The 143,767-nt window shown below is 44.0% G+C and overlaps 2 protein-coding genes across 3 annotated transcripts in view; one reads left to right on the top strand and one right to left on the bottom strand.

Moving 5' to 3' along the window:
* The window catches only part of COL17A1 (collagen type XVII alpha 1 chain), a gene marked incomplete at its 5' end in the record, with an annotated part of 42,555 nt that extends 1,754 nt beyond the window's left edge, over positions 1-40,801 (top strand). The window contains 53 exons of the mRNA XM_080694509.1: positions 1,051-1,095; positions 2,059-2,163; positions 3,421-3,552; positions 5,540-5,587; positions 6,707-6,742; positions 7,206-7,253; positions 8,656-8,799; positions 10,084-10,242; positions 10,841-10,912; positions 12,271-12,342; positions 13,088-13,156; positions 14,484-14,645; positions 15,016-15,096; positions 16,354-16,398; positions 17,563-17,763; positions 18,188-18,409; positions 18,716-18,745; positions 19,104-19,130; positions 19,759-19,785; positions 19,889-19,951; positions 20,586-20,690; positions 20,797-20,859; positions 21,502-21,537; positions 22,059-22,112; positions 22,350-22,385; positions 22,888-22,923; positions 23,981-24,043; positions 25,114-25,149; positions 25,416-25,487; positions 26,323-26,349; positions 27,244-27,279; positions 29,034-29,069; positions 29,298-29,378; positions 31,354-31,389; positions 31,908-31,985; positions 32,348-32,401; positions 32,522-32,563; positions 32,660-32,713; positions 33,423-33,455; positions 34,059-34,085; positions 34,392-34,442; positions 34,833-34,955; positions 35,367-35,504; positions 36,000-36,065; positions 36,439-36,567; positions 37,023-37,112; positions 37,210-37,320; positions 37,816-37,962; positions 38,258-38,617; positions 39,416-39,553; positions 39,960-40,022; positions 40,173-40,253; positions 40,630-40,801. Of these exons, the coding sequence (XP_080550635.1) occupies positions 1,051-1,095; positions 2,059-2,163; positions 3,421-3,552; positions 5,540-5,587; positions 6,707-6,742; positions 7,206-7,253; positions 8,656-8,799; positions 10,084-10,242; positions 10,841-10,912; positions 12,271-12,342; positions 13,088-13,156; positions 14,484-14,645; positions 15,016-15,096; positions 16,354-16,398; positions 17,563-17,763; positions 18,188-18,409; positions 18,716-18,745; positions 19,104-19,130; positions 19,759-19,785; positions 19,889-19,951; positions 20,586-20,690; positions 20,797-20,859; positions 21,502-21,537; positions 22,059-22,112; positions 22,350-22,385; positions 22,888-22,923; positions 23,981-24,043; positions 25,114-25,149; positions 25,416-25,487; positions 26,323-26,349; positions 27,244-27,279; positions 29,034-29,069; positions 29,298-29,378; positions 31,354-31,389; positions 31,908-31,985; positions 32,348-32,401; positions 32,522-32,563; positions 32,660-32,713; positions 33,423-33,455; positions 34,059-34,085; positions 34,392-34,442; positions 34,833-34,955; positions 35,367-35,504; positions 36,000-36,065; positions 36,439-36,567; positions 37,023-37,112; positions 37,210-37,320; positions 37,816-37,962; positions 38,258-38,617; positions 39,416-39,553; positions 39,960-40,022; positions 40,173-40,253; positions 40,630-40,682 (4,343 nt within the window). The 3' untranslated portion in view covers positions 40,683-40,801. The remainder of the gene's footprint in view (positions 1-1,050; positions 1,096-2,058; positions 2,164-3,420; positions 3,553-5,539; positions 5,588-6,706; positions 6,743-7,205; positions 7,254-8,655; positions 8,800-10,083; positions 10,243-10,840; positions 10,913-12,270; positions 12,343-13,087; positions 13,157-14,483; positions 14,646-15,015; positions 15,097-16,353; positions 16,399-17,562; positions 17,764-18,187; positions 18,410-18,715; positions 18,746-19,103; positions 19,131-19,758; positions 19,786-19,888; positions 19,952-20,585; positions 20,691-20,796; positions 20,860-21,501; positions 21,538-22,058; positions 22,113-22,349; positions 22,386-22,887; positions 22,924-23,980; positions 24,044-25,113; positions 25,150-25,415; positions 25,488-26,322; positions 26,350-27,243; positions 27,280-29,033; positions 29,070-29,297; positions 29,379-31,353; positions 31,390-31,907; positions 31,986-32,347; positions 32,402-32,521; positions 32,564-32,659; positions 32,714-33,422; positions 33,456-34,058; positions 34,086-34,391; positions 34,443-34,832; positions 34,956-35,366; positions 35,505-35,999; positions 36,066-36,438; positions 36,568-37,022; positions 37,113-37,209; positions 37,321-37,815; positions 37,963-38,257; positions 38,618-39,415; positions 39,554-39,959; positions 40,023-40,172; positions 40,254-40,629) is intronic.
* Positions 40,802-47,812: 7,011 nt separating this feature from the next.
* SLK (STE20 like kinase) lies at positions 47,813-100,948 on the bottom strand (the record flags this gene model as incomplete). 2 transcript variants are annotated; one of them, XM_080694094.1, is made up of 19 exons in its annotated part: positions 47,813-47,959; positions 50,819-50,932; positions 52,015-52,140; positions 52,677-52,865; positions 53,340-53,464; positions 54,800-54,929; positions 62,297-62,389; positions 64,808-64,987; positions 67,550-67,673; positions 67,883-68,013; positions 70,194-71,570; positions 72,154-72,282; positions 74,593-74,674; positions 75,289-75,483; positions 75,626-75,698; positions 78,323-78,472; positions 78,842-78,890; positions 82,255-82,419; positions 100,799-100,948. In XM_080694094.1, the coding sequence occupies 19 exons, from the start codon at positions 100,946-100,948 to the stop codon at positions 47,813-47,815; spliced, it is 3,729 nt and encodes a 1,242-aa protein (XP_080550220.1). The 2 variants fall into 2 exon arrangements, with proteins under 2 accessions (XP_080550220.1, XP_080550221.1); XM_080694095.1 differs by lacking the exon at positions 62,297-62,389.
* Positions 100,949-143,767: the final 42,819 nt, after the last annotated feature.

The raw sequence follows: 143,767 nt of genomic DNA, 5'->3' as shown, positions 1-143,767 counted from the left end.
AAGAAACTGAGTTCTAGGGGCCAAATAGACTGCTTGTTCAGGGTTGTCTCTGAGGTTCATCCATCACGGATTTCAACAAGTGGCAAGCATGGCTTGCTCAGACCCCCTCCTCCCCTTGCACACACAGGCCCGCACTGAGCACTGAAAAATGAGCCACGATGCCCTGAAATGCCCCACCTTCAGCAAGAGGCACACAGTGAAATCAGCCAGAGTGCTGGCTCCAGGAGGCCTAGGGGCCTTAGTGAAGGAACAGGGCAGGGAGACTGTAACTTGAGACAAAAAGAGCTGGCCCTCTTTCAAAGTTAAATCTAAGCCAGGCATGGTGGTGCATGCTTTTAATCGCAGTACTTGGGAGGCTGAGACAGGAGGATTGAAGGTTCGAAATAAAAAGGGCTGGGGGTGTAGCTTGGAGGTAGAAAGCCCCTGGGTTCAATCCCCAGTAAATAAATAAATAAATAAATAAATAAATAAAGCCAAAGTCAAGCCTGGACTATAGTCCACAGTCATTGAAACCTTGACACCAAGACAACTCATTTTTCTTTTTTATTTTTTCTTTCTTTTTTTTTTTTTTTGTGGTACTGGGGTTCCTGGAAGCCCTTCTACCTCCGGGCTACACTCCCAGACCTATTTTTACATTTTTATTTGGAAACAGGTTCTCCTAAGCCAGCACGTGGCTGGCTTTGAACCTGCGTGATCCTCCTGTCTCTACTTCCCAAGTGTGGGGATTACAAGCGTGCGCCACCACGCCCGGCTCAAGACAACTCATTTTTCAAATCAGTGCATAACTGCTTTGGATCCAAAGAGATCAATTTATTCTGCAGGCACCCTGAGCCTGCAGGCATGCGTACGTACACACCTCAGGGTGCCTGGAGAGTAAGTGCTTGTATCTTCATATACAGTGAGTCGGATCACATACCTTAAGGCACAAGTGTGCAAAATTCTGTGTTGAACTTAAGTTAATACACTTATGACAGATAGGAGGCTTGCCCACATACAGAGGTGTCAGTATGTTCCTTAAGATCTCTCTCTTTTTTTCCTTTTCTTTTCTAGTAATCACTGAAACAGTAACTACAAGACTTACATCCTTACCACCAAGTAAGTGACTACCTGCAACTTTCTTCTCAGCAGGTCATAAGTGAAGGCCAGACATCATGGAGCTCACTCTCCTGTTGAGTGAATTCCAAATATTCAATATATATGTTTGATCACAGCTATATTGACATTGACTTATACACCCCCAATCAACTCTTTTGAGGTGTGTGATTTGCTGGTCTTCAGTCTATTTAGAGTTGGGTGGACGTTGCTGAGGTCTAACTTTAGAGCATTCCCATTCCTCCTCCAAACAGGACACCTCTGGCCATGAGAAGTTACTCTCGTTCTTCTTTTCCTCTCTCCCTAGTTCCCAGAAACCACTAATCTATTTTTTGTCTCTGCAGATTTGCCTATTCTAGACGCTAAAATATGCGAAATCCTAACCTTCCTGAGTGTAGAGTAGCTTGACACCTGCCAGGCTTCCATTTCACTCTGCTTTTTCCCAGGAGCTCCTCGGGTTTAGAGAATCCCGTAATAGACAGGGAGCCCCAAAGCCACCCTGCAGCTCTCCGGAGCCTGCTGGCTGGGATGGAGAGAGCCACGCATCAGCCGGCAAGGCCGGAAGCGGGGATGGGCTGCCAGGTGGAACCCAGAGTTGCCATGGTGCCTCCCTAGCAGCTGCTGTGTCCTGGCCCTGCCTGTTTAGGCATTTGAAAAGAGCAAGCCCATCGCAGGCCTGGGCTCCAGGAGCGGCCATCACTTGGCTGCCTTGCCCAAGATATACACACTTCTAATGAGTAACTGGCTCTGCTCTCTGCAGAAGGCCTTCCTTTAGATCAGGAGGGACATTCACCCACTCCAGAGGTTGGCAGCAAAGCCATGCTGGAGCACAGCAGCTGGCACCCTGTAGCTTAGATGGAGGGGGACCCGACAGGAGGATCCCAGTGAGAAGCGTTAGAAGGGGGCCAGGGTATGGGGCACCCTGACTCCACCCTGAGACTGTCGTCTGCTTTTTGATTCCGGCAGAAGGGAGCACCAGCAATGGCTACGCTAAGACAGGCTCTCTTGGTGGAGGGAGCCGGACAGAGAAACAGAGCCTGACTCATGGCAGCAGCGGCTACATCAACTCGAGTGAGTGCCGGCTGGAGCCAGGGGGTGGGGAGGGGGGGAGAGAGGGAGCGGGAGCCCTGTCATCCATTCCAAGTGCCCTAAATAGTTATCGAAATGACATGGTCCAGGGAGGCTGCCACTTTTAAATCATCAGCATGCAAAACCAACTTAAAATGGGACTGATTTTCAACTAAGTTCGCAATATTAACAGCTGTCATTAGTTAAGGCTTCGTGAGTAGGTAACCATTTTCCCACTGAACCATTCTCTTTAAGCTATCTCTTTTAAGGAAGGATGTGCACATTTAGGGTTTGTGACTTGAATGAACAAAAGTAAGCTTAGGTTTGGTGGTGTGTGCCTGTAATCCCAGTGCTGGAGAGGCTGAGACCAGAGGCTCACAGGTTTGAGGACAGCCTCAGCAACTAAGTAAGACCCTGAATCAAAATAAAAAATAAGGCCGGGTGTGGTGGCACATACCTGTAATCCCTATATTCGGAAGGCTGAGACAGGAGGCTCACAGGTTTGAGGACAGCCTCAGCAAATAGGGAGATGCATCAACCTAGTAAGAAAAAAAAATTGGGCTGGGTGTAGCTCAAAGGTAGAATTCTTCTGGGTTCAATCCCCAGTACCACAATAAATAAATAAATATTAAAAATAAAAAGGGCTACAGGTGTAACTCAAAGGTAGAATGCCTATGGGTTCAAACACCAGTACCAAAGTAATAATAATAATAATAATAATAATAATAATAATAGCAACAACAAGCTCAGAGAATCTGATGACAGGCAATCTCACACAAGGCTCCACTGGACAGGCGTCCAGTGCCAGCCTATTACAGGCCTACTGTTCCCTGTGAAATACTCTTTCAAAAGAAAACTATACAAAGCGAAGCAGGGGAAAAGAAAATGAAAACAAGAGCACATGTGTAACACCTGAGGCCATTAAAATATAGTAAAACTACCAAGGAAAACCCAAGACAAAAGGAGGCGAGGTGGCCAAGAGAAACACGTGCCCTGCCTGTCGAAGGGCGTCTCACAGCAGAGCATATTGGAGTCATCCGCGCAATGTCCTGGGACCGAAGGGCAGGTCCTGGAGAAACATCCTGCCCAAGCCTGGCCGTTTCTGAGCGCTGTCACTACGCACACGAGGGGCATCCTGCCTTCCTGCGTCTTCTGCCCCTCCCGCAGCCCCACCGAGCTGTGGGCTGCCTGTGTGTTCTTGGTTAGTATCACTGGATCTTGATACCGTTTGATTCATGTCTGCTGATGTACCACTTGCAGGCGGAAGCATCCGAGGCCATGCCTCCACCTCCAGTTACAGGAGGGCTCACTCGCCTGCCTCCACTCTGCCCCACTCACCAGGCTCCACCTTTGAAAGGAAAACTCACGTAACCCGCCATGGAACATATGAAGGTATCGGTCCCACAAACCATGGGAACTGCTCTCTTCCCCCCAGAATTCACCTGGCTTCACCTGTCTGCACCCTACCCCCGTCTGTCTCCCAACTCCACCTTCGTTTCTTTTATAGGACCCCTATTACTTGAAGATTCCTTCCCCCTCATTCATTCATCCACATAGTCACTTTTTCAACGCGTGTCTTATGATGTGTTTAGCGCTGTATGGGGCACCTCACTGGGTGATTAAGGGAGTCAGACATGGATCTTTAAGGAGCCTATATAGTCTGACAGACAAGCTATAATGCAGACTAGAAGGCAATTGTCACCTTCAGCTGAGGAAGCCAGGGAAGACTTGATGGAGAAGGAGGCATCTGAGCTGAGCCTGATGTGAAGGATTTTGACACCCAGGGATGGAGAGATGGGGCAGTCCAGGCTGGGGGAGCAGCCACCTCAGCAAGGCCTGTGTAGAAGCAGCATGGAACATATGAAGGTACCAGTCATAGCAGTTCTTATGTGAAGGGAAGAGGGGTCCACGTTCGGTGCGAGAATAGACGTTCAGACTTTATTCCACACATGATGGGAAGGAAGCCACGGAGGCTTTTGAGTAAAAGAGCCCATCATATTTGAGGTCCAAGACTAGAACTCTGGAAACTGTGTGCAGGAAAGATCGGTGAGAAAGGACTACACACAGGTAACAAGTTAAAATGAATCTGCAATAGCCCAGAGGAGGGCAGTGTGGGCTGGGACTAAGTTGGTAGCCGTGGGGGGATGAGCAGGAAATGAGAGATTTTAGAGGTAGAACTGACAGGTTTGGCAATTGATAAAATTCTAAGAGAAACAGGAAGCAGCAGTTCCACTGAGGTGACAAATTCAAACAGGGCACCCCGGTGAAGGGCCACGCTTGGGTGACCTCAGTCACTTGGTTCTGAGCTTGACTCCCTGCCCAGCTCTGGGGCGAGGACAGCAGGCAGGTGGGAGAGACACAAAACTGGAGGTCCCAGCGCAGAAGTGCTGGAGGAAGCTGAAATACTCAAGTGGCTTGCCAAAGAAGAGAGTATCAAAGCAGGATGGAGCCAAGCAAGACAAAGCCAGGAGACAAGGGCGGGGTGGGGAGAAGAAAGGACCAGAGAACAAAGAAAGAGGGTAGAGAGTGGTCGAGGGTGTGGGGAGACCAGTAACGCGCAGCCACATTGAAGAAATGCCCGGGGTAGAGACAAGGACTGTGGAGGAAGAAACCAGGGCTCCATGACGAAGGTCACACGAGTCCTGGTGATCTTCAGGAGCAGTGAGTGGGAAACAAACACGCCAGATGACTGACAGGTCTAATAGTGAGGGGAGTGCCAGAGATGGGCAAGAAAGGCGGGAGGACTGGGCATCCTGGTCAGTGATTAAATGGGCTGGCGTCCCGACTCAGAGAACCCATTCCATCGGCGCAGGATGAGAGCTGCCAGGGACTTGGGGGATGCCCAAAATCCAGCCAAGGTGTCTTGCAATCCACTGAGCTTCCTGATCTTAGATCTGAGCAGGGGTCTACTGTGCCTGCATTTTAGCAGAGTCCACATTAGAGAAAAGCAGCTTCACAACGTCAGAGAGCGCCCCGGTTGCAAAGGGACATTAGTTCAGGGATCGGTCATGAGCACTGCACTGGTACAGGACAAAGCTGGATAACATGACAGGACAAAAAAAAAAAAAGGAGGAAAGAAAGGGAGGCAGGAAGGAAAGGAAGGAGGGACAACCAACAACCTCCATCTCTCCTCTGCTCATCTGCTGCCCTCTCTGAAGTAGATCGGTGACCGGGATGAGGCCCTGCAACCCGCAAATCCATGAGGTGGCTAAATGGCGAGCCTGCTTCAGTGGACGTATCCGCTGAAGAGCTCAGCCCGCTCCCTCCTGGGACACCTTGGGCCATGGAGATTCACAAAGAAGTGGCCAGCGCCACCCCCTCTCTGGGAAGCCTTAAGGCCAAGGTAGCCGTCTGTACTAATGTTTCATCCCCTCTGCAGGGAGCTCCAGCGGCAACTCTTCCCCGGAGTACCCTCGGAAGGAATTCGGTATGTGTTCCCTTATTCTCAAATGCACACTGAGAACATGCCTGGGGGGCAGGGTGGGGGGGCAGGGGACATCATGAGCTGCTTCTTCTCAAGGAATTGACCTCACTGGACCTGTTGTCCCCTCGTTCTTCATCCTGAAACAACTTAAGGGGACTCTCATCACGTTAACTTGCAGTCACAGCATTTGCTCGTGACACTTAACATGGCAAGCTGTTTACACAAGGCTCATGCTTGGACAGACATCCCCTGAGGCCGGGCCATAATTTTAGGGATTCTTCCTGCCACTAAATGCACAGAGACCTGCCAGCAAAGAGCAGCAGTCACCGCACACAAATGCCCAGCGTCACAGCACCTCCACTAGGGAGCGCGGCAAGGGCCACAGTGTGTGCCTGGCGACACCTTACACATGTCTTCACTTGGCCTTAAGTCTTTGGTCCATGGATCTCATTGTGCACAAGAATTGAGGATATGACCACAGATTATATAGTGATTATAATTTTATTTGTTACTTATGGTGGGGAAATCAAGGCAGATTCTAATAAAAAAAAAACTTCAAGGGAAAATTTGGAAGCATTTTGATCCATTAAATTAGCGTAGTCAGCCAGTCCAAATGGATCATGCTCCCAAATAGATGACCTTAGCTAACAACACTTTGTCACCTAATTTAACGTTCATTTAGTGACTTTAACACCCTAAATATGTTTTATTTCGGTTTTGCAAATTGTCCTCTGCCATTTAGCTCTGTGGTCTGCATTTACGAGTTATCCACTGTATAGAAAGACCCCTATCTGGATTTTAGATACACTATAACAATATTCTACTCATAGCCGACTAGCGGTGCACACTTGTAATCCCAGTTCCTGGGAGGCTAAGAAGGGAGAACTACAGGTTCGAGGACAGCCTCAGCAGGTAGCAAGATGCAGCAACCTAGCGAGACCCTGTTTCAAGCTAAAAAATAAAATGGGGCTCGGGGTGTGGCTCAGAAGTAGAATTCCCTTGGGTTCAATTCCCCAATACACCCCACACAAATACACCCCCAAATATATCTACCTTCATGTCAAAAGGATTCAGCCTGCCACTTTCCATATATGCCTAAGATCACATTTCTCTGTTTCTCAGCATCTTCTTCGACCAGAGGACGGAGCCAAACGCGAGGTGAGTGCCATCGCTGGGCTCAGCTCCATTCATTCAACTAGTACTTCCTGAGTCGCCAATTTGTGTGCCAGGAAGGGCGAGGAGTGCAGACTAACAGATAGGGCATGGTTTCTGCTATGCAGTAAACACTACTGGCTTTAGAACTCTCTCACCAGTGCCTGAGAGACCACTGAGAAAGGAGAGGCGCTTCTGGCAATTGTGAAGTGGACGGTGGGGAAGGGGGTGGCCGGTGCTGAGTGAGGGAGCCGCCTTGCAGGTGCCTGGGCATGTACAGTTGGCAGGTGGGTGAGGAGAGGGATGTTCCTTTCTTAGGAGCACTCTTCTTGGGACACTTGTCTTTCTGGTTCCAAGACGCAGAAATCTCAGAGTAGTTCAAAGATTCATCTGCTAATCAGAGCTCAGTGTCAGGAGCTATGACCCAGGCCCCTTCATTCACAGCCTCTTCTTCTCTTTCCCTGTACAGAAAGCGAAATTCGAGTTCGACTGCAGAGTGCATCCCCATCTACTAGATGTAAGTGGCCACAGTGTTGCTGCAAAGGATCTAGGAAGCCTTGAAATTTAAGTCACATATGAATGTAGCATAATGTTGGAATTATGGGTACAACTGTGGGGTGTGTGTGTGTGTGTGTGTGTGTGTTCACATGCTCAGTCATAAAACATCTGTGGGTCGGACCCTAGGCTGGGTGCTGGGATTAAGTCACTAAGCCCTGGTCCTTGCTGCTTAGAATCTCATGGACTAGTGGGGAGATGGGAAACCAGCCAGCCATCGCAGCTCAGTGGCGAGGGAGCAGAGAAGAGCAGCTCTCCACCAGCCCAGGGAGATGGGAACGGCACAGGAGCCAGAGAGGCCTTCCTGGGTTAGATGCCACCCGAAGGAAGATACAAGAGGGCATCAGAGTTTGGCTCAGAGGATGTAACCAGCATGAGGCATTCAAGGAACACTTCAGCACAGTGGAAGAGTTCAGATTAGAGAAGAGTGAGAAGTAGAATATACGAATGGTTTGAATTTCATCTCAAAGCCCCGGGTCTCTGTGCACTGGCTGTCAGGCTCCTGTTGCCCTTGTTAGAGGTTATTTGACAACAGTTCAAAGTAAGCCCAACTTTCAGAGCAGAGACCAGGTGCAAGGAATAGAAGGAAGACCTGGGTCAGTGGCTCAGGACTAGAGGCCGGGTTTTGCCCACAAAGCTTAGCAGCTGGGGTCCTCGGATTTGGCTCCAGGCCTGACACCTGCATGCCAGAGTTCTTCCAGGTTGGAGGTGCCGCGTTTCCAGGTTGAGGATGAAGCTTTCCAGGGGCAGAGAAGGGAGGGAGGGAAAGGCCCAGCACCTGTCATTGGCAAAGCCGCCTGTGCCTTCCATGCATCGCCTTGGCGTGAGGCCTCCCTTCTCTCCCGCCTCCTGCTTTGGGAGGAGGAGCTTACTCCAATTAGTTCACCTTGCTACAAATAATATCAGCCTGACAGGCTTGAAATGAAATCACACAGGAGTACAACATAATGTTTTAAGAGTTATGGGCCACGTGTTCCTTTTGACACTCATGCAGACAATGTCAGGACCTGACATAAGGCACCTTCTGCAGGGGAAGAAACTGTTTCAAAGCACCTGATTCTCTAACTGCCTGATCCCAGGTGATGGTCCTCCAGCCACAGAATCTTCCCTGTGGTATCCGATGAGGTCTAATTAGATATCTCCCAAGGATTATGACCTCTTATTCAAGGCATTATGTTTATGAAGTTGTTAGTATTACAAAGTATCAGATTGATAAGTATTGTATGTTGGCAAAATGCAAAAATTATAAGGCTAATCCAAAACACCCTGGTGTGTGAAGTAGACACCGTCAACATTCCTCCCACTGCAGCTGCACTTGGGAAAGAATCCTGGGCCTGATGGAAAGGTTTGGGGTTCTCCCACAGGGACAGAACTGGATGAGGTTAAGCGTTTGCTCAAGGGGAGCCGATCAGCAAGTGCCAGTCCCACCCGGAACTCCTCCAACACACTCCCCATCCCCAAGAAAGGCACCGTGGAGACCAAAATGGTGACCTCAAGCTCCCAATCAGGTAAGCCCAACAGCCCCCGGCTGCCATGGAGGGCGGCAGCTTTACCTTGGCTGGGAATTCACCTGCACCCTGGCGGAAAGTGCAGGCGATCCCCAAGGCTTGCTTGAGCTGAGCACCCACTCTTCCAGCAGCGTGAACAGGTGGGCTACCTTCTTCTTCCTGTCCCGCATGTGTGTGGTAGCCCAGCTCAGCCCTTCAGAGTCTCCCCCGGTGGGTCCTGACAGTTGGCTGTGTAGGCCAGGCTCTCCAGGTGAAGAGTCTAGGGGAAGTTGTGGTGTTTTCATTCTTTCTCTAAGGCATATACAAGATGTGTCTCCTCTCTGCCAAGCGCCAGGCACTGAGGAAAAGCAATGGACAAGAGAGACATGGCTCTCTTGGGGGCCTCTGGGGGCAGTGAGACAGGAAACCCAGAGGTCTCAATCAAGAAGGATGAGGGTGTTCCGGTGCTAACCTCGTGCAAGGGAGGCGCGCAGCTGATGGGAAGACAAGCGGGCAGACCTTTTTGGAGGGAGGTGTGGAAAGAAGCCAAGCCTGCTCTGACATAAAGCTTTCCTCTCATTCACTCCGGGGCGCAGGGAACCCCAGAGACTGCAAGCTCTGATCTTCCTTTATTTTTCTTTTAAAACCAAGCCCGAGGGCACTTTTTTGCCCTGCTGGCTAGCTCACTCTCACGGAATGATTAGGGCAGAGCTGGCACCAGATTTGAAGAATTTTTTTTTTAAAAGCCTTCTCAGAGGCAGAGTGCCCTTGAGTCTGGTTGGCAGATAGGAATGTTTTAGGAGGGTTTAGCAGAGATGGCTTCCACTGTACAGGGTGACCCCAGACCCCAAGCTCCCCTGCCAGACACACCCCGCCCTTGCCACGGCGGCTGGAAGTCCACCGTGAGATTCACTTTGGGGTCTAATTTGTTGCTCACTGGCATCTCCGAAGATGGAGGAGCCATGGAAGAGTTAGGAGGAAGACTATTGGTGGGGACAGCCCACCAAGGGATGATGAGCGCACTTAGAAGAAATGAGTGGACCCCAAGGCAAAAGTAATCTACTTTGAATTTCATCAAGAGCTGGCAAGCATTTCTAAGCCAAGAAAACAAGTCTTCACCAGCTCTGAAATTTCACTCAGACGTGGAATGACTAACCGCCGCAGGCTGCCCGGGCTGAAGGAGTCCCCGAGAGGCCTTCAGTGCCAACATCAGGAAAGTCCCAGGAAGCCGAGCCAGCCAGGTTCCCCCAGTGGGAAAGTGCGGGTCTGTCTCTCACTGGGGTGTGTGTATGGTTTCGTTCCCAGTGTCAGGCACCTACGACACAGCCATCCTGGATGCCAACCTTCCCTCCCATGTGTGGTCCTCCACCTTGCCCGCGGGGTCCTCCATGGGTACCTATCACAACAACGTGACCACCCAGAGCTCATCCCTCCTCAACACCAACGCCTACTCCGCAGGATCAGGTAGGTGGCGAGCTGTGCACGCTTCTTCTCACCCACAAAACCACAGCCTTCACACCGCTACCCTGGAGTCCAGTGCCCTGTGGACACTTGCCCTTTCCAGGGCTTCCTGGAGAGGTTTTCTATAACCAGGTGTCCCAAAAGTTTCCCACAGGAATTTTCAGTTTAATTCGATCTAGAAGGTATTTCTTCTGGTAGGTTTCACATGCAAAGGAACACGCAGCACAGGGTGTCAGGGAAAATACAAGGGAAAAGAACTCAGACGGGATACAGGAGACCCAGCATCATTAAATGAGAGTCGACTGAGGGGTCTTGAGCAAGGCATTTACTATTTCTGAGATTTAACAAGAAAGACTTTGGCTGGACCCACTGTCTACTAATAACCAAAGATGACTGGTTAGCCAGGCCCAATATACATCGCAATGTTTGTTTCTCTGCTGGAAAGCAACCAAATTAAGTTTTTTTCTAAAAAAAAATTTCAAAAATTAACAAAATATACAAACCCAATCCTGGCACTTCTGGTACATCCACGGTCTCCTAGTCTCTGCCCCTGCTCTTGGCTGGACACCCTTCTCACCCGCCTTCCCTGACCCCCCTGCAGTGTTTGGAGTTCCAAATAACATGGCGTCCTGTTCTTCCACCCTGCACCCTGGACTCAGCGCCTGCTCCTCAGGTCAGTGCCACCATCCTGAATTGCCTTTTCCAAGCTGTTTGCTTAAAAACGTAAGGATGCTCTTTGCTGAGGAGGAAAGCAGAATGGCGTCTGAAGATGTCCTTTCTGCCTTGAGTGTGAAGGGCAGCTCAGAGGCAGAGGGCGCAGTTAGAAGGCAGCAGCCCCTGCCATCAGTCAACAGATAGAGCAGAGCGAAGGACCCCAAGGGGCGGTGCTCGGGGAGGAGGCCGAAGCCCGCACTCACAGGCGTATTCTGTGCTGGTCCCTTTATTTTCTGGGAGAGTTAGAGAAACTGAAGGGGCTCAGTGAGTCATAGCTCTGGACATTTTCAGAATGAAAAGCGTCGATCATTTGGAAGGACTTCACTTCAGATCTTAGTTTTAATTTTAGTATTTCATTGGAGCAACTACATTGGAGCAAATGTTACTACTTAGCTGCTGATACAAAATGTCTGGCCATTTAAAAAATATTTATTCATTTTTCTACATATATCATAATAATCTATATGGAAATAAGTTACCAGCCATACCTTTTTTTTTTCTGCCTTCTTTCTGGGATATTGCAGCTAATAAATATAACCGCATAGCTCTTCTTTACTTACTTGTCTGGTATAGCCATAAGTATAATCTCCGCCATCAGATTTCTAATACCTCCAGTTGCCCAGAGTCCCACAAAACCCAGGAGATTCTACTTCATGTTTGCTTTTTTTTAACCTTTGCTATTTTGTTTTGTAAAGACCTAGCTGAGCCAGGGCCCCCAGGAAAGGGACACAGATACTGGACCCATGATCTTGTGCCCAAAACACTGGATAAGATGGAGGAACAGAAGATGTGGCGAGGGAGGAATGGGCTCCTGGACATTGTTAACAAACAAATAAACAAGGAGCCTTGGAACCCACAATGGGGGTGAGGGGGGTTTATGTGTTTGAGTCTGGAAAAGAAAGAATGGAGGGAAAACTAGGAGTCTGCAAGCTAGTGCCTCTCAGCCCCAAAGCCTCCGTATGTGTGCATAGTCCCCACATGTGCACCCAGCCAGCCCAGGGTGCTGCAGGGAATGAGAACCCCCTGGGATATTTGGGGATTTTGAGGGTTACAGCAATGTTTGTCAGACCCTGTGTGAACTTCTGCTATTACGTCATGTGGACCTAACTACTCAGCCAGTTGAGCTGTTGGTAAAACTTGGCCTGGTTGAGGGTGGGGGCATAAAAAATGGCCATGTCACTAGATCCCCGTGTGGGATCTAAGTTTGGGTGCCAGTCATCTGCAAAGGCATATGCCATAAAAATGGTTTGGGGGCTCCAGGAGGCTTCCTGAAGCCAAGGATGCCCTGTTGTCACCTGCCCCCACTCCTTCTTCCAGTGTTCGGCATGCAGAACAACCTGGCCCCCAGCTCGTCTGCTCTGTCCCATGGCACGGCCACCACTTCCACAGGTGGGTAACTGAGTTTGGAGCTTTGGGCAAGGAAGTGAAACTTGTTTGAAGCTACAACTCACACTCACCCTTGTCAACAACTGAATTAGAAGGAGCAAAGGGCTCCTGAAAAGCAATGGACCTTTTCCCAAAATAGCCTCCTCCCCCACTTAAAGATTCCAGTCTTGATCCTTTGCTGGCAGGGACATGAGTTAAATGTCAATGGTATCTACACCCTGCAATGGCACTTGTGTGTCCCTATGTATCTCACAGCCCAGCGGGTCAGCTCACCACTTACTGCCTGACTGTCCACTGTCACCACAAATCTATTAGCTGGTTGGCTTTGTGGTGCACCCCCTCCCCAGGCTACTACCCCTGCACAAACTTAGGGGGCGGAGTTCAGATGGAAGAGATATGAGCCTCCACCCTTGCCTTCAGCTTGCCTACTGTTAAGTTATAGTAGAAAATGTAATGCGGCCAAACACGGAGGGATTACGGGAACTCACCAATGCCCCTGTGGGGCAGAAGGAAAGGAGACGTGTAACATCTAAGCGGACTCGGTGTAACAGCCCTACGAGGATGAGGAAGATTATACCCAAGGATGTTCCATCTAAGCCTTCATGGCTACCATGGCCGGAGAGGGTGGATCTCGTCGGCTCTATCTCACTGGGGAGACCGCCTCTCTGCCAGAGCTAATCAGGCTGCTCCTGCTGTAGGAGACACCCTCCCACGCCAGCCCGGCTCACCCGTGGTTCCTCTCTTGCAGCCTATGGTGTGAAGAAGAACATGCCCCAGAGCCCTGCCGTCGTGAGCACCGGCGTGTCCACCTCTGCTGGTGAGAGCTGCTCCGAGCTGTGGGGTCTGGTTGGGCATAGCGGGGCACATCGAGAGGACTGCCCAGCTGTGATGCAGGACACACTAGAGGAAAGGGGGGAACCCACGGGCATTCTGAGACCCGCAAACACAATTCACCCCAAAGGTCCCTGGAGGTTTCTGTAAGTGTGGAAGGGAACGTCCCTGAATGTACCTTGGCCTTCCTGCCTGAGGGGGCCAGGAGTCCACCCTCCACACCCGCCTGGGGGCTGGCACTCACACCCCAGCTACAGCCCTCGTCCGCAACCCCTTGGCCTTCTCCTGTAGCCCAGCCTAAGAGGCAGGGAACCCCTCAGAAGCTGCCAGAACCCTCCCTACGTCCCGTAGAATCTCCAGCAACTTGGGCTCAACCACACAACGAGCTGTTTACTCCATTGCCCGGATTCTGCTGTATTTCCTCCCACTCAGCAACAACTATTTCCTCCTCCTCCTCCTCCTCCTCCTCCTCCTCCTCCTCCTCCTCCTCCTGTGGTACTGGGGATTAAACCCTGGATCTAGCACTTTCTAGGCAAGTGCTTTATCACTGAACTACAACCCCAGCTCTTTTTTATTTTGAAAGAGAGTCTCACTAAGTTACTGAGGCTGGCCTCAAATGTACGATACTCCTACCTTAGCCTCCTGAGTTACCGTGATTACAGGCATGCACCACCATGCTTATTTGTTTAAAAAAAAAAAAGACAAAGAAAAACACAAAATTTACTGAGCACCTGTTTTATATGGGACAGACACTGTCCTAAGTGCTGGAAGAGACAATGGAGACGACAGGATAGACTCCTGCGCTCCCCAAGCTGCCACCACCACGGGAGCTAACAGACAACAAACACCAACACAAAGTAGACAAGATAGTTGACGCTGATTTTTAAAGAAACAATAAGTGACAGGTAGAGACGGGCGTGTGAGGGGGGAGTGGATGCTTTAGATAGGGTGGTCAGGAAAAGCCTCTCCATGAGGTTAAACTAGCCCACCACCTGACACACGGGGCTTCTACTCCTTTAGTAAAGGTCCTGTACCTCCAGGCAGGGAGGCAGCCACCTGGAGCGGCCACCAGCACATTTGCCATTGCTCAACCTCCTGTGGCCAGACCCAGCCAGGCGGGCAGGGGTGTCCTTGGTCCCCAGGATTCTTTATAGCACCACTGTCAGCGAGAACAGGAGACTCTCACATGCGTCCACTGGTATCTTTCTTTTCCCTCATCCCCTTTTCTTCCTCCTTCCTCTTCTGGCCATTTCTTTCCTCCCCCTTCTCCGGGCACCTTTCCCTTCCTCCTCACCGGCCTCTTGCCTCCCCAGCCTGCACCAGCAGCGTCCAGAGTGATGACCTGTTGCACAAGGACTGTAAGTTTCTGATTCTGGAGAAAGACAATGTGCCTGCCAAGAAGGAGATGGAGCTGCTGATCATGACCAAGGACAGCGGAAAGGTCTTCACTGCCTCCCCCGCCAGCATCGCTGCAAGTACGCCAGCGCCCAAGAGCCGGGCTTCGGAATAAAGGCAGATAGCGTATCCAACCAAATGTCCTAGCAAGGTGGCTTGAACCGTGAAGCCACAGCCATACCATTCCAGTGAAAAATGCCTGCCTGAGCAGAGCCGTGTGGGGTCTGCCCTGAATGCAGACAAGCCAGGAAAAGTCAGGCAAAGAGCTCCCGGGGATCTGTGGGCAACATCAGTGCTAACCATGAGCACAGATGCAGGAGGTTCACCCCAGCAAAGCTGGGCTCCCTCCAGCCGGGGCTGACCTTGATCTGCCCAGGCAGGAAGGAGATAAGGGGCCGCTTGAGAGGGGTGGGAGACAACACACCAGATTATCATGGGTTCTGTGCGCAGCTTCTTTTTCAGAAGACACCCTGAAAAAAGAAAAGCAGGCTGCCTATGCTGCTGACACCTGTCTGAAAACAGAAGTTAATGGTAAGAACAAACCTGGCCATCTTCCCCCTGGACTTCAGCCAAGCCACAGTTCATTTCTTTGTCTTCTGGGGCCTTGATACTCAAAGTGTGGTCCAAAGGTCAGCAGCATCGTCTGTGTCTGGGAGTGTGTTAGAAATGCAAAACTCGCCCCACCCCTCCATGAGTAGGAAAACACACTTGAACAAGTTCTCCAGGTCACTAGTGTTGTGCACCATGTTGAAGAAAAGGCTTCCTGTCATGTTTACAGTTGCATTTTTCTCACTTTATTAGTCCTCTCATAATTTTCAAAACTTACAGAAAATGCTTTGAAAAAGCACTGGTTAGCTTTATTCATTTTTTTTTCTTCCAAATATCTGGATTCTTTCTTCTGTAATCACATTTCTTCTCAAGGTCCCATGGAATCTTTTCAAAATCCTGATTTCAAAGAGGTCAAAGAGTAAAGGAAGGGAAAGGTTAAGTCATTTTACAACATTTTAAAGTAAATGCAAACTAGGTTAGTTAACATCCTGGTCAGGTGGGAGACTGTAACATGGTTCCATACTGAAATATGGTAGGGATAGAGCCAAGGCTAAGGAGTCAAAGTCCCGTTTTAGAATCTGATAAGAATCATGGGTAAATTTCCTCCAAATTCCACACATATCCACAAATACTCAAACAGCAGCAGAGGGCCACAAATAGCCCTCCTTTAATGCCTGTTCTTGCCATGGTCCCTATTATCCTTCACCCCAGGTGCACAACCTGTGTTCAGAGTCCCTTAGCAAGAAATCAGAGCTGGGCTGTAGATGTAGCTCAGAGGTAGAGCACCTGCTTAGCATGTGAGAGGCTTGTGTTCTATCCCCAGCAGGAAAGAGAGAAAGAAGGAAGCAGGAAAGGAAAGGAAGGAAGGAAGGAAGGAAGGAAGGAAGAAGAGAGAAAGAAATGAATGTGTCATTTCCCATAAGCGTATATATTGTTTGAATAAACAATGACCTTCCAAAAATGTACTCAGGTTTAACGATTTAAGGTAGTAAAAGAGTTAAAACACTATGCTTTCTTCCACCACTAATTTTCTGGCCAAGCCAAGTCTTCATCAATGCAATTGTTGCAAATACCGGATTCCTGAAGGCTGAGTTACATTGCTCAAGTCTGAACTGTTGTTTTACAAGGTGCCTGGAGGGCAAATTTACCTAAAGCCACGCCTAAAAACATTGCAAGGGGCAGGTTTGGGGGCTCCTCTGGTTTAAAAGCTCGGGTCCCAACTTGTGTTTGTCTTTTTAGGAGACATGAAGACCATGTCCACAAAGGGCAAGGCCACCTCCGCAGGTAGGTGAGAACAGGAGATCCTGCAGGGATGGGCTCCCAGGGGCCGGGTATGCTTAGTGATTATGGCTCCCTGAGCAGAACCAGTGCATCCATGAGCCACCCAGCTCTGGCTCCCTAAAGGCACAGGGGGAGCAGGATAAAGTGTGGGAGCACGCAGACTGTGGCTACCAGCGGCCACAGAAGGTATTTAGCCCAAGGGATGTTGCTTTGCAGACCCACCAGCCCTAATTGGCAGCCACTATAGGCCCTAGTATCCAGGGCTCCTACCAGAATAAGACTGACAGAACAGTGCTACTCTGGGTCTCTCCAGAACCTCCCACATGGGCCCAGGCTGAGTCTAAACCATGCACACTCCAACCTCTAAATTTCTTCACCTCCTCTCCCCACCTGTGATAGAAGCACATCTTTGCAGAAGAACTGCAAAACCTTTTCTCTTAAAGCAAAGTTTTAGGTTTACCCAGTGCTGAGTGTAATTGTAGGTTCTATGGGGATCCCATGCCGGGCTGTGGCAGCTGAGACGGAGGTGGGCATGCATTCGGTTGAGGCCTAATCAGACGCAGCAAGTTGAGGCTGATCCATGTAAAGTTTGCAATAATAACAGCTTTTAAACTCCCTACTATGATCTATGTCCTCTGCTGATGACAAGCTTGGTCACATTTCATTCAGCAATCATCTTGTGCAGTAGGTCATCTTTTAACGTCATTTTAGGAAGAGAAAACAGAAAGGTCGCCAGGTGTGGTGGTGCACATCTGTAATCACACTCCTCGGGAGGCTGAGACAGGAGGATTGCAGGTTTGAAGCCAGCCTCAGCAATGTAGTGAGGCTCTCAGCAGCTTAGCAAGACCCTGTTTCCAAATGAAAAATAAAATCAATCTGGGGTGTAGCTCAGAGGTAGAAGTCCCCTTTGTTTAATCCCTAGCACCAAAAAACAAAAAACAAAAAACTGAAAGGTTAAATGACCCCATCAGGGGCACACAGCTGGAGCCCAGGATTGTCAGACTTCTGCTCCTCATCAGCCATGGTCCTGTGCTTGTGCTGACGGAGCTGCACAAAAAGAGCCAAAGACTCTTGACTTTTTTCCCAGAAGTCACCCAAGTCCATAAAATCCCAAGGGAAAGGGCAGGAATCGCCTGTATCCATCTAACTTCCCCGTCTCTTCCACAGAAATCCATGGCTATGACCACGGAGGTGGTGGTGGAGGCCGAGGTGGCGGCGGTGGCGGCGGCGGAGGCAGCGGCGGCGTGTGGGGTGGCGCACCTGCCTGGTGCCCCTGCGGCTCCTGCTGTAGCTGGTGGAAATGGCTGCTGGGCCTGCTGCTCACCTGGCTGCTGCTTCTGGGGCTACTCTTTGGCCTCATTGCTCTGGGTGTGTGCAAAGCCCCAGGGCAGGCTGCACAGTGGTGGGAGACCCCAAGCCCACTGCCCTTTGGAAGGGTGGGCATCGATGAGGGGTCCTGAGTGTGGGCCCAGTGGCTTGAGACATGGGTGCTGACCCATCCCTGCAGATGCAGAAGCTGAGCCCTGGGAGGCGCCTGGCTGAGTCCCGCAGCTGCTGAGGGGGAGCCAGGATTCTCAGGCAGCTCTGTGCCTGCGGCAGCTGTTGTATGCATTTGGCTCCCCTTAGCAATGAGGTCATGCCAGGCTTTGGGAGGGCGTTGAGGAGCTGATCCTCCTGGAGGCCACACCAGCTGCCTCCGCATGAGTCTTGCAGGGAAACGCGCGCAGCGGCAGGAAGCGCCGGGCAGACTCCCCTGGGCCCTTGCTGACAGCTCCGGGTCTGTTGGTTCCAGCGGAGGAGGTGAGGAAGCTGAAGGCCCGCGTGGACGATCTGGAGAGGAGCAGGGGCAGCGTGCTGTACTACGAGGATAAGGCGGACAGGAGCAGCAGGGACAAGCTCCTGGGCGCAGCGCCGGCTGCGGGAGGTGGCCTGGATAAAGCAGGGCTGGACGGCCCCAGCCAGGAGGCGCTCTGGTTATTTGTGAGGAACAAGCTGATGCTGGAGCAGGAGAACGGTGAGCCTTTGTTGCTTTGCCTCGGGGTGCATGAGCTTGTATGCCGGGGCCACCGCTCAGCCGGCTCTCAGCCTCTCTCCAGCGGTCATCCTCTCCAGAGCCCCGAGAGGCAGGAGGCACCAGGACTGGGGTCCCATTTTACTACCGGGAAAACTGAGTCCTGGAGAGAACTCCCCCAGCTCATTGTGCCAGCCCAGCTTAGATTCCAATTCCCAGTCCCAGCCTCGGTTCCTCCCTGCTGCTCTTATATGTGTAAAAGGGGCATGGAAAATGTGACCCTGGCTCAGGATCTACTTTCTGTTGTAGGAAATCTCCGAGGAAGCCCTGGCCCTAAAGGTACTGTGATGCACCAAGTCCTTCCCTGCTCTCCTTCCTGCAGTCGGAGGTAGATTTTCTGGGTGGACTGGAAAACTTATTTTCCCTTTCTTTTAATTGGAGGGATGAAGAGCTGAGGGACCTTATGGTATCTGCTGGGAAGGCTGAGAACTGGCTTTAGAGTCAGAAGATCGTAGCATGGGAAGGGGCCTAGGCAGCACCTAGGAGGGGCCCATGGACGTGCCCAAGTGCCGCAGATGGAGACAGGGGGGTAGGGGGGCGCACCGCCACCCCCTCACCTTGACATAAGGCTCAAATATTGTCAAGTGGCTGTGAAACTTCCTCCCCCTCTCACAGCTTTCAAACTTTCTGATTTTAGGTGACATGGGAAGTCAAGGCCCTAAAGGTAAGTATGATGTGGACTTTTTTTAACCTTAAGTATTAGCAAGGGTTGATGGTTTAAAGCTATCAGCAAGGGTCAGAAAGCCCAGCTCACACTGAGAAACGCCGTTTGACAATGCCTGAGATAAATGCATGGTGAGGACAGGGAGGAAGAGGAGGAGGAGGAGGCTTCCAACCCTGTCTCCCCACTGGACACAGAGCAGTTCTCCTTGGTCCATCTGATGGGGTGGTAAACTTCAGAGTGTATAAGAGTTGCCAGAAGATTCTGAGCCCCACTCCCGGGGCCTCTGATTCCTCAGGTGTGGAGGGGGTCAGGAGTCTTCAGTCACCCCAGGTGTTTCTGGGGTACACAGTCCACACTAAGGACCACCATGCGAGATGACAGGGCATCCCTCTGACCCCAGGTTCACCCCACTTCCTAAGAGGGGTTGGGCTCCTCCACTTCCTGTTCCCTTGTGATTCCCTGCCCACACCCCCTCTCTCCACATACCCGAGGCACTGCCCAGCCCCTCCCAAGACTCCAGCCTGCAGCCTGCATCCCTTCTCATCCCACTGGGGACAGCAGCTGATGGGTCCAGAGCCCTTGAACTGCTTGTCCTCTGGCTGACATCTCTTTCCCTTTGTTCCCGCAGGAGACCGAGGGCTCCCCGGGACTCCAGGTGTGTAACCCCAGTGCCCTCCCGTGCTGCTGGTGTGTGGCGGGGAGTGCTCGCTGTGGTGTCCAAAGGAAATATGAGCTGGGCTCTTCTTGTGTATCCACAGGTATCCCTGGTCCCTTGGGCCACCCAGGTCCCGAAGGACCAAAGGGACAAAAAGGCAGTGTGGGTAAGAGCCACTTTTCCTATTACTTATTCCCTCATTTGTTTGTGCATTAAGCATTCATTAAGTGCCTGCTGCATGCCAGGCCCTGTTTTAGGAGAGGTCAGTGAACATACTCAAGAAGCCCATGCTATCACGGGGCTTCCTTTCGGGTGGGGGAGGAAGACTAAGCAGGGTAAATAGTGAGGTGTGTCGCAGTTAGGGGGCCAGTGTGAAAGGGGCAAGACAGGGCCTGGCGGGACACTGGGAGCCAGTGCTGAGAGCGGGTTGAATACGGAGCTCAGCGGGCAGGCTTGAGGGAGGGGGAGCCAGGTACACACCTGAGGAAGCAGTCCCAGCAGAGGGCAGCCAGCCAGGGGCAAGCTGGAGAAGCCAAACGGATGGCGAGGGCGTGAGGGGGAGGGGTGGGGGGCTCTGAAGCTAGAGCAAGGGCATCAGCTTTTACTCTGAGTCGAGAAGCATGTTGGGACAGAATCTATGTACATTCTCAGAGTCTCTCTGGCTTCTGGGTTGAGCCAAGGTTGCGGAGGTCAGGGAGGTGTCGGGGGCTGGAGACGCGGATCCGGACCAGCGTTCCACCCACGAAAGGCGGTCTGCCACATGGGACCCTAACTGTAAAGTTGTTTGTTCCTGTCTTTAGGAGATCCCGGCATGGAAGGACCCCTGGGTCAGAGAGGACGAGAGGGCCCCATGGGACCTCGTGGTGAACCAGGGCCCCCTGGGTTTGGAGAAAAAGGAGACAGAGGTAAGAGGGGATTCCTTCACCAAGAGGATGGCTACCTCGGTCCTTCCTCCTCGCTCCTCCTCCTGGAGAACGCTCTCAACGTGCTTCTTCCTCCATTTCTCCTCAGGAGCTGCAGGTGAACCCGGTCCTCAGGGTCCTCCTGGTGTTCCAGGTTCTGTGGGCCCCAAAGGTATGTCAGGTGCCCAGGACAGGCTTGCAGGGATGGGCCACAGCCAGGAGGATCAAGAGATGCAGGTCTTGGGTCCCAGCCAGTGCCGTGTAGAGCAGGGGGTCCAGAGACTACTGGCCCCCTCAAAGGAGTCCCTGAGGGTCAAGAATGGGCTGTACCTTCGGCCCCATGGTGGGGCTCGAATCATATTTTCCTCTCTCTTCAGTGGCCGCACTGTGTGGTCCCTACCCCGGGGAGTGGCTCATACAGGAAATCAGAAGTCGATGACTTCCCCCACTGACTGGGGCCCATATGCACACATCAAAGCAATACATTTGGACAGCCAAGGAGGATGGGCCTCTCTCTCCTCACAGCCTGATGCCCATCTGGCCACCTCCTCTCCCGAACTCAGCCTGAGACCAAACGTCTTACTCTGACCAGGGGCCAGGGTCTCATGGCACCCACAACCAGGTGCAGCCACCTCTCAGAGGAGGACATTGCACTGGGATCACCCCTGGACCCTGTGGCGTGGGGCCCTAGAAGGATCCTGCACAGCCCTCACTGGAAGTGGGCTCCCTCCTTCCGGCTCCCGCCCTTTGCCCTGGGGTCAGGTGTCCCTGGCCCACACTGACCCTCCGCTGACTGTCTCGTCCTCCTCCTCAGGTTCCAGCGGCTCTCCTGGTCCACAGGGTCCTCCAGGTCAGTGTGCTGTTTCTTGTAAACAGCTGCTGTTTCGGGGCAAAAAGGGGAAGAGGGAGAATAAGGAAAACCAAACCTTTCTAAAGCAAAAGAAGCAGTAATACAGAGAGCCTCTCAGAGACATAAAACTCAAGTCTGAGCGTGTGTCCCCAGAGGCCGAGCTCGGGGCCCTCCTGGGTCCTGGGAGGGGCCCGAGGCCCTGGGGCAGCTTCAGCAATCGGTAGTTCCCACCCTGCCTTCTCCTGGGTAAACGCCGGCCTCTGTCTCACCTGGGAGCCAAAGAGCTATTCCTCCTCCTGTCCTGAGAATCCGGAGCTGCAGCCGGGTCTCTGCAGGGTCCTGGGGCTTGTTCTAATGCCTGGAGCCAGGAGGTTCAGCGGGAACATGGAGGGAGTCCATGGAAAGTTGGTTTTACCCAGGGTTTGTGCCTGTGTAGTGTGTGTGAGTGTGCACAAGTACGTGTGTCCATCCCCTCCAAGGGCGGGGCACTCATCCTCTGTATGCTTTCCTCCGCTGGGCAGGCTCCATGGGTATCCAAGGGCTACGAGGTGAAGTGGGACTCCCCGGTGTCAAAGGTGAGCTGGGAGGGGCTGCGGGCCGGGTATGTCACCCTGTGGGTATGTCACCAAGGAAGAGGTCGCACTCAAGGGAGGGGGTGCTGACAGACACAGTGACTCAGTCTGTGCCACCAACAAGTGCAAGAGGGACAGGGAGGTCAGGGCACAGAGAAGCTGTCTTCAGGAACAGACATGGCCCTTCCTGGCCACCCCCTGCATGGCCCTTTACACCAAGGTGTCTGCTTTCCTTTTCAGGTGACAAAGGACCTATGGGGCCACCGGGACCCAAAGGTATGCGCAGCCACTACTCTAGTGTGCCCACTCCTGGGCACCCAGATGTGACCCCTGGCCTAGGGCCCGAGAGCCTTCATGACTGGCTCCTGGACTGGAATGGAAAGGGAGCCAAAAGTTCATTCTTATCCAGTTCTCAAATGGGGAAACTGAGGCACAAAGAAGGGGAACAAAGAACTGTCATCACATGTCCATGGTCGAGCAGTCCCTGGAGCTGCGGGGATGCACACTGTGAGGTGTCTGTCCTCTGGCTGAGTTGTCCCGTACCCAGAGCATCCCATGTGCCATGAGGGGCTGGGAGTCTGTTTGTGGGCGGGACCTGACACTGTGAGAAAATAAACGTGCTCCTGTGGCCTCATCAGCGCCACGTTCTCATCAGTATTCTGTGATAGGAGCTTGCAAATAGAACGAGAGCCATCCTCAGCCCAGGGGTCCCTATTATGGGGCGGGGGGATTGTTTTCTTGTTCACAGCTGTTGGTTCTTCCCCCACATTTGTTTTAGGTGACCAGGGCGAGAAAGGACCCCGAGGCCTCACAGGTCAGTTCTACACAGAAATCTGCTGTAGTCCATCCAAGACTCCTAAAATCTATTCGTTGCTGGAGATGGGAAAGATACAGAAGCATGGAGACAGAATGTCTCTCTCAAAACCTTCAGGGAAAAGCCAGCTGTGCTGCCTAGGAGACCCTGTTTCCAAATATATATGTGTGTGTGTGTGTGTGTGTGTGTGTGTGTAAATAAATAGGTCTTGGGAGTGTAGCCTGGAGGTAGAAGGGTTTCGAAGAACCCCAGTACCACACACACACACACACACACACACACACACACACACACACACACACACAAAATAAACCTTCAGGGAACTTGCAGTCTAGAAAAAGGGCAGAGAAGATAAAGGCAGGAATGGCAGATAAACAGGCATCAAAATGCATTGTCCATGCAGGAACCACCCCTGCAGAGAGGGGAGTTTAGAGTGGTCTCTGATTCTGTGGGAAAATTGAGCAATTCTCAAAGTAGCAGAAACTGTGCGCCGTTGCCCCCTCTCAGCCACCAACCTCCTGCCCAGTGGCATGATTCAAACAGAAGCTGACAGTGTCAAGCGTAGTGGCACATTGGCACATTTGGGAGGCTGAGACAGGAGGATCGCAGTTCAAGGACAGCCTCAGCTACTTAGTGAGGCCCTTTGCAACTCAGTGAGACCCTATTTCAAAATAAATAATAAAAACTAGGGCTGGGGGTATACCTCGGAGGTAGAATGCCCCTGAGTTCCATTCCCAGTACGGCAAAAAAAAAAAAAAAGAGGAAGCTGATAATAATAATACTTTGACCACAAAGGGTAGCTTTTTGTTTCCAAGGAAATCAGATGTGTATATAAGCACCTGCTTCTTCAGAAAGTTTGGTTTCTGGTTCAGTCTTTGCTCGCTGCCAGAGAAGCAGTGGCCCTGACCTTGGAATCAAACCCATGGTTACTTTCCCCACCTCCTCTAGGTGGGGAGAGGCAGCTATGGCGGGGTGTGGGAGGAAATAGGTGCGTGCCCCGTGGTCAGAGTACACATACCTTGCCAGCCTCCCACCACCGGTCCTTTGTCCTCTGCAGGCGAGCCTGGCACGAGAGGTTTGCCTGGGGCTGTGGGCGAGCCTGGAGCTAAAGGAACGATGGGTGAGTGTTCCGAAGGGTCTGCGGTGGGTCTACTCCTTTGGCCAATCATCATCTCTCTGGAGATCTTTGTAGAGCTGCCTCTCCTTCTAGCTCACTTGCCCAGCCCCGGGACGGTCCCCCTTTACGGGCCATTTCTGGGCCTGAGCGTCCTGAGGCTCAGCAAGCTATAGCTTTCTGGGCTTCTCTTTATTCCAGAATAGGCTTAGCAGGGCTCAGCTCACACACGCTGGCTCCTGCCTGTAGAGATGAGCGCAGGGGCATTTGGGCCATAGTATTCCACCCCAGGGTGAACTTCACCACCAGATGCAGGTTGTCTGGAAGCTGCCTGAGAACCCTGAGAAGACCAGGCCTAGCATCAAGTCCCAGGAAGGCTTAAGCCCCACCCATGGGCATGCAGCACCTTCCCTCTCCATCATTTAAACAACTGTTAATACACATTGACTGTGTGCAGGACAACTGAGACACTGGGCAACTCTGACCCCTCAGCCCCTCAAGGGGACATGAAGCTCGCTGGAGGTGACAGGGTCCTTGAAACAAACCAAGTGTTCTGATGATAGAGTCAAGGAGAGATTTCTTTCAACCAGACAGATGGAGGAGGTGGGATTTCAGATGGTCCTAAAAATGTAGGAAGATTTTTCATCATGACCTGTTTGGAAAACTCTCCATGCAGAGACATTATCAATAAAGGCAGAGAGGTGGGGGAGAGTGAGGCAGGGTCCCGGAAGGACCCCACCGTGGGTGGAGGCTGGGATTGTGCCTGGAGGACCTGCACTTCCAGGAGCTGAAGTAAACGAGGCAGACACTAGGAGCATCTCAGCCCTTGCGATGTGATGGGGAGTCCAGGACCATTCTCAGCAGCAAATAGACAGCTTCTGGCTTAGGAAGAAGAGGGCAGGGAGAAGGCTCTATCTAGAGGATGTCACAAGAAAGGGCTCCCCCAGAGTGGACAGTCACAGAAGGAACCTCGCGGGCTTGCACCTGGGAGACCCCGTGCTCCCAGGATACTGGGGCAGGAAGGGAAAGAGTCTCAGAAATAGACACTGACGGACTTTGCTTTTCTGCCTGACCAGGTCCTGCTGGCCCTGATGGACAACAAGGCCCAAGAGGTTGGTCACCTGTCTCCAGTCTTTGCTCTCACAGTGGCCCCTCCCCCCCACTCCCAGCCCTACCCAGGTCCCAGCAGGCAGCCCCAGTTCCCTTCACCAGCCAGAGGGCATTTGGCATGTGGAGATGTGCCTGTCCAGCTCCTGTTCCCCTCCTTCCTCCCGCCTGCCAGAGGGCGATCAGGAAAACCCCACACGCTTCTGCTCAGAGGTGCTGGCAGGTTAGCTCTCCTCGGGTTAAGGCATCCTCTCTGGTCCTATCTCTCCAGGTGAGCAAGGCCTAACCGGGATGCCTGGAACCCGTGGCCCGCCAGGACCTGCTGGGGACCAAGGAAAGCCAGGTAATGGGGCAGCCGAGAGAGCTTAGTGGGATGTAGGTGTGGACGCGCACAGGCGCGTGGAGATCCATTTGCCGTCTTGCAGCTTATGTGTGCATTAGTGCACAAGTGCACCCCTGGGTGCCGTGTCCCATTTTCCTGCCCAGGGGATGGACAGAGCTCCTCTCACAGGCTGAGCCGCACACAGTGACTGCTGCCTATGGAATCACATCTAGCAATTCGAAAGAGTGGGATTAATAGCTGGAAGCAGGGATTCTAGAAAAGGGCAAGGGCTCTGAAAACAGCAGGTTCGCGCACCTGCTCAATGTCTTCCTCCTTTGGCCTTTCCCTTCCTGTCCTGGGCTGTACCTGGCCCGTCACCAAAACCTGCCAATTGGCTCCACCAAGGGCCAAATGAGAGCAGGATCCTCAAGGTGGCAGGAAGAACAAATCAAAACCAGCTGGAAAACTGCGTGGTCACAGTGGGTGGCTGCTGCCCGAGGGCAGGGCAGCTGCTGACCCCTTGGCTGGCACACAGGGGCAGCGCTGAGGGAGGGAGCTGGGGCAGCAATCGTGGTCTGTGGGTGTGTGTTCCGGATTCATGGCTCTCTGCAGATGCCAGAAGTTCCTTCAACCCAAATAGGTTCAGAACCAGTGTCCAGGGAAGCAGTGGGTCATTTCACTGCAAAGATTAAAGAACTACTCTCTGTCCAATGATGGAGGACCCCAGAAACCCCCACGTGAGGCTCGTCCTGCACACCGACCCTTCCCTTGCCCTCCACCTGCTCCTGCAGGCAAGGGTGTGGCACCTCAGAGCAGCCCACAGCCCTTCAACCCTTTCCCTATGTCTTTTCTGCAGGTCTCACAGGACCCCAAGGACCTCAGGGTAAGTCATGGGGTCACTCCCACCTCTGCCCAGAGCAGTGACTTTGGCCAATGCTTTTCCTCCCGTCTCCTGAGGTGTGCTTCCCCCCTCCCCCAGCAAACATGAGCTCGGGCCCTCCTGTATGATGTCTTAGGAAGAAAAAACTTGCACAGAACAAGCTAGAAAACTGTTGTGGTAGTGATGAAGTAAGATTGTGTGTGCCTCCTGCCTGGCCTCTGTCCCCCTCTGGCGCAGGAATCCCGGGAGGAGCTGCTGCTGGCCAGGAGCTGTGCTAGCTGACAGAGGCCCCTGCTCCCCACCAGCACAGAGGAAGTGGGCACCGCCTCGTTCTGAGTTCTTAGTTCTCAGAACACAGGCTCTGTGTTCCAGTCTATTCTGTGTTACCCTTTTGGATTTGAGAATTCATCAGCACACCCAGACCTTATTTCCTAAAGGAAATCAGGCAAAAATTTAAAATGGAACCAAGCAGCAGCCCCCCACCCACCCTACTCTCGTTACCAAGCACACGCAGCGATGTCCGTCAGCCCCTCTCTGGTGAAGAGTTCTGCACTGAGTGCACGAGCCTGGTCCCATCTGAGGGGGGCGAGGGACTCTGGCTGCTCTGCAAGTTCCAGGACCTCACAACCCAGGGGACTGGGATCCCCCAGAGCTGAGCCCACGGGCCTGTGCCTGCCTCAAGCCAGGCTGCGGCCCCATCTCCAGAAAGGGGCAGGCCTTAGGGCAAGAGGCTCCCCCTGGGCTGCCTGGGATAAAGCTCCAGACCTGTGGGCGGCTCTCAGGCCTCCATCAGCCAGCCAGTGTTGCTGTGCTGTGTGCAGAGCCTGGTACTTCCCTAGGGCATCAGGAATCGCTGGGTCTTACTTATCCTGGCTGACTTGTTTTTCATCACCTCAGGACTTCCTGGTGCCCCTGGCCGACCAGGAACTAGAGGTAAGTGATTTCTCCAAATGAAATGGCCTTTCTTTATACTACCAACTTTTCAAGAGGGAGGCCCCTTTCTGGCCAGAGCCTGGACCAACAGTGGCATCTAGTGGTTCCATGGCAGCTGCGAGGTGAGAGCCCAGAGATCCTCGCTGAGCTGAGCGACCAGGCTCTGGCACCTCAGGCCCCACCCTCCCCTCCACCTCCCCACCTCAAACCTGAGCCTGGCTCAGGGCTCCAGGCCGATGTGGCAGGAGATTGGGAAGGGTGCAGCCCACCCCAAAGTGTACCATCCTTTAGTTGGCCTTTGAAATATCCCATGAGTGCCTCCTTGGTCCCCACTAATGTGACCCATCCTCCCTTGGCCCTACGCAGACAGAGAGTGTTGGAATGCCACTTAGAGGGAGAAGATGAAGGACAAAGAGAGGATGTAGTCTCCTGTGGGTCTGGCCTGCCTTTGCCCATGGTGACTCTAGTCCAGTTCTGCCCATCAGACCCCACCCCTGAGCAAGTTCACGGCACAGTGGTCAGGGACGGTCTCTCTGCCCCCGTGACCCCACCGTCTTGAACCTGACTCTCTGCAGCTATGCTCTGTCATGAGCAGTCAAGGGCGCCCTCAATGGACCCTAGAAAGAAGACAACCATTTTCCAGACACTATTTCCAATGGATGGTTAGGCCAAGGAGTTCTTTCAGGATAAATGAGTTAATCCTAAAATAATGGCAACTGAGGTCATATGTCCCAGGTGGACAAATCTCCAGGCCCATAGGTCTGTTCTTAGTAAGAGTCTTGCAAGTTTGGGGTTCCTGAAGATACCAGAAACCCTGGTCTTCTGTGGCTTCCCATCCAAAGGGGACTCCAGACCCTCCCTAGACATGGTGCACAGGGGAGACATTTTTTCTGGTTTTGGACTGTGTCCCAACAAAATAAACTCCACGCATTCCCTGGTCTTGGCCTTGACCCCCAGCTGGAGGAGGGTGAGCAGACACCATTGTGCTGCTTCTCCTAAGGGAAGACCAGAATCATTGTTTCATGGTGTGAAGAACTTAATTGCTCACAGACCTTCAAAACTGAAGAGAGAGACCCTAAAGGTCCCTAGTTGAGAGGCTTTTCCATTTCTTATTCCACTCACTTGGTTTCCACAAGCCCACCCATGGACTGTCAGCTGAGAAATGCAGCCAGTCCTTCCAGACAGTCCTCCACGTTCATTTGCATTTACATTGGGAGACACCGGCAGGAAGGAGCTGCGACCCTTTATATAACTCAGGATTTCTCAGACTTACAACTTTGGCGCTCCCTTTAATTCTGCACAGCCTCTCTTCCCACCCCAAGAAACCAGAGTTCCAAGAAGCACGCTGGGAACACACACACACACACACACACACACACACACACACACACCACCCTAGGGCCCAGGCTCTCTGGCATTTGACTATCTGGCAAGTTTTCCCATTGAAGGCCATTCCCAGAAGAGGAGGTAGTATAGGGTTTGAATGACCCTCAAGTCAGCCTCATCCCGGCCTCACTGACAGGCCAGCTCTCCCAAGTTCTCCCTCAGCCTCTTCTCTGAGAGAAGCTGATGCTCTGCCTCCGGGGTCTGCGGCTGGGAGGTTAGACTTAAAGCATCCCGCCCCCTTGGGTTATTAAAATGCCTTTAGCCTATGGGTGAGGCTGCCCTGGGCCTCAACTGCAGTCTGAAGCCTTAAAAATGTTTTTTGAGCCACTAATTGATGCTCCTGACCGCCCTTCCTCGTCCTCCCCCAGGTGAACCCGGTTCTCCAGGCAGGATCGTGACTTCAGGTAGGCAGGTCTGGGAGGGCCCTGGCAGTGCCTCTCACTCCTGTGCAGGAGGGCCAAGGCCCTGTGCCTTTGTGTCCTCCAGGAGGCTCGGGTGGGCAGGCGTGGCGCTAGGAGTGCAGTGTAGCTGAGGGAAGCTGAGAGCCAAAGAGTGGCAGAAATGCCCGCCTGCTATGGACCAGCACCTGGAGGGAGAAGAGGGGCTCAGGCTCATGTGCCTTCTGTTTCCAGGGGGATCATCGACAGTCACTGTCCCAGGCCCCCCAGGACCTCCTGGTGCCATGGGACCCCCAGGACCTCCAGGTACCCCAGGTTAGTCCGGGCTGTTGCTTTGCTTGGTTGGGTTAGACTCTGGTGGTGTTTGCTCAAATCCTGACACCAAGAAGCCAGGAAGGGATAAGGAGAGGCTGAGAAGGCCAGCCTCCAGCGAGCTCCTCGACACGGAGGCAGGTCAGCTGTCCTCACTCACGGCGAGGGCCCGCGGCTCTCAGCATCTGCAGAGGGGGAAGCCCAGGCTCAGAGCAGCAAAATGACATGCTAGATCACACAGCCAGTGTAGCAGGCCAAGGATTCGGTCCAGAACATTCTGCTTCCAGAGCTTGAGACAAGTTAGAAGACGGGGCTCAAGCTCATGATATTTTCTTGGGAAACAATTTGAAAATGGGCATCGAGGGCCATAGTAAATGCTACCAACCAGTTAGGGGAAGTGTCCCCAGAGGCCTCTGGCAACATGTGATGGCTACAGAAAACGTGAAGACTTCTAAAGAAAGTGCTTAGGAGATAAAAGTATTATTCTAGAGAGCAAGAAACTCAATCTGTGCTCTGGGACAGCACAAAGATACAAAAAAAAAAAAAAAAAAAGCTGGGCGTGGTGGCACATGCTTGTAATCCCCGAGAGCTTGGGAAACAGAGGATCACACAGGTTCGAAGCCAGCCTCACTGGTTTAAGAGACCCTGTTTCCAAATAAAATATAAAATAGGTCTGGGAGTGTAGCCCAGAGGTAGAAGGCCCCTGGGTTCCATCCCCACTGCCACAAAAAATTATAAAAAATAAAAATAAATTTAAAAAGCCAGGCTTAAAGCCGGGCGTGGTGGCGCACGCTTGTAATCCCCGCGCTTGGGAGGCGGAGACAGGAGGATCGCGCAGGTTCGAAGCCAGCCGTGCTGGCGTAAGAGACCCTGTTTCAAAAATATAAAATAGGACTGGGAGTGTAGCCCGGAGGAAGAAGGGCTTCCAGGAACCCCAGTACCACCAAAAATAAAAAAAGTAAAAAAATAAAAAGCCAGGCTTAGTGGTACACATTTGTAATCCCAGTACGTGGGAGGCTGAGACAGGAGGGTAATAGGTTCGCGGACAGCCTCAACTGCTTAGTGAGACTCTTAGGAACTTAGTGAGACCCAGTTTCAAAATAAAGAATAAAAAAAATAGGGCTGGGGGTTTAACTCAGAGATAGAATGTCCCTGGGTTCAATCTCTAGTACCGCAAAGAAATAAAAAAATAAAGATTCAAAAAAATATATGGAAGGAAATAAAATGCTCAGAAGTTAAAGAATTATGGATAATTTTCCCCTATTTTTTAAAAATTCCCATTATATGTGTTTTTAATTATTTATAATATAATATTTATGAAGCCATTTATGTGTTTTAAAATTATTTATAATATTTATGAAGCCAGGCATGATGGCACATGCTTGTAATTCCCGTTCTTGGGTAGCTGAGACAAGAGGATTGCAGGTTTGAGGCCAGCGTGCATTACCGCATTACTTAGAAAAACCCTGTTTCAAAGTAAAATAAGATTATCCTTGGGTTCAATCCCCAGTACCAAAATAAAGAAAGAAAGAAGAAAATAAAGTTCTGGGGATGTGCTCAGTGTTTGAGCATCTGCTTAGCCTCTGTGAGGCCCTAGGCTCGATTCCCAGCATCTCCTCAAGTTTTTTTTAACAAATAAGTAAATATTTATGAAGTACAGCCACAATCACTGTAAGTATGCACCCCCTCTTCCTCCTGATGAGCTCCAGTGAGAGGGGGACGCTGGGGCATGGAAGCGTCCAGGCCAGTGAGGACAATGGCAGAGATGACAGCCCTGCTGCCCCAGGGGCCCCAGCACCTGTCAGGAGGGCTTTCCCAGGGCTGGTCTCAAATTGCTATGGCTCTCAGTGTAAGCGAGCCGCCCCTCCCCCGGGCCACTGGTCCCTGTGAGGGTTACCTGTGTCCTTGGGTGCAGGCCCTTCCTTCAGCTCTTCCTGTGCCCCAGAAGTGGGACTTAGCCTTTTCTTCCCATTTCCAGGCCCTGCCGGCCCTGCTGGTCTTCCAGGACAACAAGGTATGTCACACCCTGAAATAACAGAGACTGCAGGATGGGTGGGGTGGGGGACTTTCTTCCCTGTACTTCAGATGAAAAGAGAAGAGGGGGTCCACAGAACTCTTGCAGCCTCTGCTGCAAAGGAAACCCCCTTCTCTCACCCCCTCGTGTTTCTGAGAGAGTCAGGGTCCTGGAGACAGGGTCTGAAGCTCTGTGGACTCTGGTCAAGGTTGAGTTTGATCAGACCCTGACAATCATGCCACTTCCTGCAGTTTATCCAAATATCAAAACACAGGCTTGGCAGAAGCTGGCCCACAGCCTCCTGGGGAATTGGGGGCCGACTATAGTGCTGCTGCCAATTAATACCCTGGGCCTGCTCCTGTCCACTTGGCCCTGAGCTCCCTCACCTAAGCCCCACAGTCCCTCCTCTAGACCCCGCCCTGGTCCTCTAGGCCACACCCCCAGGCCCTTCACCCCGCCCCTGGACCCGCTGAGAGGGAAAGCTAGAGCCCAGCACTAACTCCATGCGCTCCCCACAGGTCCACGAGGGGAGCCAGGACTTGCTGGAGAATCATTTGCGAGTACTGGCAGCTCCATCTCCGAGGTCCTCTCTGCTCGTGAGTGCCACTCTTCTCTGGGACAGGTGACGCCGGGGCAGGAGTGGAAGAGACAGCAGCACACAGGGCCTGCAGCAGCAGTCACCCACGTGGGCCCCATGTGAGCGTGGCCAGGTCCTGCGCAATGCAGTGCTGTTCTCCGGGCTGGAGGCCTGGTCACGGGGACGGGGCAGCTGCCAGCGAGGCCCTGGGATTTCAGGCAGACCAGGGCCTGGCCAGGCCCGAGAAGTGCATGTAGCTGGCCGGAGTAGTGCATCCCTCCCACCCCCTGAGCGCTAAGGCAGGCAATGCTGGGAGAGGTGAGCAGTGCAGATGACGACAGCCTCTCTGCAGCTTTCTCTCCTCCTGTTTTCTCTCTACAGAAGGTCTTGATTTACGAGGCCCCCCAGGCCCCCCTGGGCCACGTGGACCACCAGGTGAGCATCTCAGAGGCCTCCAGGGCCCAGGGACTCAGGGACCTAGGGAGGAGGCCCAGACCCTACCTCAGGAGCAAATCAAGCCTGAGCTCACTTCCTCCCCCTCACTCCCTTCTGCAGGACCTTCCATTCCAGGCCCCCCAGGACCCCGAGGCCCACCAGGTGAGAGCTGAGCTCCCTGCGGGAAGGAATCCGAGGGGACAGAGGGCTCCTGGCCCACTTCTTGGCATTAATGCATCTTGAGACTTCTCTTTCTAGGGGAAGGCTTGCCAGGCCCGCCAGGCCCACCGGGATCTTTCCTGACTGACTCAGGTAATGTGGCATCAGGTCACCCAGCGCAGGCTGTGATCTTCCAGACCTGCCCATCGTGATCCTCCTCTGCCTCTCCACTGCGGGCCTTTGTGTAATCTTCCTGCTGTGCACTGCATGTGGGGAAAATGAACCAGGCCAACCCACCTGTTTGGCAGCCTGGGCCAAGGGAGGAGCCGGCCCTGCCCTTGGGGAGCTTCTGGAGTGGCGGGAGGCACGGTGCCATCCTCAGGGAGCTAATGGAAACGGCTGGGTGTGCTGGCCAGGGCTGTAATCCCAGCTACTGGAGAGGCTGAGGCAGAAAGGATCACAATTTCAAGGCCAGCCCCAGCATAGTAGCGAGTATCTGACTCTGAGCTGAGATATAGCTCAGTGGCAGAGCTCTGCTGGGTTCAATCCCTTTGTATAAGAAGGAAAGAGAGAGGGGTGGGGAAGGAGAAAAGAGAGGGAAGGGAAAGAAATTATAGAAATAACTTTAGCTCAAACATCAGGCCGGAACTTGTCCCTCGTGGAAGATCCATCCACCCATTATCTGTTCATCTTTTCCTTCCCTGGCTCACTTATTTTCTGTCCATCCAGTCCCCATGAACACCTACCCTTACCTCCACCAGACGCGTGTTTACTGAACATTTGCAATGTGCCAGGTTCTGCGCCAGGTGCTGCTTCCCCAGACACCTCATTGTGTCCACTCAGACTGTTTCTTTCTCCACAGAAACTTTCTTCTCTGGTCCCCCGGGCCCGCCTGGCCCCCCAGGCCCCAAGGGAGACCAAGGTGAGAGCGGTGTCTCAGGAGCCAACACACGTCCCGTTTACCACCTGTGGCCAGGAGAGCTGGACGGGGCGTTTCTCATCCTCCTGCTCTGCCCCATTAGGGGCTCAGCAGCCTGCAGCATGGGGGAGAGGGGAGAGGGCAGTGTGGGCAGACCTCTGCAAAGAATTCCCGCCCCTACTTGGATGCACATGGTGGAAAGAGAGTCAAGAGCTCCCCAGGTTCTGCGTTTGCCACAGCACTGGAGCCCCATCCCGTCCCCCGTGGGCCCAGTGCAGCCGGCTTGCCTGGTTGGTGGTGTCTCACAGCTCTCTGCTCCCTCCCCCAGGTCCCCCTGGCCCCCGAGGACGTCCAGGTATGGTAGAGCCGGCATCAGACAGCCTCTGGGGTAGGGTGGGGTGAGGAGTGTGATGCGATCCACAGAGCAAGCACGGGTCTGAGCACCGGTGTGTGGCTGAGCTCTGAGCTCGTGTGTGCGGTGGGGCTCGAGGAGCCTCTCCCAGCCCTGGCTGACTGCACCTGCATGTTCTTGGCTTCCAGACTCCGGTTCTCTTGGATTCGAGCTGCAGGGACCACCAGGCCCACCCGGCCCGCAGGGACCCAAAGGTGACCAAGGCCAGTGAGGGAGCAGGGGGCAGGGCTGGCCCCCAGAGCAGCCCCAGAAGGAAGACAGCAAGGGCTGGCCAGTGCTCAGGGCTCGGGAGGAAGAAGCAGCAGAAGAAAGGACAGGCTGCAGGGAGATGAGGACAGGACATGAAGATGTCTCTGCCCAAAGGGAGATCCTGCATCCCTGCAGAAACATGTCTAAGAGGCACAGGACAAGTGCCGAGCCGCACTCTCGGTGTAGTTGGGCTTAGCCAGGGAAGACCTCCTGGATGAGGGAGTCGGACGGACTTGTCATTTGGGTTGCAGGTGATCCCGGTGTCCCAGGGGCTCCTGGCATCCCTGGTGGTCCCTCTCGAGGTAAGAACTGAAGGTGCCTCAAATTCCTCTCCCCTCCTTCAGGCGAGGCTAATCAGTCCAATGAGGAGTCACTCTAGAGGTTCATTCCCTTATCCACGACTCAGTGTCGATGCGGTTCCTCCTCCGTGGGCCAGGAGACCCATGAGCCTCCTTTAAGGTTCCCAGCAGGAGGGCGGTGGGAAGGACCCGTGCATATCTACAGATAACTAACAGCAGCCATCAGTGGACAGTTGTGGAAGAAAAGAGGGGATTTGGCTGGGCACAGTCCCATCCTCCCCCCCTCACAGACACGGCCTCCTCTTCTACCAAGGAAGCCCTCCCTCCTAGACCAGGGGTGCAGTTCTGATCCCAGGGTGAAGCAACTGAGTCAGGACGCTCTCTTCCCTGCAGGGGGAGCATCGAGCACCATGTACATGCAGGGCCCGCCCGGCCCCCCAGGGCCCCCTGGGCCTCCAGGCTCCCTCGGCGGCGCGGGCCAGGAGATCCAGCAGTACATCTCCGAGTACATGCAGAGTGAGTAGGGCAGCGGGAGACAGTGCGAGTGAGTGTGTGTGAGCGTGGATGTGCGTGTGAGTGTCGGGGGAGCAGTCTGTGGCCACGCCGAGATCTCCCGCCCATGGGGCCTGGCCTGAAGAGACAGCGGCGTGACACACCTGTCCACATGCATGGCCTCATCCTCGCCCACCTGCAGGTCCTTGTGCACACACAATACACTCCCCACGGCCCTCCTCCCCATCTCTGAGTGTGGGCAATTTGTCACGTGGGTGCTGATTGAAGTCTGTCACCCTCTTGGACCACCTGTGCCAGCACAGGCCTCTGCCTCAGTTTCTCCACCTGGCTCCCCACTAGCACCTCCCGAGGGATGGGCATACTGTCCCCTCTGTTGGGGACAGGCTTGACTTTGCAACATTTCTTTGTTGGCAGGTGACAGCATCAGGTCTTACCTATCTGGAGTTCAGGGTCCCCCAGGCCCACCAGGTCCCCCAGGACCCATCACCACCGTTGCAGGCGAGACTTTTGACTACGCAGAGCTGGCCAGCCTCGTCATGAGCTACCTGCGGAGTAAGCTGACCCTGCACCCCGTGCCCTGAGCCCGGCCGCCTTCCTCCGGGGGGTGCACTCTAGCTGCCGGAGCCTCATCTGCTTCGCCCAGCTCCTGAACATGACCTTGAATCCTGAATCCATCACAGCCAGGCCCCTGGGGCCCAGCCTCACTGGGGTTTTGCTTGTGTTGAGAATGGAGGTCACATGGAGCACCACGCTTAGCAAGTGCTGGCCAGTGTGTCCCTGATCATAGGCCCTTCTAGTCTGCTCGTGGACAGGGACCCTTTAGGTTGGCAGGATCCGGAAGACATATTCCAGAGAATAAGCTGCATTTCTTACCAAAAACCCAGCGACAACAATAACCACAGTGTTGGCCTTTTCATGCTCTCTAATGCCCCCCATGCTTCATTTCCCCCCAAAGAAGTGACGGGCCGGCCAGGTCTTTCAGATCTGGCTGCGGAGGAGGGTCTGCCGCGGGACCAGAGTAGGTAACCTGAGCTCTTCCTCCCTCAGCTTCCGGGTACAGCGTCAGCTCCTCAGCCTCCATCACCTCTGAAGACATCCTGGCTGCACTGCAGCGTGAGTCCCCTGCGGAGGGCTGGAGGGTGGGAGGCTCCTCTGAGACCCTGCTTCTCAGACACACCTTGTCTCCAGCGGGGTCTCGTGGGGTGTGATCAGGAGGCAGCATATGCTCCCCTCTGCTTGCTGAGTTGCAAACAGACTGGAAAGGGGGGGGGCGAATCTCCCCTCTCTGGGTGGTGCCAGGCAAGTGGGCAGGCGCCCCTTCAGGTCCCCTGAAAGCTTGCAGATTCCCCCTCACCAGTGTGGCCCTGAGAGCCCACAATGCACAGCTGTTACTGGGAGCCAGACGGTGCAGGGGACCAGGCTACGGCCGGGCAGGGGCGGCACCACTGTGGCTGGGTGGATCGTCAAGCACCACTCTCCTTTCCAGGGGAAGATGTGCGTCAGTACCTGATAGGCCCTCGGGGTCCCCCGGGGCCACCAGGACCCAGTGGAGACGGTTCCCTCCTGTCTTTGGACTATGCAGAGCTGAGCAGTCGCATTCTCAGCTACATGTCGAGTGAGTGTCCACCCTGCTGGCCTGCCTCTGCAGGAGGGTGGTAGGAAGGGCCTGCGGAGAGGACAGGGTGTTGAGCTTTGCTGGGAGGGCCTCACGAACCCCAACAGAGAGAGCAGCCCACAGAGCTGCCTAGAACCGTGGCCCTGGAGCAGGTCAAAGACATGGCGAGAGAAGCCAAAAGAGCATCTCGGGCACTGTCAGAAGGGCGCCACCTAGAGGCAGCTACCCGCACTCCTCTTGGCTACCTCCTCTCCTGGTGGCATTGCCTGGGAGTTTCTGGCTCCACGCTGGGCTTCCTCCCCCACACCCTCTCCCTGTCTCTGTCTCTGTCTCTCTCTTCTTGGACCCCATGTCTGACCAAACCACGCTGGGTCTGAGCTCCTCTCCAATAGGACATTTATTTGCCTTTCCCTGCCTGATCTGACTCCCTCACAGCCTGGAACTTTGTTTCCCAGGTTCTGGGATCAGCATTGGGCTTCCTGGCCCCCCGGGCCCCCCAGGCCTGCCAGGAACATCCTATGAGGATCTCCTCTCCTTGCTCCGAGGTAAGGCCAAGCGGAGGCATGGTCTGGGAGGTCTGGGCAGAAGTGCAGCCCTTGGCCCTGGCCGTGACCGTGTCTTTGCTCTCTCTCGGTGTCTCAGAGTCTGAGTACAGAGGCATCATTGGCCCCCCCGGGCCCCCAGGGCCACCCGGGATCCCAGGCAACACATGGTCCAGCATCAGCGTGGAGGACCTCTCGTCATACTTGCACAGTAGGGGCCTCAGGAGCAGGGGTGGAGGGCAGAGGGCGGCGGCCTGGCCCAGGGGCAGAGGCGGCCACAGAGGGTTGAATGAACTCACCAGTCATCAAGTCCTCCTGGAGTGCATGCCAGGCTAGACCTGGGGCCCTGGGGGCCACACTCGCTGTGAGGTGCCCTCAGCCTTGGTGGGGAGCTCTGGAGCGCAGCCCTTGGAGAACACATGAGCCGCAGGTTCATACACTGACTGGCTCAGCAGTGAGAGGCTGGGACAAGGGGATGGGATTGGGGCTGAAGAAAGCTGATTGGAGGTGGGAGGGCCAATCAGGAGTAGCCATCTCCCTGGAAAGGAGACACCCTAGGCCCCCTGTCATTTCCTCCTCCCTACATCAAGGAGGCCCAGCCTCAACCTCCCTTTCTAGTAGTCCGCAGTGGTCCCTGAGGCCAGGCAGAGGATTTGGCTTTCTCCAAACAGGACTCCCACCTTTCTCCTTCTTTCTCCCCACTCAGCTGCTGGCTTATCCTTCGTCCCAGGGCCTCCCGGCCCTCCAGGGCCCCCTGGTCCTCGAGGGCCCCCAGGTGTCTCCGCGGCTCTGGCAACCTATGCAGCTGAGAACAGCGACAACTTCCGGAGCGAGCTGATTAGCTACCTCACAAGTAGGTGCCTCTGACGTCGGTGCCCTCCCCGGTGTGCCCAGGCCCTGCTTGTCCTGTCAGGGGGCAGCAGGCGCTTGAAGGAACCTGGAGGGGAATGTAAGAGAACCCCGGGGGGAGGGGACAGCCAGTTTCTTTCCTCACCCATGTTCTGCTCGAGTGCAAAGACCCTGAGTTCCACTTCAGGTTGCTAAGGGGCGCTCGGACCCTGGGAGAGACCCTCGAGCTCTCAAATCTTTCCGCTTTCTTCTGTCCACCAAGAGCTGAGGTCCTGCTCGTTGCCCTCCCTACCCCACAGGTCCTGATGTGCGTGGCTTCATCATGGGCCCTCCAGGCCCTCCAGGCCCACAGGGACCACCCGGAGACAGCCGCCTAACGTCGCGGGACTCCTCCTACAGCTGGGGGGGTCGTGGCTCTTCAGTCAGCAGGAGCACCTCCTACAGTTCCTCCGTGGGCCTTGGCGGAGCCAACGGAGGCTCCCTGGGTGAAGGCGGAACCTTCGGTGCTGGGGACGGAGGCCCCTATGGCACCGATGTCAACACAGGAGGGTTCGCAGAAGGTGGAATGCATGGCGGCAATGGCGACTCCCACCGGGCCGGCTTCGCTGGAGACCTGGACTACAATGAGCTGGCTGTGCGGGTGTCGGAGAGCCTGCAGCGTAAGTAGGGACAAGGTGCCCGTGCTGGGGAAGCCCGTGCGCTGCCCAGCATCCAGGCCCTGGAGACTGCCCTCCTGCCTCTGGAGTGCCCGGGCAGTTCTAGACTCAATGGGCAAGGACTGAAGGCAGGTGGCCCCACCCTAGTTCTCAGCCACCTCGGTGCCAGGCTTTCCCAGCACTGGCACCAAGCATCAGGGAATGGAGCATGCCAGGGATTTAGTACTTTGCTTTCCCAACACCTAACTTGTTCTGGGTCTCAGAAGAGTCTTTAAGCCATGATGGCTTTCTGGTGGGGCTGAGGGAAGGTTGTTAGTTAAGAGGTCTTTCCTCAGCCCCACAGGGAGGCGAACACCAGTAATCTCAGTACTTGAGAGGATGAGACAGGAGGATCGCAGGTTCAAGGCCAGCCTCAGCAACTTCATGAGGCCCTCAGCAGCTTAGTGAGACCCTATTTGTTTCAAAATAAAAAACAAAATAGGCCTGGGTGTGGACCTGGATGTAGAATGCTGTTATGGAACCCCCAGTACCACAGAACAACAGCAACAAAAAGAGACCCTTCCTCCCTGTAGCTGGTCAGCAGACTTGTGGGGTCCAAGGGCCTCTGGGGGCCCACAGCAGGCAGAGACCTGCGCTGTCACATGGGGGAACCCAGAGGAAGACCGCAGGGATTGTCCCTTGGGGCAGCTTCCTCGAGCTTAACTGCTGTGGGACTTGGCCTAAGAGCACCATGCTCCCGCTGAGGACTGCGGTGGACCCCAGCCTCCTGCCCCTCCTGCACTGGGCTCTGGTGTTTTGCAGGTCAGGGCCTGCTACAAGGGATGGCCTACACTGTGCAGGGCCCACCAGGCCAGCCCGGGCCCCAAGGCCCTCCCGGCATCAGCAAGGTCTTCTCTGCCTACAGCAACGTAACTGAGGACCTCATGGACTTCTTCCGAAGTAAGGGCTCCCCCTGCTTTCCCAGCATGCAGCCTGCTGCGGCGTCTCACATGGTGGCTGCTCCATGCGTACCCACTCGCAAAGCACCTCAGTGTTAACGCCTGACATGCTGAAAATCAGATAAATTCTAAACTTTGCTTCCTCTTAAAAATCCAAACTCCATCACCACCTATTTGTGTTACTCTGAACACATCACATGATCTCCTGAGCTTCGGGCAATCTCTAGTACCCCTAGGTTCCCAAACTTACTGGCTTACTACCCCACTTTTCAGGAAAAACTTACTCAGCACATCCCCTACCCCGGTACTTCCAAGTCCCCCTTGGGTCGTTGCAATGGGGAAGGGGACAGTATGGCAGATTTGGGGGGATCTATGCCTAGTCTAAGGCCAGCTTTTCCTCCTTGCAGCTTATGGAGCCATTCAAGGCCCCCCTGGGCAGAAGGGAGAAGTGGGCACCCCAGGACCCAGAGGTAAGTGGCACCAGGGAAACAGCCACCAGGACCCTGTGTGACGGTGACCTCTTGCTGAGCAGCAGTCCCCTCGCTGGGGCTACACCGGTGCCCGTGACGCCTTGACCTCCTGCACACGCACTGGCGTCATGCTCTCGTCTGTCTTTCCAGGTGACAGGGGCCCTGCTGGACCACGCGGTCCTCCTGGGCCACCTGGCCCTCGAGGGCACAAGGGAGAAAAAGGAGACAAAGGTGAGCGCTGGTGCTGTGGTTTGGGAGTGCAGGAGGCTGGGGCACAACAGCGGGTGGTTTGTTCCTGGGCAAGTGTGAACACACTCAGGCCAAGGCCCTGGCAGTGCTGCCAAGGACACAGTTGGTAACACAATCAAGCGCATCACAAGCATGCGAACAGCTGGGGAGAGAGGACGGGGAGTGCCAGTGCAGGCAGAAGAGGGGAGCCCACTGGTCATGAAGCAGGGCCAGCGATCCCAGTAAGCTGACGTCCACACACAAGAGTCAGTCTTGAAAGCCATCTCAGCAGCAGTCACAGTTGCCATGACTGTCCAGACTAAAGTCCTCACCGACCACGGCTATTTTTAAAACTTCCCATTCATCTCCTAACTTTTAGGTGAACAAGCCTACATTGGGCGAAGAAAGAGAAGCATCGCCACCAAGCCATGAGCTGGACCTGCCAGAGCAGCCCCTGGACCGGTTCTTGCAGTGCCTGTGGGCGCACATGGCAAATTGGCTCCAGATGGTGAAAACTGGAGTCTGGCAACGTGCCGCTGAGGCAGAGAGTCACCTAGCAACACTTGTTTTAATCTGAACAAAATGCACACACACACATATATAGCATTCAGTAAAGAGGCGCAATCGGAAACAACTTCATTGGGTGGGCCTTAAGGGCAGTTGCAGTGCGTAGGACAAGACTTCCATGCTATCTAGACTGAGCTCCTCGGCTTTTTAACACTCAGTCCAGCCCACCCTAGGAACACATTACATAAACCCTGGCTTGGAAGTCTTGGAGCATGGCCTAAAAATGAGGCCAGAAAATGGAAGCTGGAGATGGGTACCTTCCTGGAGGAGGCACTGACGGGTGTTCTCTGGTTACTGTTGCAAGACTTACCATCAGCTCCACTGCATTCTCTAGCCACCTAAGCGTTGGCTAAGAAGCGGCTCTTGAAATGGGAAAACATAGGAAATGCATTTCCCCTGTGGGGGGTGCCGGGTTCTTAGTAGTTTTAGATGCAGATGATTTTCCCACTCGCTTAGAAGTTTGACTGTATCTCTGATATGTGTCCATAGGTTCATGCTAGGGCTTATAGATATGCTATACTGAACTAGACCGCAGCAAGTAGGACAGCAGGGGCATCGGGCAAGGAAGAGGAGAGGCAGGCCTGGAGTACCTGCTGCTGAGGAAGGCGGCTTCGCGCACGCCGCCACCCTCTGCTCGGCCCGTAGGAAATGCCATGGGGACTGGGTGCAGTTGGTTTTAAAGCACTTTTCACTGTCTAAAAACATTTGTATGTGGTCTGTAAGATGAAAAGTCATTTGTAAAATTTCCAAATAAAGTTTTTTTTTTCTTTTTTAAAACGTTTAATGTGAACCATCTAAGCAAAGAAAGGTTAAAAAAAATATTCTGGGCTAATTGGGTCTGACTCTAACATTGTTTATTACCAACACCAGAAAACAAAACTTGGCTGTATTTGGGGATACCACTCTTTGCATTTTACTGAGGTCCTCTAAAGGCAGACCTTGGTCTGTAGCTATTAGCATAACCTGGGCATGTTAAAAAGCACCTGAAGAGTTTCCGTATGCATGAGTTACTTGAAATAAACACATATGCAGCAGATGAGCAACAAAATTACCTGAAAATTAATGTACTAACTTATCTTGATGCAAAGAAATTATAAATTGTATCGGCCTATACTCTAGGCTGAGAAACATAGGAAATATCAAAACTCCTATGAAAGGAAGATGTACATTAACAGATGCTCCAAGGAAATGCACAGTAAAATCAGACACAGGCTGGGCGTGGTGGTGCATGCCTGTAATACTAGTAGTTGGGAGGCTGAGACAGGAGGACAGAAAGTTCAAGGCCAGCCTCAGGAACTTTGTAAGATCCTCAGCCACCCAGACCCTATTTCAAAATAAAAAATAACATAGGGCTGGAGCTGTACACCCAGAGGTAGAAAGTCCCTAGGTTCAATCCTCATACCAAAAAAAAAAAAAAATAGACAAATTCCAAAAGGGCTATAGTTGACCAACTTGCGATTTTTTGTAAGCTGTGACTCCCAATTGTTGGATAATTAAACATGAGATTTAATTAAATCATCTTCTACATCTCTACTCTTCTAAAAGACTGGATTAGTTTCTATATGACTTCGGAAAAATACATTCTCTTTAATAATTCTTATTTTTTCCTTTATTATTAGACTTATTTTACTAAGATACCTAAAAAAGTCTTTATAGAGCCGGGTGAGGTGGCACATGCTTGTAATCCCAGTACTTGGGAGGTTGAGTAGGAGGACCACAGGTTCCTGGCTAGCCTCAGCAACTTAGCGAGACCCTGTTTCCAAATAAAGAATAAAAAATAGGACTGAGGGGTGTAGCTCAGAGGTAGAAGTCCTCTGGGTTTAATTCCAGTACCACAAAAAAAGAAAAAAATAATAATATAGGTCTGAGGTGTAGCTCGGAAGTAGAATGTCCCTGGGTTCAATCCCCAGTACCAAAATAATAAAATAATTAATAATTCCTTTATTGGACTTTTTTTTACCCTATTTTACTTGGACTTTATTTCTAAGTCCAAGTAAAATAGGGTAAAAGTCCAGGCTTGGTACTTTCTCTGGATGAAATCCAGAAAGAAGATGGGCAGTCAGAAAGTCCTAAGAGATGACCTTGGCTGGACAGCAAGGGATCTAGGCCTCTTTGTTTATTAAAAGGAAAAAAGCGTCAAGCAAGAGCTCAACTGTGCATATGCTCCCAGATTAGAATATGACGTGCTGTGCCATTTGCCAAATGCTGCTGCCTGGTGTCTGCTGAATCCTGTATGAATGTATCAGTGACAGATGACAGAAAGAGATTATTTTAGCAGAAGTGAGATATGATTTGTAATGCTTGGTGAGAAAAATAATCTATCCCAAGGGGGAAACAAGCCAGGCATGATGGTACATTATCTGTAATCCCAGTACTTAGGAAGCCGAGACAGGAAGACTGCAGACCCTCGGCGACTCTGTGAGACCCTGTTTACAAAACTGAAGATAAAAAGGGGCTGGGAGTATAACTCAGGAGGTAGAATGCCTCTGAGTTCAACCTCAGTGCCAAAAAAAAGAGAGAGAGAGAGAGAGAGAGAGAGAGAGAGAGAGAGAGAGAGAGAGAGAGAGAGAGAGAGAGATAGAACAAGGAAACAAAAAACACACAAAAAGCACAGTTGGACGTCGTGGCAAATCCCAGCCCAGTGCCTGCAGCCCAGACTGCAGGTCTGAAACCGGCCTGAGCAACTTGGTGAGACTATTGCCGACCTAGTGGGGCATGTTTCACTAGGTTGAAAAAAAGTAAATAAAAAAGGGCTGGGGATGTAGCTGAGAGATAGACCTCTCCTGGGTTCAATCTCCAGCAACACACACACACACACACACACACACACACACACACACACACACACACACACACTACATATACATATGTTGAAGAAACTTTTCTGTGTGCGTAGTAAAGGGGATTAAACCCAGAGGTAGAACTCTGACTTATACCTCCAGTCCAATAATATTGCTGTTATTTTGAAACAGAGTCTCACTAAGCTGCTGAAGGCCTTGATAAATTGCTGAGGTTGGCCTCAAACCTACTATCCTCCTGTCTTAGCCTCCCAAGTACCACGATTACATCCATGTGCCACCATGCCCAGCCACCATGAGAATACTTTAAGCACTTCCCAAAGGAGGAATTTGCATGCTGAAACATACCCACCAACAGTTACCAGTAAAAATTACATTTGTGAGCTGGGTACGGTGGCATATACCTGTAATCCAAGTACTTGGGAAACTTAAGACAAGAGGATTGCAGTTCAAAGCCAGTCTCAGCAACTTAGCAAGACCGTTTCCAAAAAACAAATAAATAAATGAAAAGGGCTGGAGGTGTGGCTCAGAAGTAATATGCCCCTGGATTCAATCCCCAGTAACACACACACACACACACACACACACACACACACACACACCCCACATTTATGAGTGTATGTGTGGGGGGCAGTGCCAGACACGGGTAGGAATACTAATATATCTGTAAGGCTAAAAAGCCTACAGGACACAGCAAGTCTGAAATAAAGGCAAGATCCCCAAATGGCTACAAAATGTTCATATGCAGGACAATCTAGTTTAAAAGATTCTCAATAAAAAACTGCTTTTCAAAATATATTAATAACTTTATTTTTTGTCAATCCCAGGATTGAAAACATGTTGATCTGAAATAGACAAGAGGCATAATTTGAAACAAAAATCTTTCTGAAAATTTAGCTTGTGAACTTATTACACTGCAAAGGATCACACAAAGCTGCGGCCAACATCTGAAACTGATAAAATATTCTATTCCAAGATTCGAAGCAGAAATTTTAAAGCATTATCAAAACCATGTCAGCCACAGAACAGCAACAACAGAGGCATTACCTGATGTGCCTTCCACGTAAGAAAAGCACTTAAAATGTCATCCCATTTCCTACAAAAGATAATTTCCCAGAAAAGTAAGTTTACGTAATCGTGAGATTATTAGAACTGAAACTTTCTTATTCACACGGCAGTTCTGGGTTTTCCTTTATTCAACAATATCTCTAGCTAATAATTTGACTGAATTTGGCTTCTCAGAAGAATCTTTGTCATTTAAGCACAGTGTGGAATGGGGAAAAGTATGTAGTTATAAGAGAACTGGAAAAGTACAAAAACAGTCACTTCTGAAACTTGCTGATGCTCAAGAAACTGGAGCTCCTCCATTACAGAGGGGCTCCTATGCCTGAGGGCTTTGTGCTTGAGGAAACACTACGTAAGAGGTAGCTCTGGTTCTGGTGTATATTTAATTACAATTTGCTTTACTTGTCCTGTCACAGAAAGGTTCCAATTTTTTCAGCAAAGTTAAGAGCACTCTAAATTTCCTTCTTACCCATCCTAACAGCTTCCCCATAGAAAAGGGTAAGAAAACCTTACTGGGACTCCACCTAAAATAGCAGCTAACTCAGCAGTCCACAGCCTGGGGACTGACAGGACTCGGGAAGGCCCATTCCCTGGACGAGGGGTGGGGCCTGAAGAAGCGTAGGTCTGGCAAGTCCTAGCAAAGGAAAAGAAGGGGGGGGGTTGACTATTGAGGGTGTACATGTGGAGAACTGCTCTTATACACTTCATGGCAAATTCTGCTATGAAAACCAAACAACCTAGTCAGGAACAGATTTGGCTATACTCTCAGACTTCAAAGTCTGTGCCCCTCACCTCCGCCCCACATCTCACCTAAGAAAGATCATCATTATCTATTTAAGGCCTTACAAGTGGGCAGGTAAGGGTACAAAGAGCACATTCTATAACACGACACTGGGAGAACATTTCTAAAATCTGAAGTATTAAAATGAATGTCTCCCCTGCACATATGTGTAACTGTACAGTCCTACACCACATGAACACTGTCCTGTTTGAAAGAGAACTCAACATGAAGAGAACAGCGGCTCCCACACACAGGTGTAAGGGAAACTGAGAACTGCTGGCTGACTACCCAGCACGGCAGCAGCCGCTCTGAGCCCCTCTCCTGGACTTAACACTCCAAATATCAAGGTTAAAGAACAGAGAAACTCAAATGTTCAGACCGATTATGTCTAAAACTATTTAAATGATACTAAAAACTGTCAACTGCCTAAGGTATTCATTTAAAAAAAAAAAGCCAATATACTGAAAATTTCCAAAGAGAAAGTGGTATGAGAGCCTCTCTCCCTTCTCCCTCTTCAAATAAATTAAATACACTGGGCAACATTATATCATCATTTTATCATAACAATATAAACAATTTCCATCATCATCCTGAATATTACCTTATAAAGATATATATTTTAAAAAGCTTTTGAAACAGTTTCAACCCAGCATTTGAGAATAAAGCATTAAGAGTTTTGTATATAGTAACACATTTGGGTGATAAGTATGAATTTACAACCATACATAATATACGTATATATATATATATATAATATATATTTATATTTATATATAAAAGCAAACTTGGCCAGAAGTTAAGGCTACCTATAAAGTTATCCAAAAGTAAATTATGCTTGTCAGAACAATTATAAAACTAAAATTCACGTGCATTTTTAAATCATCTAAACCACTGACAAAATAAAAGTTCAGCATCCAAAGTTTTCAAATTAACTACAAGAAAGTGCTATGGACATTTACATTTTAATATGAAATCAGTGTTCCCACATTACATTTAAATGTTTCACCAGCCTCAAAAGCAGTTTAACTGAAAACTGAAACATTTACAATTTGGTACCTAGCACTCTTAAAAAAGAGAACAGGTTGCAAATGGCAGGCAGCAAGCATCGTTCACAAAATGCCGTCTCACACCCCAGAGCACAGCTTATAATACTGTTTGACCTGACACATGGTTGACTCCTAGGCCTCATTTTATTAATAATTATATATACCAGCAACCACAAGAAAAAGGTTTCAGGCTTTTTCCACTTAAATCAAAGAAATAATTTAAACATGGAACTAAATAAAACCAAAATATAAGTAACCTCATTTCAAAACAGGAAATCATTTCTGATGTATGCCTAAATATTTAAATCCTTCTTTAAAAAAGTATTCTGAACAAATAATTCTTTTAAGATTTCAGAAAATATAACTCAGAGCCTATAGACCTCTAAGAATTTTAAATGATCAGAATTTGCTAAGATGGAGATAAGTCATTTAACCAGCTCATGTATTACTTTAGGAAATAAGCGAGGACAGCTAAGTCTGTATTACTTTTATGAGTTTTACATTTCAATTTGCACATTTAAGATACCTTTTTTCCCATCTTTCCAAACTTTGTGCAATACATATTTCAGGATGAAAATTTATATTAAATGACTGTAGGAACAATATTTTTTAAACAATGGTGTTTAATCCTAAGGGTGTTTTGTCTCTGTTGATGAAAAAGAAAATCCTATTTTTAAATGTGACTAAAATTTAGTGTTTTAGGCACTATCTTAATAAAATTAGCACCTCAATTATTAGCTCCTACCTGAATAGGCAAATGTTTGATGAATTACTGAAATAACTGTTTTCTTTTAAACGCATTTGTTCCTATTTGATGATAATTATTTACTAAATTAATAGCATATTTTGAGTAACTCATATCTTTTTCATGAGAGCTGACTTACCAAAAGAAAACATTACAACTCTACAGCAGAGTTCCAACTATAGAATTTAGGCATCATTGAGAAGTTCGATCAGATAAAAACATATTTATTAATACTTAGTGACGTAACAGTTTTTTTAAATAACTTTAAACATCAGTTCTCTAGCAGTTTTCAGTAACAGTGTCTAAGAATATCTGAGGTTAATATACAAAATCACCTTAGGGAATTACTTCAAGATGCTACTTTGCCAACATGGCCTAGCATCTGTCTTAGTTTATTTTCCCTTCATCTTTTCTTTAAAAATAAACAATAACAAAAACCACCTATAAGGTGAGGCAGGTGATTGTCCTCGTGAGCTATTTGATACAGACTGTGGCAGAAGATGAAGAGAATAGAATGACAGAGTTAAAAACCCAAACCCAACACAGAATGCTTCCCGTTGTTATGATCCAGTGGAATGTAGGCTAGGAATAGGGTAGAATTTGGAAATCCGGCTCTGTGTTGATGGATTAAGGCATTCTGACTCCCCGGTCATTTTAAAAAACACTTCCTGTTCTTGTAGTTTCCTGGCAAACTCTTCTTCCAGTGTCTTAAAAAGAAAGAAGCAAAGCTATTATTATGTGCTGGCATTATTTTGTATATAGAATTTACTGTGACAACCAAGGTAAAGTGACTTGTCCCGAACACTCTCTCTGTACACTATCATAAGGAAGTCATCCAACAGTTAAAAGACGGTAAGCTCTGCACAGCCTCAGGATCAGGACTCAGGTCAGCCGCATGCACAGGTAACTTGGGTCAGTTACTTAACGTCTCTTATTACTGAATCACTTAATTCTTGTGCTATAAAATTGGGGTAATACCACCTAACTTGTTGATATGTGGAGATTAAATGTGGTAATGATATATGTAACACATACTAGGCACTCCAACAGATGACGTCTACTATTATCTGTCTCTTCCACATGGCACTTCCTATTTTGGGGGGTTAGTTATGGATGTACATGTATGTTTCTCTTCCACACTGGACTATAAGCTGTCTAAAGGTAAGATCTAAGTCATACTCATCTTTACATTCCCTGCAATACAGAGTAAAAATAGTGTTTGACAATATCCAAATTAGCTAAAACCTAATCTCAAATATGATGTTTATTAGGAGGTTAGGCCCTTGGGAGAGATAAATCCTAAGGGTAGAGCCCTCCAGACGGGATGAGTGTCCTCCTAAGGGGCTGAGAGTTCTTCCCCCTCCGCTCTGTGAGAACACACTGGGACGTCAGCACTCTGCAATGCAGACGAGGGCCCTCACCGTGCTGGCCCCCTGGCTTAGCAGCCTGAATGAACTACGATAGGTATCAATGCATAAACGATTCAGGGATTAGTGCTATTGCTGAAGTCCAAGCAATGTATAGGAAAAGATGAATACAGTAAGGTTTCTCAAAAGAAATGAAACATTAATTTACGTGTGAAGAAATTATTAGCATTTGATAGGCAGAACTGGGAAAGAATGCCAGACAGGGGAAGCGAAACACTGACACAAAGGCAGGACGCTGTGCAGCTGGCATGTGGAATGGTGATCCTGCCAGAAGCATACACTGGGAACAGTGGCTAGTGGAACAGGAGGCCAGAAAGGCTGACTATGTGGCCCAAGTGTGACACCATGAAGGCTTCCATGTCAAAAGGAGCCATTTATGTACTAATCCCTTACAATGTGTCTAGCAGCTGGTACTTATCAATGCATGAAGAGATGATGCCTCTGCTTTTAATTAAGGAACTTATATTCTCATGGGAGAGGACAAACAACAGGCAAACGCATCTGGTGGTGACAACTTTATAAACAAAAGGAAAGAAGAAGGTATACAGAATATCTGAGGAAGGTGTATAATGACAAAAAAGAGAAAGAACTCACTGGTTAAAAGATACTTGAATAAAGGTCCGAATGAAATGAAATGAGAAGTGCACTACGCATGTCGAGAATGGCGGTGTAAAGCTCAAGCTGGTAATAGTGCCAGCAATGAGCAGCGGCAGCAATGCCAAGAGCCACCGAGGCAGGGCACGAGGTGGGCTACACTCATCCCTTCTCTGAGCTTTCTTAACCCCAATTAGGCAGAAAGTATCATCCTCATCTTACAAATGAGAAAAACTAGATCTAGAAGTATTAAGTGTCAAATTAGTCCGTGTCAGCATTGAATTTAAACCCATACCTGTATGCCCTAAGAGTTCGTGTCCTGTGTAAGCCTACTATTTCAGTTTGGGAACTGTCCTTAAATATATAACAACTGAGGTTACAACACCATCAAGGAAAAGAACAGAACTGAGGATGTAAAGCAGAAAAATGTCTACATCTCAAGAGACAGAGACAAAGAAAAGGTAACAACGAGCATGAAAAATGAGCAGAGCTGTCACAAAGCCAGGTGAGAAGAGATATTTTAAAAATACATTTTTAATGAGAACAGTTAGATACATAGAGGATTTAGCTATTAGCAGCTTATCAGTGACCACTGACAACATTTCAAATGGGGGCTGTGTGATAAAAGTCAGACTTCAAGGGCCTAAAAAGCAAAACCGGAGACAGTTACTTGTCACTGTTTGCCCTTCTAAGCCTTTAGAATTCTAAACCACAGGAATGTGTTACTTAATTTAAAAAATTAACAATAAATACAATTTAAATTTTAAAACTATCCTCTTAATTGACTTTGCAAATCTTTGGCACATAGTAGGGGCTAAACATGTACTTCTCTGACTGATAGAAGAAAGGAATGGCTGAAATGCAGAGCAGGCAGGAGGCCAAGAAAACAAGTTTAAGCTCAAAGGTTAGAAAAGGGATACGAATCATAGAGGAATAAGCAATCAGAGGTGAAATGGCTGGCAATGAGACCATGGAAATCACATCAAACAGGAATGTGGAGGGAGAGAGGAGGAAAGCCATCTGCATTTTAACTCTCACGACATCCAAGGGCCTTGAATCTGGCTCCAGTCAACCTGGATCTGGTCAGGCTCCGCTGCCTTCGCTTTCTTCCCTCCACTCTCCCAGCCCCATGCTCCAGTGACAGGGGACTGACTAGCAGTTCTGTGTACACATCATTTTTACTCATTTTATTTTCTCTACTTAAATTGCCCCATTCCACTCCAATCTGCCTAGGACCTGGAGAGCTCCCACTCACCCTTCAAAACTCCCTTGGCTTACAAGACACCTCCTCGCTGCAGGACTTCTCCAGGCAGATACAAGGACCCTCTGCCTCTGCTCTGCGTCTGCTCCTTCCCTTCTATCCTGCACTACCTCCTTCAGAACGCAATCCCACCAAACTGTGCTTGCCCGAGATTCTGAACCTTTCTGGAGATAGGAACTCCGTCCTCTTATCTCTCTACTGTTCCTGACACTATAGTAGAAAGTCAATAGCTGGGTGACAGACAAGTGCAAATACAACACTTTAAGTAAAGCTTTTAAAGTTACCTTTTTTCTGGGTCTCAATTTCTCTCTCCACTCCTTCAGTTCCTGGCTGTGCTCCTCATCTAACTCCTTGAGTTTCTGAGTCTCATGCTCAACCAACAGGTGGCATTTTTCATTCTGAAAATAAAGTTTGAATTAAAAGCTCCACTAAGCTATTTTTCACACATACAATTACCTTCCAAAATAACAAATTATTCATCAAGCATCACGTTATTACTAAAATTCAAATTATCCTCTGAAACCAAGAGCCAACAATTATGAAATAGTTTCGTTTTTTATAAGTTTAGAAGCTACATCTGCTAACAGATATATAAAAAGAACAAATAGAAAGAATCAGTTTCAGCCTTTGCTTTTCCTTTGTATCAGTTAGTACCAGAATGTGGAATTAGAACCTACTCTACTCCAGTAAATTAGAAGCATATGGACATAGTAGACACATTGTTTATATCACTCTGAAGCATTATAAACACCTTAGGTTATACACTGATGGGCTGCACACTTCAGGTGAAGTCCAAAAACAGCCCTCTAGTCTAAAGTAGCCTTTACATTTCCTAGAAGAAAAATTCTCATATATTTAATTTACTACTTAAAAAAAAAACAGCCGGCGTGGTGGCGCACACTTGTAATCCCAGCATTTGGGAGACTGAGACAGGAGGATCCGGGTTCATGGACAGCCTCAGCTACTTAGTGAGGCCCTTTGCAACTTACTAAGACCCTGTTTCAAAATAAAGAATAAAAAAAAAAGGGCTAGGGGTATAGCTCAGAGGTAGAATGCCCCTGGGTTCCATCCCCATGACCTGATTGGGAAAAAAAAAAAAAATCAACTATATCCCTCTAAATGGAAAAGAAAATTTAAAATCAGTATCTGACAACAAAATGGCCATCATCATTTTGATCTTCTGAAAGCTTCACATATTCTTACAAAATATACTGAAATCCTATTCAGTATTGCTTTTGAAAGACTTTATTTCTTAGGTTATAATTTAGCTCATGTTCACACTGATCATGCTCCATCTAAGATGAACAAGTACCTATGATACTAAATTGATCCTCATTTGGGTCTACACAGGAAACACAACCTTTCGACCCCAGTATTTTCACCAGTGGCATGCGGTTTACTTTGGCTATTATTTTCTCCACCCCAGCCAGCTGAGCTGCCCATCTACCACAGGCTCCAGGCTCATGCCTCCTCATCTAACCTGCAGTTGGTGCAGTTCGCGGACATTGGCTTCGCACTGCAACTGAAGATCCCGCATTTGATTTTCATGTTTTTGATGCTGAGCCATTCTCTCATTTTTCTGTCTCTTTTCTTCTTGTGCAGCAAACTGTAAACATGAAAAACAAGAGATAAATTACAGTTAATAAGCAATTTAATCTATACATATTCTAAAGGTACAATTAAAGGATTTAATAAAACTTAAAACACAGTAAACTAAAGCTACAAGTAAAAATGGGCTATGACTCAAAGTTGGAGTCCACATCAAGATTTGAGTGGAGAAGGGGGGCAGCAATACTTCTGATAAAACCTTGATCCTCCTAACTGCATAATGACCTCCTTTAATTTGCGAGATCCGTAACTACAAGCATCACTGTGAAGATGTTTTGACTTAAAAAGCTGTCCAGGTCATCTCATTCCCAGGCCCAAGAACTGCTGTGGGACATGGGAAAGAGGGCTTTACCTCTGTGGTCACTATCCTGGGAAGACCACGTTGGTATATGCCACAGACCTAGTGCCAGCTCTAAAAGTGAACATCCACAATCCCAAAGTGGCACTGAATGTTTACATGTCAATATTTAGCACTTCTAAGGGTCACTGAAATTGCCGAAATATAAAAGTGAAGAAAATAATTTGCTTACTTACCTGTTTGATTTTTTCACGGTCTTGGTCTGGGGTGGCTGTTGAGTTAATTCTCAGACTTTTCTTAAACATGGCCATTCGAGTCTTAGCTTCACTGCGCTGAATCTTGGGCAGTCTTGCCCTCTCTTGAGTCTGTCTGTTTTTCAATTCCTCAATAAGTCGCTGATTGTAACGCTGCATTTGTTCTGTTTCCTAAGAATGTTTTAAACAGCATCCAGTAGTGTAGATACAATACTCAGTACACACACAGATGTTACGGATGCCGATCCTCGATTCCCATAGAGGCCCCCCCGGTGTATAGTGAGCAGCAAAGTACTAGGCAAAAAATCACTTGTAAGAAAAGTTATTAGTGGTTAAAGTCTTATAATGAAACTCTTTACTAAGTACAAGGAATCTGCCTTTTCACTTGAACCATAACTGGAGCCAAAAGAGCTACCTCAAGAGAGTCAAGCTGAAGATTATGATAGAGATTTTAAGTACTGTAATTACCTCCCTTATAATCCACAGAAAAGAATTTAATTACTCCAAAGTTCACCAAAGACATTCAAGATAAAAGACATAAAGGAAATAAAAAAATTAATTCTCTAAGAAATGTAAGTTTTAAAGTAAATAGCTTTGTAAACTTTAAAATGAACCGAGGAGCGAAGGCGTTTCCTCCCCACTAACCTTCTCGTGACGCTTGAGGAGCTGGTGCCGCTGCATGAAGTACTGATCTTTTAGTTGTTGTTTGAGCAGCTGGTGTTTTTCTTGTAAGTGTCGCTCTTCAAGCTCCCAAATTGCAGCTTCTCGAGCTAGAATAAAGTAATTTTCAAACTGTCACTTTGTTCTTTTTACTAATATACTCTGCTCTTCATTTTAATATTTACATAAAAGTATCCTATATATACTAACTTGTACATATAAACTGACATTCTGGGTTATAACTAAATAAAGTGTTACCAATAAGAAGATAGTATCTGCTACCACTTTCTTTTTTTGTGTGTGTGGTACTGGGGTTCCTGGAAGCCCTTCTACTTCTGAGCTACAATCCCAGATCTATTTTTATATTTTTTTTATTTGGAAACAGGGTCTCTTAAGCCAGTGCGGCTGGCTTCGAACCCACACGATCCTCCTGTCTCTGCCTCCCAACCGCGGGGATTACAAGTGTGCACCACCACGCCCGGCTCTGTTACCACTTTCTATTCTGGTGTTTTCTCATTTTGTTTTATGTGTGGTACTGAGGACTGAACCCAGGGCCATTATATCTCCTATATCCCCCTCCCTTTTTTAAGCAAGGTTTCACTAAGTTGCTGAGATTGGCCTCAAACTTGTGATCCTCCCATCTCAGCCTCCCAAGTACTGGGAGCATAGGTGTGCACCACACTTGCCTGCATTCTGTTTTAATGTCCTATAAACTGAGAATGTCCTACCTGGAAAATCAAATCCATTTAGTCAATACAAAAAATCTAAACTAATTTGTTAGGGGAGATAAGTATTAAAATCCTAATCTATCATGTAAACATTAAATGTACTAAAAATTATAAGGTATAATGAGTACACAGAATTATTCAGATATACTTCTAGCATCATCTGGACAGGAACACATTTTAAGTATTTTTATGGTGCTGAGAATGAAACTCAGGGCCTCTCACAGGCTAAGTATGTGCGTTACCACTAAGCTAACCTACTGCTTTTTTTTTTTTTTTTTTTTTTTTTTTGGTATGGGAGAGGGAGGAGGCAATCTTTTTTCTTTCTTTTTTTCTTTTTTGAGGTACTAAGGATTGAACTCAGGGGTGCTTTCTATCAGCTATATCCCCAGCCCTTTTCAAAATTTTATTTTGAAACAAGGTCTCACTAAGTTTCCTGGCTGACCTCTAACTTACAATCCTTCTGCGCCAGTCTCTTGAGTAGCTGAGATTACAGGTGTGCACCCCCACACCAGCTCAGCCCACTATTCACTTCTACTTTCATAAAGGAATTCTGCATCTTATAGTACATCTTCATTTTTTTAAAGTTTGTTTTTAATTGATCACACTTTCTTTATCTTCGCCTCTACCACCCTAGCACAGGAAAGACTTCAAACACACACAAGGTGTGCCTAGTGATGTTTCTGAGATGCGCCTTTGGCCGTGCAGCGGCGCACACACCTCTCATGAGCTGCTGCTTGTTGTTCAGGCACTCTCTCTCGATGTTGGCCAACTCCGCCTTCTGCTGTTGGATGATCTTTTTCAGAGAACCATCTAGTTCTTGTTGTTGCTTTTGAACAAATTCCTGCTCCTATTAGACATAGATAACCACTAGTTAATACGCATCTATTGAACTAAAACACATTATCTATACAGTTACACATATTGTTGACTAACAAGATTTACTTTTTTCTTTGTTTATTTGTTTTTGTGGTAATGGGGACTAAGAGCACGCTAAGCAAGCACTTTACCACTGAGCTACTTCCCCGCAGTTAACATGATTTCTAACCAAGTGTACAAAGTTAGCCAAATGTTAAAATCACCAAAATTATATAGTATATACATAAATGTATGTCATTCAACTCTAGAAAACATTTGAATATATAATGTTCTAAATTCACTAAGAATGACACACAAAGTTTATATCACATTTATATTTAAAATGCACTATTACACTAGTAGCTCTGGGAAAATAATAAACTTACTATTCAATCAACTATGATGTGACTAGAACAAGAATACACAAGAAATGAGTTTTAGGAAGAAAGGTAAAAAAAGAGTTATAAGTAGAGCAGCTATCAGAATTTATATCCTTTTTCTAAGAAATTCATGGCTATATTAATAGGGGGAAATAGTTTCTGTATTTACAGCTTGTGCCTAAAAAGAACAACAATAGTTTGAGGACTTAATGAGAAATAATGTAAACTAGGACTCAGAAAGGGATTTACATATTATAAATCTATAAACCAAAGTCCCATAATGACAGAATTCAACCAACATATTTTGGACTTAACTAACTAAACTCATTTAACATTTACTGAGTACATACAATATGACAAACATCCATTTTTTAAAAACAGAAAAAAGTAAATTTGGACCTCTGTCCCTTTTCTGGCAGTGACAGAAAGCTGCGATGATTAGCTCAAGAAATATGCAGATAGAGCCAGGTAGAGTGGCACAAACTTGTAGCCCCAGCACTCAGGAGGCTGAGACAGGAGAATCGCAGGTTCACAGCCAGCCTCAGCTACTTGGTGTGATCCTCTGCAACTTAGTGAGACCGTTTCAAAATGAAGAATAGCCGGGCATGGTGGCGCATCTTGTAATCCCACTATTTGGAAGGCTGGACACGAGAACTGCACAGGTTCAAAGTCAGCCTTGGCTACTTAGTGAGGCTCTCAGCAACTTAGTGAGACCCTGTTTCCAAATAAAATATAAAGTAGGTCTGGGGGTGTATCCTGGAGGTAGAAAGCCCCTGGGTTCCATCCCCAGTACCACAAAAAAAAAAAAAGGAATAAAAAATAGGGCTGGGGGTGTAGCTCAGAGGTAGAATGCAAAGTTCAATCCCAGTAAAACACACACACACACACACACACACACACACACACACACACACACACGAAATAAGCAGATCAATTTAATTATGCTACTTCATCTGTCATCATTTGACTTTAGCAGGAATAGATACACAGTAGTAGAAAAAAACAACTGACTTGCCTCTATAATATATAACTATCCACTGGACTACTATTACCTATATAACTATCACAACCAAAAAATCTCAAGGAATACTTACATTCAACTATCTAGAATATGCCTTTTGAATTTTATTAATAGATGCAAAATCTCCATGGCTGTTTCTAAGTAATTAAAATAAAGAACATTGTTCAAGTTCCTTTTTTTCTATAGTACATATTTGTAATAAAAATTTTCTTTAACTTTAATTGTAAAATTTCTGTATGAAGCTTCATTAATAAAATCTAACTTGTAGATAAATTAAAGGATTCTTTTGTTCAACTGTGTGTGTGGGGGGGGGGGTGGAACTATGGGTTGAACCCAGGGGCATTCTACCTTCAAGCTATATCCCCAATCCTATTTTTTATTCTTTATTTTGAAATAGGTTCTCATTAAGTTGCGGAGGCTAGCCACAAACCTGAAATCCTCCTGCCTCAGCCTCTCAAGTACTGGCATTATAAGTGTGTACTGCCACCTCTCCCGGCTTGTTCAACATTTTAAACACTGGTTTGCATAAGTTTTTTTTAAAAAAAAATATCTGTAAGATGTGTCTAACTTAACTAACATAAATATTCTATTTAGACTGGAAGAAATCAAATGCAAAAGTATAGAATGGAGTCAATAAGTAGGTAAAAAAATTTTTAAAGGTAAATATAAATCATACTATAAAAGTGAATTCAATTTCTCATCCATGCAGTTTTTGGTTATATTACTGTAATATTTTTATGTTTAGATTATACAAGGTAAGAGTTAAATTTAAAGAAACATTAAGCACTTGGTAATGCTGGGCACTATACTAATTATAGTTACTAAAATTAATAACCGACAGTTTTTACTTCAAGGAATTTCCACTCCTTTGGTCCCAAGTACCACTAGTTTGAGTCTGTCATTCCCTCCCCTTAGAATCACACTTTTAAAAGTTCAAAAGCAGCCGGGTGTGGTGGCGCACGTTTGTAATCCCCGCGATCGGGACGTGAAGACAGGAGGATCCGCAGGTTCGAAGTCAGTCGCACTGGCTTAAGAGACCCTGTTTCCAAATAAAAACATAAAATAGGTGTGGGAGTGTAGCCCGGAGGTAGGAGGGCTTCCAGGAACCCCGTACAACCAAAAAAAAAAAAAAAAAAAAGAGTTCAAAAGCAGACTACAAAAAAACTCAAAGCTGGAGATAAAGGTTCCATAAATAATGCCCCACAATGAATGACTACAGAAAGTAAAGAGGGCTAAGATAGTTACATGGAAGTCGGTAGAACTAGTGTTGTGCTGCTCCAGAAGATAAAATACGGATCAACAGGTAAAAATCAAGACAGGCAATTATAAACCCAATGTATGAAAGGGGTTGACAACAATCAGAGTTAGCAAAAACTCTGGGTACCTCATAGCTGAATAATTAAGCAGGATCTCAATACTTGCATCGTTGGGTAAACTACACAAGTAAGTTTTTACATTAAAGCAATAATTATCTGAAAAGGCCCCTCCCACACAAGTTAATATATTTCATTATCTCAGAAAAGGAAATTTTGAGCCGGGTGTAGTGGCGCATGCTTGTAATCCCCGCTCTAGGGAGGCAGAGACAGAATCGTGCAGGTTCGAAGCCACTCTGTTTCCAAATAAAAATATAAAATAGGTCTGGGAGGGTAGCCCGGAGAAGAGTTCCATCCCCAGTACCACCAGAAAAAAAAGAAAAAGAAATTTGATACTACTTGGCTTTTATTACATGTTTTAACATAAGAAATCAAGTACAATATGTTCTCAATGAAATGTGTAATTAGAAATAATGCTTAGAAATCCCTAAAGAAATCTTATATTCCATAAAGATTATAGAAATTATATTCACTTTAAAAAAAAAGAAATAGGTTTAATTACTAGAATTAACAAATAAAAGACTACTAAAGAACTCAAATTCTTAAGGCCCAAGGCCATTTTAAGCATGGGTAAAACGAGTTTTGTAAAATTGTAAAATGAATGCTCTTTAAAAGTATTTTAAATTCTGATACAAAATTTTATTGTATTAATTAACTATAAGCATTTAAACTATGACTTTGCATTCTAGAAAATGACAAAACGGTTATGATATACTGAGCTATTTGTACAGAAAGTGATCATTGTAATTCAAAAGATTTATTCAAGAATGGTAATGATCAGAAAAGTGATCATAATTCATAATTTCTCCCTCTTGATGAACAAAAAATCAATGTTTTGCTGACTCTCAGAAAACTATAAAAAGAGTCGAACATCTGCCAATAATTTTAAAAAAGAGTCTAATTTGGGGAGAGGAAGAAAGCAGGGATTGAAATCAAGCTGTATTCTATCTACACCAGTTGTATATATCAAACATCACAAACAAAAATTAAAATATTAAATGAGCTAGTCTTCCCTATGGAAACTGTGAGAAAGAATACAGCCTGGAATTCCAGACTTAATCTGAAACTACAGTAACAAGAATAGTAACTCATTGTTCATTACTGACAATTTGAATAAATAAAAACTAGAGTTAAATAAAAATAATATTACTACTTTACCATGGCTTTTCTGACCATATCCATGATTAAAACATCTATATAAACATTAGCATTCAAAAGGTCACATCACACAAAAATAACAATCTAATCACAGCATTCAATTTCTCACATGTGCAAAGCTTATAAAATACTATGGGGGGAGAAATAAAATTTGTGGTGAGGTAAATAGGAAAAAAAAAAAAGAACACTATATTAAAAGTGTTCCAGCCCTACCATGAATCTCTTATGTGACTTTGGGCAGAGTACTTAGTCTTCTGTGCCATGATTTCTTCATCTGTGAAATGGACACATTCCATCCCTCTATAAGGATGGTGGCAATGAGAATCAGATGTGAGAGCAATTTGAAGAATACTGTACTATAAAGTTGATTTCAGTTTATTACTATTGTCATTACTGACATTATCATCTATCAGTCTTCTAGATTTTAGCAAATGAAGTCAATAATAAAAAGGCACATGTGAGTGAAGAAAGAGCAGGTAAAACAGAAAGCATCTTCCCACAGGCACGTGGGACTTACGTCCTGCATTTGGGCGTTGAAGACTGCACAAGATGACAACTGAAAAGACTGAATCATGACCTGAGCAACACCCTGTGAATCAGAATACAATGCACCTCCCAGGTAAGAATGTATCTGGATAACTTTTGCAAAGGAAAGAGTAATTATACGATGTTAAATTTCTTAAAACCTAGGTCAAGTCAACTAACAGAGGCTCTCGGCCTCTTTCTCATCTGCAGAATGAAGCTTTTGAATTAAATCAGTGGTTTCCAAACTCTAGTTTGTGGCTATAATCCTAGTACTGGGAGGAAGCTGAGATCAGAGGGCCACAGATTTGAGGCCAGCTTCAGCAACTTAGCGAGACCCTGTTTCAAGGTTCCATCTCCAGTACCCCAAATAAATAAATAAATACATGAAAATAAATAAAAATAAAATAGGGCTAGGGTGTACCTCAAAGGTAAAATGCCCCTGGGTTCAATCCCCAGTACCACACACACAAAAAAATTTACTATTACTTTCATCTTTAGTTGGAAAATGTAGACCGGCCCACCCAAATTATATGAAAAATCACTAAGACTTGTTAAAGCATAGGAGCACCTAATTGCTTTTATACTGGATTCTCAATTTCAACTCAGAAGTTGGATATATTACCTTTTGTAATTAAAAAGTCTACATTCTTCATAAGAAAAAACTACAGTATTATTATGATTAATAATAATCTGGTTTGAAATCCCAATGTACCAAAGTAAATGTGTCATCAAAGGACTTCTCCTTCACTTTATTCACAAGAAATGCTAATAAGAACTGGACCACGAGGATGGGAGTTCAGAGGAGGGGCAGAGCAGATAACTTAAATAAGAAACGTTATGGCGTGGTGGCTCAGTAATGAAATGAGCAGCTGAACTTGTCTGAATAAGAATCCTGGCTTCCCATTAACCAGGTGTGTGACCTTGGGGGGTCACTCAACCTTCCTGTTCTTAGTTCCTTCACCTCTAAAATGGGGGTAATGTTTGTGGTGAGACTGATTCAATCTTTTAAAGTATTCATTTAGACACATAATAAATGAGGGGTTTTTGTTTTTATTTTTTCAGTACTGAGGATGAAAACAAGAGGCATTCTACCTCAGAGCTATACCCCCAACTCTATTTTTCATTCTTTATTTTGAAAGAGGGTCTCTCTGAGTTGCAAAGGGCCTTACCAAGTAGCTGAGGCTGTCCATGAACCTGTGATCCTTCTGTCTCAGCCTCCCAAATGCTGGATTATAAGCGTGCACCACCACACCCGGTTGCTAATAAATGAGTTTTTTGCTACCATCACCTTAAACAAGTAATCCCCACATGAAGCCAATATAAAAATATCTCACTGGCTCATGACAAACAACAACAAAAAATGAATTTTATTCAAGTGAGATAGCTTTATTAAAATTTTTAATTTCTAAAATTATATTTTCCTTATTTTTTTGTAGCATTAAAAATATTCTCTTCTCCAAAATGACAGGAACAAGTAAATAGCAGTTTCCCTTACTTGGCAAAAATGAATTTTTAATGGCAATGTATGTCATGGTCCCTACTAGTTTTTCTGTTTCTATGTTCCTTTTCATGGGCTAAAGGCCCTTTAATTGGGAACTAGTTTTCAAAATCACATGCAACCACAATAAATAGATAATTCAAAACAAAGCAGCAATATCTCGTATGTTTCTTCTTCCTCTTATTGACATATGTAACTAATAATTGAGTTCATTTCTCTATTTTTGCATCCAGACTAAATGCAAACTAATTAAGAGAATTACATTTCTTAGTGGTAGATACTTTGCAAAGTCGTGAGATAATTCTAGAAAATTCTGTTAAAATTAATCTAGTTTTATAAAAAATTTCACCCATCTTATGATAAAGCTTTATAATCTAAAATCGAGATTATTTAACTTCACATAGGTAAAAGTAGTCCATTCAGTTTACCTAGATTTTTGATCGAAAAGAAAAACAATATTTAAAAATCTTATTTAAAGGCTGCTTATGTTGTTGAGCTTAGAAGTAACACATACTCTGTCTACCACTTAACATTACCATTTAACATTTTCTTCTAACCTTGAACTTTATAGAAATAATGAATTTCTAAGTTGGTATTCTTTTCCTAAGCACAATGCTTATATACTTACCCTCTTATTTTTCTATCCTAAAAAGTCTTTTATGAAACTTTAGCTGGGCGTGGTGGTGCATGCTTATAATCTCAGCATTTGGAAGGCTGAGGCAGGAGGCTCGTGGTTCGCGGACAGCCTCAGCTACTTAGTGAGGCCCTTTGCAACTCAGTGAGACCCTGCTTCAAAAATAAAAAGAATAAAAAATAGGGCTGGGGATGTAGCTCAAAGGTAGAATGTCCCTGGGTTCCATCCCTGATACCACACATACAAAAAAAAAATTAGTGTTACTACTTAAAAATATAAGCTTCCATCATGATTAAAATCAGGCAACAGGGAATTTTACATTAACATATTTATTTAACCTGGAATCAACTTTCTAAGCATTCCACATTCATATGAGTAACTTTTGCTTGTTTGTTTTTGTTTTTTTTTGCAGTACTGGGGATGGAACCCAGGGGCCTTCTACCTCAAAGCTACACCCCTAGCCCTAGTTTTTAGTCTTTGAAACAGGGTCTAAGTTGCAAAGGGCCCGCTAAGTAGCTGAGGCTGCCCACAAACCATGATCCTCTGGTCTCCACCTCTCGAATGCTGGGATTACAAGTGTGTGCCCCCATGCCTGGCCATATTAGTAAATTTAAATGTCACCAATGGTGTAAACTTAAGAGCTTCAAAAGGAAGATCCTGCTCTGGATGGGGAGAAGTTTGACATCGTATGTATATAATTACAGTTAGAATCTACCCTTTCAACTGTGGTTTGCTTTCTGAGTTTAGTAGCGTTAAGCTGCTGCTGTTACCTGAGCATGCTGGCTTTGTGCAAGCTCCTCTTTCCTGCGTTTCATGAGCTCTTTTCTCAGCTCTTTGGGTGCTTTCTCCACTTCATTTATAACCTACAGTGTACAGCATGCAGGAGGTGGGGAGATAATACTTTCTCCACAGCAAGCACTTATGTGAGCAGACAAGCATCTAACCAAATAGTCGAGTGGTCAGAAAGTTCCTTTCCACATGCATTAGTAAAAGTGTTAGTTTAGTGGAAAAGAATAAAGGACAGAGCATGCTTAATCTCAGTGCAGAAAGGAGCATTACACCACATAAAGGTTAGTTGTGTAATTATCCCTATATATCATTTTCTCTCTTAAAGACCCAAAGAAAATCAATGAAGGATTATTTACAGTATTAAGTATAAAGGAAATAAACTCAAATGACCTTCTTGAAAGATTATAAAATTACAAACACATCTATTAACATTGTTTGAAACAGTGGGCATAAGAAAAGCTAAAGCCATTTATAAAAGTGCAAACTTCTTTAAATGGCTTGATAATACTCAAGAAATAACTCAATGAAATCCACTTAATTAGACTGAGGGGAGGGAAGAAAAGCAAGTCTTAGAATACACAAAGGAGAAATAAATCCATACTAGTTTTTATATAAAACACACCATTTTATACATGGTAGGATAAAAAGCAAAAAAATCTGATGACTTTCTGTAGGATTAGAATAACATTCTCCTTTGGTGACAATTTTTAACCATGCTCATCAACTTAAAATCAGTAACATAAGCACTCTTAAAATAAGCTTAATAAACTGTGGTCTATTATACCAGATTAAAGTACATTATAAAGTATATTTTAGAGTTCCTTTTTTAATCATTTTGAAACTCTAGATGTGAATCTCATCTACCAAGAGACCTGTAATCTAACTATGAAAAACAATCATGTGTTTATAAGTAGAAGCACCAAAAGAAACCAGATTCCAAATCACCACATGCCATTGATGGTAATAGAAAGACTGCTTTTGATTTAATAGAGTATATTTAAAATTTCCCATCAATAATCCCTCATAAAACCAAATCACCAATAAAAGGAAGCGCATCCCCAAATGCAAGAAGTTTAGCAATAAGGAAGAATACATAATATGGTTATTTAAAATATGCATATCATAATCTTAAACATGTCGGCTTAAGTTCTACTACCTCAAAACAGTAACAAAAACAGTAACAATAACTAGAATCTTATATATTTAGAATTAAGTCATATTTTACATGTACGATTTTTAATCTGATACAAATAACCTCTCCAAAAAAACTACCATGGCTTTAAAAAAAATAAAAATATCTCCATCAAGGTATATAGAGCAATTCTATGTGTAACATAATAAGTAATAACAAAACTAATTCTTAGAACTGATAGTACATCAAATAAAATTACATACCACTCATCTTTACAGAAAGAAATTCTAGTATACATTGTATTTATTAATATTCAACTCTATCCTATTTAAAGCACATTCTTAATATTCATCAGTCTGATGTTCAAATTTCTTCATAATTTATAATGTGACTATATGTCTTTTATATGTAAAGAAATAATATGATTATATATTGACTGACTTTAGCAAAAGTCAATCTGAATGTCTGAGATGTGTAACAAAAGTGCAAAAGCATTTACTCTCTTGGCTGAGATCATTTTTGTTCCTACCTAAATGGTATTGATCATAATTATTTCCCAGGAGTCTTTTAGATCATGAAAGGTAAATTTTCCATCCAAAGATGTAGAGTTAATCATAAAATTATTTCTGAAAATTGTTTAGATATAAAATTCTCAAAATTTTAGTTGGGAGACAAAAAGATACAATAATATGTAGAAATCTTCCTTGTGAATCAATGCAATTTTTTATGATAAATAATACTGCAAATAATTTTTATAACACTATGAAATCACTTCAGGAAAGATGGAAAAACTCATTGCAGTTAAATGACTTTACAGGTATTTTTTACCAAAAATTCTTCAAAATATCTCACAATTTGATGACATTATTGGTGTTATTTTGAATTTCAAGTTACCGGATTGTTTGGCACAATGTCCAAGAAAATCTAAAGCTAATCAAGCTAAAGTAAGAATTAAAAGATGATAGGCAAATAATAAGAAATAAAATTATTACTGCTACTAGAAACCACCAACAAATTAAATTAATTAAAAACTTGTATTTCTGTACAAGGCCTTAAATGTTGTACTAAAAAAAAATGGACGCTGGAATATGGATTAGACTTCATTTGAAGACTTGGTTTAGCTTTAGCTAGACATTTAGTGGTAATTATTGAACCTGACCAAGCCACTAAAATGTTTTTTACTCCAGTATTCTTGGCAGTAAAATGGGAATATCATCTGACCTTAGTACTACCGCTCTCACTGTTGGGAAAAGTAAAATAATGAATATTATTTAACTATCACATATTATTCATAATCCCTTAGTCTTAAATTTACTTGTTAAAAATAGCCTCAGTAATTTAAAATAGTAGTTACACATACCTCCTTCTTTCGGTTCTTTAGCATATTCTGAAATTTGGACAGCTCCTTCTCTTGTTCTCCTTTAATGCGCTTGGCTTCATCTCGCAAACGATTTGTGTGTTCCTGTTCTAGTCGTTCTATAGTCTGTTTCTGCTGCTTCTCTAGATTCTCAATTTCCTGGTCATATTGCCGCTTTTTACTCTGAAAAATTATGTAGCTTAAGTTTATTTAATTTTTCTATCACTCACACTAACTTATTATACTGAAGATTTTTACTAATAGCACATAACTAGTATTTAAATTTTGTGATGTGATACAATCTTTGCAATAATTAACAGATCAGATACACTACACTAAAATAAAAATTTTCAAAAAGGTGAGTAGCAATTTCTTAAAACACGTAAATGTTCACTTTCATTATACACGTAGTAGAATGTTGAAAAAATTTAGACAATCCAGCTGGGCATGGTAATGCACACCTGTAATATGAATACTTGAGAAGTTGATATGGAAGGATCACAGGTTTGAAGTCTGCCTCAGAAACTTAGCAACACCTTGTTTCAAAATAAAAAATAAAAAAGGCTGGAGGTACAGCTCAGAGATAAAATGTCCCTGGTCTCAATCCCTAGTATCAAAAAAAAAAAAAAGTAAAATCTTAGACAATCCAGAGGATTGCCCAATTGCTATGAATCAGTAAAATCAGAATGTCAGCATTTATTCAATAATTTTTTTTTTTGGTGGTGCTGGGGTTCCTGGAAGCCCTTCTACCTCCGGGCTACACTCCCAGACCTATTTTATATTTTTGAAACAGGGTCTCTTACGCCAGCACGGCTGGCTTCGAACCTGCGCCATCCTCCTGTCTCTGCCTCCCAAGCGCGGTAATTACAAGCGTGCGCCACCACGCCCGGCTCAATAAAAATTTTTAATAAAGGGCTCATTTGAAGTTATTTTAATAATGTAGCACTGCTTGCCTTTTTTTTTTAAACTTGTTTTTAGATTTACTCTTCCTATGATTTTTTTTTCCTTTTGGTATTGGGAATTGCACCCAGAGGCATTCATTCTACCTTCAAGCTACTCCCCCAACCTTTTTCTCTGAAATGGGGTCTTCCTAGGTTGCAGAGGTTGGCCTTGAACCTGGGACTACAGGTGTGCTCCACCATGCCCAGATCCTTATTATGATTCTTAAAATCCTAATTCTGTTGAAACAACTCTTCTGGAATTAGCTGGGTGTGGTGATACAAGCCAGTAATCCCAATAACTAAGGAGGCTAATACAGTAGAATCACAAGTTCAAGGCCAGCCTCAGCAACCTATTAAGACCCATCTCAAAATAAAAAATAAGCTAGGTGCAGTGGCCCATGCCTGTAATCCCAGTACTTGGCAAGGGGAGGTTGAGACAGGAAGTTCAAGGTTGGCCTCAGCAATTTAATGAGACCCTGTTTCAAATTAAGAAATAAAAAGGTGTGAGCTAGCGAGACTGGTGGCATAAACTTGTAATCCCTAATACTTGGGAGGCTGAGACAGGAGAACCACAGGTTCAAAACTAGTCTTAGCAATTTAGTGACTGTTTCAAAATAAAAAATAATATAGAGCTGGAGGTATAACTTGAAGGAATTGGGCTTATAAGCAGCTTCGTGGCAGAGCACCCCTGTGTTCAATTCCCAGTATCACGAAACAAAAAATAAAATATAAATATAAAAAATGGGAGGCTATAGCTCAGTGGTATCAATCCCAAGGATCCTCTCAAAAATATTCTTTTAGAATTACAAGTCTACTCTTTCAACATAAGCCTACTCTTTATATAATACTTGAGTAATAATACAAAAACTACTACTTATAAAATGATAATAATGCAATTTTGGATATGGGTATAGTTAAATATTTATAAAAGACTTTTTTAAAAATTTGAAAAGCAAAACATTTTGGAAAACAATAGGAAAGAAGAGTTTTCATAAAACTGAAAAATGGGATAGAAAGACTTTAGTAAGAATGAGAACAAAATTTCAATATTTTCTTAGGAATTTACAGTTATGATCAAGTACAAGTAATTGACAATACCACATTTCACACAAAACAATCTTTACCACTTAAAATTATAACATGGAAAAAGGAATATATTTAAAATTTGAATATTATGTCCTATGATCTTTTTTGTAATTTCTAATTCTGTATCCTACATTAAGCTAAATGTTCAGCATAAGATATTAAGATTCTGTATCATATTACTAACTTATTTTCTAACTTTAGAAACAAGTAAAAACTAAAGGACTCGGCAATTAACTTTCACCAGTCAGCACTATATTATCTAACAGCAATGACCAGAGACATAGAGGCTTAACTGTAGGAGCCAGGGGAAAAAAGTGTATTTTGAAAAAGCTCTCAAGTTAAATAAAAGCCAAATTTGAAGAAACTACTCTAGACTGGCTTAAAATCTTGAATTCTAAACTGAAAGATCATATTGGAATACTAAAAAATAATCCAGCAATAGGCACATCTAAAAATTTTGTAAACTATCTACTGGTTTCATGACTAAGTTTTCCTGACAGATTTTAACTGGAAAAAAAAGACCTCATCACACCACAAATCAGTGCTACAAAGATTGGGAGGAAATACCCTTTCAAGAAAAAAGGATTAAAAAGGCATCCAGAACACAAAATACCAGGAAAAAAAACCATATTCAGAAAATATATCCTAAAACCTACTAGTGGGTTTTGTTTTTCTAAAAGTACTAATTTCAAAATAGTACAAAAATCTAAAACTTTACCATCATTTCTTGTTCAAAGCGCCGGAAAATTTGCTCTCGCTGCTGCTGCAGTTTGCCATTGAGCTGCTGTTGGGCTCTTTGCTCCTCTTTCTGAAGAAATCTTAATTCTCGAAGTTCTTGTCGCCTGTTGGAATGTAATGGCAATGACAGAGGGAAAGAACAAAAGTTACAGCTTTGAAATGACAGTTAAAAAAACTTAAATTATAACAGAAAAGTAATTTTAAAAAATCCAAAATCAGCCAAGAATACACCACTGTTTCTCTATTTTTCAGACTTTGCAGAAACAGAAAAGAAGATACAAACCAGTTTTAAGTATGTTGTTTCTCTACTCACCTAAGAAACCTCAATTCCTCTGTTTTGGAATCACTATCTGTAACTATCTTTGACGTCGTTACACTCACTTCTACACCATCGACAATAAATTTGCGTGTTTTCTTCAATGTTTTCTTTTGTCTTCTTGTTTCCTAAGTGTGATTGTATTTTAGTTAGGCTTTATATAAAGCACATTGGAAGGAGAAAACATTTCTTCTTTAAAATAAAAACATATAAAATAGGAATATAAAGCATCTGTAGAACCAGTTATAACTCCTTAAGCTTCATATGACTTACACATAACATTGCGAATGAAAGGAAGTTTTTAAAAATGAAACTAGGCATCTTGATGATGTGTAAATATAACTTTTATGACCCTACAAGAAGTAGTGAATATTTCACACAAATAGATAATTAACATGTCAGCTATTTTTTCTTCATCTTTTTACTTTTGTGGTTTCCCAGATACTTCTGCATTTTACTAACAATACATTGAAAAACTAATTTTTAGGGTGCATCCCTTTAAAAAATTGAAATCCATTAGGTCCAAGGGCAACTGGGAATCTACTTTTTTAAAGATTCCCAGGTAAGTTTTAAACACTGCCATGATGGGGAATCAAAATCTATATAACCAATAAAAAAATACTGACAGCACTTTTCAGTCTTGAGCTGGACATGTGATTTTAGTCACCAGAAAACAGTGTCTCCCTCTACTGTACCCCAAAGTACCAGATCTGCCTACTAGCTACCATCTAAAAGCTCCTTATTAAGAACAAACCTCAATAGGTAGCCAATAGTATTTAAATGCAAAAAGAAATAACAGAAATATGACGCTCCTATGAATATAGTCTGGTAAACAGATTAAGTGTGGAGAGCAGATAACTACTTGTTTTCAGTATGGGGGAAAGGGTTAGAAAGTAGAGGGAGCAAAAGTGGACGGTGAAAATACTCAACAGGCATTAGAATTTTAGTTTGCTGCTGACACCGTGTCACCCTCCTGCAAACTCTTACTGCGTCACCCTCTAGGCCTCAGGATCCTCGTGCTTCTCTCCCTAACCCTAGACTACAGCAGCCTCCCCAGACGTCCTCTAAAATCTAACACGGGCACGCTCTAACAACCAAAGCTACCTCCCTTCACCTCCAAATTTCACATTTCTTTAGCTCCTACAAAAGTATCCACTATTAATATCTCTTTCTCACTTAAGTATTTGCATTTTAAAGAGGTCAGTGAATAAATTTCAGATTGGTGAAGTTTCAGTTGGAAAGACAAAGTAAATTAGAAAAAAAGAAAATTCTGGCACTACAAATAACACGTTGGGGAAACAGGCAGGCTGACCTGGCATGCCCCATCCTCTCTAAAGCCAGTTTTCAGTTGCTTCTGCTTTCCACCTTCTATTAGTTATCAACCCAGAATCTCTAAGAAGTATTTTCCAAAGAGTAGTTCATGAAAGAAAAATCCCACAAGATCTTTTGTTACAATTACTGACTCTCAGGAATTGCCCTAAACTTGTACATAACTCTCTCTGGTAACTCATGCACACGAGGATTTGAGGACTATGCTCTAAAACCTCCAACTTTTCTCAAAACAAACAAAATTAAAATTAAGCATTTTAAAGAATTTTTTTATTTATTTATATTTGTGTGGTACTGGGGATGGAACCCAGGGGCCTTCTACTCCCAGGCTACGTTCCCGGACCTATTTTATATTTTATTTGGAAACAGGGTCTCACTAAGTTGCTGAGAGCCTCACTAAGTAGCTGAGGCTGGCTTTGAACCTGTGTGATCCTCCTGTCTCAGCCTCCTGAGTGCTGGGATTACAAGCGTGTGCCACCACACCCAGCTTAAAGAATTTTTTAAAAGCTCAAGTGTTCTGGGTCTTAGTTTTTGGTTTTGTTTCCCCATCTCACAGCAGTAGCAATGACTGTGAAGAAGTGAAAAGTAACCATGTGTATGAGCCAGTGATAAGTCAATGACTGCTTACACCTTAAATGTGCTTGAAAATAGATCACTCTTCAAATGCTCATTCTTTCACGTATTAGTAATCTTTGCTAAGATCACATCTAGAGACACAAGCAATATAGGAATGAATATTGAACTAAGCAACTATATGCTACTGTTCATCTACATCGGGTTTGCAAAATAGGTAGGTCCTATCAAAAAATATTTAAAGATTATATTCAGAATCTCTATCCCTGGTTCTTTTTCATTGACTGCCTTAATAGCCAAAAAGAATTCAAGGGGTTGTTTATGCTGTTTCATTTTTAAAACAACAATAAACTCTTAATTCCCAAGTACAAGAGAAAAATCCCAATAAGGATTCACATACACTTACTTGTAAAGATATTGACCCACTGTCTTTTGTTTTACTTAGGAAGCTAGAGATGGATAAATTCAAGTCAATGCTGCTATTATCAGCAGTGGAACCAGTGCCTGAGTCAGTATCATTTTCTTTTTGATTCTCAGATTCTGGTAGCAGAATAGCTTCAGTTTTTGATAAAGCACCTATTTCTCCTTTGTTTTCTGCATCTTCAGAGTTGATGTTAATACTGGGTATTGGAACAGGCTGAGGTTCACTGGGCTGTGAAGCTGCAGTAACTTGAGGTTCTCTTTTAATTGGCATTTCACGTGGAATTTCTTCTGCCTCTCTATCTATCTGAGTGATGGCTTCCTGGGCATCCTGAGTTTCCTTTCCTGGCGCCCTTTGGTCAGCATCAATCTCTGTACTTCTAACCTCTATTTTTTCAGTGCCGCTTGACTCAGTAACTTCCTCAAGTTCATTTGTCCCTGGTTCCTCACTGGTCTCCAGTATGCTCTCTGAACTGTTAATTAATTGCTCTTCACTTTGGCCTTCTACACGTCTTTGAACTACCTCTTTAGGTTCAATTATTTCTTTAACAGGAGGAGTTTCCTCAGCACCACCAGCCTCAGTACCATCTATAGGCTTATTTATTAATTTCTGTGCTACTTCAACCTCTTCTTGCTCATCATTTTTCTGAGCATCCTCGGTCTTTTCAATTGCCTTGTGAGCAACATCTGTCACCTCATTTGTTCCTACCACGCTGCTTGTATCACTGATTACATCTTTTTGAGCTTCATCATCTTTTCCAAATTTCTCTTGGGTATCCTCCATTGTTAGTCCAATGTCATTATCAACTGCCTGAATGTCTGCCTCTTTTTCTCCTGTCTCTTGAGAAACTAAATCCACTGTTGGAATAATAGTATCTTTAGTTTCTTCAGACTTTATAAACTTATTTTCAAATATCTGTTGTTTTTCCTGATCCCTTTCTTCTTTAGGTTTCAGGTTATGTTTGTTATTTGTTTCTAATGTTATCACTATATTGTTCTCTTTTCCTTCGCTGACTGAATTAATGTCCATAGTTTCTTGGTCTTCTGTGTCAGGTGGATTTTCAAGCTTGGGTCTCTTCTCTTCTCTCCCATTTTCCTGGACTGCTATTGTTCTATCATGGAATTCAACCATGGCTTCTAAATGAGCGTCATTTAAATGTTCATTAATACTCTCCACAACCTTTTCAGCTTCATCAATGGTGGGTTTTTCGTTAAGAACTTTGCTGCTAAATTTATCCCCAGAAGCACTGCGTTCTGTTTTTTCTGAGACAGATTCCAAAATACAAGCATTTTGTGAAAGTTTATCTTCTTCAGAGCTGGCGATACTTAGGTCAGAGGAGGCACGCTTACTTGCAGGTATTGGCTAAAAAAGATTTTATATATTTTTAGTATTAAAACATGACCTCAATATGGTGTTCAAAACAATGCTCATATATAAAAATGATTTAACATCTGTATTCTATAAAAGTTGCTGAAACTATAAAAAATAATTTAAAGAACTGATAATTCAGTAATAAATATGACAGAAATGGTTAGTAAGGCGCAATCTTGCCACTAACCTTATCGTGTGTGTGTGTGTGTGTGTGTGTGTGTGTGTGTGTGTGTGTGTGTGTTAGTTACTGGGGATGGAACCCAGGAGCTTTCTACTTCCGGGCTATACCTGCAGACCTACTTTTTATATTTTATTTGGAAACAGGGTCTCAATAAGGTTGCTAATAGCCTCCCTAAGTAGCTGAGGATAGCTTCAAACCTATGCAATCCCCCTGTCTCAGCCACCCAAGCACTGGGACTACAAGCATGCACCACTACACCCGGCTCCTACCCTTATCTTTAAAATTAAAGGTTTTGTAATGCCACCCATCAGTTATCTCTTATAGGTATGCAACCTCACTTCAAACTCCAACTCTAAAAACTAACTAAATAAAATTTCCTTTCCAAATACTGACCAGAGAATTTTCTGTTTCCTCCTCATCATCTTCCTCTTTACCATCTTCAACTTCTTCTGTTACTTCAGCCTTTGCCTCTGCAATCAATTCTCGAATTGGTTTGTTGGAATCAACGGTAACAAAGGGATGCTGTTGATCGTTAAAAAGAGCATACTTAACAACAACTGAAATACCTGCCTATAAAGTAAACTTCAAACACAAAAACACACATCCTGATGAGGTAAAACTATAAACTATGTGTAGGAAAAACACAATTTTAGAGAATATTACACCTGGAAAGCAAAAGAAAAGGGGAGAATTAAACAAGGCATGGTGGCCCGCACCTGTAATCCCAGTACTTGGGAAGCTGAGACAAGGGTATCACAGGTTTGAAGTCAGACTCAGCAACTTAGTGAGACCCTCAGTAACTTCCATGAGACCCTGCTTCAAATAAAATAGGGCTAGGGGTATAGTTCAGACATAGAATGTTCCTCCTGGGTTTAACCTTCACTACCACCAAAAAAAAAAAAAAATTAAATTAAATTAAATTAAAATTTAAAGCACATTTAAGCCAGTACATTATTGATTCTTAAAAAGTAATGACTATATGAATCATATCAATGCTTCAATTAAACCAAGCACAGTAAAGTTAAGCCTGTAATCCAGCTACTAAGGAGCTGAGGCAGAAGGACTGCAATTCTAAGGCCAGTCCTAGCAACCTGGAGAGACCCTGTCAAAAGACAAAAGAAAAAAGGGCTGGGGATGAAGTTCAGTGGTATAGTGCTTGCCTAGCATGCACAAAGTCCAGTGTTCAATCCCCAGCACCCTCTCAAAAAAAAAGTGTCAGTTAAAAAAAAAAAATCAAGCCAAGTGTTGTGGCACATGCTTGTAATACCAATACTTGGGAAGCTGAGAAGGAGAGTTTGCAGGTACAAAGCCAGCCTAACAATTCAGTAAAAAGACTGAGCTGGGGGGATAACTTGAAGGTAGAATGCCTCTGGGTTCAATCCCCGCAACACCCCCCAAAAACCACAAAAGTAATAACAAAAGTATCTACAAATAATGTCAGGCAGAGTGGCATATATCTTTAATCCCATACTAGAGATGCTAAAACAGGAGGATTGCAGGTTTAGGCCAGTCTCAAAAACTTAATGAGATTCTACTTCAAAAATAAAAAATAGAGACTTGAGGTTTAATTTGGAGTTAGAATGCCCTCAGTTCAATCTCCAGTACCAAAAAACATATCTACACATATCTATTTTTGGTTTTGAAATGCTTCTAATATTCCTGAAGATACTTCATTCATCTCTGAATACTGAACAGCTGGCCTTTAAATGTGGAAGTTGTGAAATAATACTAGAAGGTGTTTCTGGGATATACTTATTGCTCACAGCAAGGCAATTTTTTCCTGTTTCCTCTCTCACCACCAGATATATAGGTCAGACAAAAGCACTACAATGTAAGAGTTATACAATAATTTTCCTAATAATTGCCCCCAAGATTTATTATTCTATTTATCTACCTATAATATTAATTGACAATTTTTTATTTCAAATATTTCAAACAGGTCCTGCTATAAATCAAAATTAAATTATCCAATCACTTTAACACTTTTTAAAAGTCAACAATAGCCGGGCGTGGTGGCGCACGCTTGTAATCCCAGCATTCTGGAGGCTGAGACCAGAGGATCACGGTTCGCGGACAGCCTCAGCTACTTAATGAGGCCCTCTGCAACTTTGTGAGACCCTCTGTCAAAATAAAGAATAAGAAATAGGGCAGAGGGTGTAGCCTGAGGTCGAATGTCCCTGGGTTCCATCCCCAGACCCGCAAAAAAAAAAACAAAAAACAAACAAAAAAAACCCTGAATGTTAGCAATGTCAGCACATGTTTGTAAATCAAATAATAAGTACTATACCATATATTTTGGCTTTCCACAGAGAAAATGAAACTAAAATATATTTTTGCTGGGCATGGTGGTACACACTTGTAAAAGCAGTACTTGGGAGGTTGGGACAGGAGGATCGCAGGTTCATGGCCAGCCTCAGCTACTTAGTGAGGCCCTTTACAAGTTAGTGAGACCCTGTTTCAAAATAAAAAATAAAAAATAGGGCTGGGGGTATAGGTCAGAGATAGAATGCCCCTGGGTTCTATCCTCAGTACCACAAAAAAAAAAAAAGAACTTAAAAAAAAAAAAGAATAAAGCCAGGTGTGGTGGCACATGCTTGTAATTTCAGTATTTGGGAAGCTGAGACAGGAGGCTTGCAGATTTGCCACCAGCTTCAACTACTTAGTGAAGCTCTCCACAACTTAGTGAGATCCCATAAGGCTGGGGTGTAAGTCCGAAATAGAATGTTCCTGAGTTTAATCCCCAAAACTGCAAAAAAAAAAATTTTAATTATATTCTTTTAAAGAGATGTTAAAATGATATGACCCACTGCTGTCATACTATCCCTGTTTTACCTGCAGTAGTTGAGAGGTAGTCCACCTGGCATCCACATTCTTTTCCAAGCATTTCTTTAGAAAATCCTTAAAATTTGAAGACCTTCAAAATAAAATTTTAACAATGGCATTCTATTTTACTTTCTAGCTATTGAAATCAAGCAAAATTCCTTGTTATAATTATGCTTATTTTTCATTATTAAGAAAGAAAATTGATGAAAATAAAATTGATATAAGAAATCAATATAAGAAAATTGATGAAAATAAAATCAGTACAAGAAAATTGATGAAAATAAAATCTTAGTGAGAAATTATTAATGAGAATAAGGTTTTATAAAACTTATTCTATAAATACATGTTAGACACGTAGGTACACAGCTGATCATTAAGATATAGCCATACATTCACAAGTATGCAAAATATAAAAAAACATTCTATTATACTAAATTTCACAAATAAACATCAACTGCATATATGATTCACTTTCTCATAATACAGAAAATACCTTTTTCATGCAAAACTCAACTCACTCATATTTTCAAGTACATGAGAAAAGTCAGTTATAACTGTTTGCTCTTAAGTCTTGAAACTATAACCTAAATCTGTTTTCTTATTCATGTAGTCTTTGTACCACATACCCAAACGTAAATACCCCAGGAAAGTTAGAATTAAATGTTACGTTTTGCCTCTTAAAAAGCTTTGTTTAGAGCAGTTTACCATCGTGATGGCTGTGCTAATGTAGGGGGCTCAGATTTTGCTATTTTTAGCAGCACTCGCATTGGATTTAACTCATGATGAGGTGGTTCTATCTCAGCCATTTCTATTAAAGTGATACCCAAGGACCAAACATCAGCTTTGTAGTCATAGGGTCTGTCCTTCGATGTCTCACACATAACTACTTCAGGAGCCATCCTATGAAGATAGAGAATTGAAAGTCAAGATATTTACTTAAGAACCATTATTGCAAACAACACAGATAATAGATTTGGATAAAATTAATCAGTAATAGTAACTGTTGACACGACTAATACTATAAATTCATAAAAATACCTACCAATATGGTGTGCCAATAAAGGAATCCCTTCTTTGAATTGTCCTCGTGTTTTTAGCTGATACTCCAAAATCCGCTTGAAACAAGTAATCATATAATAGTATTAATGATAACTTTCAAGTACGGTTAATTGTATTCAATGGGGCATTTCAAGTCTTCAATAAGGCTATTCTTATTAAAGGGTAAGCAAAATAGAAATAAGTTCTCTACCATTCTAATCTTGACCGCCCTCTTTTACCACCTTCCAAAATCACTGCTAAAATTTGTGACCTTTGGGGGAGTCACAAATCACTGTAATATTTGATACTGTTTTTTCTCCCCAAAGAATCGATTTGCTCCTTGAGGGTGATATTACCTCCATAAGAATGCAAATCATATATAATAAGGGATGGAGAGGTAATCTGTACATTATAAAAAGAAAAATTTATATGGGCAAGTTTAAACTTTAATGCTAGAGATAAACACTGGATGACTGAGCCCTAAAAAAATGTGAGGAAGTGATTAAGAGTCCGAACAAAGTGTGTAAAGAGGAGGAGGAGTGATTGAAATGGGCAAATGGAAGAACTGGGGTGTCTGTCAAAGTTAAAGGTTTTTTACCTAGGTGGTGATTTTAAAGCTTCTGCCCAAAAAACTACAAAGACACTAAGTTATACTTTTTTTGTGTAGCTTTCTATATCTTTAACAATAAAGGATCAAATTTAGTATACTGCCTATTTAGTATATTGACAAAACAAAGTAAAATGGTTATAATCATTGGTATTAATATGGCCTTTGAATATAGATTGTACATTAATATCTTTCTAAATTATGCAAATGAAGACTCCATCACTAGATTTTTTTTTAAACTTTGTATTTTGAATATAAAGAGGGTTGCAGCCAGGCGTGGTGGCACACACTTGTAATCCCACCATTCGTGAGGCTGAGACCGGAGGATCGCGGTTCGCGGACAGTCTCAGCTACTTAGTGAGGCCCTCCACAACTTAGTGAGACCCTGTTTCAAAATAAAATAGGGCAGGGGGTGAAGCTCGGAGGTGAAATGCCGCTGGGTTCCAGACCCGCAATAAATAAATAAATAAATAAATAAATAAATAAGGTTGCATCTTTTATTTATATGTATATATATGAAATCACCAATCTAAAATCTGTATCTAACTGTTCTTATGAAATGAATCATTTATTGCTTCAGTATAAAAAACAAAACTAAATTAAGCTGAGCATGCTGGTGCACACTTGTAATCCCAGTATTTGGGCAGCTGAGACAGGAGGATCCCAGGTTCGTGGCCAGCCTCAGCAACTTAGACCCTGTTTCAAAAAAGTAAAATAAAACAGGGCTGGAGGTTAGGTCAGAGGTAGAATGCCACTGGGTTAAATCCCCAGTACCAAAAAAAAAAAGGTTTTTTTAATGTTAATACTTTTGTAGGCATCTTTTTGGAATGTAAGGTTACTTTGTTGGATTATCTAAGGTGCCATACCAATAAAATAAGAGTATAAAACTAAAAAACCTACTAGACATAATTTTTGAAAATAAAAATAAAACGGAGTTATAGTACTATAGTATGTTATACTCTAAATGCAAAATATTTTAAAGTATTAAATCTAAGCTGGGTGTGGTGGCGCCCGCTTGTAATCCCTACGCTTGGGAGGTGGAGACAGGAGGATCGCGCAGGTTTGAAGCCAGCTGTGCTGGCTTAAGAGACCCTGTTTCCAAATAAAAATATAAAATAGGTCTGGGAGTGTAGCCTGAAGGTAGAAGGGTTTCCAGGAACCCCAGTACCACCAAATAAAAATAAAATAAAATTTAAAAATAAAGTATTAAATCTATATACAAAAATTTAAGGGAAAAATTAACCAGTCTTTTAAAGTTAGCCCTTTTTGCCAAGCATGGTGGCACAGGCTTGTAATTCCAGTGACTCAGATGGCTGAGGCAGAAGCACGGCATGTTCAAGGCCAGCCTCAGCAAACTTAGCAAGACTCTCTGTCTCAAAATAAAAACAAAGTGAAAAATAAAATGGCTGGGAAGGTAACTCACAGTTGTAGAATGCCCCTTTGGGAAATTAAAAAAAAATTCCTATTCTCTTTTTAAAGTGTCTTTGTATAACTGGGTATAGTGGTCCACTCTTATAATCCCAGTACTTGGGAGGCTGATAGCAGGTTGGAGACCAGCCTCAGCAACAGTAAGATCCTCGGCAGCCTAGTGAGACTGAGTAAAAATAGAGGGGAGGGAGCTGGGGTTGTAGCCCAGAGATAGAATGCCCCTGGGTTCAATTCCCCGTACTAAAAAATAAGTAAAAATAAACTCTTTTCATTAAATGCCTATAGGAATGAATTCAGGGAGTTAATGTATATTTATGAAAGGAAGAGTTTACTTTTTTTTTGGGGGGGGGGTACTGGGGATTGAACCCAGGGGCATTCTACTTCTGATCTATACCCCCAGCCCTGTTTATTTTTATTTTAACAGGGTCTCACTAGGTGGCTGAGAGTCTCACTACTTGCTGAGGCTCACACCTTTGATCCTCTGGTCTCAGCCTCCCAAGTACTGAGATTACAAACATGCGCCACCACACCCAGATAAAGGAAGGGTTTAAAACACTAATAAGGAGTAGTTTTCCATGTTTCATCTATTTGAGCAGCAATAAAAAGACATACATTCAGGAGTAGATTTCTGAGCACAAATTCAAATGTTTTAAGTGAATAACTTACCCAACTTAATATCTCCATCTAAGGTAAAAAGAATGTTGCCAGCTTTTAGATCTCTATGTATGATTTTATTATCATGTAAGTAGTTCAATGCCTCTAAAGTCTGCTTGCAAACTACTTGTATTTGGGACTCGGTTAATGGTCTCTCAAGTTCTACAGGGAGAAAGTAAATTAAAAAAGACTATTTTAATGAAAACATAGCACTGAGCTATACACTTTATATAAATCATCACTGTGAGTTTGTCAAAGTTCATATGGATTGATTTTATTTTAGAAGAGCTAAATACCCACAAGATTATTTCCCTGACATATTATATTTAACAGTTCATTTTAGAATTTATTATAGTTATTCAAAAATACAAATATATAGAGCTGACGTTTTAATTCACTGAACCTCATCCAACAATTTTATTTTATAAATTTTATTTATAAATAAATTTATAATTTTAATTTATAAATATCAAGTTAAAATCCTTTTAAATAAAATTTAAGATAAAACATATAGAATAAAAAGGTATTTACCAAGCATCACAGCATCCACTGCTCCACCTGCACAAAATTCAATGAGGATCTGCATGCAAAAAAAGCATGTGTCACTACTACACTGAGTTTCAGAATTCTTTCCTCAATTTAGCAAAAGTCACAAAGAACAGCTATCAAATAACCTAAGCTAGGGAAATAATATTTCCCTAGTAATATGCAAAACATGAAAATTTTCTTTGTCAAAAAGTTACAAGTCTTAAGTGATACACAGCTAAGATTTTGCTGAAGCGTGTGTGCTTTAAGGACCATTTTTAGTGTCCTTGCTTCTCTAAAATTACCAGTTACAGAATTTTTATTCAGTACAGTACTATTATATAACCATTTTGCCATACTGAAAGGTTCTATTACTCTCATTTCAAGGTAACTTATGTGACTTAAGTGATCAAATATATTGTTTAATAAGAATAAATTCTGATGAGCCAGGCGTGGTGGCTCACGCTTGTAACCCCAACATTTGGGAGGCTGAGACAGGAGGATTGTGGTTCAAGGACAACCTCAGCTACTTAGAGAAGTGCTTTTTGCAACTCAGTGAGACCCTCTTTCAAAATAAAGAATTTTTTTAAAAGGCTGGGGGTGGCGCCGGGCATGGTGGCGCACGCTTGTAATCCCCGCGCTTGGGAGGCGGAGACAGGAGGATCGTGCAGGTTCGAAGCCAGCCGCGCTGGCTTAGGAGACCCTGTTTCCAAAAATAAAAAAATAGGTCTGGGAGTGTAGCCCGGAGGTAGAAGGGCTTCCAGGAACCCCAGTACCACACACAAAAAAGGCTGGGGGTGTAGCTGGGAGGTAGAATGCCTCCCTGAGTATCTGGGAGGTGGGGGGTAGAATGCCCCTGGGTTCTACCCCATGTACCACACACACACACAAAAGTTAGATTCTAACTCAATTATCACTTTCTGATGAAGGCTCTTCTTGAGCTCCTTAATAAGATATAATACTACTATGTACCTTTCCATCTGAACCCTTACCAGTTATAATTGTATGCTTCTTGTGATTATTTTATTATCTATGTCTCCCATTAAACTGCACCTCATAGTCATCCAAATTTTTATTCTACAACAGTTCCAAGTAAATATCTATTATTAAATTGTCTAGAAATTCATTTTCATTCTAATCTTTGAAAACATTTTGCTAGAGCCCTGGACAACTATTTATAGAAGACACCACATTAATAATAACTGTATCTTTTTTTAAAAAAAATAACATTTAAGGCCTGGCATGGTGGCACAGGCTTGTAATCCCAGGTTTGGGAGGCTGAGACAGGAGGATTACAGTTCACTACAGCCTCAGCTACTTTGTGAGGCCCTTTGCAACCCAGTGAGACCCTATTTCAGAATAAAGAATAAATATCAGGCTGGGGATGTAGCTTGGAGATAGAATGTCCATGGGTTTCATCCCCAGTACCACACACACACACAAAAAAAATTAAATTGTATAGTCCCTGCTCTTTATCCCTTCACTACAAAAGTGCTTTATTTTTCTAGGTGTTTGCCAATTACAAACTGTTTTCAAAGTCATTATAATATCTGAAAATTAGTTTAGGAGGTAAAACATTATTTATGCTATAAATGAGTAAACAGACTCATAAAGGTTAACTAATTAATCCAAACTTCTAACTGGCAGCACTAGGACCAAAATATATAGGCTTTTTTGATTTCCAGTCAGACATTCTTTATGTTGCTTACTCTTTTCTCATAATACCTTGTTTCTTTCTTTAAGGAGAAAAACATAAACTCCATTTTAAAAAGCTCTTTTAAACCAGGGGGGGTAGTGCATACTTGTAATCTCAGTACCTGGGAGGCTGAGACAGGAGGACAAGAGTTTCACAGCCAGCCTCAGCTACATAGGCCCTCCACAATTTAATGAGACCCTGTTTCAAAATAAGGAATAAAAAATGGGGTTGGGATATAGCTCAGAGGTAGAATGCCCCTGGATTCAATCCCTAGTACCAAAAAAAAAAACAAAAACAAAAAAAAAAAAAACCTCTCTTGAAAGCTAGGCTTGGTGATGCATACTTGCAATCTCAGTACTTGAGAGGCTGAGACAACAGGATCATAGCTTCAAGGACAGCCTCAGCAATTTAGTGAGGCTCTCGGCAACCTAGTGAGACCCTGTTTCCAAATAAGGAATAAAATCAGTCTAGGGGTGTAGCTCAGAAATAGAATGCCTCTGGGTTCAACTCCTAGTACCACAAAAAATAAAAATAAATAAATAAATAGCTCTCTTGATTAAACCCAATTTTAAAAAATTGGTATAGAACAAATGACTGAGTCGTTATCATAATGAATATTAATATTTTATTTCTGTATCTATTTGTACCTATTTTCATTAAAATGAATTAAATGTATGTATACTACCTTAGCCACTATATCAAGCAATGACATTGAGCCTGATGATAAAGATATTTAACACTTATAAGTATCTTTGGGCATAGTGGCACATGCTTATAATACCAGTATTTGGGAGGCTGAGACTGGAGGATCCCAGGTTCCACAGCAGCCTCAGCAAGTAGTCAGACTGTCATCAACCTAGTGAGATGGTTTCAAAATAAAAATAAAATAGTGCTGGGGATGTATGTAGATCAAAGGTAGAATGCCCTTGGGTTCAATCCCCAGCACCACACACAAATAAGAACAACAACAACAACAACAAGAAGACAACAATGACGAATTATTTTATAGTTAATTATATGAGTTGCAAAAACTTTAGGATAAAATAAGTATAAGCAATTTCTAGGAAAACAAAGAAAGCTTATCAATTATTAAACCACACTTAAATTTAAGTTACAAACAAAAACGTCTAATTTCATATTTGATGAAATTCAATATTGGGAAAATTTTATATACATACACACATATACATACATACATACATACATACACATACATACATGTATATACATATATATACATACATACGTGTGTGTGTGTGTGTGTGTGTGTGTGTGTGTGTGTGTGTGTGTGTTTGGGATTGAACCCAGGGGCTTTCTACCCCCAAGCTACCAGACTAATTTTTCATTTTTATTTTGAAACAAGGTCTCACTAGGTTGATGACAGGCTCACTACTTGCTAAGGCTGTCCTCGAACCTCAGACCCTCCTGTCTCAGCCTCCCAAGTACTGAGTTAATATTTTTAAACCACATGTTTCCACCCGGACCCAATGTCAGACAATCACAATGCATCTGGTACAATAAGAAACCTAAACAGGAACATCATCTGTTGGAGCTAAGGAAAATTATATAGTTAACAGATCTCTCATTTGCAGATCAACTCTCACTCAAGTACCATAAATAACCAAAAGTACTTAATAGAAGTAACAATAAAAAATGCCTTCACACCCTCTTTCGGACAACTGGCTCATCGTGGCCACGCCACAGATTAACAGAAAAAACCTACCCAGAGATTGTTCTCATAATAGAAGGCATCCAGGAGCTTCACTATGTTTGGGTGATCACAAGATGCCAATATGTCAATCTCAACCATATAGTCTTCAAGTTCTTCTTCAGATTTGGTGTCAATCACCTTTGCAGCTGCTAAAACATTGGTCTCTTTATTCTGGGCCTGAAATGAAAGTATCAGAGTGTCACGCTTTATTTATTTATTTATTTATTTATTTATTTATTTATTTATTTATTGCAGTACTGGGGATGGAACCCAGGGGCATTCTACCTCCGAACTAATCCCCAGCCCTATTTTTTATTCTTTATTTTTGAAACAGGGTCTCACTGAGTTGCAAAGGGCCTCACTAAGTAGCTGAGGCTGTCCATGAACCATGATCCTCCTGTCTCAGCCTCCCAAATGCTGAGATTACAAGCATGCACCACCATGCCCAACAGAGTGTCACACTTCGAGTGGGGGGGGGGGAAGGGAGGGAGGGAGAGAGAGAGATAGAGATAGAGATAGAGATAGAGAGAGAGAGAGAGAGAGAGAGAGAGAGAGAGAGAGATAGATACTGGGGATAGAACTCTGGAGCATTCTATCTCTGAGCTATACCCCCAGCCCTATTTTTTAATTATTTTGAAACAGAGTCTCATTAAATTGTGGAGGGCTTCACTAAGTCATTGAGGCTGGCTGCAAACCTGCGATCCTCCTGTCTCAACTTTCCAAGTGCTGGAATTATAAGTACATGCCACCATGCCTGGCTAAATACATACTTCCTAATTTTTATTTATTTTAGATAAGTTTTATGTTCACAGAAAAACAGAAAGTAGTGTTCCTTTATGCCTGTGATTCCTCTCCCCATCCCCCCCCCAAATACCTCCGCCACTATGAAGAGACCACACTAAGGTGCCAAGACATCCTGCTGCCTCGGCATCTATGTGTTGAAGACCCCACTCCACATAGTAAAACTCGGCAAAAAGCCCCGAGAAAGAGGTATCGTCTCTGGCAAAAAATATCCCCCACTTTAGATATCCTTCATAACTATTATTCTCTTGGTATTCTTTTAACTCTCTACACGAATTGCTCTGATGATGTGAGATCAGAAATTGAGTCCGTGGAAATAAACGTCCTTGGCTTTGCTCAATAGTAAGGAAAAAACTGGCCAGAACTCAGATGCTGTGATAAGCATTCCAGCTGCAGCAATCACAAAGGGTCTCCGATCCTCACTCCTATCACTAGGTTAAGCTATTAACTCCGGTAACCGGTAGCTCAGTTTAAGGAAACTTTGTTTACCCTTGAGACCCTGCCTAGAAACTTTGGGTGTGACTTCAAAGCAATTTGACTGAAGGACAGCTTAATTGCCAAAATACAATAGAGCCAAGGAGAAAGATTGTTGACCTTCACGCCCAGTGTGAGCGTTCCCCAAAACAGGGAGAATGCCGCATGGCTAGAAATGAAAATGACAAAATAAAGGACAGATATTCTAAATATATATGTATGAAGGAAAGGAAATACCGTAAGAGTAAGAAAGCACTTTTTCATGAAGAAGAGCTTATCATAAGAACGTCCCGACTGGGAAAGAAAGGAATTAGAAAGTTAGAAGCAGGTTGCAGAGGGTTTGTGATAAGGAAATGGATTATTAGAGACCAATAGGCCTTTAATAGGCTTTTGTCTAAAAAAGAGTGTTCAGCAGTCAAGGAAATACATCTGACAACTAAATCCAAGAACTTCACAGTGTTATTTGTGGTGTCTTATTTGCCAAGCTGTGTTGTGAGTTTTTGTAAGCTTTCAGACTTCAGAAGGCAAGGCGGATGAGATCTGAGAGACGTCCATCGCATCTCCCTGGACGCCACATCTCCCCATGCTTGTCATTTGGATATAGATGGAAACTTCAAAAAAGAAAGCAAAAGAAGATTCCATGAGAAGGCGTATTCTCCAAGCCCTGGGCCTTGGGCGTGCCTGTATTGCCTTTGGAATTTACCTTTGGACCTGCCCTGCTGCGATATCGGAGGAGTTAATCTCCTAAATGCTGGACTAGTCATTTACTTTGTTTATATGTAATTTACTATTGTTTTGCTGTGATTGCCCCCCTTCCCTTTCCTTTTTCTCCTATTATTAATCTCACTGGTGAAGGGTATAAATTTCTCTGGGTTCCTGTAATAAATTGTCATTGGCTCAAGAAGCCTTTGTCCACCTCAAATTCTTTCCCAAGCGTCGTACCTAAAAACTTAGGGAATTCATAGAGGGGAAAGAATTGCTGCAGATAGCCTTCTGCAGAACTCCACCTGCCTTTTGCCCCATCTTTCTGAGGATTTGACTGGGAGCTGACAATAAGGACCCAACTGAGATTAGTCGGTAACACTAAGGCAGTACATTCACCGCAACTGATGAACCTACACCAATTAACATCACCACCACTCCAAGTCCAGTTTACATTAGGGTTCACTCCTGGTGCTGCACATTCTGAGTTTCCAGGGATGTGTAACTGGTATCATCTTTTTCCTGCCTCCTTGGTTTTGCCTTTCCTAGAATGTCATATTACTGGGTCACATGGTAGAGAGGTCTTTCATGTTGGCTTCTTTCATTCAGTAATATGTGAAGTTCCTCCAGGTCTTTTCATGGCTTAATAGCTCATTTCTTTTTAGTACTATTTGAATAAGATTCCAGTTTGTCTATACCACAATTTATCCATTCACCTAATAAGGAACATGTTGATTGTTGCCAAAATTCAGCAGTTATGAATAAAGTTGCTATAAATATGTGTAGTGTCTGTGTAGTCAAGTTTTCAACTCATTTGGATAAGTACCAAAGAGCTTAAGTGCTGGATCATATGGTATGTTTAGTTTTTAAAAAACTACCAAAATGTCTTCCAAAGTAGCAATGCCATTTTCTTATCTGCAGCAATGAGTAGTAGTTGCTACTGCTTTACATCTTCACAGCATTAGTGTTATAAGCATAGGTTTTCACCAGTCTAATAGGTGTACGGTAATATCTTGTGGTTTCAGTTTGCAACATGAAGTATCTTATAAGCTTATTTGACATCTGCATATATTCTTTGGCATGGTGTCTATCTAAATCTTCTGCCCATTTTTTTAAATTGGGTTCATTTTCTAATTGTTAAACTGCTTTTTGTTTGATTGTTTTGTTTGATTGAGAAGTAGACACCCTGTGTCTACTTCTCAAGTCCCTGGGATTACAGGCAGGCACCACCATACCACACCTAGTCAACTGTTGAGTTTTTAAGAGTTCTTTGGAGCCAGGCATGATGATACCCACCTATAATCACAGTAATCGGGAGGCTAAAACTGGAGGATTACAGGTTCAAGGCCAGTCTCAGCAACTTAGCAAGACTCACAGGAACTTAGCAAAACCTTGTTTCGAAACAACAACAAAATAAAATTTTTTAAGGGCTTGGGGTATGGATTTGGAGGTAGAATGCTTCTGGACTCAATTCCTAGTGCTACAAAAAAAGGGGGGGAGGGTTCTTTGGCCAGGCTCAGTGGCACATACCTGTAATCTCAGTACTTGGGAGGATGAAATAAGGAAATCACAGGTTTAAGGTTTGCCTCAGCAGTTCAGTGAGACTCTCAGCAATTTAGTGAGACCCTATTCCAAAATAAAATATAAAAAGGTCTGCAGTGCAGCTCAAAGACAGAAGGCCCCTGGGTTCAATCCCCAATACCCCACACACATACACAAAAATTCTTTGTATATCTCGGATAACATTCCTTTATCTGGTATGTGTTTTGCAAATATTTTCCCCCAGTCTGTGGCTTGTCTTCTCATTCTTTTAACATACTATTTTTAAAAACTAACTTAAATATAACTACTACTTGCTATGCACTGCTTTACAGGCACAAAGGATAATGCTTCAAATCACTAGATCAGACTCCGATCCTGGCCTCGGAGGCCCCAGCACCGGCCTTGCCTCACGACAGGCTCTGATCCCAGCCTCGCTGGCCCTGGCACCGGCCTAACCCCTTGGCAGGCTCCGATCCCAGCCTCGGAGGCCCCAGCACCGGCCTTGCCTCACAGCATGCTCCGCTCCTGGCCTCGCTGGCCCCGGCACCAACCCTAACCCCTCGGCAAGCTCCAATCCCAGCCTTGGAGGCCCCAGCACAGGCTTTGCCTCATGGTATGCCCTGATCAGAGCCCAGCGAGGCCAGGATCGGAGCCTGCCATGAGGCAAGGCCAGTGCTGGGGCCTCCAAGGCCGGGACCGAAGACTGCTTGAAGCAAGGCCAGTGCTGGGGCCTTTGAGGCCGGGATCAGAGCCTGCCGAGGGGTGAGGCCAGAGCTGGGGCCAGCGAGGCCAGGAATAGGGCCTTCCATGAGGCAAGGCCGGTGCTTGAGCCAGTGATGCTGGGATCAGAGTCTGCGGCGGCGGCGGCGGGGGGGGGGGGGGGGGGGGGCTTCAGGAGCAGAACTTGCAATGTGACATACATAGAGAAATATCACCGAAAATAGAAAATCAGATGCTTTCCCTAATATGCAAAAACTAGGAAGAAATGGGTAGTGGGAGGAGATCTAGTTGAAGAGAGGGCCCCATGGAAGAGCAATTAAGGTGACCAATCAGAGGGATGGGATGGGGAAAGATGGAATCTCTTTAAAAAACATGATATACATAAACAAATGAATTAAACTTAATCACCAAATCAAGCATGGGATCAAGGGAGGGGAAGGGAATCGGACAGGGAAGGGATAAAGGCTAATTGTATGATGTGTGCTGGTATACCCTCACAAGTCTTGTATTCTATTGTGATGTTTGACTACAATGCACCAATAAATAAATATATATATATATATATATATATATGAAATCACTAGATCAAGTGAGTTGGACTGCTAAGAGTTCAAATTCTTTTTTTTTTTTTCCTTCAGTTCTGGGGATGAAATCCAGAGGCATTCTACCTCTGAGCTACGCCTTTAGCCCTATGGTTATTATTCTTTATTTTGAAATAGGGTCTCACAGAATTGCAAAGGGCCTCACTAAGTAGCTGAGGCTGTCCCTGAACCCAACCGCAATTCTCCTGTCTCAGACTCTCAAATGCCTGGATTACAAGTATGCACCACCACGCCCACCTTGTAAAATTCTTATTAGCTGTGATGCTTGGAGCAAAATCCCTCTGTTGTTTCCTCAGCAGTGAAATTAACCTATACTTCATAAATTTGTGAGACTATATATTTACCAAGTGAAAAATACATATAAACATTTAATACAGTAATGTCTGGCATAAATAGTAAGGATTCAAAAACATTAGCTATAATTAATACTATTATTATTTAATCCTCACAACAACCTCATAATATTTCATTATCTGTATTTCAAAGGAGGATGTAAACAAACTTGGGTAGGTAAAATGGCTTCCCCAGTTCATGTAGCTAGTAAGAGGCAAAAATCAGTATTTAAAACCAGATTTAAGCCAGGCATGGTGGTGCAGGCTTGCACCCCAGTACCAACTTGGGATTTTTCCATGCACTTAGTAGTTTAACTTTTTTGTTTTCTTCCTTGATTAACATCTCACCTCCATTGATTACAAATGAAAGTTTTCAAATATGCTTCAAATATGTAATAGAAGCCAGGACCTTTTTTGTTCCCCAAAGATAAGAATCATATCTTAAAACACCAATTAGGTGATTTTATAAGACACTTCAATGTTATTACTTCAACAAAACTACATTATTCTTTAAAAACAAACTTTTTTTTCCAGTGGTACTTGGGATGGATTCCTGGGGAATTCTACCTCAAAGCTATATCCTCAGTCCTATTTTATTTTTCATTTGAAACAGGTTCTTGATAAGTTGGCAAAAGTTTCTTGAAATTACCAAGGCTGAATTCAAACCTACAATTCTCCTATCTCAGCCTTCCCAGTACTGGGAATACAAGCTTATGCCATGAAAAGGCAAATACTAAACTTTCAAAAGCTAAGAACAAATGTTTTGATAAATAAATAAATGTCAAAATCCCACTTTAAGAGCTTATATGAATATAATTTCATAAAATAAATAAAAATATGCATATAAAAATATGCATCAAAACACTACTTACAATAATGCCAGAAAAGTTGAATTCACCTAAATGTCCATTAACAGGAACTTCATTAAATAATACAATACAGTACAACAAAAAATATTATGTAGCCACTAAAAATCAATTGTCTAATCAATATTTCTTAAGATGGAATGGGCCGGGCATGGTGGTGCATGCTTGTAATCCCCGCGCTTGGGAGGCTGAGACAAGTGCAGGTTCGAACCCAGCCTCTGAGGCCTTAAGAGACCTTGTTTCCAAATAAAAAATATAAAATAGGTCTGGGAGTGTAGCTTGGAGGTAGAAGGCCCCTGGGTTCCATCCCCAGTATCACACACACACAAAAAAAAAGGAATGAAAAGGAATGGTAGCCACAACACATTATTGAATGAGAAAAGGCATGAATGCTGTGGAACTTCACAAAAATTATAATTTTGCAAAAACAGAAGAATATCCTAATCTACTATACTTCATTACATGTAATCCCAGTACTTGGGAGAATGAAACAGGAGGATTGCAGTTTCGAGGACAGTCTCAGCAAGTAGTGAGACTCTTGTCAACCTAGTGAGACCCTGTTTCAAAATAAAAATAAAATGGGGCTAGGGGTTATCTTGGAGGTAAAATGCTCCTGAGTTCAATCTCCAGTGCCACAAAAACAAGAAAAGAAATTAAAAATAAAGTGAGGTATGGTGGCCCATGCATGTTTGTAAGGCTGAGACAGAAGGATTGCAGGTTTGAGGACAGCCTCAGCAAATAGACTCTTGTCAACCTAGTAAGATCCTTTTTCAAAATAAAAATAAAAAATAGGGCTGGGGGTGTAGCTCAGAGGTAGAAACACACACACACACACAAACACACACACACACACACACACACACACACACACGCACAATTAAAAGTAAAATTGCATTAGAAAGTAGTCCCCCCAGTTAGGTGTAGTGGCATACACTTGTAATCCCAGTACTTGGGAGGCTAAGATAGGAGGATCTAAAGTTTGCTGCCAGCCTCTGCTTACTGAGGACCTCTGCAACTTAGTGAGACACAGTTTCTCTAAAAATAGGGTCGTGGGGCAGGGGTGTACTTCAGAGGAAGAATGCCCCTGGGTTCCATCTACAGTACCACAAAAAAAGAAAAAGGAAGGAAGGAAGGAAGGAAGGAAGGAAGGAAGGAAGGAAGGAAGGAAGGGGGCAAGCAAGCAAGCAAGCCCTAGCCCCCTCTAGAGGTTGTGGGTGTAAGCTCCGTAGCAGAATGCATGTTAGGCCAGAGTAGAACACATGCTTAGCATTTGAGAGGGAAAAGGAGGGAGGAAAGGAGAGAGGAAGGGAGGGAAGGAGGGAGCAGTGCCTCTTTAGTGTTTGAAAAAAAAAATTGATTACTCATCAGAATCTGGTTCTAAAGAACTCAAAAACTTAAGAACTAAAATAAACACTGCTAGTGTGTGATAGCAATCTTTAAACAAATGCAAACAGATATAAAGTGGTTTTATATTTTATCTATTCATTTTTTGTGTGGGTCTGGGGATGGAACCCAGGGCATTTGACTTCCAAGCTACACCCTCTGCCCTATTTTTTATTCTTTATTTTGAAACAGGGTCTCACTAAGTTGCAAAGGGCCTCACTAAGTAGCTGAGGCTGTCTGCAAATGGCAATCCTCAGGTCTCAGCCTCCCAAATGCTGGGATTACAAGTGTGCACCACCACACCCGGCTCATCTATTAATATTAAAACATGAAGCCTGGCATGCTGGCACATGCCTGTAATCCCAGTACTTGCGAGGCTGAGACAGGAGTATCACAGGTTCAAAGACAGCCTCACAACTTAGTGAGACTCTCAGCAAGAGAGTCTTTCAAAACAAAAAGTAAAAGGGATAGGAGTGTAGCTCAGAGGTAGAATGCCTCTGGTTCAATCTGCAGTACCACAAAAATACATACATACATACATACATACATACATACATACATATATACATACACATTCTTCACATAAAGACTTAAGTTTTTTTAAGTTTTTGTCTTAATATGGGGCTGAGGATCAAAGCCAGAGCTTTGCACATACTAAGCATATGCTGTACCACTGAGCTACAAGCCATACCAAAAGACTTACTGAATAAAAATAAGATAGAGCTGAAGGTGTAGCTCACAGGTAGAATATCCCTGGGTTTAATCCCTTTAGTACAGATAGACAGTAAAAGAGTAAATAAATAGGATCAGGGGTGTAGCTCAGTGGTGGAGTTCCCCTGTGTTCAATCCTCCATACCAAAACACATACAAAAAATTTAAATAATAATTAAATTCCCATCTGAAAATTAAACGATCACCAAATAAAGCAGAGATTATTTCAGTCCCACAGAGGTATTACAATCAATCACAAAAGGAAGGCAAAAAAATAATATATATATATAAATATAAAAGGAATATATATATTAGGAATATATAAAAGGAATCTTTAAAAAAAGAAAAAAGATGAAATCACTTCAATAATCAATCATTCAGATAAATCCTGTTAATTTAGATGATTTGATATCAATGTTGAGAGAGGGGAAAAAGCATTTTTTACTCCCATCAAGGTAGCTTAAATAGACAGTATATAGTGATTAGTACTGTGGAAGAATAGAGGTAGAAAAATGAGGAAATGGGGGGAAATGGGAACACACAGGAAGAGGTTTCAAAGAAAATAGGGAAGTTAAGTTAGACCTGAGGTAAATTTGACCATATTATTAGCAACAAAAATTTAGTAATTATTTTAATGCTTTTTGAACCATATAATTGGAGCATTTTTATATTTTGTAAAAAATAGGATTAAAATTTCAAGTAATTTTTAGTATAAATTCTTTCTTCCTCATCCTCACAGCAACCTCTCTCTGGTGCCTTCTACTTGTGAAACTTAAAGCAGACAGCTGCTAAGGCAGAAATGTGATTTACAGTCTGAGAAACCAGCATCATAAAGCAGAGACTAGAAAGGTGTATTTGAAACTAAGAAAAAACAGCTTAATAACTAGCATAATCCTTCTCAAATCCATGAGTACTGCAGAGGGGAGAACTAAGGGAGCACTACAGAGTAGTACTAAATATTTGGATAATAAACTTCCAAAGGTCCAAAGTGTTCCTTAGTGACAAGAAGGTGACAGCATTTCTTGTCTGGTGACAGCACAGAAGGAGACATATACTTTTAGACTATTGATACTGTTGTTAGCAGTTTTCAATTATATGCTAATTCTAATGATCTTTTCAGAGTCCTGATAAGACTTTGGTAAGAAAGGTATTACTATTCATAAGAACAAAATAATTCATCATCACCTAGCAAATATAGTCAATTATTTGTGACAGTTATGTTCAATAAAGTTGCTACAAGCACTGAAGTAGCAAATACTGAATCAATGCTCATAGGAGAAATATGTGCATGAATGTGTGGACATGTGGTGATATACATACACATATAAAACACACTCACATACCTGCCTCACACAGCTTATAATCCTAAATCCTAAAAACAATTCACCCTATTAGATACCTTCTTTAAAAAAAAAGAAAAGAAATGGAGTTCTAGTATGTGACTTGTCAGAGGCCACCCCAACAATTAATGCCAGAATTGGGATTCAACAGGCCTGAGCCAGAGGGTCTCATACTATACTACACTGTCCTGTGCAGTCTCCATATTCTGGTTACCCACACGTGAGAGTTAAAATAACAAGTTTTACCTGGGAATGTACTAGTCGAAGATGGTTCAGTTGGAATTTCCCTTTTAAAAATCGTGTTCAAATTTAATTGCCACTATAATGATATTAAGAAGTAGGATCTTTCAGAGATAATTAAAGCCACCCTCAAGAGTGGAATTGGTGGTTATAAAAGGACAAATTCATCCCCCTTTTACTCTCTTGCGCTTCCACCTTCTCCCATGGGATGACACAGGAGGCCCCTGCCAGATGCAGCCTCCTGATCTTGGACTTCTCATCCTCCAGAACTGTGAGAAAATAAATTTCTAAGCAGGGTGTGGTGGCTCAGGCTTGTGATCCCAGTACTGGGGAGGCTGAGACAGGAGGATCACAGGTTTGTGGCCAGCCACAGCTACTTAGTAAGACCCTCTGCAACTTAGTGAGACTCTGTTTCAAAATAAAGAACAAAAGATAGGGCTGGGGTACAGCTCAAAGGTAGAATGCCCCTGGGTTCCACCCTCAGTTCCACAAAAAATAAATAAGTAAATAAATACATGCATACATTTCTGTTCTTTGTAAATTGCCCAGTCCATGGTATTCTGCTGTAACAGCACAAACTGGACTAAGAGAGGGAACACAGATTTTCACAGCTCTACACACATATACAGATGACTACTGCCAAGTACGGATATTAGGAAATTAGCAAATATAGATTTTTGTGAATGAGGATCAACTATACATACTCTTTACACAATTTCTGAAAAATATTACAGAAATCCTTTTTCCAGAAAGTATTTTATGTCATTTCCTGAACTGTGCAAAACAGAAAGAAATATGCTTTACATTTCCAAACGCAATTTTTATTTGTACTGTTCTAGATGGTTATTCAAAACATAAGTTACTAGTCAGTGGAAATAAATTAACAACCAGATGATATAAGCGATGCTTTAACTGTAGCAAAGTCCACAGTTTCCAGAACGTCTTTGCCAGCTCTCAGATCACAGCTCTCCACTTATTTCATGCTGACTGTAAGCAGCAGGGGTATGCTGAAAGAAACACAACTGAGTGAGAGATAATCTAAGAAAATTTGCATAGACTGCACAGTTGAAAAAGATGGAAAACCAAGAACCTAAAATGACAAGAGAATTTCAAAATTTGTATTTAAAAATAAAAGCTGGGCATGGTGGCACACACTTGTAAACCCAGCACTTGGGAAGCTGAGACAGGAGGAGTGAAGGTTCACACCAGATAATATACCAACTAAAAATAAAATATATGTGCTGTACAAGTAAAAGTAAACCAAAGTCAGGTATAGTGATGCATGCTTGTAATCTCTGTACTTGGGAGGCTGAGACAGGAGGATTACAGGTTCAAGGACAGCCTCCACAACTTGTAATGCCCTTCTTAACTTGGTGAGACCCTGTTTCAAAATAAATAACAAAATAGGTTGGGGCCGTGGCTCAGAGGTAGAATGCCTCTGGGTTCAATTCCCAGTACTGAAAAAAAAGGGGGGAGAATAAACCAAGCTATCTTGATTTCTAGTATTTTTATTTAAAATTGAAATGTAAACATACAAAGAAAAATAAAATTTATTAACTTTGCTTATACTTTTCAAGTCATAATATAAACAAAAAAGAAAGGAGGAAAAGATTAAAATACCTTTCCTTTCTAAAGTAATTAAAAAAAAAAAAAGCCAAGTGTGGTAGGATATACCTATAATCTCAGTACTTGGGAGGCTGAGACAGAAGAATACTAGGTTTGAAGCCAGCCTCAACAACTTAGTGAGACCTTGTTTCAAAAATCTTAAAAAAGATGCCGGGCATGGTGGCACACGCTTGTAATCCCTGTGCTTGGGAGGCTGAGACAGGAGGATCGTACAGTTCGAAGCCAGCCTCAGCTACTTAGTGAGGCTCTCAGCAACCTAGTGAGACCCTGTTTCCAAATAAAATATAAAATAAGGTCTGGGAGTATAGCCCGGAAGTAGAAAGCCCCTGGGTTCCACCCCCAGTACCACCAAAAAAAAAAAAAAATCTTAAAAAATAGATAAATAAATAGGTCTGGGATGTAACTTGGAGGTAAAGTCCCCAGTACCACACATATACCCACAAAAAAAGGTCAGAATGAGGACAATCTAACAAAGAAATCTAAGAAGCAGACATAGAAAAAAGAATGGAAATCAAGAATATACTGACCTAAATGTTAAAAAAGTATTTTTAAAAAGAAAGAATGGTCAAGTGTCTCTGAATTTAGAGACGTGGAAAGCTGGGCATGGTAGCACATGCCTGTAAGCAATTACAGTACAAAACAGGAGGATCACAGGTTTGCAGCCAGCCTCAGCAACTCTGTAAGGCCCTCTGCAACTCAGTGACACTGTTTCCAAATACAAAATCAAACAGGGCCAGGAATGTAGCTTAAAGGTAGAATGCCCCTGGGTTCAATCCCCCAGTACCACTGGCAGAGAGAGAAAAAGACAGACAGACAGACAGACAGACAGAGGCAGGCAGGCGCGCGCACGTGCGCGCACACACACATGAGAAAGACACAGGCATAGAGAATCTTAAGGTCATAAAGAAAGAAGTTGTCAAATAATATAGGAAAAATGTCAATGTTACTAAAGGACATGCATCTTCGAGGTTAAAAGGACTTAAAAAGAACAGAAGAGGGAAGGAAAAAAGAGACCTACATCCAATCACATCACCTAGAATAGGGGATGAAAAGAAAATCTTAATAGCTATCAGGAGAAAAAAATCACAAAGAAGGCCGGGCGTGGTGGCGCACGCTGGTAATCCCCGCGCTTGGGAGGCAGAGACAGGAGGATCGCACAGGTTCGAAGCCAGCCACGCGCGCTGGCTTAGGAGACCCTGTTTCCAAATAAAAATGTAAAAATAGGTCTGGGAGTGTAGCCCGGAGGTAGAAGGGCTTCCAGGAACCCCAGTACCACCAAAAAAAAAAAAAAATCACAAAGAATCAATAAACAAAATGGTCTTCAATAACAAAATTAGACTTTCAACAGCAACACTTGAAGCCAAAAGACAATGAGTGAAACAAAGTCTTAAAAATTCTAAGTTTTAGCCAGGCGTGGTGGCGCACGCTTGCAATCCCAGCACTTGGGAGGCTGAGACAGGAGGGCTGCTCAGGTTCGAAGCCAGCCTCAGCTACTTAATGAGGCTCTCGGCAACTTAGTGAGACCCTGTTTCCAAATAAAATATAAAAAAATAGGTCTGGTAGTGTAGGCTGGGGGGATTGAAAGCTCCTGGGTTCCATCCCTAGTACACACACAAAAGTCTTAAAAATTCTAAGAAAAACATATTTTTGAACTAGTATTCAAGGAGGAAATTCCAAAAGGAAAAACAAAGACACTCTTAAAGTAGTTTGTGCTCCCAAGACTTCCAAAGGAAAAACTGTAACCCATTATTGAGATACTAAGAAAAAAGAATTAAGTATTTAGATAGGAAGAATGAATATCGCAGAGAAGTTAATTTTCCCAAAGTTGACTTATAAAATCAATAAAATCCCTCCCACAAAAAGCACAATAGGTTTTTTTTATATAAAATTTAGCTAATTCTAAAATGTACCTGTAAGTACTAAGGACCAAGAATACACTAGACATTTTTGAAGAAGAACAAGAGGAAGTCTCACTCTAGCAGAAATTTATTTTAATAATTTCCTAATTAAGATGGTAATATAGGGATACATAAATAGATTGATGAGAATAAAAATTGCAAAAACAGACACTGTTTTATAACAAGACACAGCAGCTGGGCGTGGTGGCACACGCTTGTAATCCCTGCATTTGGGAGGCTGAGACAGGAGGATCGCACAGGTTTGAAGCCAGCCTCAGCTACTTACTGAGGCTCTCAGCAACTTAGTGAGACCCTGTTTCCAAATAAAAATATAAAATAGGTCTGGGAGTATAGCCCAGAGGTAGAAAGCCCCTGGTTTCCACCCCCAGTATCACCAAAAATAGAAAAAATAAAATAACAGGACACAAACAGAGTTGTAAGGAGATGCCCGCCCCCATAAGTGGTTCTAAGACAATGGGGTATTCATATGGGGCAAATAAAATTGGACCCCCTACTACACACCATATACAAATAGGTGAATTGTAGAACTACCCATTAAAGGCAAAATCATAAAGCTTTTAGAAGATGAAATAGGAAATTATATTCATGATGTTGGGGTAAGAAAGAATGACTTAAACATGACATAAAAAGCATGAGCTTTAAGAGCCAGGCGTGATGGCACAGGCCTGTAATCGCAAGTCTTGGGAGAATGAGACACAGGAGGATCACAGGTTCAAGGACAGCCTCAGCAAGTAGTGAGGCTCTCATCATCTAACAGCCAAAAACTGGGAACAAAAAATATGTACATTAATAGTATAATGATAAATAATGGTGATGGAATCATGTAATAATAGGATACTATGCAATAATAAAAATGATCTATATTATAGCTTTAGGTGATAACAAAGATGAAGGTAACAAACATACTTTTTTTTTTTTTTTTTTTTTTTTTGCAGTACCAGGGATGGAACCCAGGGGCATTCTACCTATGAACTATACCCACAGCCCTATTTTTTAATCTTTTATTTTGAAACAGGGTCTCACTAAGTTGTGGTGGGCCTCAATAAGTAGCTGAAGCTGGCGGCAAACCTGGATCCTCCTGTTTTAGCCTCCAAATGCTGGGATTACTAGGGTGTGCCACCACGCCCAGCCACATACTACTTATTATGAAAGACACAAGACACAACAGAATATATTCGATATGATCCTGTTCTTATAAAGTTCAAATGCATACAAAACTAAATTTGTAGCCAGGCATAGTGGCACACACCAATAATTTCAGTACTTGGGAAAGGCTGACAAAGGAGGATTGCAGGTTCAAGACCAGCCTCAGCAACTCAGTTAGACTCTGTTCCAAATCTTAAGAAAAATAAAAAGGACTGGGGGTGTAGCCTGGAGGTAGTACACCCTGGGGTTCAATCCACAGCATCAAAAAAATAAATTTATAATGTTTGGAGATACACAACTAGATGGTAAACTATAAGAAAAGCAAATAAATTAATAAAATATGGTAGTGGTTTCCTTTAAAGGGAAGAAACGGATCAGATTCAGAAAGGAGGCAGGAGGGAGTCAGCAGTACTGGCAGAACTCCTTGACTCTTACTTTGTTAACATAAATTCAATTTATGAGCTGGGCGTTGTGGTGCACACCTGTAATCCCAGTATTTGAGAAGCTGAGACAGGAGGATTGCAGGTTCGAAGATAGCCTCAGCAAGTAGTGAGACTCTCATCAACCTAGTGAGGCCCAACTTCAAAATAAAAATAAAATAGGGCTGAGGGTATAGCTTGGAGGTAGAGTGCCCCTGGGTTCAATTCCCAGCAAAACAAAAATAATTAAATAAGTCCACTTCATTATTTGTTAAATGTGCACATGTTTCCATACTTTCAATATGAAGATTAAATATTTCACTGTTTTTAAATAACACACACTTATCAGTTGTCACAAAAGAATCATTTTCATCCATCACAAAACCAAGATATCAGCTTCAACTACTTTAACAAATAAAACAGCTTTCTAAAAATGCAATTCAGTACATAATTCTATGCTGTTCTTTTTTTCCCATTCAAAACATCAGAAATGCAAAGGCATGTGAGATTATCATTTTTAATTTTGGATAAATTGCTAGAATACTAGATGTCAACCACTAAGCCAAGCATGGGAAGGAGGGATGGGGAGGAAATGGGGTGGGGATCGGGTGGGGGCTGACTGGGCGATGTGTGCATGTATGTCTACAAAAGTTTTTTTGTATCCCACTATGATGTATGAATAGAGTGCACCAATAAAAAATTTTAAAAAAAGAAATGCAAAGGCAAAATATTGTAAAGAACTTTATATATAAATATATTAATTTTCTGTCAAATAATGCTATATTTAAAAAAGAAAATATATAAAGCTAAACTGAGTAGAAGGAATACATATATATGATGAAAAGATGATTCAAATAAATTAAGTAAACAACATGATTTCCTAGTTACAATTCAATTTTTATAAGTTACTAATTTCCATAAGCAAATGATAGCCAGAATCAGGTTTAGAAATAGTTTTCTACTACATGCTATAACATACAATATTAAAATCTGACAACCCCTACCAATATAAAAAATTTCATATAAGTTTACAATTTCTAAAGAATCTTTTTTTTTTTTTTTTTTTGAGGGTCTGGGGATGGAACACAGGGGCATTCGACCTCCGAGCTACACCCCCTGCCCTATTTTTTCATTCTTTATTTTGAAACAGGGTCACAAAGTTGCAGAGGGCCTCACTAAGTAGCTGAGGCTGTCTGCGAACTGCAATCCTCCCAAATATTGGGATTACAAGTATATGCCACCATACCCGGCTTTCTAAGGAATCTTAAAAAATAAAAACTTTTAGAAAAAAATATGCCAAAAAGGCCAGATACATGTAAGTTTCTTTTTTAAAAAATATCATATCCTAGTTCCCGAGAAGCATAGGTAGTGAAATGAAAGAGAAAAGATGTAGCTGAGCATGGTGGCACATGCTTGTAATCCCAGTACTTGGGAGGCTGAGACAGGAGGATGCCAGGTTTGCAGCCAGCTTCAGTAATTTAGGGAGACCCTGTTTCCAAGTGAAAAATAAAACAGGCCTGGAGGTACAGCCCAAAGGTAGAAGGCCCCTGGGTTCTATCCCCTCAGTACCACAAAAAATGTAAAATACCAATGTTCTTGAAGTATTATACTAAAGCATAATCACCAAGCTCACAGAAATTATCCTTGGCAGTTTTACAGTATTGACCTACATGGACTAAGTCACTGATTTTTCAGAAAACTCTCAACTGATGTCTCACTGCAGAAAGACAGAGTATACTTTGCAGAAAGACTCTGGAGTGAAACCACATACTCTGCCTATGCCTGGGAAAACAAGAAAATGGTTTATGTTTTCTCAGTCTCCTTTCCTGTCCCAATAGTATTTTGCTTCTATGAGCTGTATATGCAGTGACAGTGATTTTGACCATTTACTGAACCCTTTCTACGTCTCTTATATTATCTCCTCTAATTCTCTCATTCTGAGGAACAGGCCTTATAGATTCACAAAACAAGTAAGTAACTTGCCCAAGGTCACAGGCTGCTACTGAGTGAAGAAACAGAGAAATATTCTATCTCAAGAACCCATGCTCTTAATACCATGCTGTTTACATTCAATATAATATATTTATACCACGAAAACTGCTTATAATCACCTAACTTCTCACTACAAAATTCCAGATTGCTTGAGAATTTATTTGCCTTTCCTAGCTAACTGCACACGCACAGAATGTTAATAAAGGGAAGGATCTATGGTTTTACCTAGAAAACAGAGGTCCAGATAAGTGTTTGGTCCAAGACCACAAAGATAGCTTTTGACAGTCAACACTAAAAGACAACTCCCAACTCCTAGGAGTGACCTTCCCACTACACTAAAATCCCTTCCCACCATGTATCTTTACCCTAAGCCTTTGCTGAAACCCAATTCCACCCTGTATACAAACAGTGACGTTTACTTTGCCAGCTTTCAATAGCATTCGCATGTGGGTAACAAACATTCTTTCAACAAATAGATGCACACGCTATGACAATGGATGGACCCAAACGTGTATTTTAACTTTGGCCCCTAACTTTATTATAGAAATATGAACATATTGGTTACAATGTGACCAGTGCTACTATAGCCTGTGAATGATGTGTTTTGAAAAAAACAGAAAGGAGTGGATATTTAGTCTGAGTGACTGCTAAGTACTGAATATTTGACAAGATGTTTTTAAGGGAGGGCAAAGGCAGAGCTTAGAAAGTAGGAGAAATGCTATAATTTCAACCTGTGGATATTAAATGAAAAAACACTACAAAATTATGGGGTCAAAAGACATGAGTTCAAATCCAGCCAGTGACTCATTGACTGTGAACAATTTCTAATCCATGAAGTGTGAATACTACTGACCTTCCAGAATTTTTATGGGGACCAAATTGGGTGAAAGTGCTTAAAAACTGCAAAGTTCTGTAAAAGTTATTTATGTTTTCACTTCTAGGCAACCCCGTGGGTCCTTCCCCTAAATTGTGTCTCATAAAAACCTCACCCTTCAGGATGAAAATATTCCAATGACATCATTCATTTGCTCCTTAGGAGAGTAGAAACAGTTCACATTTAATGCCTTCAAGGTTGAAATGCCAAACCTACTGAAATAAATGTGTGTGTGTGTGTGTGTGTGTGTTAATTGCTCAAGATCTGATATTGACTTCTAGTCAATGTTTCTTATATTTAGAAACTAGTAACAAATACAGATTTTCTTCTGGGAATTTTCTATCAGAAATCCCATTCCTAGTATGTGGTCCAAGCAACCAACGCAAGAATAGACTGCAAATGGCAATCACTTTGCTTTGATCCCAAGAGACTGGTTTAGGTTATTAGTTATAGGTTATATAGGTTATATATACTACCAAATGTATGCCATGGTCCCCCAAAAGAAAACTGTCTTCGTATAGCATGCGTGTACTAAATGTAGTTAGTACGCAAACAGAAGTACGTTGAAAAAGTGATGAGTTTCCGATTTGAAAATACTTGAGGGCCGCAGCCAGACCCCTCCCATAAATTAAAGAACACTCATTTCCTTCTGCGTTTAAAAGAGCGGGCTATACAACCCTGCAATCACTCTGAAACTACACTCAGGCCCCACCATGCTCAGACCCCCTGTCTACACCCCCCCTGGGGGAATGAGCTAAAGCGCCAAGGTACAATTACAAAGTCAGAAGACGGGGCGGGAGGCAGGGCCGGGCGGGGGCCGAGGCCGCCCCAGCCTCCAAGTGCAACTTCCCGTTCCGTCCCTCCTACCTTGTACACTTTCCCAAAGGCGCCGTCGCCCAATTCGCCTATGATTTCCCAAAACTCCTCGGGGTTCAGGTCCCTCTTCACATGCTCGTACTGCTTCTTCTTCCTCTCGCTGCCCAACTTGAAGATCTTACGGAAATTGAAGAAGGACATTCTTCCTGCGGACACGGGGTCCCTCTGCCCTTAGGGACGAGGAACAACAATAAAAGGCGAAGTTTGCGCGGCGGCCGGGCTGCGCGCCGGGGCGGCCGGCCCTCCCCTCGGCTGGCCGGCCGGCTGCACCTGCCCGGACGCCGGCTCCGGGGGCCGGACGCCCGCGCGCGGCCGCGGAGGCCCGTGTCCAGGCGACTTTCCAAGGGCGGCGGCCGCCTGGCGCCGGGGAAGCGGCGGCGCCTCGGAGCGCGCAGCGGCCCGGCCGAGCCTCCCGCCCGGGCCCGGGCCCTCCGCAGCCGTCGGCTCCCGCGGCGCAGGCCGGCGCGTCCCTGGGCTCCCGGGCGCCGCCGCCGCCGCCGCCGCCGCCTGCTCGCTCCCTCTGGAGCCCACACAGCCTCGGCCCGAGCGCGCGCCGACGCCGCCGCGGCCGCGCGCCCGCCCGGTCACGCGCCCGCCGGCCGCGCGCTCGCATCGGGGCGGCCCCGCCCTCCCGCGCACGCGCGCTGCGTCCCTCCCGCCGGCGGCCCGGGATGCCGGGGAGCTGCCCGGCCTGGCCCGGGCTGCCCGTGTGCCAGCCAACGCCCAGGTCCTTGTGGGTCCCCGTGGGCACGACCCCGTGGATTGTGCGCCGGGATACTTGCCTCCGCTCTGGATCTGGGGAAATGGTAAAGCCTGAACGCTGAGCTGTCCCGGGAGTTGACTTTTTCGCTCCTGGAGCAGGTCCCAGAGTACAGTGAGAGGGAGGATGCGTGCTGGCTGTGGGCTTCGGCTCTGGCTTGGGTAGGTAACCTCTCGGAGCCTCAGCTTCCTCACTGTGAAATGACCCTGGTAGCCCCCACCTGAAGGTGGATGAAGAGAAAACGAAGAGCTGGATGTAAAGCCTTTGCATGGAGTCTGCCCCAGCAAACGCACAGTCCGAGTTCTTACTGGTGTTTGGGTGCAGATAAGACAGACATAATCAAAATCTGTTGTGTGTACCTCTAGAGTGATAGCCGCGATACCCCTTGGAGGGTGACCTAACCTCCTGGCCACCTCCACAATCATAAAATCTGGAGCCGCCCTTGGTGACTCCACCATAACTAAGGCCCTGGCTTCCTGCTGCGCTAGGACTGAGTGGGCGTTGGCTGGGACCTGTCAGATGGCAGCCTACTTCCCTGCCTCGGCCGGATGGGTGCTCTTTGCCGACGGTGGTGTGCCCTTCGTTGTCTTATCAAGTACCTGGCAACAACCCTGGCATGGAGTAAGACGGCAGACCCGGTGAATGAATGGTGGAGGTGTCTAGAAAGGCGCTGCCACAATTTATATTATGTAAATAGAAAGGCCTCTATTGTTTTCTCAAATTAAAAGATAATACTTAGCCGGGGAGGATGGCACACTCCTCTAATCCCAGTACTTGAGAGGCTAAGACAAGAGGATGGCGGTTCCGGGACAGTCTCAGCTACTTAGTGGGGCCCTTTGCAACTCAGTGAGACCCAGTTTCAAAATAAAACGCCGGGCAAGGTGGCCCACGCTTGTAATCCCAACACTTGGGAGGCTGAGATAGGAGGATGGCACAGGTTTGAAGCCAGCCTCAGCAATTTAGTGAGGTCCTCTGCAATTTAGTGGGACCTTGTTTCCAAATAAAAGTACAAAATAGGTCTGGGAATATAGCTCAGAGGTATAAAACCCCCAGTACTACTACTACTACTACTACTACTACTACTAATAATAATAATAATAATAATAATAATAATAAAGAATTTAAAAAATAGGACTAGGGGGTGTATCTTGGAGGTAGAATGCTAGAATGTCCCTGGGTTCCATCCCCAGTACCGCAAATGGGTTCAATCCCCGGCATCACAAAAGGAGAAGGTGGAGGAGAAGGAGGAAGAAGAGGAAGAGGAATCCTTGTTTAAAAAACAATTCAAATAGCCAGGTATGTTGGCGCATGCTTGTAATCCTAGTATCCTGGATTCTGAGACAGGAGGATCGCAGGTTGGGGCCAGCCTCAGCTACTTAGTGAGGCCCTCTGCAACTTAGAACTTGCTTCAAAAATAAAGAATAAAAAAATAGGGCTGGGGGCTGTAGTTCGGAGGTAGAATGCTCCTGGGTTCAATTCCCCAGGACCGAAAAAAAGAAAAAAAATGAAGCCTGGCAGCCTAGTGTGGTGGCACACACTTGTAATCAGAGTATTTGGGAAGCTGAGAGAGAAGAATCATAGGTTCAAAGCCAGCCTTGAAATTTAGCAAGGCTTTCAGCAATCTAATGAGACCTTGTTTCCAAATAAGAAATAAAATCAGGATGGGGGTGTAACTCGCAGATAGAATGCCTCTGGGTTCCATCCCCAGTGCCAAAAAAAAAAAAAAAAGGTGAAGCCTGAGATGATATGTTCATGTCATAAACTGTTGCTATAGTTTCCTGGATGTATACTTACCTCCAAACTCATCAAGTCACATAGGTTAAATATGAACAGCTTCCTGAATATCAACCATACTTCAAAAAGTGTGTTATAGTCACGCATGGTGGCACACGCCTGTAATACCAATACTGAAAAGACTGAGACAGTAGGCTGGAAGGTTCGTGGCCAGCCTCAGCAACTCAGTGAGGCTTGCGTCAACTTAGTGAGATCCTGTTCCTTAATAAAACGGTAAATTCATCTGGGGACGTAGCTCAGAGGTAGAATGCCCCTGGGTTCAATCCCCAGCACCACAAAAAGGTGGCAGGGAAGCATTTTTATTAAAAATCACTAGCAAAACAAAGATAAAATTCAGACACCTTTAATAAATATAAACAATTCCCAGCCAGGCATGGTGGTGCAGGCTTGTAATCCCCGCACTGGGAGATGGAGACAGGAGGTTGGCGCAGGTTCGAAGCCAGCCGCGCTGGCTTAAGAGACCTTGTTTCAAAATATTTTAAAAAGTATAAAATAGGTCTGGGAGTGTAGCCCAGAGGTAGAAGGCCTTCCAAGAACCCCAGTACCACCAAAAAAAAAAAAAAAATCCCATATTTTTCATATATTTTGGAAAAAAGAAATAAACCTTATATGAAACCTTTTTATCAAATAAAAATAAACATGGCAACAAAATGTTAAGCCTATGAACATGAGGGAAATTTAGGGGGTAATAAAACAACTCTTTTTTTTTTTTTTTGTACTGGGAATTGAACCCAGGAGCATTCTACCTCCAAGCTACACTCCCTCCCAGCCCTATTTTATTTTTATTTGGAAATAGGGTCTTGCTAGGCTAATGAGAGTCTCACTACTTGCTGAGGCTGTCTCAAACTTGTGATCCTCCTGTCTCAGCCTCCTAAGTACTAGGATAAATATAATAAAACAATTCTAAAAGTAGATTGAAATGATGATGACAACAGTGTTTACTAAAAATTATTGGGTTGTATACTTGCAATTGGTAAATTTTATGGTATGTAAATGATAACTCTCTGAAGCTGTTTTTTTAAAAGTAGGAATATTTTTCCATGCACATGCTTTTTATATTTTTAAATATAAAAATGGCATCATTCTACATAGAACGTTGACATCTTTCCATGCCAGCACAAATCAATCTGTCACGCTTTTCTGTAGCTGCCTAGAGTTTTAGTGTCTAGCTATATCATAATTTATGTAAGTATTTCTCCATTTCCAATTTTTTGTCATCATAAACACTACCACGGTGAACATGCATATACAAGTGTCTTTGTGTATGTGATTATATTTCCTTAAGGTACAATTCAGCCCAGCATGATGGCCCACACCAGTAATCCTAGTACTTGGGAGGCTAAGACAGGAGGATTGCAGGTTCAAGACCAGCCTCCAGACCCTGTTTCAAAAAACAGACTAGGGATGTAGTTCAGAGGTAGAATGCCCCTGAGTTCAATCCTTGGTACCAAAAATACATACATACGCCGGGCATGGTGACACATGCTTGTAATCACCACGCTTGGGAGGCTGAGACAGGAGGATCGCGGTTCGAAGCCAGCCTCAGCTACTTAGTGAGGCTCTCAGCAACTTAGTGAGACCCCGTTTCCAAATAAAATATAAAATGGGTCTGGGAGTATAGCCCGGAGGTAGAAAGCCTCTGGGTTCCACCCCCAGTACCACCAAAAAAAAAAAAAAAAATACATACATACATACATACATACATAGGGCTGGGGATGTTCCTCAGAGGTAGGATGTCTCTGGGTTCAATCTCCAGTACTACAAAAAAAAAAAGGCCATATTAAATTGTTCACCTGTATTGCCATATTGGCCTCTAACAAGGTTGATTGTGGGCTGAGAGTGGTGGTATTCATTTATAATCTCAGTACCTGGGAGGCTAAGAAAGGAGGATCTCAGGTTCGAGGACAGTAAGTATTGAAACCCTATTTCAAAACCAAAAAATTGCCGGGCGTGGTGGCGCACGCTTGTAATCCCCGTGCTTGGGAGGCAGAGACAGGAGGATGGCACAGGTTCAAAGCCAGCCGCGCGCGCTGGCTTAGGAGACCCTGTTTCCAAATATAAAAAAATGTAAAAAGAGGTCTGGGAGTGTAGCCCGGAGGTAGAAGGGCTTCCAGGAACCCCAGTACCACCAAAAAAAAAAAATTTAAAAAGGGTTGGGGGTGTAACTCAGAGGTAGAATTCCCTTGGGTTCAATCTCTTAGTACCACAAAAATAATAAATAAATAAATTGACTGATTGATTGATTGATTGAACCAACTTCTACTTCTATCAACAATGTATGGAGCCGGACGTGGTGGCGCACGCTTGTAATCCCAGCATTTGGGAGGCTGAGACCAGAGGATCGCGGTTCGCGGACAGCCTCAGCTACTTCGTGATGCCCTTTGCAACTCAGTAAGAACCGGTTTCAAAAGAAAGAATAAAAAATAGGGCAGGGGGTGTAGCTCGGAGGTCAAATGCCCCTGGGTTCCACCCCCAGACCAGCAAAAAAAAAAATGTATGGGAGTGTCAATTAAACCACATCCTCTATAGCAGCCAGCTATCCATCCTTTTGATTTCTGCCAATCTGATAGCCCTGAAATAATCTCTTGTTTTAATTTATAATTCTCAAGTTATTAGTGATATAACAGATTTTCCTGTGTGTATTAGCTATCTTTATTTCTTATTTTTATGAATTGCCTTATAATGATGAAGGTAACAAATGATGTTACTGTCCTATTAATGAGGTAATTAAGTCTCATAGACTTTGGTGAAATGATCAGAGAGTTAAAATAATAACATACAAACCAGGCATGGTGGTGTACTCCTGTAATTCCAGTCCTTGGAAGCTGAGACAAGGGAATTGCAGGTTCAAGGACAGCCTCAGCAATTTAGCGAGGCCCTCAGCAATCCAGCAAGATCCTTTTTCCAAAGTAAAAATAAAATAGGGCTGGGAGTATAGCTTGGAGGTAGACTACCTAGGTTCAATCCCCAGTGCCACAAAAAAATAAAAATAAAAATAAAAAAAAAGTTTAAGCAATGACTGTGTATTTGTTTAATAAACAATTTTTTGCTTCATTCTCCTTAAAAATAGTTTATGACATTCTTAATAAACAGATCGGTGAGAGGAGTACTATCTTCACAATTTACCTGGTAACTTTCTCCTATAATAAAAAGGATAGTATTTTCTTTTTGTGGTACTGAAGATTGATCCCAAGGACATTCTACATCCGAGCTATACCCTCAGCCCTACTTTTTATTCTTTATTTTTGAAACAGGATGAAAGTTGTGGAAGGCTCAATAAGTAGCTGAGACTGGTCACAAACCTGTGATCCTCCTGTCTCAGCCTCCCAAGTCCTGGGATTAGAAGCTTGCGCCACCACACCCAGCAAAAGGATGGTATTTAAAGTTGCAAACTGAGTGTGTAGTGAGTGCTTTCTACATACCAGGCACTGTGTTAAGTGATTTACACAGACCATCTCATTTAAACCTCACACCAACCCTGTGCGGCAGATACCATGATAGTCCCTATAGGAAAGCGGGAGACTGACAGAGAGTTAAATAGCTTGGTTACGGCCTTACAGATAGAAAGGCAGATCTGAACTGGAATCCAGATCTTGGTAAACCTAATTCCTTAGCATTCAGCAGCTCCTCTGAGACCGGCTTCTTAGCCTCCTTGAGTCCTTGTAACAGCCAACTCACAGGGTTGTCATCCCTGCTGTGTCTTTCTCCTTCCTTTCTTAACTTTAAAACATACTCTAGGGGGTCGGGCGTCGCTCAGTGGTGGAGCGCTTGCCTAGTATATTTGAGGGCCTGAGTTCTATCCCCAGCACCAGAAATTAAAAAAAGTATTCTCTACTCAGTCTTGACTTTGTATGTATACATGTAAGCATGTATATGTGGTTCCTTGTGTGTATATGTGTTTATATGTGAATGAATATGTATGGGTGCTAAAGTGTGTGCGTTGATGTATGTATGTATTTATTGTATAAACATGTATGTATGAATATGTGTGTATGTACAGGAGCATGTGTATACCTGCGTACATATGTGAGGGAGTGTGTACTTTTCTCCTTTAAGACAGAAAATGCTTACGGCAAAGGCCCATGTCTTCTTATTCCTAAATTTTTTATTTAAGTGAATGATTGAATGAAATGAAAAAGTTATACCTAATTTCTCTCTCCTTCCTTAGTTCTGATATTCAGTAAATGCCAACTGTGTATCTAGATGGAAGTCACTAACTCCTTTGGTGTGCATGTATTCTGTGGTCTGAGCACATCTTTTATATTCTTGTGGAGTTATATTTTTAGAAAGGTTTTCTCAGGTATTTTAAGAAAGCGACCTGCAATTATAACAATCATTCTCCTGAAATAGAAATGTGTGTCATTCAGAAAGTACAAATCAGCTGTCTGCTCATTTTTTCCGATTTTAAAAGCCCAAAAGAAAAGTAAATAAATCACCTGATTTAAAATCTGGTTTTGTTTCAAAAAAAAGTAATCTAAAAATATCCTCCCTTCTAATTCATCTCTCTGCGTCACAGAGAATCATTACACAGGCACACTCCCATGTCTCCTCCTCCCTACTTACTCTGCTAAAATGAATCATAAGCATTTGGTAGTGTAATGAGGAGGCTTCACATATTCAAATCTTGGGAAGCTAGAAAAAACTGTATAGATACACTTCTTTTAAAATTAGTAGTCAAATTTCAGATTAAAAATATAGACACCAAACATCTTCTGAATTTTAAGGACTTGAATGCTCAGTATTTATTTCATTTAGACACTGAGTAAACGGGAGTAACCCAGGGGCAACACCATCTGGAAGCCAGCCACCCGGAACTGATAAAAACCTTTGCATGTCTAGGAGATGGCTAGTTCAGAGGTAAGGCATGGCCCTGGCATTCATGAGGCCCTGGGTCCTATCTCCAGCTACACACACACACACACACACACACACACACACACACACGTAATTTAACCTGGGCATAATGGTATGCACTTGCAATCCTAGTTACTTACTTGAGAGGCTAGGGCAAGGGAATCTTGAGTTAAATGTCAGCCTGGGCACTTGGCAATATAGCAAGACCTTGTTTCAAAACAAAAAATAAAAAAGGGCTGGGGATGTAGCTCAGAGGTAGAATGCCCCTGGGTTCAATCTCCAGCACCAACAAAATAATTAATAATAATTATTATTATTTTTATTAATTATTAATAATTATAAAAATAAAGAACAAAAATAGGACTGGGGGTGTAACTCAGAGGTAGAAAGCCCCTGGGTTCAATCTCCAGTACCACAAAAAGAAAAAAGAATGACCCTGGGTTCAATCTCCCATACAAAAGAAAGGAAGGAAGGAAGGAAGGGAGAAAGAAAGGAAGAAGGAGGAAGGAAGTAAAGCAGGTCTCAGACTAGGAGAAAATATTTGCAAAACACATATCCAATGAAGATGACAAATCTTACAAATCAGACTTGTAGACCAATGGGCCTGAATGTCTCGTCAGCAAAGGGTCTAAAGAGGGGGAAAGCCTGTGCTCAAAATCACATGACTAACCAGCCATGGTGGCTCACGCTTGTAATCCCCACGCTTGGGAGGCGGAGACAGGAGGATCGCGCAGGTTTGAAGCCAGCTGCGCTGACTTAAAAGACCCTGTTTCCAAATAAAAATAGGTCTGGGTGTGTAGCCCGGAGGTAGAAGGGTTTCTAGGAAACCCAGTACCACCAAAAAAAAAAAAAAAAAAAAGGAACTATATATTTGCATATAATCCAGCCATTACACTCCTATGTATATACCCAAGAGAAAAGGAGATATATAGCCATTGAAAGGCTTGCCCATGAATGTACATAATGGCTTTTTTTTTGTTGTTGTTTTGTGGGTTTTTGGTGGTACTGGGGGTGGAACCCAGAAGCTTTATACCTCCAGGGTATACCCCCAGACCTGTTTTATATTTTATCTAGAAACAGGGTCTCACTAAGTTGCTGAGAGCCTCACTAAGTAGCTGAGGCTGGCTTCGAACCTGTGTGATCCTCCTGTCTCAGCCTCCCAAGTGCGGGGATTACAAGCGTGCGCTACCACGCCCAGCTCCATAATGGCTTTTTTAACCTATGTCTTTTCTAGTCTCTTGCCATTTAAAAGAAATATAGATTTTGTTTTCAAAAATATATTTCAGCATGACATGGTAGCCTGAAATCCTAGTACTTGGGAGGCTGAGACAGGAGGATTGCAGGTTTGAGGCCAATCTCAGCAAATCAGTGGGGGCCTCAGCAACTTGGTGAGAACCTGTTTCAAAATTTAAAAAAAAAAATTTTTTTGCCGGGCGTGGTAGCCTACTCTTGTAATACCCATGCTTGGGAGGTGGAGAAAGGAGGATCACACAGGTTCGAAGCCAGCCACACTGGCTTAAGAGACCCTGTTTCCAAATTTTTTAAATAGTATAAAATAGGTCTGGGAGTGGAGCCCAGAGTTAGGTTTTCCAGGAACCCCAGTACCACAAAAAGAATAAATAAATAAATTAATTAATTAATTAAAATAAAATTTAAGGGCTAAGGGTGAAGCTCAGAGGGAGAATGCCCAAGTTCAACTCCTAGTACACCACACACACATACACAAAATATGTTTTAATGCTTTTATTTTTAAAAAAATTTTTTGCAGTGCTAGGGATGGAATCCAGGGGCATTCTACCTCTGAGCTACACCCCAACCCTATTTTTATTCTTTATTTTGAAACAGGGTCTCACTGAGTTGCAAAGAGCCTCAGTAAATAGCTGAGGCTGTCTGCAAACCACGATCCTCCAGTCTCAGCCTCCCAGATGCTGGGATTACAAGCGTGCGCCACCACGCCCGGCTTAATGCTACTTTTAAATCAACTAGTATTAACTGGCATTTTTTTAAAAAGAGAAATTAAAAGCAATCGAAATAAATGAAGAAATATGCCATGTTCTTGGATTAGAAGACTCAATATTGTAATACCAGGTGTAATAGCCGAAACTGGAAATGACCCAAATATCCATTAGCAGGTGGATGGATTAAGAAATGGTAGCTGAGGCATGGTGGCTTCCATTTCTACCTCCATTTCTGGAGGCAGAAAGCCCCTGAGTTCTCCCCCAATACCACCAAAAAAAAAAAAAAAAAGAAAGAAAGAAAGAAATGGTAGCTGTGCATGGTGGCTTCCAGTACTTGGGAGACTGAGACAGGAGGACCATGCATTTGAGGCCATCCTCAAAAATGTAGCAAGATCTTGTTTCAACATAAAAAAGAAAGTAGGGCTGGGGCAGGGAGTGTAGTTCAGAAGTAGAAGCCCCCTTGGTTCAGTCCCCAGTAACACAATACACACTCAGTGAAAAGCATGAATCTTACAACTCCAGGACGTTTACAGCATGAACTCCTCATCACACAAAGAAACTGTGGTACACTCCTAGAAAGGAATAATACTCAGCAATAAAAAGGAATAAGCTATAGATACATAAATAAATCTGAAAAGAATTATGCTGAGTGAAAGAAGTCAGACAAAAAAGAAAACATTCCATTTGTCCAGCAAAGGGAACTAAAATGCTATCTAAGCCACAGTGACAGAAAGCAGATTAATGATTGCCCGGAGTCGGGGGGAGGATGGAGAGGTAATACAGGAGCACGTGGAAAGTTTGGGGGTGGTAATAAGTATGTCCATTGATTATGTTGATAATCATAAGTGTCAAGCCTTATTAATGTGCACATTTAAAATCTGGGCAATCTGTTGTGTCAATTATACCTCAATGGAACTGCACAGTTTTAATAGTGTTGTCTCATCAACTAAGGACTATAATCAATTACTATGACCTGTGTTCTATTCAAAGGTAATGCATAGGTTTGCCTTAATAATAATAAATCCAGACTTACCTTACATGCTGCAACTAACATAAATTTATACTCAGGTGCCCTAAGCACAGTGTTGAGAAATAGCCCTTCACTGGCCACTTTGTTCATTACCACTTTATTTTTGCCGGGCGCGGTGGCGCACGCTTGTAATCCCCGCGCTTGGGAGGCGGAGACAGGAGGATCGCGCAGGTTTGAGGCTGGCTTAAGAGACCCTGTTTCCAAATAAAAAATATTTAAAAAAAAAAAGGTCTGGGAGTGTAGCCCGCAGGTAGAAGGGTTCCATCCCCAGTACCACCAAGAAAAAAAATAAAATAAAATAAAACACTTTATTTTCATGGGAAAGGAAAATGTTAGTGGGTGGGGGGGTGACTTGAACAGGCTCTAGTTTCCCCAGAATCACCCTTGGCAACCACCATTCTTTGAAATGAACAAATAAAATATAAAATAGACATAGTTTTTCTTTTTGTGGTACATGGGATTGAACCCAGGAGTATTCTACCTCTGAACTACACCTCAGCCCTATTTTTTATTCTTTATTTTGAAACAGAGTCTCAATGAGTTGTGCAGGGCCTCACTAAGTAGCTGAGGCTGGCCGCGAACTGGGATCCTCCTGTCTCAGCCTCCCAAGTACCAGGATTATAAGCGTGCACCACCATGCCCGGTTCAGGCATAGTTTTTCTTGGAATTAGATGAAATGCTACGTAGACAAGACTTGGACAGCTGTGTCCCAGTTCCAAACTAACAACAACCCCTCCAACATACAATTTTGAGCCAACACTGGGGGTGGCCTTCCCCTCTTTGCAATCCTTCCTACAGTATGGAAGCCGCTCTGGTGGCTTTTATGCCTTTGATCAGCACTGAAAATCACACTGATTTGTAGACCTTTTGCTTCTAGTTGCTATTTCACAAAACATGGGTTCAGTTGGAACCCTGCATGTCCTTTGCTTCCATTAAATCTTTCTGCTTCACTCAAGAGACCATCCTAATTCATTCTTTATCTTTGCCTTTTAAATGTTTGCGGGTTCACATAACAATGAGGATTAGGGAATTGTTAAGGGATAAACACTGCTTTGAAGCCAAGTATGACTGCCATCCAGCACCAGAACCAATCCTGCTAAACCAACAGACTCACAAGCCCTTGTTCCTTTCCCCTTGTCTTCCCTTCAAGCCGCATGATTCCGTTTCTTAAAGGGAAGCTGTGCTCCATTATATTTTGATAGTATCCAGATTCTCCAGATAAACTCATTTACAACATAGTCCACTCTTATAAACCAGGCAAGCAGAGCTCTTTTCAAATCGCTCACCCCTTTATTGAGCTGGGGAAACAAGTTAGCTCAATTATTAATATAAAAGCACTGTAAGGTGGTGTGCTTCTTCGGCTTCAGTAAGACGTGATATTTACTAAAAAAACAAAACAAAACAAAACAAAACAAAACAGGAGTTTCTGTGTAATGGTAGTATTTATTTGTATGCTACCCAGGAAAAATTTGATATTCCCTTAGTTTCCAAGAGCACTTAGCAAGTTAACCAGAGGACTTAAGTTCCCTTTAGTCTAAAGAATGTTTAACAAGAAATGGTAGCTGGACGTGGTGTATGCACTTATAATCCCAGTACTTGGGAGGCTAAGACAGGAGGATCACAGGTTTGTGACCAGCCTCAGCTTCTTAGTGAGGCCCTTTGCCACTTAGTGAGACCCTGTTTCAAAATAAAGAATAAAAAATAGGGCTGGAGGTAGAACACCCCTGGGTTCAATCCTCAGACACACACACACACACACACACACACACACACACACACAGAGAGAGAGAGAGAGAGAGAGAGAGAGAGAGAGAGAGAGAGAGAGAGAGAGATGAAAATAGGGTTTAAAAACAGAAAAGGAATAGTGATGTTTCTGAAATAGAAGACATTCTGTCTTTTTACAATCAGCTTAATATAAGAAGTTAAGCCCTCAAGAAGACCAGCAAATAAATGACATTGGCAAATATTTAATGTGGGAAGTCAGAGGCATGGGGCAAGGGCCAAAATCCAGTGCTGTTCTTGATTGTACTGACTGTCTTTGGAAGGGTTAACTGGGCTGGGGATGTAGTTCAGAGGTACAGTGCTTGCCCAAGAAAGGAGAAAGACATAGAGTTGCCCAAGAAAGGAGAGAGAGAGAGAGACAGATACAGAGACAGAGAAACAGAGAGAGAGAGACAGAGAAAGAGGCAGACAGAGACAGAGAGACAGACAGAGAGAGACAGAGAGACAGGGAGGAGGAGGAGGGAGGAATAAGAGGGAAGGAGAAGGGAAAAGATATTAATAGCCTGCAGTAAGTACATTTGCTACAGAAGTGGTATTAGAATGTGTCATCCAGTTCCCCCTCCTCCCCTACACACACACACACACACACACACACACACACACACACACACACACAAACTTGAGGGCTTTTCAGAAGTACCCAGGCTGAAGATCCTCTTCCCAGGGCACACCCACTTCCTGAGGCGGCCTCATCCACTGGCTGGTTGATGCCAGGTCCCTCCAGGCTTTGGAGATCTCAGCGGGGTTGACTGAGACCTTGTTCAGAATGTCTCATTCCAACTTCCCTTCCCTTCCACAGGTGAAATTCAAGAGTACCCTCCAGTAAATAAAGTTTTAGCACACTTCCCTGTCCACAGCTGTCTTCTTTAAAATGTTTAGTTTACACCTTATTCTTAAACAAAGAATGAAACCATAAAAACAATGAACAGAGCGTGGTGGGGCACACCTGTAATCCCAGTACTGGGAACAGTGAGGCAACCTCACAGGTTCACAGCCAACCTCAGCTCCTTAGTGAGGCCCTCTCACAACTTAATGACACCCTATTTCCAAATAAAAAATAAAATAGGGCTGGAGGTGTTGCTCAGAAGTAGAATGCCCCTAGGTTCAATCCCCAATAGCACAAAAAATATATAAAACAAACAATAAAATAGGCTCTATAGTATATAGAGATTAAACCCCACACTCCATTCCCCTAGCACCATTTCCCAGAAGAGCTCACTGTTCACTACTACTTATATGTCCTTCCAGGAATGTCCTATGACTCTACAACTATAGATGCATACACGTTGCATATTTGCATAAATTAGAATAATATGTAAATTGTTCTAACACTTGATCGGTTTTGTTTAGATATATCCTGTATGATTTTTCATATCTCCATAGTAGTTCCATATTATTCCACCATAGCCCCCCCCTTTTTTTTCAGTACTAGGGATGGAGCCCAGGGGCATTCTACCTCCAAGCAACACCCCCAGCCCTATTTTTTATTCTTTATTTTGAAACAGGGTCTCACTGAGTTGCAGAGGGCCTCACTAGTAGCTGAGGCTGGCTTCGAACCTGAGCGATCCTCCTGTCTCTGCCTCCCAAGCGCGGGGATTACAAGCGTGCGCCACCACGCCCGGCTCTTCTTATTTTTTTGAAACAGGATGGTGCTAAATTGCTGAGAATCTTGCTAAAATGCTCAGGCTGGCCTAGAATTGTGCTTCTCCTAACTCAGTCTCCCAAGTACTGGGATTACAGGTGTGCGCCACCACACCCAGCACAAAATTATAGAATACCTATGCTGCCTTTGTGGGGATTTTTTAAAGATTTGGAATGAATTTAGAAAGCTCTCTCCCTTCATAATCCTTGCAATCCTTCTCCTCCTCCTTCGTGTGTGTGTGTGTGTGTGTGTGTGTGTGTGTGTGTGTGTACGCACGCGCACACGCATGTACGCACGCAATACTGGCGATTGAACCCGGGGCATTCTACTTCTCAGCTATACCCCCATTCCTATTTTTACTTTTTTAGTTTGAAATAGGGTCTCACTGCATTGCAGAGGACCTCGTTATGTTGAGGCTATGTATGAGCCTTTGATCCTCCTGTCTCAGCCTCCCAAGTATTGGGTTTACAAGCACGTTCCACCATGCCCAGCTCTCTCTACAATCTTCTGCATAGACAGGCTACGCCAGAACTTGGGGTTTGCTATTCTGAATTCTATTTTTTCCAGTTTGCCCCCGTGGGGGGCCACCGCTGCACAGTGCTCACGCCAAACAACTACACTTGGCGGCTCTGGAGCCTTTGTTTTTCTCTCCTTCCTTCCTTCCTTCCTTCCTTCCTTCCTTCCTTTTTGTGGTGCTGAGGATTGGATCCAAGAGCATTTTACCTTCAAGCTACACCCCCAGCCCTTTTTATGGTTTTGTTTTGAAACAGAGTCTTACTAGGTTGCTGAAAGTCTCACTACATTGCTGAGGTTGTCCTTAACATGCAATCTTCCTGTCTCAGCCTCTCAAGTGCTGGGATTACAGGCAGGTGTCACCACATCCGGCAGCATTACATTTCTTAATTATAAGTAAGTCTATGTGTCCTTTAGTATTTTCCTGGCCTTCAGTTTTCTTTATGAAGAGCTCTTCTGAGAAGCTCAAAACCCATGGAGGTAATATTTTCATGAATCTGTACCACACCCTAACAGAAGAGATGAATGGTAAATGATCATACCACTTGCTACTTCACTTACGGTATTGAAACAACTTATATTTTCATTTATTTATTTACTTTTGAGATGAAGGTCTCACTATGTTACCCAGGCTGGCCCTGAACTACCTCAGCCTCCTGAGCAGCAGGGACTCCAGGCAGGCACCACTCCACCCAGCTGTCTGTCTTTTAGATAGTGGTTCCAAACAACACTTCATAAACAAAGAAAGTTTCCACTGTCTTTCAAAACAGTGGAAATTGCTTTGACCTGGGAGGGAGGAAATCCTGGCTTTCTAGGCCGTCCACAGTTCGGCCTTCACCTACTTTTCCAGACTTCCCTCTGCTGGTCCTCAGCCATGAACTTGCTCACCACAGTGGCTGGTTTATTCCTTAAAGACGGGCTCTGTGGCATTTATATCTCAGTACTTTCAGAGCTGGCAGTTTCTGGCGCCGCGTAGCCACGTAGTAAATGCTTATGAAGTCAATAAATGAATCCTCTCTTCCAGTTAAATTTGTCTCTCAGATACCAGTTTCAGATGTGGCTTGTGTTTCTCTCCTGTCCTTAGCTCATGAAGAGTTCCTTGTCTGGACAACCCTTTCTCCATCTCATCGCCACAAAATAATAATAATAATAATAATAATAATAATAATAATAATATAATTATAATATATAATAATTATTATATAATAATAATAATATTACTATTATTATTATTTGGGGCTTAGGGTACTGGGATTGAACTCAGGGGTATTCTACCACCAAGATATACCCCCAGCCCTATTTTTTATTCTTTATTTTGAAACACGGTCTCACTAAGGCTGGCCCCAAACCTGAGATCCTCCTGAAGTACTGGGATTACAAGTGTGTACTGCCACACCAGGCTACCAAATTCTTTTTTTTTTTTTTTTTTTTGGTGATACTGGGGTTCCTGGAAGCCCTTCAACCTCCGGGCTACACTCCCAGACCTATTTTATATTTTTATTTGGAAACAGGGTCTCCTAAGCCAGCGCGCGCGGCTGGCTTCGAACCTGCGCGCTCCTGTCTCCGCCTCCCAAGCGTGGGGATTACAAGCGTGCGCCACCACGCCCGGCCCAGGCTACCAAATTCTTAATTCAAGCTTTAAGACGAGCATCGAATCACATGTTCCCTATTACACCCACCCGAGCCGTCACGGTTGGAAGGCCTCTTGCTCCCCCACGTGCATATGGCTTCTGTGCGATTCCGCGTCCACTTACTGCTTTAACATGCACAGCTTTCTGTTGTCACTACCTGTACGTCTTATCTACTCATGCCAAAGAGCAGCCACCACGTCTTAAGATCTTCTCTTGCCCTCACTGCTTACCCCAGTCTTATTTGTAATATGTGCTTGATAAACATTTGAAGAAGACATCAGCGAAGGAATGAATAGTTGTCCCCTTGATGTCCCAGCCAGAGTAGCCCTAGAAAAATGGGGGTTATACAATAGGAAAATGAGAGGAAGATTTTTCTCAAGAGTTTCAAATATTGGATTCCTAGAAATGGGTACTGTTGTTTCAGGCCTAGTTGGTTAGTGAACCCTCATATAGAGTAAGTTTAAGTTCAGGTCAAAAAGCAAAAATAAATCTCTCTCTCTCCTCCTCCCCTCTCTCCATCCTAACTGTACTTGGAGAGGTATCCCTTCTTTCTGCAGCATTCTATGAAATAAAAGCTGTTTGTGTGGCATTGGCATGAATGAAGAGTTCAGATACCTTGTGCTTGCATCATAAACTCCCCAAAAGATGGGTAAAATACTGATGTTTCCAGGCATAGTGGTGCACACCTGTAATCCCAGTACTTGGGAGGCTGAGACAGGAGGATTGCAGGCTTGAGGCCAGCCCCACAACTTAGATCCTCAGCAGCTTAGAGAGGTCCTGTTTCAAAATAAAAAAAATTAAAATAGGACTGAAGGTATGTCTTGGAGATGGGATGCCCCTGGGTTTAATCCTCAGTACCACAAATAATAATGATAATGATAATAAAATAAAATACTAAGCTGGGCATAATGGCACATGCTTGTAGTCCCAGTACTTAGGAGGCTGAGACAGGAGGATTGCAGGTTAGCAGCCAGCCTCAGCTACTTAATGAGGCCCTCTGCAACTTAGTGAGACCCTGTTTTAAAACATAAAGAATAAAAAAATAGGACTGGGGGGTGCCCCTGGGTTCAATCCCCAGCACGGCAAAAAAAAAAATTTTTTTTTTGATGTTGGAGTATGTGTCCGCATTCCATGTGTTGACAATCTGGGTTCCTCTCTTTTGGTCTCCCTTGGGGGCATTGGTATCTGTGGTCATCTGCCTGCCTGCCTGCCTAGGGCCGGAGGGCCCAAGAAATGTCTGTGGGGCCCATGTTATCCTTCATGTAGACTCTACTGGGCTTCTGCATAGAGTGGAGTTTCTCGGGATTTTCTGATGGTAAAGGCATTAGCTATACCCAAAGTCCAGGCTCACACAACACCATTTCTGACATACTCTATTAGTCAAAACAAGTCACAAGGCCAGCCCAGACCCAGGGAGTGGGAACAGACTCCATTTATTGACGGATGGAGCAGCAGCTTCACTTTGCAAAGGGTTCTGGAGCTGGGATCCATTGGGGCCAATATCATGGCCTATCACCGGCCCTCTGTGCGCCGTATTATTACTGCTCCACTCTCTATTCCATCAGGGAGAAGCACCTGAGCACTCTTGTTGAAGGTGACTGACTTCTGTGTTTTTCTTACAAAAGAAAAAAAGAGGAATAAGGACTCATGGAAAACAATTTAGAAATACTGTCAAAGAGAAAGGTAAAAAATCAGTACTAACCATAACCCCAGCACCTCGAAGTAACTATTGTTAGGACTTAGTTGTACATCCATCCAGGCTTTTTTCTTAAATAAAGGTGATCAAGCTGGGAATGTAGTCCCATGACAGAGCACTTGTCTAACATGCTTGAGGCCCTAGATTTAATCCCCAGCAACACAAATAATAATAACAACAGCAACAATAATAATAATATTTAAAATGTTGGTAACAATACATAGTCTATAAGGCTATGTGTTATTGATCACTTTTTTTTTTTTTTTGGTGGTGCTGGGGTTCCTGGAAACCCTTCTACCTCCGGGCTACACTCCCAGACCTATTTTATACTTTATATTTGGAAACAGGGTCTCCTAAGCCAGCACGCGCGGCTGGCTTCGATCCTGTGCGATCTCCTTTCTCCGCCTCCCAAGCGCAGGGATTACAAGCGTGCGCCACCACGCCCGGCTTTATTGATTACTTTTTTTTTTTTGCCAGGTGCTGTCTGTCTGATTTCACACATTATCTCATTTAATACTACAGTCCTTCCTGTGCATGGAGGTGTATGCCTGTAATCCCCATACTTGGGAGGCTGAGATAGGAGGATTGCAGGTTTGAGACTAACTTCAGCGATTCAGAGAGACCTTCAGCAACTTAACAAGACCCTATTTCAAAATTTACAAAAAGGCTGGGGGTGTAACTCAAAGGTAAAACATCCCCAGGCTCAATCCCCAGCACCAAATAAATAATCCTGTAATTCTATGAGATAGACACTATTGCTATTATCTTTCTTACTGAAAAGGAAACTGCAGTTTAGAGACTTTGACTGGCTTAATGTTGTGTATCTTATCTTTTCTAACTCTCTTTCTGCACAGAATATAATAATGTGCACATCGCCTTATTTGATTGCTTCTGAATAGGCTGAATCAAAATAAGAAACCAACGATGTCTGCACAGTATTTGGGGTTTGCTGGTTCCTGACCGTGTTTATTTCTTGAGCCTGTCAGGTGGTTGCAGATTAGAACAAAATAATGATGTATGCCTTTTACTGCAAAGTACTGGCTTTGACATTTTAATCTTTTATAAGAGCCTCAAGGCTGGATTTTGGCAAAGTTGGTTGGTGGAGAATGTAGCATCTGAGTCCTTTTAATGCTGTGACACATTTCCTAAAAGCCCAGGGTAAGTGCAGAATTGGAGTATATCCATCTCCAAGGAACCAGAGAGGAATGACAGGGACTGAGGACCACGGTGAAAATCAAAGGCTTTTAAAGTGTCAGGTGTTTATGGCCAAATGCAAGAGCCTAAGTTTAACTGACCTCAATAACTGAACGCAGCCTTCCCGTGAGACGGGTCTTACATTTCTATCTTTACTCTCTAAAGGCTGCAAATTTTAAAGTAAAAACCGGCAGAGGTTTGAAACAAGTGGAATAAGAGTGGCAGCTTGAAATGTTTGGGAAGAGAAAGGTAGCAAGATTCCTCCCCCCCCCTTTTTTTTTTACATGGAATCATAGATTAATAATGTGAAAATAGCAACGGTCATATGAGAGGCGATATTAAGTGTTCAAAATAAAACTATGTGCTTTACAATTACCCTGTGAGTTTATGGTTACGTGTTCTTAGTTATGATTCACCCGAGTTCTAGCTGTCAGAAGAAATAAAAGATTCAGCAGGCTTCACTGGAAAGAGTTCTAGAAATAAAGCCCTTTAATCTACTTATTGAAGCGGTACTCACAGTTCTCATTTCCAGCCAGCCATATAATAAGAGATAAACTCATGAACAAAACACCTTCCTAAGAGATAAACTCATGAACAAAGCACTTCCTTTGTTTATATAGGCCCGGTATTGCTTTTTACTCAGATATCACTGTATTTTCAACTTATGAAGAAATATGTAAGAAGAATGAACCCATTAGCCTGGGCTTTCCTATGTGCTGGGGATTATGTAGCCTAGTAATAGCCCATGGATAGTTACCTTTGAAAATGAGAAACCCTTGGTTCCTGAATGATTCCTTTATGACAATACCATATGCCTAGTCAAATGGAGATTAAGTGCTATTAAATTTTAGCCACATCAGTAGTAAATTGATAAATACATCATTCTGCAAATGCCAATTACGGTGGGTTGGAAAGGGCTGCCCAGAACAATGAGCTGGAATGGATTCTGAGGCTGACAGGCTAAGGTCAGGAGTGGAGTTCCAAGCCAGGCAGGTAGCACACGCTTGCAATCCCAGTACTTGGGAGGCTGAGACAGGAGGATCGCAGGTTCAAGGACAGCCTCCACAAGTGGTGAGTCTCTTATCAACCTAGCAAGACCTCATTTCAAGATAAAAAATAAAATAGGGCTGGGGGTGTAGGTTGGAAATATAATGCCCCTGGGTTCAACCCCCAGTACCTAAGACAGACAGACAGACAGACAGACACACACACACACACACACACACACACACACACACGAAACAGAGTTCCAAGCCAGGTGTGGTGGCACACCCTTGTAATCTTAATATTTAGAAGGCTAAAACAGGAGGATCGCAGGTTCACAGCCAGTCTCAGCTACTTAGTGAGGTCCTCCACAGCTTAGTGAGACCCTGTTTCAAAATAAAGAATAAAAAATAGGGCTGGGGGGTGTAGCTTAGAGGCAGAATGCCTCTAGGTTCATTCTCCAGTACTGAAATAAATAGATAAATAGAGTTCCAAGATAAGATACTGATATTTGCCACAGACAGGCAAGGCCGGGAATGGCACCATATGTGCCTCATTGTACCATCCCTGTTAAAATGTAAGGAGCTGGGCATGGTGGCACATGCCTGTAATCCTAGTACTTGGTAGGCTGAGACAGGAAGATTGCAGCCCTCAGTAACTTAGTGAGGCTCTCAGCAACTCAGTGAGACCCTGTTTCCAAATTTAAAAAAATAAAAAGAGCTGGGGAGAGCCAGGCATGGTGGCGCACACTTGTAATCCCAGCATTCGGGAGGCTGAGACAGGAGGATCATGGTTTGCAGCCAGCCTCAGCTACTTAGTGAGGCCCTTTGCAACTCAATGAAACCCGGTTTCAAAACAAGAATAAAAAAATAGGACTGGGGGTGTAGCTCAGAGGTAGAATGCCCCTGGGTTCCATACCCAGTACCACAAAAAAATAAAAATAAAAAGGGCTGGGGGTGTTGCTCAAAATTAGAATGCCCTGGGTTCTACCTCTTGTTCCAAGATAAATATAAACAAAAAGAGCTGGGGGTATGACTCAGAACTAGAGCCCAACTGGGTTCAATCTCCAGCTCCACAAAAATGAGAGAGAGAGAGAGAGAGAGAGAGAGAGAGAGAGAGAGAGAGAGAGAGAGAGAGAGGAAGATTGATTTCTGAAATATACAAAGTAATTCTACAAAACACTAGGATAGGATAGGGCTAGGGGTGTAGGTCAGTGGCAACGCGCATGCTAAATATCCTGGTTCAATCCCCAACACTGAAACAAAAAACAAACACTAGGTTAAGGAGCCTTACCACCACCAAGGGCAAAGGATACAGATGCTTACAGAAGAATCCAGTTGAGCTGGGTTTGTAGGTGCACATCTGTAATTCTAGCACTAGGGAGGCTTTCTTTTATGCTTAATCTGGAAATAACATATACCACGCCTGCTTATAGCCCACTAGTAGAACTTGTGCCATAATACCAATCTAACCATGAGGGAGACTAAGAAATCCAGTATTTTTGAGTGACTGAGAAGAGGATAGAATTTAATAAAAACATGGCATTCTCTCTGCCGTAGTTGAAAAAATATCAAAATTGTATAAAGATAGGTAATAGATGGATGTTCATTTGACTAGTCTTTATAAATAATTAGTCTGTATTTTGTGGGGAGGTGGTACTTGGGATTGAACTCAAAGGCATTCTACCTCCAAGCTACACCCCCAGCCCTATTTTATTTTTATTTTGAAGCAAGGTCTTGCCAGGTTGATGGGAGTCTCACTACGGGCTGAGACTGTTCTCAAACCTGAAATCTTCCTGTCTCAGTCTCCCAAGTGTTAGGATTGCAGGCATGTGCCACCATACCCAGCTAGTCTATATATTTAAATTCTTTATAATCTTTCAAAATAGGGGGTATAAAGAGAGATTAAATGATCTATCCTGTGGGGCAGATCTAACAAATTACAACTGTCTTTATAAACACGATTCTCTCTCTCTCTCTCTCTCTCTCTCTCTCTCTCTCTCTCTCTCTCTCTCTCTCCCTCCCTCCCTCCCTCCCTCCCTCCCTCCCTTCCTCCCTCCCTCCCTCCCTCTTTTATTTCTTTTTTTTTTCCCAGTACTGAGGATGAAACCCAGGGGCATTCTACCTCTGAGCTACACCCCCAGCCCTATTTTTTATTCTTTATTTTGAAACAGGGTCTCACTGATTGCAAAGTAGCTGAGGCTGTCCGCGAACCGTGATCCTCCCATCTCAGCCTCTCAAATGCTGGGATTACAAGCATGCGCCGTCACGCCCGGCTCATAAACCCTATTCTCTTAAACCAAATGCAAGCTGGGTGCAGTAACTAGGGACGCCGAGGAGGGAGGATCACAAGTCTGAGGCCAGCCTGGGTGACTTAATGAAACCTGGGAATGTAGTTCAGTGGTAGAAGCAGTTCCATAATTTCAAGCTCCTGTACCTCCTCCAATACACACCCATCAAATCTAGTTAATGAATCCAGATTATTTACTTAAGAAATATTTGTTGAATTACTAATATATTTATGCCCTTGAAGAGGGAACAGTACAGTCCAATGGTAAAAAGAGACAGGCATATAAATAAGTTTTTGCAACACAATGGAACATGAAACAAAGTACGTAGGAAGTGCTCCTGACCATTATAACCTGGTAGCATAAATCACTGGAAACTTCTTCATGATGGTTCTGATTCCCAGAGAGTCTTAAACTGTGCACTAGCTGTACACGAGGTCAAGTCAGCTTCAAGGATGAGAACCAAACTTGTGTATGAGGAGTTATTGCAGGAAATGCCTGAAGTTAAACTTTGTCACAAACCCTACCTGAGTCATACTCCGCCAGTTCAGGCTTGCTAGGGAGGAGCTGCTAAAACAATACAATCTTCTTGACCTCCTGACTTCAAATAAGTTCTTTTCTCAGCCTAAGCAGAATAGAGAGAACTAAGTTCCCAATGGAGAGAACTTTAATTCTTGCAAAATATTAAAGTCTTGGGCCTCATTGATAGATAGCCCATATGTATGTCAAATTTGCGGAGGTCAATAACTAAAAGACCCACCACATTTTCTAGACTTTAACCAAGAATACAATTACTTCTGTGATAATTTATCTCTAGATAATCTCAATGTCGTTTTAAAGAATTTCCATTACAGAAACAGGTGTGCTGGTGCGTGCCTGTAATCCCAGTACTTGGGCAAGCCTCAGCAATTTAGGAAGGCCCTCGGCGATTTATCAAGCCCTCTTTCAAGAAATAAATAAAATAGGGCCAGAGGTGGAGCTTAGAATGCATTGGGCATTCTACCACAGAGCTCCACTGCCATCCCTATTTTTTTAATTCTTTTTTTTTTTTTTTTTGTGGGTTTGGGGATGGAACCCAGGGGCATTCCACCTCCGAGATATACCCCCTGCCCTATTTTTCATTCTTTATTTTGAAACCGGGTCTCGCTGAGTTGCAAAGGGCCTCACCAAGTAGCTGAGGCTTTCCGGGAACCGCGATCCTCCAGTCTCAGCCTCCCAAAGGCTGGGATTACAAGGTGCGCCACCATGCCTGGCTTAGTTCTTTCTTTGAAACAGGATCTCACTGAGTTGCAAAGGGTCTCACTAAGTAGCTGAGGCTGTCCTCGCTGTCCTCGAACCGTGATCCTCTGGTCTCAGCCTCCCAAATGCTGGGATTACAAGAGTGTGCCACCACGCCCAGCAATCACCAGTAACAGAAACACACACACACACATACACACACATTACCATTATACACATAGCTATGTTTCTCTAATGGGGTTCCATAATCTACTTCATTCATTCATTCAACACAGATTTTTGAGTTGGGGATATACTGATTAGCAAACAAACATGGTCTCTCTACTCAGGAACTTATTATATTCCAACTGTGGAGGAACTTAGTATACCAATAAATATCTTGTGTATAGATTAGCATCATAAAGAAGAATAAAGTGTGTTATGAAAGCAAATAAGAGCCACTCGGGATTACAATTTAGATTGAAAGGATTAGGGAATGCCATTCTGGCTGATGATGACTTGCGCCAGGGAAGTGCTAGAGGGAAGACTAGATATTTTTAATATCTTTTGGTGGTGAGTTGATAGGACTTAGTGATTCATAGATCTGTGAATAAAGGGGACCGAATGTCCAAGATGACCCACAGGCCCAAAGTCTTAGCATAAAAATTTTCCTTACATTGTTAGAAAGTTTTATATCTTCCATTAAAAAAAATTACCTATGTGTTGCCTTCCTTGTGCAGGTGTTGGATCCTCAGACATGAATACTTCCTTACCTAGCCAAGGAATCACTGACATACTGGCCACCTAATCCTGCTCTACTCCGTATCATCAGCAGAATGTGGATGAGTCCAGATATACAAGGCTCTCATCCCATTACTACTCTCTGCAGATATTGTATATCCTACAAAGAATAATGTGTGTGTGTGATACAGGGGATGGAACCAAGGGGTGTTCTGCCTCCAAGCCACACCCCCAGCCCTGTTTGTTTGCTTGTTTGGTTGGTTGGTTTTTTGTGGTACCAGGGATAGAACACAGGGACATTCTACCTCTGAGCTCCACTCCCAGCCTTATTTTTGTATTCTTTATTTTGAAACAGGGTGTCACTAAGTTACGGAGGGCCTTACAAGTTGCTGGGGCTGACCTCAAACATGCAATCTCCTGTCTCAACCTCCCAAGTGCTAGGATTACAAGTGTGCACCACCATGCCCGGCTCCCAGCCTTGTTTTTTTTTTTTTTTTTTTTTTAAACAGAGTCTCACTAAATTGCAGAGGACATTGCAAAATTGCCGACTTGCTGCAAACCTGTAATTCTGTGTCAGCCTCCCAAGTACAAGGATTACAAGTAAGTGCATCACAACGCCCGACTTCAAAGAGTAATTTTAAATTTAAATTTGTCATATCACAGTTATATGTATAGTCACAGGATACGAATTTCACAAGGACAAAACAGGTCTCTTGCCACGCTAGCAGCCAGTCATCCACCTGCTCTCCCCAAAGTCAACCACCACTATAAGTTTTTAAGTGTTTCTCAAGAGAAAAATTTTGCCTATACAAATAAATATTTTGTAAACAAATAGAAGGGTACTATACCGTGTTCTAAGTCTTGCATTCTTCACTTTATGAATCTGGGGCACCGCACCACTGAGCTACATCCACAGCCCTTTTTGTTCATTATTTTGAGACAGAAGCTTGCTAAATTACCAAGGCTGTCCTCGAACTTGCAATCTTCCGGTTTCAGCCTCCTAAATTGCTGGAATTACAGGCATGTGTCCCCACACCTGCCTCGCATCATCTTTTTAATGATGGTATACAGTTTAATTTAGTTAAAATAATTGATTTAGTCTGCCCTTTTTTGAAGAACATTTGTGTTTTTCCTAATTGTTGGCTATTACAAATGATACTGTAATAAATAATCATTACATAATTCACATGTAGGGAAGCACCTCTAGAGAGAAAACTTCTATATGTGCATAACAGAACCAAAGGGCAGATGGGTTTGTAATTTTGACAGCTATTGCCATAATTTAAAAATATGCTCCAAATTTAAGCCGGACGTGGTGGCGCACGCTTGTAATCCCAGCATTTGGGAGGCTGAAACCAGAGGATCTTGGTTCGCAGATAGCCTCAGCTACTTAGTGAGGCCCTCCATGACTTAGTGAGACCCTGTTTCAAAAAATAAAGAATGAAAATAGGGCAGGGGCTGTAGCTTGGAGGTCGAATGCCCCTGGGTTCCATCCCCAAAGCCACACACACAAAAAAAATATTCTCCAATTTATGATTCCACCTACATTGTGTTAGCATTTTTGTTTTTCTCCATCTTCACCCACATGTTATATAATCAAACTCTTTGATGTTTGACGATCTGAGAAGTGCAAATATTATTGAATAATTCTAATTTGCATTTCTCTTACACTGAGATTGAACATCTTTTTCTGGAGATGCAATAGCCCTAAGATGTCGCCTTTTCTATGAACTTTGCATACCTTCCATTTTATTTATTTATTATTTATTTATTTATTGTGTGGTACTGGGGATTGAACCTAGGGGCATTCTACCTCCCAGCTATATCCCCAGCGCTATTTTATATTTATTTAGAAACGGTGTCTTGCAAGGTTGATGAAAGCCTCACTACTTTCTGAGGCTGTCCTTGAACCTGCGATCCTCCTGTCTACACTTCCCATGTACTGGGATTATCGGCACGTACCACCACGCCAGGCCTGCCTTCCACTTTATGTGAAGGAAACTTTTATTTTTGCAATGGCACATTGTAGTCATACATCTTAATGGAGTACAAGATGGTGGAGGCATACATGCACACATCACTCATTTAGCCCTTCCCCAGTTCCCACCCCATTTCCTCTCCCCTCCTTCCTTCTCATGTTTGGCTTAGTGATGGACTAATATGTTTGTGAATGGACATCAGAAACCATGGATGAGCAAATAAGGAGACTTAACTGGAGGTGATGGGGGGGGGGAGAATTCCCTAATGTACATGAAGGAAAGTTTCCAAAATTAAAATTAATGAAAAGTAGCCGGGGGCTGGGCAGGATGGTGCACATTTGTAATCCCAGCATTTGAGAGGCTGAGACAGGAGGATCATGGTTCGAGGACAGCCTCAGCTACTTAGGCCCTTTGCAACTCAGTGAGACCTTAAATAAAAATATAGGGCAGGGGGTGCCCCAGGTTCCATCCCCAGTACCACACACAGACAAAAAATTTTAATAAAAAGTCTTCCCTGATCACCTATGAGCAACAATAGATCCGGGAATCGTCCTCCAGTCTCAGCCTCCCGAGTACTGGAATTACAATGGTCAGCTCTAGTTGTATTATTGAATATGAATAAACAAAGATCAATCTTGATGGAAGTCATTAGCCAATCTGTAGACATTAAGTCATAAAATATTAATCATTATTAAAATAATGTTGAAAGCTGGGTGTGGTGGGACGTCCCTGTATTTCTAGTAGTTGGGAGGCTGAGACAGGAGGATCACAGGTTCAAAGTTACCCTTAGCAACTTAACCAGACTCTCAGCAACTTTGTGAGACCCTGTTTCCAAATAAAAAAATTAAATAGGACTACAGGTGTCACTTGAAGGTAGAATGCCCTTGATATATTTTCTCCCTTTTTTCAAAAGGAACATTTATTAATCTGCCCAATAGTATGGATGAATCTTAAATACATATTGCAGAGTAAAAGAAGTAGGAGTGATAAGGCTACACACTGAAAAAAAAATCTACATTCTGTAAAAGGCAAAGCTTATAGAGACAGAAAACAGACCAACCGGTTATTGACAGGGATTTGGAAGAAGAGAAGGCTTACCAGGTCAGGTATGGGAGATTTTCAGAGTGTGAAATTATTCTGTAAATTATATTGTAGTGCTGACTACATGACTCTACCCATTGTCAAATTCCACAGAACTTCACAGAATAGTGAATGTAATATATGCACTGTGTGTGGGTGGGGTACTGTGAATGGTACCCTGGGAGCACTGTACCTCTGAGCTATGCCCCAGCCCTATTTTTTAAATTAAAAAAAAAATTTTATTTGCAGTACAGGGGATTGGATCCAGGGGCATTCTACCTCTGAGCTAGCCCTATTTTTTATTATTTACTTTGAAACAGGGTCTTACTGAGTTACAGAGGGCCTCACTAAGTAGCTGAGGCTGGTTGTGAACCTGCTATCCTCCAGTTTCAGCCTCCCAAGTACTGGAATTACAAGCGTGTACCACCATGCCCGGCTTTATTTTTTATTTGGAAACAGAGCCTCACTAAGTTGTGAAGGGCCTCACATTGCTGAGGCTGGCTGTAAACCTGTGATCCTCCTGTCTCAGTCTTCCAAGTACTGGGGTTATAAACATGTACTACCGTGACCCAGCTATGTGTGCAATATTTTAAACAATCAACTGGGAAAGTAGGGGGTTCCAGCATAGAACACAGAAAATGATAAATGCTTGACCTCTACTACAAATATATAATTTATTGAGGGGTCAGGGAACAACAGGCTCTGTCTATGTGTGGAAGTGACTGGGAACCGTAGAGCTGAGGCCAGAAGAAGCCAGACCTGGCATTGAGCTCTCATTGGCCAGGATGTTTGTGAAGGCGCACCAGTTCATAATTCTAAATAATAGAGGAATATATGACTGGTGGTGGCGGAACCAGGTTTCTCACTGTTGGAGACGTGACTGGGAGAGTGGCCCTTTATAAACTCAGAGGTGTTAGAGGAAAGCTGGGGAATCAAGACTTATAAGAACATCAGTCTCTAAGTTCTCATCCCAGGTCTCAGGATCTCATTCCTTCAGTTAGGACTCTGCCTTTGACAAAGAGAAATCCATCTTCTCTAGAGCAGAGAGAGAGAGAGAGAGAGAGAGAGAGAGAGAGAGAGAGAGAGAAAGTGAAAGTGTGTGTGTGTGTGTGTGTGTGTGTGTGTGTGTGTGTATTTCTGAAAATTGAACTTAGGGGCATTCTACCTCCCGGCTATACCCCAGACCAATTCTACTTTTAATTTAGAAACAGGGTCTCACTAAGTTGCTGAGAGCCTTGCTAAGTTGCGGAAACTGGCCTTGAACCTGCAATCCTACTGTCTCAGCCTCCCAAGTACTGGGATTACAGGCCTGAACCACCACACCCAATTTCTGATTTGTAATTTTTTTTTTTTTTTTTTTTTTTTTTTGGTGGTACTGGGGTTCCTGGAAACTCTTCTACCTCTGGGCTACACTCCCAGACCTATTTTATATTTTTTATTTGGAAACAGGGTCTCTTAAGCCAGCGAGGCTGGCTTCCAACCTGTGCGATCCTCCTGTCTCCGCCTCCCAAGAGCGGGAATTACAAGCGTGCATCACCATGCCCAGCTTGTAATCTTTTTTTTTCTTCCTTTCTTTCTTTTTTCTTTGTACTTGGAATTGAACCAAAGGTGTTCTACCTCCAAATTAAAACCCCAACCAATTTTAGTTATTTGGAAACAGTCTCACTGAATTGTGGAAGGCCTTGCTAAGTTGCCACAGCTGGCTTAGAACCTGTGATCCTCCTGTCTCAGACTTTCAAGTACTAGATTACAAGCGTGTGCCACCACACTAAACTTTTGTAATCTTTATTGACTTAGTAAGCGGGAATATTAATATCCTTAAGTCAGGCCCCTGATGTACACAGAGTAGAAGTTACTCAGTTAAGGAAATAAAAGAACAAATCGCTAGGAACACCATAGACAACTGGATGGCTCTGGAGACAGCATCAGAATCACTGAGGATGTCATTGCAAATGCAGAGTTCCCCAGCAGAGTTCAGACTTGATGACTTTGGTGGAAGGTAAGGGCCCATCACACTGCCCCCTCACAGGCTCCAGGGGAATCCTGATACAAGTGACAACAGACGCTCTTGAAGATACACTGCGGGGTTCCTTCCACCCACTTTTTTCTAGCCACTGATTAATCATTGGTTATGTTTTTTTGTTTTGTTTTGTTTTGTTTTTAGCACCAGGAACTGAACCCAAGAGAATTCTACTTCTGAGCTCACTCCCAGCTCTTTTGTCTTTTATTTTGAAACAGTCTCGATTAATTGGAGGGTTTCACTAACTTACTGAGATTAACCTCAAATCTGCAATACTAGGATTATAGGTGTGTGCCACAGTACCCAGATACTAATTTTGTTTTTAAGTTTCTAGCAAGTCAAGTGCCAGATAAAATACTAAACATCCAGTTAAATTTGCATTTTAGATAAACAAATTACTTTTTAGTATAATAATAATAATAATAATAATAATAAAAAAATATTGGGCCGGGCATGGTGGCACATGCTTGTAATCCCAGCACTTGGGAGGCTGAGACAGGAATACTGTACAGGTTCAAGCCAGCCTCAGCTACTTAGTGAGGCTCTCAGCAATTTAGTGAGACACTGTTTCCAAATAAAGTATAAAATAGGTCTGGGAGTATAGCCCGGAGGTAGAAAGCCCCTGGGTCCCCCCCCCCCGCAAAATATATATACATATATATACATATACAATATTATATATACAATATTATATATATATGTATGTATATATAATATTGGCCAGGTGTGGTGTTACACACTTGTAATCCCAGCATTTGGAAGGCTGAGACAGAAGGATCACAGGTTTGCAGCCAGCATCAGCTACTTAGGTCCTCTGCAACTCAGTGAGACTCTGTTTCAAAATAAAGAATAAAAAAAATAGGTCTGAGGATGTAGCTTAGAGGTAGAATGCCCCTGGGTTCCATTCCCAGGACAAAAATAAATAAATAAAATAAAATAAAATATTAACACAGTGTTTTAGTAGAATGTTACAAGGACAATGTGTATAGCTAATGATGTTTCAGTCAACAAAGCCACGTAGTAATGGTGGTACCATAAAATTATATCACCTAGTGATGTTGTAGCGACCTACCTGATTGACTGATTGATTGATTGAACAAACCCAGGAGCATCCTACCTCCAAGCTACAGCCCCAGCTCCATTTTTTATTCTTTATTTTGAAACAGGGTCTCGCTAAGTTGCAGAAGGCCTAAGTAGCTGAGGCTGGCCACAAATATACAATCCTCTTGTCTCAGCCTCCCAAGTACTGGGATTACAAAACTGCGCCATCACACCTGGTGTCCTACCTTATTTTGTGAAAGTACACTCTGTGATACCCAATTCACACGCAGAAAATATTCCCTAATAACACATTTTTCAGTGTGTATCCCTGTTGTTAGGCAACACATGACTATCATCCTGTTATAAATAATGTGATTTAATTAAACGGGTATTAATTATTAGGAAAATGATAATAAAGTTGTGGATAATGAGAAAGCATTTGCTGCTTATTTGAAAGTCAAATTAAACCGAGCATCCTGCATTTTTATTTGCTAAATCTGCCAACTCTATTATCAAGGGAATTTTCTTTCTTTTATTCTTTTGTGGTACTGGGGATCAAACCCAGGGCATTCTACCTCTGAACCACCCTCCAGCCCTATTTTATTTTTTTAAATTTTGAAACAGTCTCACTGGATTGCTGAGAGTCTCACTAATGCTGAAGCTGGTGTTGAACCTGTGATCCTCCTGTCTCAGCCTCCCACGTACTGGGATGACAAGCGTGTGCCGTCAGCCTGGCCAAGGGAATTTTCAAACACACAGAGTAGAAAGGATAATAGAACAGACCCACGTGTAACCATCTCTCTGCTCGGACAGTTATCAGCATTTTGTTCCCGCTGTATCTTATTTTTGTGCCTATTGCCCCTCGTGCTGCGAGGATGTAGAAGAAATTATGTCCTCAAGCATCTTATCCTTGGGGGAACAAAGCGCACGCTCATGACATAACTAGCAAAGAGTGCGTAGCCCAGCAGCTGACCTTCAGTGTGTGATGCCGACCTTCCGTACCACACGGAGGAGATCAGCCAGCCTTGGCTGGAGCCGGCCTGGAGGAGGAAGCCCTGAACTGAGATTGCGTTAGGCTGGTCCAATACGTGCAAGGGAAGACAAGATGGATGGGTAGGCAGGCTTTCTAGGGGGAACAGCATCTCCAGTTGCACTCACTTGGGCTCTTGGACTCTCTCTAGCTGGGAGCACTGGCCGCCTTTGATCCCGCTGTAATCACCAGGGTTCAGAGCAGCTGTGAGCCATCGGGTTCACAAGTATCAAGCACTACTGCGAATGGCATAATGAGAACTGATTAACTCTTGAACTCGTCAGCATAACAGCCTTTCTATCTTCTGTAGGAGATTTGTTAATTAACCTCTGGAATGTGCTGTCTTTGACATCCCTGGGGAGTTAAATTTTTCTTTGATTGGAAGCAGCATTCGGGCTGGGTATGGTGGCACTCACTTATAATCCCAGGACTTGGGAGGCTTGAGGACAGCCTCAGCAAGGTATTGAGCCTCTCAGCAACCTAGCAAGACCCTCTTTCAATACAAAAAAAGTTAAAAGGGTTGGGAGTGTATCTTGGTGGTTAATACCCTTGGGTTTAATCCCCAATACCACAAAAATAAAACAAAACAAAAAAAGTAGCGCTTGGGAGGATTATAGATTGATGAGAAACAAAATTCTATTCAGTTAGCCAGCTTTATTTATTTTTACTTTTTTTTTTCTGCAGCTCTGGGGATGGAACCCAGGGACATTCAACTTCCAAGCTACACCCCCTGCCCTATTTTTTAATTCTTTATTTTGAAACAGGGTCTCACTAAGTTGTGGAGGGCCTCGCTAAGTAGCTGAGGCTGCTTGTGAATTGTGATCCTCCGGTTTCAGCCTCCCGAATGCTGGGATTACAAGCGTGCGCCACCATGCCCGGCTTCAGTTAGCCAACTTATACTAATGTTTATAAAATGCCACAGCTACTTGACCCCACAGGCATGTGCCAAATAATAAAGAAAAACATAGGATGACGCTCTCTTAAGTCACATTCTCATTCACAATGAAAATTATCTACTTTTCTTTGCAAGTTACAATAACACAAAACATGGGGTCTTACACATTTAACAAGTTCACTTTTTACTTCCCCTCAACTGAAAATGCTACTTCAAATTCTAAGGATGAGCTGGGCATGGTGGCAGAGACAGGAGGATGGTGCAGGTTCAAAGCCAGCCGCGCTGGCTTAAGAGACCCTGTTTCCAAATAAAAAGTATAAAATAGGTCTGGGAGTAGCCCAGAGGTAGAAGGGTTTCCAGGAACCCCAGTACCACCAAAAAAAAGTACTAAGGATGAAAACTGATAAAAATATTTTATTGAAATACCATATAGTTTCAGATTTTAAAAAAATCATTAAATAGAGTCAGGTGTGATAGAGCACACTGGTAACCCCAGGACTTGGGAGGCTGAGACAGGAGGACGATAGGTTGAGACCTTGTTTCAAAATAAAAAATAAAATAGGGCTGGGATGTAGCTCAGAGGTGAAATACTGAGTTCAGTTCCCAGTATCACACACACACACAAAAAATTATTAAATACCCAGAACCAAGCCAGGCATGATGGTGCACACCTGTAATACCAGTACTTGGGAGGCTGAGACAGGAAAGACACAGGTTTCAGTACAGCCTCAGTCACTTAGCAAGACCCACAGCAACTTGGTGAGACCCTGTCTCAAAATAAAAATGAATCTGAGGGCGTAACTTGGAGGTAGAATGTCCCTGGGTTCAGCCTCCAGTTTTGTTTTGTTTTTTAAAGACTCCCTTGTGGTTTACCCAGAAAAGGGTAGCCATTATCTTGACTTCTAATAGCACAGGACAGTTTTGTCTGGTTTTGCACTTTATATAAATAGAATCATACAATATGTACTCTCTTTTGTGACTGATTTCTTTCACTCAGCATCACATTTGTGAGATGAATGGATGCTTTTTGCTATTGAGTATATATACTCAACATTTAAAAGTTGAAGCAAGGCATGGCGGCATGCATCTATAATCCTAGCACTTGGGAGGCTGACACAAGATCAAGGGTTGAAGATCAACCTCAGCCAATAGTGAGATTCTCAGTAACCTAGTGAGACCTTGTCACAAAACAGAAAATAAAAAGGGCTGGAAGCATAACTCGGAGGTAGAATGTTTCTGGGTTCAATCTCCAGTACCACACACAATAACAGCAATAATGATTATGATGATGATAATTATAATAATAATAATAATTAAAAATTAAAGGCTGGGCGTGGTGGTGCATGCTTGTAATCCTAATGTTCAGTAAGTGGAGACCGGAGGGTTGTGGTTCACAGACAGCCTCAGCTACTTAGCAAGGCCCTTTGCAACTCAGTGAGACCCTGTTTCAAAAAATAAAAAGACTAGCTGGGCGTTGGTGGTGCACGCTTGTAATCCCCGCGCTTGGGAGGCAGAGACAGGAGGATCGCGCAGGTTCGAAGCCAGCCACGTGCACTGGCTTAGGAGACCCTGTTTCCAAATAAAAATGTAAAAATAGGTCTGGGAGTGTAGTCTGGAGGTAGAAGGGCTTCCAGGAACCCCAGTACCATCAAATAATAATAATAATAATAATAATAATAATAATAATAATAATATAATAAAAAGACTAAAAATAGGGCTGGGAGTGTAGCTCAGAGGTACAGTGCCCCTGGGTTCCATCCCCAGTACTGCAAAAAAAAAAATTAGAAAACAAATCATCATTTTAAGTTACTTTTAAAATGTTAAGTGTCTGTACACAATTCATTTGGTCTAGGTTATCAGTTTTTTATAACTGTCTTACCTAAAAAGAAAAGTTCTCATTTCTTTTTGACATTTTTATTAATCTCTTTATCATGATCTATTATTATAATTGTTAATCTAATTTATCTAAAACTTAATCCTTAGCTCCAAATGCCTTACAAACTGTGCAGGATCTTTATGCTAAGATAACTAGAAGACACAGGCACTTTCCAGCTGGTGAACTGGCTCACAGCTGGCGGCCACTACACAAGTAGATGTGTTGTTGACTCTGCTTCTGCGGAGACATCTGTCCTGTGTCATCTGTCAGAGCAAGACTCTTAGACTCAGAAGAGTGAGTGCATCTAAGACTGGAGGTCAAGACCAAGGTTTGCTTATTTCTACTCACCACATTATGAGCATGAATTCAATTAAAAAAAAAAAAAAGATACCCGCTCATCTTACAAGCTACCAGTAACCATGGGAACCTCCACCCTTGGAAAGACGCTGTGTGGGTTTGTGGCTCAAACCATCAGGCATATGTACGGGCGGGTACCACATAAGTTTACATACCATGAGCCACACGAGGCAGGCCCAGCACTGCCCTGAGATATGCTTTTTTCTTTTATCCTTGATGTTCTTTTCAATGTTTAAAACTGTGATAAAATATGCAGAGCATAAAATATAACATCTTAACCTTTTTTTTCCCACAGTACTGGAGATTGAACCCAAGGTATTTTCAATGTTTAAACTGCGATAAAATATACATAACACAAAAGATACCATCTTAAATCAGGCACAGTGGTGCATGCCTGCAATCCCAGTACTTGGGAGGATGAGGACAGGAAGATCATGACCTTGAGGCCAGTACACAGTAACTTAGTGATTATCTGTTTCAAAATAAATTAGGGCTAGAGGTATAGCTCAGAGGTAGAACTCCTGGGTTCAATCTCTAGTAACATACACATATACACACAACATATATATGTTGTATACATATATACATATGGTGTGTGTGTGTGTGTGTGTGTGTGTGTGTGTGTGTGTGTTGTGTGTACACCACATACCATCTTAACTTTTTTTTCCTTGTGGTCCTGGGGATTAAGCCCCAGGCCTCCCACATGCTAGACGAGTGTTCTACCACTGAGCCACATTCATAGTCCCTGTTTATTTTATTCTGAGATAGAGTCTAACTAAGTTGTCCAGGCTGACCTCAAACAGATGATCCTCCTGCCTCAGCCTCACAAGTAGCCGGGATTACAGACATGGGCTACCATGCCTGGATCATCTTAACCATTATTAAGTGTAGAATTCAGTGGCATGTTCATATCATTGTACAACCATCACCACCATCCAACTCCAAAACTTTTCCATCTAGCAAACTTGAAATTATACCCATTAAACCATAGATTCTGCTGGGCGTGGTGGCGCACGCTTGTAATCCCAACATTTGGGAGGCTGAGACTAGAGGATCATGGTTCGTAGACAGCCTCAGCTACTTAGGCCCTTTGCAACTCAGTGAGATCCTGTTTCAAAAAAAAAAAAAAAAAATAGGGCAGGGGGCTGTAGCTCAGAGGTAGAATGCCCCTAGGTTCCATCCTGAGTACTACAAAAACAAAATAAACAAAAACAAAAAACATTCTCATTCCTCCTACTCCCCAGCTCCTGGCAACTATTGTTACATTTCCTTCAAAATACAAACTATCCAGGATTAAACCCAAGGCCATTCTCCCTTTGAGCTACACTCCCAGCCTTATTTGTTTATTTACTTATTATTTATTTATTTTGTAATACTGGGGATTGAACCTCTGAGCTACACCCCACAGTCCTTTCTTTTTTTTTTTTTAATTTAGAAACAAGGGCTCACTAAGTTGCTGAGGACAAGGTTGATGGGATGGCTCTGAACCTGTCATATTCCTGTCTCAGCCTCCCAAGTACTGAGATTACAGGCATGTGCTATGACACCTGGCCTAATTTTTTATTTTGAAACAGGATCTTGCTAAGTTGCCGAGGCTGGCATCGAATCTGTATCCCCTCTGCCTCAGTCTCCCAAGTATTAGGATCATAGGCATGCACCACCACAGCTGACAAGATATAGACTTTTAAAGTACAAAATGCAGAATCCTCTGTCATGCACTCAGTTCAGCCCCCTGGGACACGGATTTTCCTCATGATGAAGTCACTCTCTGCTCTTCCAGGATGAACCCCAGCCTGTTCCCCCTGGCCCTCTTTGAAAAGAACAAAGGTCATTCTCCAAAGGTCTGGCTCCCTGCTGGTCAAATCAGACCACTGGGCAGGAAGGAGAAGATACTTGATTAAAAAGAAAGGGCTTAGAGGGTGTCTCACCTGGGCCGTCTCTACCATCTCTTGTTCCTTTCCTTCTAAGATACTGTGGTGGCAACCCCAAACCCACAGACAGGAATCTCACTCAAACTCCATGAAGCAGGACATGCCATGACTGTTTTCTCCGGCCAGGCCACTTCTGACCTTGTTCTGCTACTTGGTCTTTTATCCCTTATTCCTTTTTTTTTTTTTTTTTTTTCCAGTACTGGGGATGGAACCCAGGGCATTCTACCTCTGAGCTACACCCCCAGTCCTATTCTTTATTTTGAAACAGGGTCTCACTGAGTTGTAAAGGGCCTCACTGTAGCTGAGGCTGGCTGCAAACCGAGATCCTCCTGTCTCAGCCTCCCAAATGCTGGGATCACAAGCGTGTGCCCCCACGCCTGGCTCTACCCCTTATTCCTGAGCCACCTCGTCCCCCCATCCCCCCTCGTCCAATGGATCTGCTATTAACCCAATCACTAGGGACTTCCAGCCACGGCCAATGAAGAAGATCAGCGAATCATCACTCCAAAATGCAACCAGAAAGCTGGCAAAATCAACAAGAACAACCGTTTAGCACTCTGAGAAGGGCTCCACAGCACAGGACAATCTGCAAAGCGGGCTGGACTTCAGGCAGGAGTAGTGGGAGTCTGTGGCTCTCTAGCCTGGGCCTGTTCCGTTCCCCTGGCTGCCCCCAGCTTGCTCAATATACACCATCTGTCCTGTCAAGGCAGGGTACCAGGGTACTGGGTACCAGGGCAGCTCCTTCTGTCCAAGGGACGCATTCAATCTGGAGCACCCACATCTAAAGGGGGAAAAGAACACCATACATAAATTATCATGTTATAAGCTACCATCAATATCCACAGCCAGTTTTCTTCGAGCTTCTTTCAAAGTCATGAGACTGTATAAGTGACCATGGTAATGTTGTATTGTTGGGTTTGTAACATATAGAAACATGATACATGTGGCAGTAATAACAATAACAAAGCCAGGCATAGTAGTGCACATTTATAACCCTAGTAACTTGGGAGGCTGAGACAGTCTCAGCAACTTAGTGAAGCCCTATTTAAAAAAAAAAAAATCAAATAGGGCTGAGTGTGTAGCTCAGAGGTAAAATACCTCTGGGTTAAACCCCCAGTGCCACAAGCCAGGCGTGATGGTGCACAATTGTAATCCCAGTCCTTGGGAGGCTGAGACAGGAGGATCACAGGTAGAGTGCCCCTGGATTCAATTCCCAGTACCAAAAGAAAAAAAAAAAAAAAAATCAGTACCACAAAAAAGAGAATATTGGAGTAGTGAAGCAAAATTTATGTTTCCCAGTCATTTGTCATTTATATTAGTATTAGATCATAGTAAATTAGGATGCGTAGTATAAGCTAGGCATGGTGGCACTCCAGCATGGGTCCCCCAACCATTGTGCCAAGTCACACAGCGTTCCTATGTCATGCTGTGACTAGGTGTTTAATTTGGGGGACCTCCAGAGCCTCTTTTTCTTCTGTATACTAGCATGGAGCACTTTTTTTCTATATCCCAACACTTATACAACAAGTATTTGTGTAGTTAATAAGTGAGTGGCATCCCAGGCAGAAGAGAAGACACCCAGCATATTCTAGGTACAATAAACATTATTCCAAATATCTTCAGCTGTTTTTCCCAAACAGACTTCCTTAAATGTTAGTTTGGTGCCCAAACTGCTCCTGTCTTGGATATTCTCAAATGTGCATTACCGTGTTTAAATCCACTGGTTGGATTTAAAGGCAAACTTATTTGGCCAGATTTCAATTTTTTGACACCACACCTGTCTCAGACTTCAGTATCTTGAGGAAGAGCTCCTCTGAGCAGTGCTGGGAGATGCTGACCTGGGCTGTCAGATTGCTATGAGGGGTGGGTGGGTGAGAGATGAGCCTGGGAAAGTAGGAGAAACCTGGTGAGAAATGCTAATGAATTTGCAAGGCTGGGTGGCAAACTCCTGTTATCCCACTGCTTGGAAAGCTGAGATAGGAGGGTCTCAGGTTCAAGGACAACCTCAGTAACTAGCAAGACTCCCAGCAGCCTAGTGAAACCCTATTTCAAAAACAATAAAAGAGCTGTGGGTATAGCCTGAAGGTAGAATGCCCCTGGGTTCAATTTCCAGTACCAAAGGGGGAGAAAAAAAAGCTAATGAATTTGAACTTTATTCTACCTTCTACATACATAAAGCCATTAGAAGATTTTAGACGAGAGAGTAACATTGTCCAATTTGCATTTTATGAGGATTGTCCTGGCATGGGTGGAGATGAGGAACTGGATGGAGGCCAGGGCAGAGACAGAGGAATTAGTTGCAAGGTGGTGTCAACGATCCTGACAGTAATTGTGGAAGCCACGACCCAGGCCATGGCAACAGGAACAGGGAGGAGGTGCTAAAATGAGAGAAGATATTTAGAAAGCAGAATTGGCAGGTGTGTGACTAGTTGCATCTCAGGGTGATAGCAAGCAAGGTGTCTTTGAAACCTTCCAGTTTTCTGACTCAGACAATTGACAGGTGGGGAAAAGAGGAGCAGGAGTATGGAGAGAGAGCTTTAGTCTGAGGTTCCCAGGAGACTCCAGGAGGAAAGTCAGATGCAAGGCTCACAAAGAGCCAGATGGCTTCTCGTTCTGGGCCAGATGTGAAGAGTTGAGTCACTGGAATATGGTTTCGGTGGAAGGCGTCGGTTTGGATGATGTGACTCAGAGAGAGTCCATGGGGTGAGTGGAAGCAAGCTAGCAGGAGACAGAGTCTGGGGAAACTTAACCTGGACGAGATGAAGGACACTCAAGAGGAGACACAGAGAGGGGCAGGAGTAAGACCAGCAAGAACCCACCCCAGGGAGCCACGGTAGGGAGGGGAGAGGGTACGATCCACTCCACGTTCAATGCTAGAAAATCAGGGGAAGATGATGATGAATACTGAGGAAAGTGTTCATTGCATTAGAATTTGAATGGAGCCATTAGCCGTATAGAGCAGTTGCAGTAAAGTGGTGAGCTGGGTACATTTCCCCTTTCCCCCAATAAGACGGAAGTTCCATGAGGGCTGGAACCCCCTCTCTCTTGTCTCCTTCTTAGTTCCCATGTCTTATGCAGAGCTCAACAAGGACTTCAAAGCTATGCTTTATGAATGGATGAATGCTGTCATTTTTTCGCAACCCAGCTTAAATCTCATCTCCACCGTGAAAACAAATAATAGATGGTGTGTATTGAGTGCTCTGTTCCAGCGATTACATCTACTGTATCATCTCATTTAATAATTTACCTCCCATAACTCATACAGTAATTATACTCCAAGCCTCCCGGCCTGATTTAAGTCACCAGTTAGCCTCACATTTTGTTTTTGTTTTTTAATAGATCATGTGCATTGTACTTTTTGCTCCAATGAAATAACCCCATAGCCAAGTGCCAGAGTCCACAGGGAGCCAAGGTATACTGAGCACCCAGGGTCACCCAAAGGTGATGACGTAGTAAGAATGTCGATAATCTGTTTTTATTACGTCAAAGGCAAACATAGCCAAACAGTAGTTAAAGCAGTAAAGACAGATTTTAATTCAGTAACTACTGACAGTAAGGGAAAGAGCTGAGTTCATTCAGACTTCTAGAGAACTGGGTCTTTTTTTTTTTTTTTAAGAGAAAATGAAGGAATATAGTGAGAGGGATGGCAGGGCTTGAACAGAGCCAGGGAAGTGAAAAATTACACGAAGCAGGAAGCAGGTTGGTCCACGCAAAGCCTGCCTAAGTTTGCTAACTGCTCCCTCAGAAGCTAGGCTCCTACCTTTCCAGAGAGTAGGACAAAGGTGCCTTTTTTTCAGGTGGGCTGGAACAAGCCTTAAATTCTTTTTTTTTTTCTTTTTTTTTTTGGTGGTACTGGGGTTCCTGGAAGCCCTTCTACCTCCGGGCTACACTCCCAGACCTATTTTTATATTTTTGAAACAGGGTCTCTGCTGGCTTCGAACCTGTGCGATCCTCCTGTATCTGCCTCTCAAGCGCGGGGATTACAAGCGCGCACCACCACGCCCGGCTCCTTAAATTCTTTTGGAAGCCACTTTAAGGCTTCCAAAATAGTGTGGCTCTGAGCTGTAGGAACTATGTGAGTGTTCAAATCTTTGTAGGCCAAGGTTGAGACTTCATAGAGAAAGGGGCTGAGAGGATTTTGATTAGTTTGGTTCAAGGAGAGAGTCTGTCAGTTACAAGCCTTGAACAACAACAAAAAAACGGAATCCAACTTACAAGTGGGTAAACTCCACTATACCTGTCAAGATGTCAAAACACAGCTATAGCAAGATAGTTTTTTAGGCAGGCGTGGTGGTACACGCTTGTAATCCCCGCGCTCGGGAGGCAGAGACAGGAGGATGGCGCAGGTTCGAAACCAGCCTCGCTGGCTTAAGAAACCCTGTTTCCAAATAAAACATAAAATAGGTCTGGGAGCGTAGCCCAGAGGTAGAAGGGTTCCATCCCCAGTACCACAAAAAAAAAAAAGATAGTTTTTAAGCTTTGCGATATGAGATACTGTCCAATCCCATATTTTCCAGAAGAATTTGCTAAAATCTTAACTTCCTAGAAAGGATGATCTATTTATCTATCTTGTCAAAAATGCCTATATCAGACCAGGTTGTTTCACACTGAGAAGTCATGAGAAAGGTTCCTGGCATTAAGTGTTAACTGTCAGGTCTTGAAATGTCTGCTTGACAGTGTTGGGAGTCCCACGCTAGAGCCCTGCAGCATTGACAAAGATCTCGGTAGTCCCTCCACACACATCCACACAGCGACTCGGAGGACCCAGAATCTACAGTGGAGAAAAAAAAGCAACCAGGAGCCTCCTAGCCTCCTCCAGCCAGGTTCTTCTGCAATCAGGAAATTCGGTTCCATATCTCACCTTGGGTTTCAGTTGACACCTACTCCTTCAGGTCTGGGGCTCAGATCAAAAAGAGCACCCCTAGACGCCCAGAGTCCTCCTTCTACTCTCAGAGGTGACAGCAGGAGCAGTCTGCTGTGCTTCTTACACCACCTGGGTGGGGCACTGCCCAATGCTGGCAGTAGCTTGGGCTTAGAGTCCCCAAGGGCTCTCGTCTCTAGCATTCTACCCCTGAGAGCTGAGAGTCACTCCTGAAACCATCTAGGCTCTGAGTACACCTAGGAGTGACTTTCTTCCTGGGTTGCACCCTGGAGCAGATGTGTGTAGCCAGGAAAATGCTGCTGAACCTGTCTCTCCCCTCCTGACAGGTGAACCAGAAGCACGGGTCCTACTGGGTGTATTCTCTTGGGGAAAGCCTCCCTCCTCTTATAGAAGGAGTCTTAGTCAGATCTTCAACTCCACAGACCAACTGTCTTTTGGTGATGCCGTATTTTACCAAGGACTCTGTTTTACAGCTTCTTCGGTGGCCAGGGAAGTAATGAATACCATGGTCAGTGACACACATTTTCCATTTCAGCTTAAAGTTCCTTCTCTGATAAATAGTTAAGCAATTATCTCTTTGGCTGCCACCTGCCTCTGGGGGGGGGGGGCTGATCTGCTGGAGCAACTTGTACTCCTCCTGACATGCTACAGAGTCCCTGTAAATTAGGAAGAACTCTTGCCATCTCTAGTAACATCACGATTTATACTTATCTTCTTTATTTGTGGGAATAAAAGATGACTATATAGCTATCTTTTCTTGCTCTGTGTGTGTGTGGTTGGGGATTCAACACAGGGGCATTCTATCTTCAAGCTACATTTCTCCCAGCCCTTAAAAAAAAATCTTTGTTTTAAAACAGGGTATTGCTAAGTTGCTGAGGCTGATCTTGAACCTGTGATCCTCCTGTCTCAGCTTCCCAATTGCTGGGATTACAAGTGTGTGCCACCAGGCCTGGCTATCTTTTCTCATTTTCTTTCTTTCTTTCTTTCTTTCTTTCTTTCTTTCTTTCTTTCTTTCTTTTTTGGTGGTACTGGGCAATTAAGATAGCAGAGACAGGGGACTATGAAGGTGTCAACAAAATGCCAGCTTTCCAAAGTTCTCAAGTGTACAACATTCCAGACTGAGACCAAGTAAGAGGAAGTGAGTCAAATGGGTTGTCATGATCTTGCAGGGCTGGTCCCTACAGGGACAAGACTTCATTCACTCAAGGGCTCAAATTTAGATCCTGGCATTATCTCCTAGCGAGACCATAGAGCCCCAAAGTGTGTGGTTATCAGCCGTGAATAACATCTGAAATACGTCACAATGCAAGCCTACTTTTGCCACCGCTTTATTTTGTTGTTGTTTGTTAATATAACAGGAACAAAAAAAGATCCCGTCCTCACCTCTTGGAGTTCAGGGTCCGGCCACCAGCGAGCCACTGGTTGAAAGAGTGACCCGGGGAGCCGAGTTTAGTCTACCGGAGATTGGCAACAGCTCTGCAGCTTTGGCGAGGAGCTAGGTCCAGGGCTGGGAGGGGCTTGAGCGCAGCCGGGACCAGCCGACGCCACGTGCCTGAGGCGGGGCCTCGCGGAGGGGGCGTGGCCTCGTGTGCGGGGCGGGGCCTCGCGGAGGGGGCGGGGCCTCGCGGTCGGAGGCGGGGCCTCGCGGTCGGGACGGATGTGGCGGGGCGCGGGCGGGAAGCGGGCGGTGGCCAGAGGCGGCTGGAGGAAGGAAATGCGCCGGCGGGCGGGCGGGCTTGGTCCGGGCGGGAGGCGGCGTCGGCGGCCTTCGCCGCCGGCGGGGCG

The sequence above is a fragment of the Muscardinus avellanarius genome (assembly GCF_963383645.1).
Source record: "Muscardinus avellanarius genome assembly, chromosome: 4".
NCBI lineage: Eukaryota > Metazoa > Chordata > Mammalia > Rodentia > Gliridae > Muscardinus > Muscardinus avellanarius.
This window is presented reverse-complemented; position numbering and strand designations above follow the sequence as displayed.